This window comes from Phascolarctos cinereus, unplaced genomic scaffold (genome assembly GCF_003287225.1).
Source record: "Phascolarctos cinereus isolate Bilbo 61053 unplaced genomic scaffold, phaCin_HiC Scaffold_726;HRSCAF=1367, whole genome shotgun sequence".
Classification (NCBI taxonomy): domain Eukaryota; kingdom Metazoa; phylum Chordata; class Mammalia; order Diprotodontia; family Phascolarctidae; genus Phascolarctos; species Phascolarctos cinereus.
Genome location: NW_027556098.1, coordinates 353985375 through 354127809, shown reverse-complemented (window position 1 = coordinate 354127809; position 142435 = coordinate 353985375). Strand labels below are relative to the sequence as shown.

At 44.6% G+C, this 142435-nt stretch overlaps 6 protein-coding genes across 7 annotated transcripts; 5 read left to right on the top strand and 1 right to left on the bottom strand.

Annotated features, from left to right (window-relative positions):
* Positions 1-4362: 4362 nt before the first annotated feature.
* On the top strand, positions 4363-13755 carry MRPL17 (mitochondrial ribosomal protein L17). The gene is made up of 3 exons (XM_020975862.2): positions 4363-4804; positions 4979-5047; positions 13180-13755. Exons 1-3 carry the CDS (start codon positions 4631-4633, stop codon positions 13435-13437), a joined length of 501 nt encoding a protein of 166 aa, XP_020831521.1. The 5' UTR covers positions 4363-4630; the 3' UTR covers positions 13438-13755.
* Positions 13756-26259: 12504 nt separating this feature from the next.
* On the top strand, positions 26260-107759 carry DCHS1 (dachsous cadherin-related 1). The gene is given in 23 exon segments (XM_020975896.2): positions 26260-26518; positions 42148-44028; positions 61213-61401; positions 61499-61730; positions 62178-62414; positions 64016-64414; positions 64417-65058; positions 68177-68370; positions 68659-68755; positions 85352-85509; positions 85850-86711; positions 86835-87080; positions 87403-87522; positions 92469-92678; positions 93123-94010; positions 94263-94376; positions 94779-94990; positions 95193-95347; positions 95621-95751; positions 95888-96171; positions 102999-103137; positions 103543-105872; positions 105874-107759. Coding segments are annotated over 22 exon segments (9942 nt in total). The 5' UTR covers positions 26260-26518; positions 42148-42222; the 3' UTR covers positions 106171-107759.
* A 160-nt stretch (positions 107760-107919) lies between these two features.
* On the top strand, positions 107920-113218 carry TPP1 (tripeptidyl peptidase 1). Its single transcript, XM_020975894.2, has 13 exons — positions 107920-108023; positions 108120-108203; positions 108615-108754; positions 109710-109860; positions 109974-110101; positions 110190-110374; positions 110506-110704; positions 110922-111110; positions 111365-111434; positions 111675-111795; positions 111973-112131; positions 112375-112500; positions 112672-113218. Exons 1-13 carry the CDS (start codon positions 108007-108009, stop codon positions 112810-112812), a joined length of 1710 nt encoding a protein of 569 aa, XP_020831553.1. The 5' UTR covers positions 107920-108006; the 3' UTR covers positions 112813-113218.
* A 1623-nt stretch (positions 113219-114841) lies between these two features.
* Positions 114842-117100, top strand: TAF10 (TATA-box binding protein associated factor 10). Its single transcript, XM_020975857.2, has 5 exons — positions 114842-115155; positions 115673-115830; positions 116313-116377; positions 116516-116630; positions 116890-117100. Exons 1-5 carry the CDS (start codon positions 114948-114950, stop codon positions 116977-116979), a joined length of 636 nt encoding a protein of 211 aa, XP_020831516.1. The 5' UTR covers positions 114842-114947; the 3' UTR covers positions 116980-117100.
* On the bottom strand, positions 117068-125809 carry ILK (integrin linked kinase). 2 transcript variants are annotated; one of them, XM_020975852.2, is made up of 13 exons: positions 125714-125809; positions 124564-124672; positions 120087-120252; positions 119750-119845; positions 119515-119611; positions 119287-119370; positions 119013-119098; positions 118521-118630; positions 118316-118443; positions 118025-118146; positions 117829-117928; positions 117603-117733; positions 117068-117494 (listed from the first exon to the last, which is right to left on the bottom strand). In XM_020975852.2, the coding sequence occupies exons 2-13, from the start codon at positions 124650-124652 to the stop codon at positions 117345-117347; spliced, it is 1359 nt and encodes a 452-aa protein (XP_020831511.1). In that variant the 5' UTR covers positions 124653-124672; positions 125714-125809; the 3' UTR covers positions 117068-117344. The 2 variants fall into 2 exon arrangements, with proteins under 2 accessions (XP_020831511.1, XP_020831513.1); XM_020975854.2 differs by lacking the exon at positions 125714-125809 and adding an exon at positions 125243-125363.
* Positions 125810-125857: 48 nt separating this feature from the next.
* RRP8 (ribosomal RNA processing 8) lies at positions 125858-142139 on the top strand. The gene is made up of 7 exons (XM_020975856.2): positions 125858-126051; positions 130980-131205; positions 136956-137457; positions 137754-137883; positions 138330-138436; positions 141084-141180; positions 141579-142139. The coding sequence occupies exons 1-7, from the start codon at positions 125953-125955 to the stop codon at positions 141690-141692; spliced, it is 1275 nt and encodes a 424-aa protein (XP_020831515.1). The 5' UTR covers positions 125858-125952; the 3' UTR covers positions 141693-142139.
* Positions 142140-142435: the final 296 nt, after the last annotated feature.

The window sequence follows — 142435 nt, the reverse complement described above, 5'->3', positions numbered from 1 at the left end:
CAGGATCTAAGACATCTCCAGAGGCCTCGGGATGGAAAATGCTGTCCACATCCAAAGAAAGAACTATGGAAGTCGAATCGCTACCACTTACTTTTACCTTCTGTTGAGTTTTGTTTCATCTTTCTGATGGTTCCTCCTATTGGCTTAATTTTTACTTACAACTTCACTAATGTGAAAATATGTTTAATGGGTATGTAAATGTAAAGCCTATATCAGATTGTGTGCTGTCTTGGGGAGGGTGGGGGGGAGGAAGGGGGGGAAATTTTCAACTCAAAAGCATATGGAAGTGATTGTTGATAAATCAAAATAAATTAATAAATTTTTTTTAAAAAGCAAAAAAAAATTCCTTTCTCACATTATGATTAAACACATATGGAGACTATAATTTTGGGGTGACACAGGCATCCTGAGCTGGGATTGCTCTAAGTGCATAAAGAGTCTCTTTCAGCTTGTTTACCTCTGAGTTCAGAATTATTTTCTGACTCCATCATGCATGATTCCCTGGCTTAATAAATAAGCACATTATAGCATATGTACAGCCTGATTCTGTTTGTTCCTTGTTCAAACCTTTGGTAAGGTGAACCCCTTTGTTTGTTCTTGAACAAACCTTCAGTTAAGGGGGGACCCCATTCTGTTTGTTCTGAGGGCAAACCTTTGGTTAAGGGGAAAACTGATTCTGTTTGTTTCTTTGCACCAAACCTTTGGTAAATGGTTGACTATAGTTACAAAATGGCTATTTGTTTCCATATACTTTTTGGAGCTTCTTGTATGTATTTTCCTGTATTTTGTTGCTGTTGCTATTGTTGCAAACAGAGTTGTAGTCAGTGTATATGTTATCACTCTTATGGGGGGGGGGGGGTTCAGAGGAGAAACTATATTTGAAGTGTTTGTGTGCTTTTTGGAGGTAGAACAAGCTTTGCAAAAACCAACAAAAACAGCCATTCAGATAAACAAACACAAGAATGCAAGCTTCTTGAGGATAGGAATTGTATTCCTATTTGTCTTTATAATTGTGTGTGCGCTTTGCACAGTGGATGCTTCATCAGTAATTGAACTGAATAAATAAGAAAAATAAAACATTACATATGGAATGCCAAACTTCTATAATTTATAGTTTTGGTGTTTTTTTTATGTGTGTACTAACTTTAACAAGATGGTAACAAGAAAAACATAAACCAAGATAATCCTGAGGTTTCATTTCATATCGTGCAAATTAGCAAAGACGATAAAAATGGGAATAGTTAATGTGGGAGAGGTTCTGGAGAAAATAGGTACACGTGCATTGTTAGCTGACTTGTGAATTAATACAACCACAGTGGAAAACAGTTTGGAATTATGCAAATAAAGTGATCAAAATTCCCATATCCTTTCACCTAGAGATTTTACTACTGAGCTTATACAAAAAAGAAGTCATTGATTAAAAAAAAAAAGTCCTCATATATGCCAAAAAATTTATAACAGAACTTCGTGTGAGCACAAAGAAATGGAAACAAAATGGAAACAAAAAACCCATCAACTGGAGAATGGTTAAACAAATTGTGGTACATGAATGGAATGGAATATTACTATACTGAAAGAAATTATGCATGTGATAAATATAGAGAAGTGGGGAAAGATCGACCTGAACTGATGCGAAGTAAGGTAAGCAGAGCCAAGAAAACAACATGCATAATGACTACAACAATGTAAATGGAAAGAACGACTCAAAAAAAAAACAGAAGTGAATAATATCACAAAATTATAAAGAACAAGAATGGTTCCAAAAAGTTATAAGAAGACATTAACATCCCATCCTTTTGCACAGGTGTGAAGTCTACAAATATTGTTCATGGCACATAGTTTCAGACCTTTTTGATGTATTGATCAGTTATGCTGATTTTCTTTCCCCTCTTCTCTTTTTGTCTTTAAAAAAATAGTTTTTGTTATATGGGATGCTTCTCTGGGATTGAGATGGGGAAGCATACTTGGGGAAACTATGGTAATATAAAAAAATCTAAAGCCATCAACAATTATTATTTTTAAAAAGAAATATATTAACATTTTAAAATTTAAAAACCCTTTCAGATGTTTTCTTTTTTGTTTGTAGCTTTAAAATTGCATTAAGACTTTTGGGACACCATATATATATATATATATATATATATCAATATACACTATTAAGTATGGGCCCAATGCCAGAACCCTGTTAGCTCAGGCTCAACACTGGTAAGAAATAAAGCACTCATAGGTTATTGAACAGTTGATAAAAGGCTTATTTAGCCCTAACATAGCAAGGACATACAATAAGGTTGCAATGGCATTTAGCTTCTATAGACCTGAACCACCTCTTCTCTATATACCATGACACTTGTTCTATTATGCAGAATGTGGTGACTAAAATGATCCTCTGGCATTAATTACATCAGAAGGGCCCTAACCCCATCTGGGTAGGAACTTTTATGCTCCAGGTGACTAGGAAGCCACTTCAACACAGCCAGAAATCACTAAGAAAACAGGAAGGTGCTGCTAGAACATTGCCCCACCCACCACATGACTGTCAGAAGAAAGGATACAAGGACACTATCAAGGTCTCTCTTAAGTACTCTGGAATTGATTGCATAACATGGGAGGTGCTGGCCCAGAAGCAGCCAGCATGGAGTACCCTCCTCAGAGAAAGTGCCATGCTCTATGAGCAAAGCAGAATTGAAGGGGCTCAAAAGAAACTTGAGATGCGAAAATTTAGAGAAATCCACCCCAAATGTTCAACATGATCTATTGGTGCCCAGCATGGGGCAGAACATTCTGAGCTTGTACTGGTCTGATCAGCCACAATTAGACACACTGTAACTTGACTCTAGCATGGTGATGTCATTTTGCTCCTATTCAAGAGTGAAGGACAACAACCAAAACAACCACTTCCAGGTACAAAGTAATGTCTGAGTCTTTCAGTCAACTGCAAGATGATTGCTGTTTGCCTTCTCCACCTGTATCCAATGACCCAAATCTTTATAATCCTATCCAAACAATTAAGGCCAGTCAATCAATAAACATTTATTTGGTACCTACTATGTGCTAAGCACTGGGGCTTATTAACATATTTGTGGGAAAATTCCTTAATGCGTAATACTCTGTTGAGTCATTCAACTAAACTTCAATTCAATAAGCATTTATTAAAAAACCTACTATGTGTCAGGCACTACACTAAGAGCTGGAGATACAAATAAGAAAAACAGCGCCCTTAAGGAGCTTACAACATAAGGGGGAAGACAACACACAGAATGAAGCATAAAAAGGGAAGGGGGGAGAGTTTGGCCTGTAGCAAGAAATATCTATGGGAAAAGGATACACTCAGTACTGCTATCCCTACAGATATTTATTGTTGTTGTTCAGTCATTTCAGTCATGACCAACTGTTCGCACCCCATCTGAGGTTTTCTCTGCAAAGATACTGGAATGGTTTGCCATTTCCTTTTCCAACTCATTTTACAAATGAGGAAACTGAGACAAACAATGTTAAATGACTTTAGGGTCATACAACTAGTAAGTGTCTAAGGACTGATTTGAACTCAGAAAGATGGGTTTTCCGGACTCCCAACCCTTTGCTCTACCCACTTCACCACTTGGCCTAACTGCCCTTTCTACAGATATACATTATTACATATTTCTTTTATTCAGCAAACTACTGCTGTCGTGCAATTAATTACCTATAATCAAGATGAAGTAACTTAGTTTAAAGTTAAACTGTATCTAAAACGTGTCTGTAGACACACATGGACAAACATACACGTATCATCTTGACATATACAAGGGCACATATATGCACAAATACACAGGCAAACGTCTGCCAAAAAACTCTTCTCAGTTCTACGTAAATCTTAGTGCCTTCAGAAATTGCTCCCAATTTATCCTATCTACACCTCTTTTGCACATCGTTTTCTGTATGTCTCCCCCATTAATATGTGATCTCCTGGAGAGCTGGAACTGTCTTTTTCCTTTCTTTGTACCCCTAGCGCTTAGCACAGTAGCTAGTCCATAGAATGCGTTTAATAAATGCTGGTTGATTAATACCCGTACACATATCCACAAGCCCTTAAAGGGCCTAGAGTCGGAACTCTGCCCACCAATCATGGATTAGTGCAAGATTCTGACGCATGCACAATCTTCGTCTTAACCAAGCATTCAAAGGGCCCAAAAAAAAATCCCAGGCCTGAACTACGATACCCAGCTAGCTCCCAGACGCTCGGTTATTACTGGATGAACCCTATACCTCCTAGGACTACGTCAGACAATCGACATGAGGGAGGCGTTCTGCAATCTCCCCTTTAGGACGCCAGGTAGCGCCACGCTCTCAGCCCATTTCAGCGGAAGGCCGGATCTAAAGAGCACCCACTCCTCGTCCCCGCCCCGTGACGCACGCAGCACGTACGTTCCGCACCGCTAACCTATTCAGTAAATAGGTGTGGTCCGCGACCTTCCACCGACCGCTGCCACCAAAGCGGACGCACAAACGCACGTGCAGACACGTACACCACATCGCCGCGGCCATTACGCATGCACAGTTTGTCAGTTTGGATTCGGGCCCGATCCTGTGTGCGCATTCCAATTCCTGGCGTAGTTCCGGTTCCGGGTGGCGAAGGGAGTAACTGGCCACCATGCGTCTCTCCGTTGTCGCTGCCATTTCTCACGGGCGAGTGTATCGCCGCCTGGGCCTGGGCCCCGAATCCCGCATCCATCTACTGCGCAATCTGTTGACGGGACTAGTGCGCCATGAGCGTATCGAGGCTCCCTGGGCGCGCGTCGACGAGATGCGCGGCTATGCTGAGCGGGTGAGGGGAAAGGGCAGACTGGCCTAAGGAGAAGGGGTGGGATTTCCGGGAGAGGATGGAACGAGTTCTAGGGGGCGGGACCGGGGTGGGGGGAAGGAGGGTACACGTGGCGGGAGGAGGAGCCGGAGAGGTGCTTTCTGCCCCTTGCCCCTGACTCCACCCTTTTCTTCCCAGCTCATTGATTACGGGAAGCTGGGAGACACCAATGAGAAGGCGATGCGCATGGCTGACTTCTGGCTAACGGTGAGTGCGCATGTACGCATGCGCACGAGTTCAAAGATTAAAGTGTGACTTTGGGTAGCCCTGTTACGTTTGTGCTGACTTCGATGTCACCCAGAATCTCCTTATCCTTTTCCCATGCACTGCTAAGCCAGGTCTCGCCCCACTCTGTACTTGTGTGGTTGATAGTTTAACCATAAGTGAAGAACTTTACAATTATCTGTATTTAATTTTTTTAGATTATTTTTTAAGGTTGTTTACATCGTTGGCATCTTTTAGGAACTTTTTTTGGATCCGCGTTCTGTCTCCCATCATATTAGCCATTCTTTCCAACTTTGTATCATCCACAAATTTTCTAACACGCTTTTTGTTTTTCTTATTCAAGGTGATAAAAATGTTGTATAGGAGAGACGTGATGACAAAACTCTCCAGCATGTTACTGTGACACCTCACTGTGTAACATGAGATCCGTTATTCAAGATTTTTTAGTCAGTTATGAAGACCCTACCTGAATATTGTTCCTCTTTATAGAATAAACATAAGGACATTAAGATTGTCAGCATTTAGGGACAGTACCTTTACAAACAGTATTAATTGTGTCTAGCAACTGCTTGGGATATATTTGCTTGATAGAGAAGATTCCTGTCAACCAACTGTCCTAATCTGACCCACAAATTCTGGGATTTAAATAAACTTTCAAGCAGCTTCTCTAGAATTCTAAGCAATTACTTCAGACTACAGAGCTTGCATTAAGGTTACAAATCAATAAATGTTCTCAAACAGAAAGGGAAAATAGGTGAAAGATACATTTTGTGATACAAGCTCATGATTGTCAACAACATATAGTTTCAAGGACTGCAGGACAAGTCAAGTATATTACAAAGATTCAAATGATAGTGAAGTATGAGAAAACAAGCTCAATTATATATCTGGTCATACAATAAAAATTGTTTGTATCTTTTGATACTATCCATTTACTGCCAGTCGTTAATCTTGATCAATAATCAGTGGCCCAAACTAGAGTACTTATCAGTTCAGCTAAGTAATAAGGCTTGTCTTAAACTCCCATTTATTCTAAGTTTGAGATACTAAAATTTTGCTTGTACACTGCAGTTTTGTGCCTCTAGCCCAACAAAAAGTCTGATGCTTTTCTGAAAGTTAGATGCACAGTGTCAACAGGATTTCTTTGTTCTATCAGTCTAGTACTATGTCAAGAAAGGAAATACAGTATTAATACACAATTAGTCAAAATCAAGACTGAGTGATGGAAAGAAATAGAGGGAATATGGTTAAATGACTCTGTTTTTATAGTAGATTCATACATTCACTATAAGGGGAACAAAAGGCTTTCCACTTAAGAGATTGTTTACTAGCAAATTCCTCCTACTCACTGTGAACTCCAATTAGTAAAGATGTTACCATGATTCAAGAATTCTTTCTCTTTATATTTATTAAGAGTGTTACCAAAAAAATGGATTACAAAAACTCCCATGTTACTGGGTTTGATTTCATGGGGCAGTGGAAAAAGTACTGAATTTGGAGCCAGAGGACCTGTGATTAAAACCCACCCATACTATTTATTAACAATATAAACTTTGGCAAATCACTACCTCTGGGCTTTAGTTTTGTTTGTTTGTGAAATAAAGAACTTGTACTAGATGACCTCCAAGGTCCCTTCCACCTCTAAATTTATGATCCTTGATTCAAGGCTCCTGTAGCCCCAGTAATACTAAAAGAGACTTGAATATCATGATTTTTTTTTACAGAAATAAACATATAGTAAGAGTCAAATTTTTGCAATATTAAGCATAGGAATAGAAGAGTATAGAAAGAAATTGAAAACATTTTTCAAAAAACTTCTAATTGATTGTTATGAAAAACATTCTAATATTGGTCAGTATGAAAGGATACCAGTGTAAAGAAATAGTCAACCGCTGTCAAAGTGAGGATGTACATGGGAACCTTGAATTCTAATGGGTGTTCCAGTTGAATACTCTTCAGGGTTAAATTTTATTTTAATCCACTTTTGTGGATGTACAAGGCAGAAATACCCACCAGAGAGAGGTAAATATGGGTCTGGAGCTCAGTGTCAGGATAGATTGGGCAGGGGAGGGGAGGGGAGGCTTAGCAAAAAGGTACTCATTGAGAATAGATGAGATCACCAAGACAAGACTACCAAGGACAATGTTTCGGGGAGTACCCACACCTAATAGGCCGAATAGAATGAGAGAGCAACCAGGGAGACAAAAAAAGAAACATCAGAGATAAAAGAATTAGAAAGGACTGGTGTCTTAAGAGGAAGTTTTGATAAAAAGTATAAACAGCTATAGTGAAGTAAAAGAGGACTCCTTTAGATTGATTAAAAGTCTTAGGGGGATGGGGAGAGGGAAGGGAAATGGAATAAGCATTTATACAGGGCCTGCTATGTGCCACTATGCCAAGCACTTTTTACAAATAATATTTCATGTGATCTTCACAACAACACTGGGAGGTAGGTGCTATTATTCCCATTTTATAGTTGATGAAATTGAGGTCAACATTAAGTGATTGAAGGTCACACAGCTAATAAATGCCTAATGACCGATTTGAACTCAGATCTTCTTGAATCCAGGCCCATCACTATTCACTGATGCCTCTAGGTTATTGTTGACCTTTGAGAGAACAGTTTCAGTGTGGTTTTAAAGAACAAAAGGAGATGGCTGAGAGAGAAGCTGTAGAGGACTCTAGCATAGGCCACCCTTTCTAACAGTTTAGCAGAGGACAGAAGAAGAAAGATAGAAAAATACTTTGATAAAATGTCAGGCTAAAGAGAAGAGATTCTTAGAAAACTTTGAGTCTGTTTATAGTTGAGGAGAAGGAACAAGTGAAAAAATGGGCTTCAGTTTTTCCATGCTCCTGGAGCAGATGTAAAGGGCATAGTTAGAAGGCTTAGCTTTCTCAGGGGAGGAAACAGTTTCATCTTCTATGACCAGAGTGAAGAGAGATAGAATGGCAGAAGAAACAAACTTTGAGATGTGGAATCAATCAACAAGAATGTATTAAGCACTTTCTGTGTACCAAGCGCTGTGCTAGGTGCTGAGGATAAAGAGGTAAACATGACATTGTCCTTGTATTCAAGGAGGTTACATGGTATCACGAAATAACTATAAACATATATACAAAATAAACACAAGGTCATTGAAGAGGAAGGCATGAGCAGCTGGGAATGTAAGAGAAGGCTTCATGTTGAAGGTGAGATTTGAGCTAAACATTGAAGGAAACAAGGAATCTGAAGAGACAGATTCAGAGGTAGCTTCCTTCAGCAATTAGCACAGCCTCTGAAAAGGAATAGAAGTGTGAAATAGAGCATCCTGTGTGTGGAACAGTAAGAAAGCCCATTTGGCTGAGCCATACATTCTAGGAAGGGGTATGATATGGCTATAAAGCTTGAAGGTAGTTGGAAGCAAAGAGTGAAGGGCTTTAAATGCCAAATCAAGGAATTCATATTCCACCCTAGAGATAATAAGGAGCTAATGGAGTTTATTGAATAAGGGAAAAACATGCTCATATACTTTGGGAAGATTACTTTCACCTATGAATGGAGGATAGATTTGAGATGGGTAAGACTTGAGGCAGGGTAACCAATTAGGAGGTTATTGCAGTAGTCCAAGTGAGAGGTGAGGATGGCCAAGATGAGAGGTGAGTAAGGGGAAGGGAACACATGTGAGAGATGATGTGGAGGTAGAATCACAGAACTTGGCAACAAATTGGATTTATGATGTAAGTGAAAGTGAGGAGGTAAGGATGACTCCAGTTTGCAAACCAAGGTAACTAGAACGTACGTGCCAAAAAAACAAAGTCACTCAGAAAAGGGGTGGGTTCAGGGGAGGAAAGATAAGTTATGTTTTGAATATTGAGTTTAAGATGCCTACAACACATCTATTTCAAAATGTCCAATAGGCAGTTGATAGTGTGAGACTGGTAGAGCTAAAAGGGCTTTATAGACACCCTCACTTAGCACAACCTCCTCATTTTACAAGTGGGGAAACTGAGGCCCAGAGAGGTGAAATTTTTATCCTGGGGTCATACAAACGGTAAGTAGTAGATACAAAGAACAGTCATCTAAGAGATAGTTAAAAATGCAAAGTTGGTAGCTTAAGCAAAAAACAGCTGGGGTGGGAGGCCTATAGAGATTCTCAGAGTCAGGAGGCAGTGCAGAGGCTAACTTATATCTGCATAAAAATCCTGCTGTGTCATTCAGGAAAAGTCATATAGCCTGCACTTGATCTATAGGAAGCCTAAAGTTGTTTCTCTGAAACTTTCCCTCCTTGTTCCTAGTTCTTCTCTTTGGGGCCAACCAGAACAAGTCTAATGATACTTCAACATGACAGACTGGAAGAGCATTATCATGTGCCCCCTGACTGAGTCTTTTTTAGAATCTAAACATCCTCTGTCCCTTCAATTGATTGATCATGTTTTGATCCAGCTGTGTTGATTGAGAAGTTTCTTATACATCCTCATCAGTCTCTTTGAACAGCTCCCTTTTTCCTTCTCATCAGAATATGTTCTAGAATCCTCTCCTCATCCTTGTTGCTGTCCTCTCTGTGGACTCAAGCTTCTCAATGTTTCTCTTAAAATGTAGCATCCAGAAACACATAATTCTCTAGATTCAGTTTGACCAGGGCAGAGTACAATAGTGCTTCATTTAGCATACTTTGTCTCTTATAATGTAATGTATGATGGCATTAGTGTTTTTGACTTGTGATGGCACACTTAACTCTTACTGATCTTGCAGTTCACTAAAACTCCTATTATTTTTCACACAAAATGTTGATCTAGCCATGCTTTTATATCATCGTATACTTGTGAAGATGATTTTTTAACTGAAAAGTAGGACTTTACATTTATTTCTCTGAAATTTCATCTTAATAAATCTGGCCCATCATTGTAATCTGTTGAGATGTTATTGGACCCTTACACTTATCCAGCATTATTAGCTTTTCTAGCCTTGTGTCGTCTGCAAATTTGATGAGTATGGCATTATCAGAGTCACACTTAAAAAGTACAAAGTCAAAAACAGATCCTTAGGAGACCTCCCTCCAAATCATAGCAAATCATTAATTGCTATTCCTGGTTTACAATGAGAAAGTGTCAAATGCTTTGCTGAGTTATAGGTAGAGTATGTCTAAAAAGTTCCCCTAATCTACCAATCTGTTAACTTTGTTGTTCCCCCCCCCCCCAAAAAAAAAGGTTTGTCAGCCAAGACCTCTTAAAGAAGCCATTTGGTGATCACCATTTCAAAAAGCCATCTCACTATAGTTTTCCAGACAGCCTTTCTGTTTTGAAAATTAGGACACGTTTTCTCTTCTCTAATTCTGTGACACGTCTCCCATTCATTTTTTTTGAAAGATCACCGAAAGCCGTTTATAAATCACAGTTGCAGTTCTCGGGTGTAAGTCTATTCCAGTCACGAGTTCTGTTCTATCCAGTGTCAATGATACTTACGAGGTAGTAGTGTTCCTCTTCGTCTTAGGAACTGTAGTTTGCCTTCTTTATTATTCATACTTTGTGCATTTATATATAGACATATGAGGACGTATTTTGATCTCTTTTATGCAGATGTAAGTTAGCCTCTGCACTGCCTCCTGACTCTGTTCTTCGATTTTTCCTGTGAATTACTGGTCATCTGCTGTTTATCAGACCTGCTGCATCTGCTATTCTCTCTGTTGTCTGAGAGATTATTTTCTCCTTCCCTTTCCTTTTCCACTTTAAAGCCTTTTTAATCAGATTTGCAAACCCCTTGCCATATGTATTTTTACCAGCCTTCAGGATGTACATTCCGTCCTTGACCATCATTACTTCCTCCAGACATGGTCTAGAAGGCCAAATCCCATTCTCAGATACCATCTTCTTAACCAGCTGATCATATCTCATATCTGCCTTTCCCTTCTGTAGCTCCCACCTTCAGTCGGCAACAGTGATTAAAAACACCACCTATGCCCCTACAATCTTCAGTTTCTTTCCCAGAACTTCATAATCCCTAGCAATGATGTACCAGTTCCTTCTGGTAGTATCATTTGTCCCTACGTGAATTACCCAGAGTAGATAATGATTATCAATCTTGACACAAGGTCATTTTTAAAAGTCTGACACCAAAGATTTAAAGAGAATAATTCTTATAAAAGTCCAAAACACAAACATATGTCAGCAAAAAGGGTGTTTAAACAAAAAAGAATGTAGTAAATTCTCCTCGAGAAAACAAAGCTCTCTTAACAAATAGTAGAGGACAATGGAAAGTGAGCCAGTGCTTGATGAAATATAGAAACTGTGGACTTTACCAAGAGAGCATGGAACGATAAAGAACTCTATGGTTAAAAAAATAAATGTCATAAAAGAATAAATTGGGAATGAACATGGGTTGGAATGTAGACCTCAGTTTTCATTAGATTCCCTCAGGATAAAATTTAAAACTCAGATAATTTTAGAAAAAATTGAATGCACAGTGGAGAATCTCTAAAGAAGTGAGAGACTAACAAGCTCATTACAAAGTTACTGAAGTGGAGGAAAAGCTGGTAGAAGAGAAGCAAGAGGCAATAGGTTAAAAGAACACATGAATTCTATGTAAGCCAAAGCCACTGACCTTGAAGAAAGGATATGCAGGCAGAAACAACTTAAAAATCACAGGTCTCCCTGTCAAAATCAAAATTTAAAAACCAGAATACAGTAACGCAGGATATAGTACAAGAAGACACATCTCTGAAGACTCTGTCCAGTCCATCTGTGTGCCTTAGAACAAAGAAGACCTCTCTGTCATCTGTATTGGATTGGCACATTGCCAGCTGGGAATCACCACTGTTCATCCCTGCTTTCCCTGGTTGGTAGGTGGTACCTGTGGAGCTACAGCATCATTCCTTGAAACTCAAGAGCCTGAGCTACCCTGAGAAAGTCTAGCTACCTCATCTACAGGTAGACGCTTATACCTGTTACTTAATTCCAGATATTTAGTAGTCCTCTTCCTTCTGTGTCACGTTATTCTGCCATTCTGATGTGTGATAGGGTTCTCCTTTGCTTCTTCAGCTTCTTTTTCTTCTTCCACTTATTCCAAAAATGTGATCTTCTATCTGTAGCGTAAAGAGTAGAAAGGCCTTCCTCCAGTTCTTTTACCTCCTCTAGGGGAAAGTTAACCTACACTTTTTTTTATGAGCTGTTACTTGGGAGTGTCAGAAACACAAACATAGCTGCCCCTGCCATCTCAGCAAAGTTTCCCTCGTACTCCATGTGTACTGGAAGCAAGATCCTCAGTCCACTGCTGTTCTTGCTTGTAGCTCTTGTGGCTAAATCTTATGTCAGTCTGCTATGGGAAACTGTTCCTGTTCCTGTTTGCTTCTCTGGGCTTCATATTGAGGCTTTCTCATGCTTCCCACCTTTTCTCAAGATATGATCCTTGTGAAGTCCTGATATAGTAGACATGATTCCTACCCGTTAGAGTTGTAAGAATCAAAAGAGATAATGTATGTAAGAGCTCTTTGCAAACCTTAAAGACCTATGTAAATGTCATCATTATCTCTTCTTTGGTAGACTTGATATTTCTCCTTGTTATTCCCCTGGCTATTTGAAAGAGATGATTACAGTCACGTAAAGGGACTGTGATATAGTGGAAAGAATACTGATCTTAGAATGAGAAGTCAAACCAGAGGCCTAGCTCAGACATTGTGTAACTGTGTGACCCAGGACAATTTTCTCAGCCTCTCTGAGCCCACTTTTCTGGTCCATAATGTAAGATGAGTAAGACATACTACATACTTCTCAGTATAATGTAAAGCAAGCAGTTTAGAAGTGTGCTATGTTGAGTTCAGCAAACAGGGCTATATAAATATAAATCTTAGCTCTGCTACTTATTAGCCATGTGGACTTGGGCAAGTCATTCTGCCTCTGTGTCTGTTTCCTTATCTGTAAAAGAGCCCCTTAGAGTTGATGTCTACTGTTCCCTCTAAATCCTCCAGTATTCCTCTGTGTGTCTGTCTGTCTATCTCAGACATACAGACAGACACTGAGAGTTTACCTATACCCTTTTATTGGGTAAAGGGGCTCTTGTCACTCGGGCGCAGGTACTCCTCATGATGTGTTTCTGTGATTCAAACTGTTTTCTGTCTCTTTCCCTCACTTCCATCTCACAGGAAAAGGACCTGATCCCAAAGCTGTTCCAGACACTGGCCCCTCGCTTCAGCAGTCAAACTGGGGACTATACAAGGATGTTTCAGATTCCAAACCGTGAAAACCTGGACCGTGCCAAGATGGCAGTGATTGAATACAAAGGGAATCCCCTCCCTCCATTGGTGCTGCCACGTCGGGACAACAATCGCACACTCCTCAATCAATTACTTGTGGGCCTTCGCCAGGACCTGGAACAGAGGCCCCCAGCTTCTACTGCATAAAGCCACAAAGGGTGTAGTTCAGAGCAGCACAGCCCAGAAGACTGAGTTCTTGTTGGGGTATTCCAGTCTGGTAGTTTGTGAGGGCAAACAACCTGTATCACCTTCCTATCTCTGACTTCCCTGTAACTTCAGGGTCACTATCTTCCCTTGTTACTAGGGAACCTCAGGCTAAGCCACACTGTGGACACAGGAACAGAGCAAGAGATAAATGCATGTGTGGGGCAGGCCATTGTCCCTGGAGTCATTCTTTTTTGCCCTGAGGAAGGAAGGACTGACTGATAGGCTTCAGTTTGTACAATAGATAGTTCCTATACAGTTGTTGTGTGTAGTTTGAATGCTGTTTTTGTCCATTTCTCTTTCTGGCTCTAAAATGAGACCGTTCTCTCTGGAAGGCCTGGCTGTGAACGGCATTCCTCTGAGTCTCCTGCCTAATCCAGAAGCTTCAGAGGACATTACAACTATCCTTCTGTGTCCAGGCAGGGACACATGGAACTTCCAACCCAACTGTTTGTGGTACCTTTGAGTAGGCTAAGCTTATCCTCTGTACCCTGAGTCTCCTCTTCCCTCCCCACTTACACACATCAGCTGTAGGGATTATTGTTAGACTCCAAGACTTTGAAGACTTTGCAGGATTGGGATGAAGAAGATGCATACAAAGCTGGGGAGGACCATCCGAGTGCCCCACCCCCAACATTCATATGGGCTAACCTGTATGAATGGGTGTGATGAGGGGGAATCCCAAAACCAGCTTCAGTAAGGTCAGCCTAGGGTGGGAATCAGGATGTAGATCCTGCTGGGAATTTCCTGGAAATATTTCCCTGTACTGACTTTCAGTCTACTTTCTGGGGAGGGAGGAAATCCGGCCCTGCAAGCAATGAGACTCATTCATATGGGGTGCCTTAGAGCTTTAGGTGCCACAGAACTAAAGGAAATCCGAAGTCAACACCCTTTTCTCCACTCCTAAATATACACCCCACAATGCCCCACAACTATCACAAGATTAACACACATATAAGATTTAAATGTAGATGAGGAATTACCTTCTGGAAACTAAGTGGAAATAGCCAGGGATAGAATCCTCTGACTCTACTGTCTGGAGGGATAGGAAGAAAGGTGATAAACTGACAACTAAAACAAGATTCTCAGTTGTGGTCACTTTGGGATAATGGGGAATGCTGGTCTTGGCTACTTTCAAGAATAATGTTTTAAGGGAATCCTGAGCTTGGCTCATTCTGCAGTAAAATGGTCAGGAAATACTAGCCTGGGCTGATTCCTTTGACAGTGATTCAAAATATGGTAACCCTATGGGAGAATTTGTGGAGAGGTCTTGGCCCAGGTCTCGGGAACAAAGATAGGGGTGCTGGTCAGTCCTGAATCTAGTCATTTCCTTACATAGTAATGGAAGAATCCTAGCAATAAGTTTTGTGTGTAGGATAATATTGGAGACAGTCACTACCCAGATTCTCATGGGGAGTCCTAAACCTGGGCATTTCTGGATATAGTTAAAAATTCTGGTGCTGGTTACCTGATGTGAAAATAATGGAGAACCTTGATCTCAGTGTAAACTGGCCCTGGTCATTTTTGCACATGATGAGGAATCCAGGCCTTGGTTATTCTGGAAAAGTTAAAATCCTCATCCTTAATCAATTTTGATTGATGGATCAATCTTGTTTGCTATAGTACAATACTAGGAAATTCAGACCGTGGTTATCTCAGGATTAATGGGGAAAAGACTCTTTATCTTTAATCACACAGTGGGATAGTGATGGGAAATTCTGGTCCTGGTTGCACCTTAAAAACAGTGAAAGGAAATCTTAACTGGAGTCTATGAGAGGGAATTCTAGCTCTACTCATATATAGGGCCATGATGGAGAAATAAATTACCCTGTTCACTCTTGGGGACAGTGATGGGAGAATCCTAGCCCTGGTCACTAATTCAGTAGTGAGAGAGTCCCAGCACTTATCATTCCTTATAAGTGATGGGGAAAGCTTAACCTAGGACATTGTGGGACAGTGGTGGGGTTTCCAGTCAAGTCAACAAGCACTTGATGTCTTCTGTGTGCCAGGCGCTGTGATAAGCACTAAGATTACAAAGAAAGGCAAAAGGACAGCCTGTGATCTCAAGGAGCTTGGTCTAACGGAGACAACATGAAAACAACTATACAAACATATGCAAAATAAATTGGAGAAGGCACTCAAGGGGAATTTGCAAAAATCTTTTAGAAACTAGGATTTTTACCTGGGACTTAAAGGAAGCCAGAAGGCAGAGATGATAGTGGAGAGCATTCTATGTATGTGAGATAGCTGGTGAAAATTCTCAGAAGTGGATCACAGTGAGTGGAAGTGAATAAAGTATAAGGAGACTGGGAAGGAGGGAGAGAGGTTATAAAGGGCTTTGAACTCCAAAGGATTTATCGTGGAGGTGATAGCCACTGGAATTTATTGAATAGGGAGATGATATGGTCAGATTTGTGGTTTAAGATCAGTTGGACACCCAAATGGAGGAGGGACTGGAGAGGGGAGAGACAAGACAGGGAGAACAACCAGAAGGCTTTTGTGGTAGGCCAGGTGTGATGTGATGAAGACCTGCACCAGAGGAGAGATGATGGTATATAAGAAGAATGTTGCAAAGGTACAATTGGCCAGACTTGGTAACAAATTGGGGGGGAGGGGGGTGAAAGAGTAAAGAGTTGATAATATTCAGATTTTGAGCCTGGGTGACTGAGATTGGTGGTGCCCTGGACAACAATAGGACAGTTAAGAAGAGAACACTTGGGGGAAAAGATAATGAGTTTGGTTTTGAGCATGTTGACTTTAAAATATCTATGGGACATCCAGTTGAGGTGTCCCAAAAGGCAGTTGGAGATTTGAGTCTAGAGGTTTAGAGAGATCAGAGCTAGATAAGTAGGTGTGAGAATCATCAGCATAGAGATGATACTAGAAACCATGACAATGGATCACTAAGTGAAATAGTAGAGAGAAAAGAAAAGGGCCCAGGACAAACCCTTGGGGAACATCTATAGTTAGTGGTCATTACCTGAACAAAGATTTAGTAAAGGACTGAGGACCTTCCAGACAAGTAGGTGGAGAACCAGGAGAAAGAAGTGTTGGAGAAATCTAGGAAAAAAGGAAAAGATGGATAAGGTCAAAGACTGAAGAAATAGGGAATAATGAGGCTTAAGAAAAGGCCATAAAATTTGTCAATTAAAAGATCATCGATAACTTCAGAAAAGGTAGTTTCAATTGAACGATGATATTGGAAGCCAGAAGGCAGAGTTTAGAGAAAGGAGGAAGTGAAGGCACTTATACAGCGCCATCTCAAAAAAGTATTTACTAAAGGGAGGAGAGATAATGGGATGATAATGGAAATAGACATATCAACTGAGAGTGTTCAATACGACAAACATTAAATTAATCCCTTTGGTTGTGGAATAAAGACCACTCTGGTTGGCAGGTACAATTATTCAGTTTTTATTAGAAGGATCACCGATTGGAGGACAGATTCTACAAAACTTTTCAGTAGGCTTCAGTATTCTGCATATTTTCGTGTTTCAGTCACATAACATGTTGGAGTCAGGGTGTATGGGAGGTCCAGACTTTCCTGAGTACCAAAATTGGGATATCTTGCTGTTGCTGAGGCAAAGGCAAAGAACAGCCTGTTGCTAAAGCTAGGACAGGCACTTAAGGGTGGTTAGCTGTACTAGGAACTGTGAATACAAAGAAAATAATGAAGAAAAAAATTACCAGCCCTCAGAGAGTGTGTGTGCACGTGCGTGCATGTGGACTTTGTATGCATTACTATGTATTATGTTGGACTGTGGATACACTGTATACAATAATGATGTAATCCTGGACCTGGTCCCTTTGAGGTGGTGCTAGGTGACTCCTGACTGGTCACTCTAGGAAAGTGAAAGAGAATATTGGCCCTGGTTACTGTCAGGGATGAAGGGGGTGGGGTAGGAGAGGAATCTTTTCTCTAATGCAACTCTGGGACTTCAATGGATAATCCTATATCCTAGTTACTCTTTAGACAGTGATGGAGAGCATTCTTCAGAGAAGAGACGGGAAATCTGTGGCCTAGGCTACCGTGTGATTTAATGATGGGGAATACTAGCCCTGATTAATCTGTGTGACACTGATGTGCAAATCCTGGCTGGGGTCACCACAGATAGCAATAATGAGGAAATTCTAGCTATGGTCAATCAACCTGCATTTAATAAGTACCTGCTATGTGATGCTAGATTCCTAGGAATGCAAATACAGAAATGAAATAGTCCTTGTCCCTAAGTAGTTCATATCCTATTGATCATTCCCTGGGACAGTGAAGAGGTAATTTAGACATTTGTCATTCCCTGAGACAATGAGAGAATCCAGATCATGGTCATTCTTTTGATGATAATGGTGGAATCCTGGTTCTGGGTCCCTTTGGGGCATCATTCTTCAAGACGTGAAAAAAAAAATCTATTCATGCAGTTTAAGATGTTGGTTTCTTTGTCTTCAGTGTCATACTGTTGGCTCATTCTAAGCTTAAAGTCCAATAAAATGCCCAAATCTTTTTTCCCCCTGAAACTGTTTTCTAGCAACACATATGCCCCAGTTCTCTGTATTTGTGTAGTTGATTTTTTTTAAACCCACACTGAGAATGTTACATTTATCTTTACTAACTTTAATCTTACTAGATTCAACTCTTTGTTTTAACCAATCATCTCTTTAGATTTTTACTGTCATTAGATTATGTTAACTCTCCCATTACATTTGCAAACTTGTTAAGTATATATATTAAAATAGAGTCTTTCAGTTGAACAAATATTAAGCACCTCCATTTAGTGAGGCAATATCCATGTCTGAGTAAAATGTTAAGGAAACAGATCCTTGGGGTACTTCATTAGAAAGCCCCATCTAAGTTGCTAACAAGCTATTAATGATTAACTACTCTTTAGATTCAATCATTCAACTAGGTCCCAATACATTTCACTGTATTACCATCCAGGATTCATCTTTCCATCTTGTTCAGAAAGATGGCATTAGAGATTTCACACTGCTGAATTACAGGTTTACTCTGTAATAGGAGCAATACCTGTATTAGTACAGTCCCTGCCATGTAGTCTGGGATAGCTTTTCCTGAGACCCTAGCTTTGGCCTCAAGGCCACATGTGGCCCTTTAGGCACTCAAGTTCAGCCCTTTGACTGAATCCAAACTTCACCGAGCAAATCCCCTTAATAAAAGGGATAATTGGGGCAACTAGGTGGCAGTGGATAGAGCACCGGCCCTGAAGTCAGGAGGACTTGAGTTCAAATCCAGCCTCAGAGACATAATACTCACTAGCTGTGTGACTCTGGGCAAGTCACCTAACCCCAATTGCCTCACCAAAAAAAAAAAAAAAGGATACTCTAAACCCTTCTTTTTTTCTCTTTAAGGACTTTATCCTTCCTTTCAAGAACAAAACATTTTCCCTGACGAGAGAATTATCTCACCTTTTCTGGGAGGAAAATCAACCTGCCCTTTGTTTACACATAGTTGTCATTAGCAGACAAAATGATGGTGAATCCTAGCCCTGGTGACAGTGAGGAAGTTGTTTCCTGCCTTAGTTGCTCAGATTTAAAACAAATCCTGGCCAGGTCTCCAATCTACGTTTCTGACTTCATGATTAAGAAACTGTTCTCAGTAACATGGGGTAATTGGGGGGGGGGAATAAAAACATTGAGTTTACAGCTTACAATTTATAATTAATTGAATTTGGATTCCATCTTAGGTGAACTTAATTTACATTAGGCTTAGGTTCAAAAATCCTAGCTCTGCAACTTAACTTTCTGGGTGAATTTTGACAAGTCAATTTCCTTCCCTGGGTCTCAGTTTCCTGACTTGTAATATGAAGAAGTTAGACTAGGAAGTTTCTAAATTCCCTTCCATCTCTACCTTCAGTCTTACTATGTTGCAGCCAACATAAACTACAAAGGTCCATCGTTGTGACTACTCTTTCATCTGATGCAGATTGCAACCTTAGACTACCACTTCGTCTCGATTTTTCATGAAATATCCCTCATGAGAAAACAATTGTTCAAATATCCTCAGACCAATGATGTTGCATGCTACTCACCTCCTGACAGAGATGATGGCCTCAGAATGCAGCTTGAGACATATAAATAGCATGGCCAATGCAGGAATTTGTTTTGCTTAATTGTGCATATTTGTTACAAGGGCCTTTGTTTTTCTTTCTTTTTCAGTTGGGAGAGAGAAGAGTGGGAGGAGAGAAGACTGAATTTAGTTAATCGAAAAAAATATTTAATTTAAAAAACAAATTTGTGATCTACTTTATGCATCATCCTCATTGATCATTGGTCATTCCTGATTGGTGGAGGCCATACTTTGGGAGTTTAGCTTCTTGACATGTAATTAGTATGCCCCTTGAATGATTCCGTGTGAGTCTGTGCTCAAAGCATTTCCAGCTTAGTAGGACTTGCTCATGTTGAATCGACACAGCCTTTTAGAATCCAGAGTGAGTTCCATACTATGGCAAGGTATCAGAGGAGACCTTTAGTGGTAAAATGTGGCATTAGGCTGTATTAATAGAAGTATGGTATGGCAATTGTTCTGTTTTCTTCCCTACTCAGACCACATTTGAGGTTTTTTTACTTAAATTTTTTCAATTAATAAAAATATTTTCTGTCCCCAACATCTCCCTTATTCCATTAAAAACAAAACCCTCAAATAGACATAATTTAGCAACTCAATTGGAGAGACATTTTTTAACTATTGTTTCCTGGGGCAGCTAGGTGGCACAGTGGATACAACATGTACCCTGGAGTCAGGAGGACCTGAGTTCAAATCCAGCCTCAGACACATAACACTTACTAGCTGTGTGACACCCTGGGCAAGTCACTTAACCCCATTGCCTAGCCAAAAATAAGGAAATAAATAAAGTTGTAGTAAAACTATTGTTTCCTGTTTTTAAAGACTGAAGATTTGGAAGAAACCTTGTAGGTGATCTAGTCCAACCTACAACTAAACAGGAATTCCCTCTGTATCATTCTAATAAGTGGTCTTCCAGACACCACTAGAAAACATCCATTTAAACAACCATATTCTAAGCCAGCCTATTTCACTTGTGGATAGTTCTCATTATTAAGTAAGTTACACATAGACACACACACTTTTGCTGAGCCTAAATCTACCTTTCTGTAGCTTCACTTCTAGTTCTCCTTTCCGGGACAAAGCAAAACAAATCTAGTATCTCTTCCATACAACAACCTTTCAAATATTTAAGACAGAAATGATTCCCTTTCCCCCAAGTCTTCTCTGGTTCCTTTAACTAATCCTTATCCATTAAGATTTCCAATCCCTTCAATATCCTAGCCCTCCTCTGGACATATTCCAACTTGCCAATGCTCTTTCTAATACCCTGTTCAAATTGAATGTACATTTCTTAAGTTGTCTATTGCATACAAAGCATAGGCTTCAGGTGCAATATAAATTTGGATAAGTCACAGACTTTGTCCTGTCACAGTCTTCACCCTCATGAAACTTGCAGTCTAGTGGTAAGTAGGGTTTGGCATATACAAAAATAATTAGAATACAAAATAACATGTTTGTAAGGGAAATATGAATAAGTTTTACATGAGGTCCAAGGCAAGGAATCATTACCAACTGAGGGCAATAAGGAAAGGTTTCTTGCAGGAGGTGGTGTCTGAGTTGGCTTTAAAAGCATGAGTAGTAATGTAAACAAGTAGGGGAAACGGTCTGATGGAGGTCATTACCAGCATAGAGACAGCAAATGTGTGCAAAGGTACCAAGACAGAAAAATATGGAGCATGTCTGGGGGACAGAGAATCGTCTTGTTTTGATGGAATATAGACTATATGAAGGGAGTCATGAGATAAGAGTGCAGGAATAGGGTGATGTCACCTGGAAAAGAGTTTTGGGTGACAGCTAGAAGATTTTGAACTTTCTCATCTAAAGGTTTTAAGACCAGAGCACTGCTGTAGCCAGAGGTATTACCAAATTATTCCATTAGTGGCATTCAGTATAGACTGGAGGTGAGGAGTCTCTAGAAAGACCTGGCAAAGTCTATTTCAGTAGTCCGAGAGGGTGATGAGAGCCTGTACTAGAATGGTATCAGTGGAAATAGAGCAGAATGGATGAATGGGATGAGAAAACAAGAGACTTTGGTAAGTGAGAATTGAGGAAAAGGAAAGAGTCACATATAACATCACATCTTCAAACATAGCAGACTGGATGAAGGGTGGTGCCACAAAGTAGTGAAGTCAGAAGGGGGAACAAACAGGTTTAGGGAGAGGAGGAAGTACTACCTTGATCTGGAACCTGTTCAGATTAAATTGGTGGTAGTATGCACGGGTGGGGATGTGGCTTCAGGAGCTTACCTTAGCAGCCTGCAACACAAGTGAGAAGTCAGTCATAAATGTACATTTAGGAATCTTTGGTTGCCTTACATTTTCCCCCAGTTCCTTCCCCCCTCACCCCAACCCCAGTAGAATATAAGCTCACTGAGCAAAGAAACCACTTCATTTTTGTCTTCCTATCTCTATCATCTAGCATAGTGCTATGTACATACTCAGATGGATGTTTGTAGATGGACCACAACCCAGCAATGCCTGCATATCCTTTGCAACTCTTGTCTCTCTCCAGAATTCCCTTGGAGGTCCACTTAACATCCTGGGGGCCTTCCTTACTTTCTCTTGACATCAAGATGGTAGTAGAGCTCTAGACCCACAGGACCATGTTCATAACCCATACCTGTCATTAGCTACCTATGTGACCTTAGGCAAGTCACTTCATCTTCTTGGGTCTGTTTACTCATCTGTAAAATGAGGGGACTTGACTAGATGTCCTCTGAGAAGCCTTAAAGCTCTAGATTGATAATCCTATGCAATGTGACCAGGCCATCTTTTTCAATCATATATTTCCTCTGATAAAATCTGTATTTTTTTCATATATATTCCATGTTGCAACCTGCTAACACTCACATATTCTTCTCCTTCTGAGTGATACTCATTTTTAATTATTTAAAAACTGTATTATTCCACTGTTGACTACCACTGCCATTGCACACTGTCTGTAAGCTTCTTGAAGGCAAGGACTGTCTTGCTTTTGTATGGGATCCCTAAAGCTTAGTACATAGTAACCCTTAATAAATGCCTTTTTTCATTCATTTAATCAATATACAACAATATCTGGGATATAGGAGGTAATTAATAAGTTTGTTGAATTGATTTCAATTCAATCATTTGCATAGAATTACAGAATCTAAATATTGTTGAAGAGGACCTTTAAGGTCATCTAGTCCAACCCTTGCCAGGTAAATAATCCCTTCTACAACATTCCCAATAATTGTGGTACAATCTAGTATCTCCCTTCACAATAATCTAATATGTCATTTGGGATAGTTTTAATTATTAGGAAATTTTTGCAAATTCCTTTCACCCATTGCCCTCTGTGATAAAGTGGGACAAATCTAATTTCTCCTCCAAAATTTGTCCTTCAAATGCTTGAAGACAGCTATCATGTTGTCCTTGTAGATCTTTTCCAGGTTATATATCCCCAGTTTCTTCAACAAATCCTCATATGGCATGATCTTGGGGCCTTTCATTAGCCCAGCTGCCTCACTCTGAACCAACTCCAGTTTGTTAATGTCCTTCCAAAAATGTGGCACCCAGAACTGAACAGAACACTAGGCATGTGGTCTGAACAATGGCAGAGGACAGCAAGACTATCATTTCCTTAGTCTTGGACACTGTGCCTCTAATAATAAAGCTTTTGTTTACATTTGCTTTTTTAGCAGCTGTATAATGAGATTGTAGTCCACAAAGCTCCCAGATTTTGTTCACGGGAATGTTGTCTGACCATCCTCCCCAATCCTGTGTTTGTGAGGTTGATTGTTAGAACTCAAGTATGGAATTTTATATTTATTCCTTTTAAATTTCATCTGATTCAATTCAGCACATTGTATTAGCTTGTCAATGTCTTTTTAGATCCTCTTTATGCATTAGCTGTCTAGTCAGATTTATGTCTTGTTCAAATCTAACAAATATGCCATGATCTTTGCCTTTGTCTAAGCCTTTGATAAAAATGTTAATTAACAGTGCTAAGTATAGATCCCTGAGGCACTTAACTAAGGACCTTCCTCTGTCTTATTCTGCCCTGTGGACCTGGAGTTAGGAATATCAGAGTTCAAATTCAACCTTAGATACTTACAAGCTATGTGACCCTGGGCAAGTCACTTAACTTCTGTCTGCTTCAGTTTCCTCAACTGTAAAATGGGCATCATAATAGCTCCTACCTAACGGGTTGTTGTAAGAATCAAATGAGATAATATTTGTAAAGTACTTAGCATAGTGCCTGACACTTGGTATGTTCTTAATAAATTCTTATCCCGCCCCATCCCTTTTGGCCAAGCAGAACAGGTCTAATCTCTCTTCTCCATGACAACCCTTCAGATATTTTAAGATAACTATTACATTTTCCTTTTTCTTCCCCAGAAATATCCTCAGTTTTTTCTAGCAGTCCTCATATGATACAGTTTCTAGTCTTCTCAATATATTGGTCATCTTTTGTTCATATGCCAGTTTGCCAATGTCCTTCCTAAACTTTATTCAAGTCAATATCAATCCATTCCACCAGTTCAAAAGCCATCTAACTATGCTATCATCTATCCCATATTTCTACAGCTTATCCACAAGCATAGTCAAATGCATTATTACTGAAATCTAAGCATACTATGATCTAAAAGTGATGGAAGAAATAGATGCGGAGGGGCAGCTAGATGGTGAAGTGGATAGAGAACTGGCCCTGGATTCAGGAAGACCTGAGTTCAAATACAGCCTCAGACACTTGACACTTACTAGCTGTGTGACCCTGGGCAAGTCATTTAACCCCATTGCCTACCCCCCAAAAAAATAGATGAGGAAGGGATCCAAAAGAGAATGGATGGAAGAAAGAAAGGGGATGAAAGGGGGAAGTGGAGGCATGAGAGAGAGATTTCATTGAAAGAAAATGGATTAGGGAGAGAAGGGGATATGAGGAAAAGAAGAGGTAAAGGGTAAAAGAAGGAAGGAGATTAAGAAAGAAGAATATAATGGAGGTAGAGATAAAAAAAAGAATAGATTGGGAAGAGTATAGGAGGAGAAAAGAAAGGAATGTAGGAAATTTGGGGAACATGGAGATGGGGAGAAAGAGAGGATGTAGCCAGAGAAAAATGATGGGAAGAGAAAAGGATCTGAGAAGGAGCAGTAGAGAGAAAGGAATGAAGAAGACTAAAGGGGAGAAGGAGACAAAGGATAGATGAAGAGAAGGAAATGAAGAAAGGAGATGTAAGAGGAAGAAGGGGAAGAGATCAAGAAGAGACAGTGAGAGAGAAAGGGGTGTGAGCAGGGAAAAAAGGGAGAAGAGAATCAGAGCAAATTGGAGGTGGAGAGTGATCAATATGGTGAGGAGCATGGAAACTATGCCATATGAGGACCACCTGATCGAACTTTGGATGTTTAGCCTAAAGGTGGAGGGAAAGGTTCAAGAGTGACAGGACAACTGTCTTCAAGTATTTCGTGGACTATTGCAGGTAAAAGTAATAAAACTTGGTCTGCTTGTCCCCCATAGCAGAATAAGGTAGTGGTTGCAAAGAGCAAGATTTTGGCTTAATGTCAGGAAAAACTTCCTAAAAATTAGGGCTGTCCCAAAGTGGGATGTGTTTCCCTTAACTAGAAGTTTCCCAACAGCATGGCTCAGTGAAAAGAGGGTTAGGCTTTCCATTAAATGGTTTAGATTAAAATCGTTGCTTTGCCACTTTACTTGTGTTACCTGGGGAAGGTCATTTAAACTCTTTGGGCCTCATTTTATTCAATCTATAAAATATGAGGTTGGTCAAGATGATTCAACATCCCTTCCAACTTCAATTCTATATTCCCATGAACCAAAGGCAGGAAAGCCAGTTGCTGGGTATGTAGCAGAGTGTATTCTTTTTCATGTATGAGTTAAAGTAGACTTCAAGGTCTCTCTTAATTCTTTGATTCTGTAATAAGGATCAAGGAAAGTAGGGAAAAAGAAGATGAGATAGAGAGGAAGGAGTGATGGAAAGGGAAGGAGTAGGAGAAAGAAGATGATAGGGAAAGAATACAAGAAGGGTATTTGGGGAGAAGGGGAGAGGATAAAAGTGATAAGTGAAGAAAAGGGGGTAGGAAAGAAAAATGGGGGAGGGAAATGAAAATGTAACTGGAAGAAAAGAGGATGGTGGGGAGGAAAGGATATGATGGAGATAGGAAGGGATGGATCAAAGAGAGAGACCAAAGGGACAGGGGAAAATGGAATGAGAGAGGTGGGGGGGGGAGATGGGAAATGGGAGAGAAAGCTAGAGGTTGAGGAGAGAGCGGGGAATAAAAGAGAGATTAGGGAGAAAGAAGGGGTTAAGAAGAAAAATGCCAAGAGGGAGAAAGAGAAGGATCATAGGATTATGGATTTCAAGCTGGAATGCACTTTAGCGATCATCTAGTTCAAACCCCTCCTGGAAATGTAGGACGGGAAGGAGATGCGAGAGAATGGGATGGAGAAGGTCGATCTGGACCAAGTCCGGAAGGCTTGGGCTCACCCAGAGCCTCAGTCTGGAAAAGGAGGTCCGGACCAGAGCGGGAGGGCTAGGGAGAAGGCAGTGGGGCCGGGACGTAGGAAAGGAGGGGGCGGGGGCGGGGGATGGAGAGAGGGAGGGCGCGCGGAGAGGGGGGCGGGGGCTCGGGTTACAGGAGGCTGGGGTGGGGGGGCTCGGGGGGCTGGGGGGGCCCGAGGGGCGGGGGGAATCTCGACTCCTCGGTGGCGGCGGCGGCGGCGGCGGCGGCGGCAGCGGCAGCGGGAGGCGGCGCCCGGACAGACGGGCGGAGGGACTGACGGCCGAACTGCGGGACTGGAGTGAGGACCTGACGGGCTGCCAAGGCGGGGCGGCGGAGGCAGAGTCCAAGAAAGAAGAGGCGAAAGCGCCAGAGGATGAGCAGCTCCGGGCCGCGTTCGGGCGCGGCCCCGGGGGGCGGATAGCGGATCCTGGAGCGGGCCGCCTAGGCGGCCGGGAGACGAGGCGTCGGTGAGGTCAGTGCCCGCCCGGCCCCTCCGGCCCCCTCCCCCTCGCCCGAGGCCCCCAGCCCCTTCCACTCTCCCCTTGAGTCCTCCCTCCTCCCGGCCCTGGGCTGCAGAGCTGGGGCTTTGTTCTGAGTCGGGAGACAATGGGGGGGGGGGAATGGGGATGTGGGGAGGGACTGGGATGGAGGGAGGGGAAGCGAGAGGAGGGTCGGGGGCCTGCGTGTGCGTGTGAGTGTGTGAGTGCAGGGAGTCTGGATGGGCCGGGTGTGTTGGAGTGTGTATGATTGTGGGAGGATGTGTGCGTCTCGGAGTGTGCCTGCGTGTCCGTGGGTCAGCGTGTGTGTGAGCGTGTGGCTTTGGGGGAGTGGGGCGAGTGTCTTTCTGTGTGTGTGTGTGTGTGTGTGTGTGTGTGTGTGTGTGTGTGTGTGTGTGTGCACCCATATATTTGTATCAGGACGTTTTGCATGTGAAGTATGGGACAGAAACAGAGACAAAGAGACCAAAATGGAGAGGAAACAGAAAGAGAAGAGAAACAGACGGGACACAGAAAAAGAGAGTCGTGAAGAGGCAGACGGAAAGTGAAAAGAGTGTTAGCCTGGAAGTCGAGTTTTGCTTTTTAGTCCCAACTGTATCACCAACTTACTGTGTGACCTTGGGCAGGTCACTTCCCACATCTAGGTTTTTTTCTTTCTTGCTCCAAAATGAGAGGATTGGATCAGGTTATCTCCCGGGTCTCCTCTGGCTAAGACACTCTGTGCCTAAGGGTTCAGTTGGGTCAACATAGATCCTGTACAGAGTGTGAGCTACCCAGTGTGTCTTTTTGGAGATGGAGAAACTAGAATTGGAGAAGCGTTGTGCTGTCTCACTGAACTGAGATAGTTGTGGTTCGTAAGGGGGCTCTGGTGTGGAGGAGGGGAGAATCTCAATGGCACAATGAATGCAGTGTGGAGCAGGCTGGACTAGAAACCACAGGGTCAAGGGCCGGGATAATATTGTGCCTTGTGGTCACCCGCAAACTCCCGGACATTGTCACAACTGCCCACATGCCCTGGGCCCTGTCATAGCCATTCATGTATTCTAGAGGAAGCACTGTCTCAGCTACCTACACATTTAATTGATAAAAATTTATTAAGTGCCTACTGTGTGTGTCAGGCACTATGCCAGGTAATTGGGATAGGAGGACAAAAAAAGAAACATTCATAGCCTCTCCTTCAAAGCAGACTCCACATAACACTGTGACAGCTGATTGAACACCCTACAGGAGATACTATCACAGCTGCCCACCAGTACCACAGCAGACCCTCTCAGTGGAGACCAGAGAAGACCCCATCACAGTTGCCCACACATGATACACACCCACTTTAACAGCTGCCTAAACACCTCAGATACCAACACAGCCACCCCCATACCTCTAGTCACAGCTGCCCTCACACCCCAAAGGAGAAGCCACCACTCCCTGAGGCCAGTCATTCCTAGCATGTGCATCCACCCACACTCATACCTGCATATCACTGGCACCCATTCCCAAAGGCTGTGTACCTCAGCCTGTTTTTGGAGCACAGTTTCTTGACCTCCCCATGTCACTTTGTGGGGACAGTTTGTCCTTTCTCCCACACAGGCAGGGTTTTTTTTTTCCTGATGCTGAGACCACAGCTTCGCTCAGTTCCTTGTCGAACATTTCCAGGGCTTCCCCACAGTGGAGAAGACCTCATTCATGTCCACTTCTGGTCTCCGACATTAAAAAGCGGCTACTTCTGCTCCATTGTTGTAAAACTAAGGGGAAAGGTAGTCTTTTTTTTTTTGGTACAGTCTTTCTCTCTTCTCTGTCCTACATTTAGTCTCCTTTATCTGTCTTTCTTCCTTTTCTCTCCCCTCTGACCCCATCCTCTCTCCTCTTTGTCTTTCACTTGCCTCTCTTTCTTTAGTCTCCCTTTTTTCTGCCTTGCTGTTCTCTCCCCCTCCCTCCACATTTCTGACTTTCTGTTGACCTTTTTCCAATCCGTACTTTTTCCTCTTCATCTCTCTCTTTCTCCTCTTTCTTCAGCTTATTTTTCCTCTTTTTCCCTCTCTTCACTATATGTCCCCTTCAGTCCTTTCTCATCTCCTTCCATCCCTTCTTTTTTCTCCTCTTTTTTCATTCTCTCCTCTATTTCCATGGAGTGACAGAATCTCAGATTTAGAAGGAACTCTGCAGAAATACCTGAATGAGAATCCCTTTTACAGTAATCCTGAGAAGTTATTATCATCTAGCTGGTGTTTGAATATTGAGAGACAGTGTGGGGCAGAGGAAAGAGCACCCCAATGTAGAGTCACCAGACCTGAGTTTTGAATCTTGGCTCTGCTATTTACTGCCAGTGTGACCTTAACAAAGTCATGTAACTTCTTTGGGCTTAGTTTCCTCATCTGTAAAATGAAGGAGTTGGGCCAGATGACCTATAAGGGCCTTTCATCTCTAGATCTATGATCTTATGAGCTTTGGTGAAGAGAACCTGCCACTTCCCAAGGCAGCTCATTCCACTTTGACAGCTCTGGTTGTCAGGAAATTTTTCCTTATATCAACTCTAAAGCTGCCTCTCTCCATTTTCCACCCATGACTCCTAGTTGTGCTCTCTGGGGCCAAGCAAAACAATCAGCTCAACATTTCAACAAATATGCTCTAAACACCTACTATGTGGCCAGGCACTGGCCTGGGCGATAGGGACATAATGACAAAAAGCAGAAAGTCACTATCCCCAGGGATCTTACATCCTATGGGGGTGGCAGGGAAGGAGTCCATACAACTATACACAAGTGAATAGGGAAAATGTATTGAGTCATTTAAAGAGAGAATGCTAATACTATTCGTGGAGGATGAGGTGGGAATGCAGAAAGGTCTCTTGTTGAGCCTAATGAAGTTTTAGCCTGGTTAACATAGAAGGATATTCCAAGCATTGGAAGCCAATGGAGGAAAATAAAATAGGAAGAAAGAAATGAGTCGACGAAAGATACATTTACAAAGAGATAATGGCAAAGGATGCAAAGGAAAAGGAAATAAGAAAAAAGATTATTGCATGACTTGTGATGGGGAGCCTTCAAACAGGAGACAAGGAGAGTGATATTGATATAAAAAACAGCCTAGTAGAAGGTAAAGAACATGACTTAGATTCAGAAGACAGAAAGCTGAACTCTGCTATATAAAGGTTCTGCTGAGTGACTATGGGTGAAATATTCCCTCTCTCTGAGACTCGGTTTTGTCATTTATGATGGGGATAATCTGCCCTTCCTACCACAGAAAAACTATCTATGAAAGTGCTTTGTGTATGGTAAAGTCTATGCAAATATAAGGAATTATCACTATTTACAACAATAGAGACACATGAACTATGACTTCTGCTGAGACCATTACAGGGGCGGTTTGTATGGTCTAAAAACAATGGGGAAATCAAAGAGATTAGGAAAGAAAAACTGTCTTTCATAGACCACCAAAAATTGGGAAGTAGTTCTGGAAACAGATTGAAAGTTTCTGTGGCTGAAAAATTCATCTCGCAGTAGCCAGCCTGGTGATGAGCTTTTCCAAACTTTGGAGGCTGGTCCTCAGTTAATAGCTGGACATTAGGCCCAAGCTTCAGACTGTTTCAACTTGGCAAAGCCTGCCACAGAAAACCTTTGGAATAACCTCCAGTAGCTCTCCTGTTCCCAGGTCTTCAGCATCCTGAGTTCCTTGAGTGATCCCTCTGGTCCCCTGCTGGCTCAGGAAGGTCTCCTTTCTCTGGACACACTCAAGTTTGTTAGTACCTTTCCAAAAATCCAATTCTCTCTTGCCATTCAGTTCAACAAGCATTTATTAAGAGCCTCTCTGTCAATCTCTATCCTTCCCTTCTACCCTGATTCTTTTCCTCTCAAAGGAGTCGGAAGACCAGGGTTCAAATCCCTGATTAATTAGCACATGACATTGAGGGAACCACTTAACTTCCCTGAGCCTCAGTTTCCTAGTGTGTAAAACAAGACAGTTGTGCTGTGTGGCCTCTGAGGTCTCTTCCAGATCTAATTCCTGTGATCCTGTAGTTTTTCCTTCCAGCTCTCACATTTTGGGAATCTCCCTTTTGTCTCCTCTTTCCTCTAGTTCCCCCTACTTTCTCCTCTGTCCCCATTATACTATCTTGTCTCCCTCATCTTTCCTCTCTGTACCTCCCCTTCTCTCCCCCCCACTTCTCTTTTTCCCTCTCAGTCCCTTTAGTATCCCCTCTGTCTTCCCAATGTCTCTACCTCCATCTCAGTAAAATTAAATGCCAGTGAGTCAATGCTGCCTCTCTCCCCACTTCTCTTCTGAAATTCCTTGTACCTCTTCCCCACTGTCTGTCTCCCTTTACCTTTCTGTCTCTTCACTCTTTTTTACACATCTCCTGTTGCTTCTCTTTCTTTCATTCCTTCATACTTTCAGTTTTAACTGTCTTGTTTCCCAGCTTGCCTTTTTTTTTTACTCTTACACAGGTCTCTCCTCTATTCCTGCCACTTCCTCTTTGTTGTTTGTTTGTTTATTTTTTTTCATCTCAAAGTCTCAAAGAAAAAAACTTCAGAAGTAATCTAGTCCTACACTTACCTAAACAGGAATCCCCTCTGTAATATTGCTATCAAGTGGTCATCTAGTCTGTGTTTGAATATATCCAGCAGTGGGGAACCCATCATATCTCAAGGCAGTCTACTCTACTTTTGGAAATCTGTGATCCTTAAGAAGAGTTTCTTTTAAGAAATCAAGCCTAAAGCTTCCTCCCTGCAATTATCACCCATTGCTCTGAGTTCCACCCACAGGGGCAAAGCAGAACAAGTACAGTACATCTTCTAGGTGGCAGCCTTTCAGACACTTAAAGATACGCCCTTAAGTTTTCTCCTCTGCAAGCTAAACATCCTCGGTTTCTTCAACAGATATTCAAATGGCCTGAACAGTAAGTTCCTCATTATCCTGGTTACCCTCCTCTGGACACTCTAGCTTATCCAAGTCCTCCTTAGAACAAGGTGTCTAGAACTAAGCACGGTATTCCAGATGTGGTCTGATCAAGACAGAATACAGAACTCCCATCTCCCTTGTCTTTTATTTTATACTTAATACAGCCTAAGATTGTGTTAACTATCTCATGGACCCATTGAAATATTTACATATAAGTAAATTGTGGTGTAGTGGAAATAGCATTGTATTTGGAATTGGAGGGTCTGGGTTCCATTTCTAACTTTGGTCCTTACTGCTTATGTTACTTTGGGTAACTTGAATCAGTCTGGTTGATCTCTAAGGTCCCTTCCAACTCTAATTTTTATAGCTGCCTTAACTTCCTCATCTCCCATACAGTGCTGAATTCCTTGAAATCTACAATGGTGTGTGAATTAATTGGGACAAAGTAAAATAATTAACCTTATGAGTTTTCATGTGTCGACCTTTGTTCAAATACTGCCTTTGTTACTTACTATCTTTATTACCTTAAGCCAATCACTGGACTTCTTTGGGTCTCAGTTTTTTCATCTGTAAAATGAGGAGGTTGACTTGCATGGCCTCTAATACGCCTTCCAGTTCAAGCTGTAATACAACGATCTTTAAAAAAAACCAAACTTTTATTATGTGTCATCTTTTTGATATAATCATTTGTTCTTTTGTTTTACATGATGACATTCGTGCACAAGATTTTGACATATTCTTTTATTATTTTTTATTTATGAAACCACACTTTTATCACATTGGATATCATTATTGGATATTATTGACAAACACTCCATTTTTCCAAGTCTAGCCTTAATTATAATTCGTAGGTTTTCAGTGGGAGCTTAAATCAGATGAGTTCCAAGATGACTGAGACATGTTTGATCTCCATCTCTTAAATATGTTGCTTGATCTTTAGTGAAATGGAACATTGTACAAATTCCCGTTGCAGTCTTCCATCACCATTTGGGAATTTCTGTAATTTGGTATAATTATTTTTCTTAGTATGTAATTATATTTACTGTAATTCATTATTCCCCTGATAGGGGCAAGACTTCTAGGCCCACTGGAAGTAAAAAATCCCTGACACTTTTTGGGTACAGGTTGTACAGTGTGTTGAAGATGCTCAGATCTTACAGGTTCATCAAGACTTCCAGCAAAGATTTTGATATAGCCTTGAATGAAAAGGTGAGTTTCATAAGTAAAAATTACCTTTTCCCAATCTTTAGCACTCCATGTCTGCATTTGTCATGCCCGTGACAAACACTTTCTCTTCATAACAAATTAGCATCTTTTTCATTGATTTTTCTCTATATTCTTACAAATTCAAGAGACTGTAACTGTAGAGAAACAGTAACAACCCCTCCAGCTCCCAACTCCCTCTGAGAGTCTTCCCTTGTCTTCTGAGGATTAATTAGGATATTTTTCAGCAATAATTTGTCAGTTCTTAGAGTTGTCTGTTTTCAGCCATACTTTCATTTACGTTCTGCTGCAACAATTCTTGTTTCACCATGAACTTAAATGGTCCTTGGCATGCTTGACTTCCCCACACCAGCAAGTACTATAATATCTCCAACAGTCATTGAAGTGTGTTCTTTAGGAACTACAACTTTTTTATGTTTCCTTGAAATAATACATTGTTAAAAACACAACAAAAGAGGGCAATGAAATATGTATGGCATGAAATACAGCACTCTACTGACAGTACTAATTAAACTGGTGAAGCCAAATCAATCTATTTTCCCTTGGTCAAGGTCAGACATTATGACTCGGCTTAATGTCAGTAAAAGCATATACTCAAGACCACTGCTGTCACAAAATGAAACTACATAAAAATAGTTACTTGTCACATAATTCACACATCCCTGTAGCTTCTGGTACTACCTACCATTTAACTGAAACTACTTTCTCCAAGGTTCCCAGTGATCTCTTAGTTAATAAATCCAATGGCCTTTTCTCAGTTTTCTTATATCCTTCACTATCTGCAGTGTTTGACACTGCTGATCACCGTCTCCTCCCAGATGCTCCTTCCCTGGCTTTTCATGACATTGTTTTTTCCTGGTTCTCCTCCTGTCTCTATGACTGCTCTTTTTTCAGTCTCCTCTGTTGGATCACCATCCTTGTATAACCCTCTATTTGGGTATACCCCCGACTATGTGCTTATGCTTCCCTCTGTCTACACTCCAATGCTGATCTCGTCTGGTCCCCTTGGTCCAATTATCTTTATGTAGGTAACTCCCAGCTCTGTATATCTAGGCCTAATCTCTTTCCTGAGATCCAGTTCCACATCAACTTCCTGTTGGACATCTCCATGTAGATGTTCTATAGATATCTCAAACTGTTCCATAGGCATCTCAAATGCCCCCAAATAGATCTCATTACCTTTCCTTATAAACCCATTCCTTTTCCTTAACTTCCCTGTTTCTGTTGATGGTACCACCCTGCTTCCAGTCAACCAAGTTCACAAATTCAGAGTCATCCTCAACCTTTCCCTCTCCCTCGCCTTTACAGCCAGTCAGTTGTCAGGGTTATCAGTTCTTCCTCTACAACATCTATCATGCATCTTCTTCTTTCCATTGACATGACCACCACTCTAGTTCAGGACCTCAGGACCTCTCATCTGGAGTACCGAACAGCATCCTAATTGAGTGATTGAGCCAGGACTCCCTAGCTGAAGTCTTTCTCTTCTTTAATCCATTCTTCACATAGCTGCCAACTCAGTATTCCTAAAACACAGGTTGGCCACATCGTTCCTCAATTTAGTAAGCTTCAGTGACTTCCTTTTAACTCCAGGATAAAATATAAACTCTTCTGTTTGTCATTTAAAGCCTTTCACAGTCTGACTCCAGCCTGTCTCTTCAGACTGATTTCCTATTACTACTCTTCATGCACTCTATATTCCAGCCAAATTGATCTGCCTGCTATTCCCCATACACAGTGCTCCATTTCTTACCTTCCCACCTTTGCACAAGCATTCCTGAAATGTTCTCCCTTTTCATCCCTACTTCTTGCAATCCCTAGCTCTATTCAGTGCTAGTTCTTACAGGAGGCCCTTCCTGATCCTCCAGTTCTTAGCGCCTCCCTCCTAATTTCTGTCTGTACTTTGTATATTTACTTATCTATGTACATGTTGCTTTTCCTTAGTCGAATGTCAGCTTCTTTAGGGCAGGGACTATTTTCACTTTGGTCTGTGTGGCCCTAGTGCCAAGCACAATGCCTGTTACACGGTGGGTACTTAATAAATACTCAACTTGTTGAACAGTTTCTCATGGCTGCCAAAGAAATCTAATGCAACTATAAGTTGGATTCAAAGAAACATGATGGCTGAGACTGAGGGAGGTGATAGTTCTGTCTTCTGTTCTGGTCAGACCACATTACATCCAGTTCTGTGCGTCACATTTTAGGAAGGTCTTAGAAAAGCTGGAGTGGATCCAGAAGAAGACAATCAAGATCCTGGGAAGACTGGAGAATATGCCATACAAGGATCTAGGCTCAGCTGAAGGATTGAGGATGTTTAGCCTAGTGAAGAGAAGAGTTAGTGGGGGATGAGAGCAGTCCTCAAGTATTTGAAGGGCTGTCATGGGGAGGAGGGATCAGCCTTGTTCTGCTTAGCTCCAGAAGGCAGAAATAGGAACAATGGAGTGAAGTTACAGAAAGGCAAAACTTCCCATCAGTTCCCCGTCAAAAAGTCATCTTCAAGCAATGGGTTCCCCCCCCCCCTTTAAAATTTTTTAGTGATGTCATTTTCTTTCCTTCCTCTTCATTGTAACTTCCCATTGACTCCCAGCCCCAGCCTTTCCCCAGTAGAGCCCTCCCTTGTCACAAATAAGTACAGGAGGACAAAACAAATTACACATTTGCCATTTAATTTCTGAAAATGTAGGCCTGGTTCTTGGTGTATTGTTGACCGCCTCTCTGCCCAGAGGATCTGAAACAGAGATTTGCCAGCCAGGTCCCTGCTGGGGACGTCATAGAGGCTATTCCTGTGCTAGAGTTAGTTGCACTAGATTGTCTTTAAAGTCTTTTTAAAACTCCTGTGTTCTGTGAGTCCTCAGTGCCTTTCCTCTTTCCCCTCTGTCCCCTTGCTCTGCCTGCTTCTTCCACCTTCTCTTCCCAGTTCTTTTTCCTTCTACCTTGCAAACAATCTCTCCTGCTTCCTTTCTTCTCTTCTGTTACTATTCTTTGTCTCTCTTTTCGCTGTTTCCTCACTCTATGCTTCCCTTCTCTTTCCTCTCTTTCCTCCTGTCCTCTCCCCGTTGATGTTGTCTCTTCTACCCACCGTTTTCTCTTCTCACTGCCCTGCCTCTCTCTTATGATCCCTTTTCTTTTCCTGCTCTCTTTTCTGTACCTTCTCTTCCCTCTGTCTCTTCTCTCTTCCCACTGTTTCTCCACTCCTTAACTTTGTCCCCTTTTCTCTTATCACTAACCCCCATAGCTCTTGCCAGGTTTTCTCCACTCTCCTTAATACTATCTTTTCTCTCTCTTCTGTTCTACCCTCTCTCTCTCTTTTTTGTTCTCCTTCTGACAACTGAAGTTGATTCAAAATTTAAATGACTCTTTCCTTTTCTCTCCCCTCCCTTTGGCCCCCTTCTCTCTCCCCTCTGCTCCCCTGTCTTTCAGTCTCTCTACTTCCCCTCCCTTTGGCCTCCTTCTCTCTTCCATGTTTCTCTTCTCTGCCTTTTGTCTCCTTTGTTTAACCCTCCCGTCTTCTTTTTCTTGCCTGTCTCCATTTCTCTCCTTCTTTCTCCTCTTCTCTATGTTCTGGCTCCTTTCTGTCTTTGCTTTCTGTATGACTTGTTTTCTCTCTGTCAGCTGTTCCCTCTGCCCTGTATCTGTCCCCTTCATGGTGCCCTCTGTTTCCCCTTCTCCCTTCTGGACTCCTTTTCTCTGTATCTTTTCACTGTCCTACCTTCTTTCTGTCCTCTCTTTCCTTATTGTTCTGCTTTTTCTCACTCCTATCTGTCCCTTTTCTGTGCTCTGTCTTCCCTTGTATCCCCTTCTCCTCTAGCCTACTTTTTCTCCTTTCTGCCTCCCTTCTCTCTTCCTCTGTCCCTTTCTGACTTATCACCCTTTTATTTCCTCTTTTTTCCTTGATCTCTCCCTCATCTTGATATTCTTTGCACCGTCCTTTCTTCTCTGCATCTCTTCTGTCTTTCCTCTGTACCCCTTCTCTCCTTCCTTTCTTTTTCATCTCTCCTATCTCTCCTCTGTCCCGTCTCCTTTCACTCTGTACTATATAGACTTCTTTTGCCTAGTCTCCCTGATCTTTTCCTCTTTCCCATTTCCCCTTCTCTCTTCCCTCTCTCCACTCTGCCCCCTCCTCTCTCTCCCCTTTGTCCCCCCCACAACACATGCGTTTCCTCCTCCCCTCTCTCCTCATCCCTCCTCATCTCCCCAAACTCTTCTGGGTGTCTACCTAGAACCTCCTCTTGGGAGTAGAGGAGGGTGAGTTGCTCTGGTCTTCCCTATCTCATTGGCTTGATCTCCATGCCTGCTGAGTAGGGGGCTGCCTTATCCGTGGCTCCTCCTCCCCCTCCTGCTTAGACTCCTCTTTGTCCTCTCAGAGCTCCATCCTGGCTCTCTCCCTGCTCTCTCCCCTCCTCCCTCTGCCCAGCTCCACTCGGCTCCCTCTCTTCCTCCTCCCTCCTTTTCTTTTGCCTCCTTCCCTACTCTGTCTCCATTTCTGCTTCCTTTCTCTTCTCTTCCTCTTTCCCTTTCATGTTCTTTCAACTATACGCATTTCACTTTTCTATAATTGTTTCTTTGATAGTGCCTCTCATGTAGTAGACATTTAATAAATGTTTATTAGATTGACTCAAATTCCTTTCTCTGTGTCCATTTCATTTCTTTCTGCCTCTTCCTGTCCTCTCACCTTCCCCTCCCTCCCCTCTTCCCCCTCCCCCTCCAATTTCTGGGTCTTTCCTTGTCTTTGTCCTTTAGGACAGGAGATTCCCTTTGAGCTGTGACTGTGCCTTTCCTCTCAGATCATAGGTTCCCCTAAGCAGTGACATCTCTTTTTCTGCTTTTTTTCTTTCCTTCCATCACTCTTTCCTTTTTATTCTCTGGTCAGTTACTCTCCTTTCTCTGCTGTCTAACTCTATTTCTGTCCCTATCTTTTCCCCCACTCTTACCCTTTGTTTCTCTCTCTCCATATCTTCTGTTTACCCTCTCATATCTTTTTCTCTTCCCTCTGCCTCTCCCCACCAGCTGCTTGTCTTTTTCTCTCAATGTTGCTCCTTGGCTGTTTCTCCCTGCTGGTCCTTGCATGACCTCCATCTCTGTGTCTTCCCTACCCTGAAGGCTCACACTACTCATTATCTGCCTCTCTGCCCTATCAGCCTTTCTGCCTACCCCCCATCTATTTCTCCCCTCTGCCCCTTTCTACTCAGCATCTACTCTGTCTGGCTGTTTTTCTCTTCTGCCCCTCCCTGTGTCTCAGTCTCTTACCTTGCCCGTTGGCCTTCCTGTCTTCACATTACCCACTGACCCTCTGTTTCTCCCCTTTAGAGCCCTAACCTCACATCTTGTCTGTCTCTTTTCCTTCTTTCTCCTCTTATCCTCTACTTCCTACAGTCTCTCCCCCATATTCCTGTCTTTTGTCCTGTTTTTACCCTTGCTCCTAGTCTGTGTCTGTGTTCCTGCCCCTCTGTGTCTCCCCCTTCGCTCCCTTTGTTTTCTCCTATCTCTTGTCCTGTAAGGCTCAAGAACAAGACAGGAAACTGAGGGAGGAGGTCTGGTCTGTGTTCCGCTCCACCTCCAAATCGAGGCTCTTGGGATTTCAGCTCACCCATATCTGGGTCATTTCTCCACTCTCCCATCTCCCTACCCCTGCCTGTGCACTTCTGTTTACTGTATCTCTCTTCTATATTTTGTTCTCTGAATGCCTCTTTTCTCTCTCTCTCTCCTCCTGTCTCCTTGTGTCTCGTTTTCTGCTTGCCTTTCAGTCTCTCTTCTGTCTCTAGCTCTTTCTCTCTTACTTCTATCACAATATCTGCTTTTCTCTCTGTTCTTGAATCATGTGTGTGGATCTTTCTGAATCTCTATATATTTATCTGAATGTCTTTGTCTCTCTCTCTGTCTCAGTATCTGTCCCTCTTTCATTATCCCTGCGTGGGTCTGGTAATTGGAGTTGCCCAGGCTCTTGCTCACAGCTTAAGCAGAATTCTCTCCTTGTCTCTCTTATTTTAATTCTCCCAACATCCTTCTGAGCCCCAACTCCCCTTGTCTCTCCCATGCAATTTTTCCTCAGCCTTCACAGCTCCTCTTATTTCTTCCTGTCACCCTCTGCTTATTTTGGCCCTGTTGATCAGTCCCCTGTCCTCTCCCTTAGCCATGTGCCTGCCTGGACACTACTGTTCTCTTTGGTTTCCCTGTGTCTCTTTTTCCCTGTGTCCTTTTGATCTCTTTTTTCACCTGGTGTCTGCCTGGGCTTAACTGATCTGTCTCTTCTTCTCTTCATAGCTCTGTGCCCACTTGAGCCCTAATGGGCTTTCTCTTCTCTTTTCTCATTATGTACTTAGATGTTGGGTTAATCTTTGTTCTTTCTCTAGCGTCTTCTGCCTGTTTGGCATCTACTGGCCTGACCTCTTTTCTCATTCTTTGTTTTTGCCCACCCCTACTGGTTTACTATCTGATCTCTCCCATCATTTTATGCCCACCTAGATCCTGCTAGTCTGTTTTCTGTTCTATATGTGCCCAGGCTATGTTGATCTCCCTGTGCTTTCTTTCATTTCCTGTTCTTTAGGATCTTTCTGGTCTTTAAGACTTTTTAAACCTTTATTGAGTTGCTAATAATCTATGATTACACATCAAACTATTTACACACAACTCTAGTCTGTCTGTCTGTCTAGCCACTGGACCCTCACAGCACTTCACAGTGACTAGGCTAAGAAGCATATTTCCCACATTTCCCCAGACAGTTCTCCCAAACATACTCCCCACACAAGCAAGCCAACAAATTGTGCCCCAGGCTCTCTCCTATAATTCCCACCTACCTCTTCTCACACTTTCTCCACACCTTAACTTACATACCAACACACACATATACACACACTTTCTTCATATCTCCACATTCCCCAAACATACCACTACCTCCTCACACCTTCCTCTCTCATACATACTCTAAATCACAGTTATCTTCGAGTTGAAAGAGATTTAAGAAAATATCTAGTCCGTCTCATCCTTCAGCAGGAATCTCAGGCAGATGGTTGTATAGCCTTTACATAAAGACCTTCACAAGACAGCCCATTTCACTCTGGAACGGGTCTAATTACTAGGAAATTTTTCCATATAGTAAGCCAGAATTTCAATTAAATTCTCCAAACATTCATAAGCACCTTATTTATAGGCAGCATAGTATACTGAATAGAGAGCTGGCCTCAGAGCTTCAGGTCCTGTCTCAGGTACATAATGGCTTTGTCACCCTGGGCAAGTCCCTTAACCTCTCAGCATTTATTAATGTGTGATGCCAAGGGCAGCTATGTGATGCAGTGGATAGAGTACCAGGCCTGGAGTCAGGAAGACCTGAGTTCAAATGCGGCCTCAGATACTTAACTAGTTGTGTGACCCTGAGCAAGTCACTTACCCCTGTTTGCCTCAATTTCCTTATCTGTAAAATGAGATGGAGAAGGCAATGGCAAACCACTCCAGTATCTTTGCCAAGAAAACCCGAAAATAGAATCACAAAGAACTGGACACTACCGAAACAACTGACTGTGCCAAGGACTGGGATAAAAAGGAGAAAGAAGGTCTCTCCTCACAAGAGGCACACAATATAATGAGAGGAGACAACGTGAAAACCACTATGTGCAGAAAAGCTACACATAACAGAGGGAAGGCCCAAGAACCTAAGGGGGATCAGGAAAGGCTAGCTGTACAAGGCAGGATTTTAAGGGGCAGCTAGGTGGTGCAGTGGATAGAGCACTGGCCCTGGATTCAGGAAGACCTGAGTTCAAATCCAGCCTCAGACACATGACACTTACTAGCTATGCGACCCTGGGCAAGTCAGTTAACCCCATTGCCTAGCCAATCAATCAATCAATCAATAATTTGGGGGGGGGAAGGCAGGATTTTAGCTCTAGCAATAGGCTGGCTGTGAGGTGATGAGGCTCTGCACCAGGGAAGTTTCAGTGTCGGGAGAGAAGAGCTAGTTTACAAAGGGGTGATTTGAAGGTAGAATCTACCTTGGCCACGGCATGGATGTATAGGGAGCTGAGGATGACACCTAGATTGTGAGCCTGGGTAACTGGGAGGATAGGCAGTCACCTGGAGAGTGAAGGAAGTTCAGAAGAGGGAGATCTTAGGGGGAAATAATGAATTCCATTTTGGATATGTTGCAGTTAAGATGTCTCCAGGACCTCTAGCTTGAGATGTCCAACAGGCAGCTGGAGATTAAAGTCTGAAGGTTAGGAGAGAGGTTAGGGCTGGATAAGATCTGAGAATCATCAGCATAGAGACCATAATTGAATCCATGGGAGCTGATTACCAAGTAAAATAGCACAGAGGGAGAAGAGGAAAGGGCCCAGAACCGAACCCTGGAGAACACTGGCCATTAGTGGATGTGATCTAGACAAAGATCCAGCAAAGGAGACTGAGAAGAACAGGCAGACAGGCCCGGGGAGAGCCAGGATGCTGTAATGGAAACCTAGAGAGAAGAGACTAACCGGAAGAAGAGGGCACTCCTTTCTCACACATGCTTAGCTCACACAGACTGGGCCCACTCATGCATGCTCCTTTCACACACACACTCTCCTGACACATATACTCACTTCACACACTTCCCTCAAACATACCCTTCCCTCACAACTGCCCCTCCCCCCTCATAATACTCTCCTCATTCACTAGCCATCTATACTTCCTGCACACAAACACATACTCCCTTCTCACACTCGCCCCTCCTCTCAGTAACAGTTCACCTCCCCCACCCTCCTAAATTTCCCCTAGACACTGAATCCCCAGCTGAGTTTTACTGATGAAAATGGGCACAGGCTGAGCCTGTGGGCTGGGGCTGGGTGTGTGTGGGGGGGACTTTTGGTTCGGGGGAAGGGAAAGGGGGATCGAGTTACAGGCCCTAAAGAGCAGCCCTGGTCCCCCTCTTCCTAATGAGAACCAGCTGTGGCCCCAAAACTGGTGCAGGGGGAGGGGAGAGGGAGGAAAGAACCAACTGGTGGTGAGTCAGGAGGACAGATTGGGGGATGGAGCAGATTGGGGACAGTCTTAAGATGAAGGGGGTGGGGTGTCACCATAGATCCAAGAAAATGAGGAAACCATGTTCCCACCTGGGAAAGGGTGGGGAAGAAGTTGGGGAAGTTGGAGTGGCAATAGGACACGCTCCTGCAGGCAGTGATAGGGGCAGTCCCAGAGTCAGGCTCAAAGGACCAGAGGTCAGGGCTGACCGACTGCATGTAGCTCACAGCCATGTGTTTGGCTATGTATGTATGTGTCTGTGTGTGTGGCATAGACATATATACATGAGCATATTTGTGAGAGTCCATGTGTGCATGTGTTTGTCTCTTTATGTCTCTGTGTTGTGTATGTGTCTCTGTATATAAAAAATGCATAAATATGCCTGTGGTCCTTTGTGGAACCCCAGTTCTACCAGACCTGTGGGCCCAGTGACTTGACCCCAACGCTTTGCTAGGCTGTCCCACTCCCCCAGCCATGCCTGACCTCTCCTCTGCTGCATTCCTCACAGGATCAGGGAGCCAGAGGCAGAGCTGGAGCTGGAGCAGGAGCAGGCACTGGAGTCAGGCCTAGAGCCATCCCTGACATGGAGCTGGAGTCAGAGCAGGAGGCTGAGCTGGGTGCTCCCCACCCCTCAGTGGGCCCAAGATCCCCCCGGCCCTTCCCACTGCTGCCGCTGCTGCTGCTGCTTCTGGGGGCGCAGGCACCTGGGGCACGGGGCCAGGCAGGCAGCCTGGACCTGCAGATTGATGAGGAGCAGCCAGCCGGCACGCTGATAGGGGACATCAGCGCAGGGCTGCCTGTGGACACAGCAACTCCCCACATGTACTTCATCTCTGCCCAAGAGGGCAGTGGTGTGGGCACAGACCTAGCCATAGATGAGCAGAGTGGTGTGGTGCGGACTGCCCGAGTTCTGGACCGAGAACGCCGAGACCACTACCAATTCACTGCAGTCACGCCAGATGGTGCCACTGTGGAGGTCACAGTACGTGTTGCTGACATCAATGACCATGCACCTGCCTTCCCAAAGGCTCGTGCCAGCCTTCAGGTGCCAGAGCACACAGCCCCTGGCACTCATTATCCCCTTGAGCCTGCCCATGATGCTGATGCTGGTCATCTGGGTACCCAGGGCTATGCGCTATCTGGAGAAGGGGCTGGCCAGGCCTTCCGACTGGAAACACGTCCTGGCCCTGATGGCTCCCCTGTGCCTGAGCTGGTGGTCAGTGGGGAGCTGGACCGCGAGAACCGCTCACATTATACGCTGCGGCTAGAAGCTTATGATGGCGGGGCACCCCCTAGGCGGGCCCAAGCCCTGCTAGATGTGACACTGGTGGACATCAATGACCATGCCCCTGCCTTCAACCAGAGCCGATACCGGGCGGTGGTGTCTGAAAGCCTACCCCCTGGCAGCCCGGTTCTACAGGTATTCGCTGCTGATGCTGATGCCGGGGCCAATGGAGCTGTGACCTATGAAATCAATCGACGGCAGAGTGATGGCGATGGCCCCTTCTCGATCGATGCCCGCACAGGGCTGCTGCGACTTGAGCGGCCACTAGACTTTGAGCAGCGACGTGTGCATGAGCTGGTGGTACAGGCCCGTGATGGAGGTGCTCATCCTGAAGTGGGCTCAGCTTTTGTCACCGTGCATGTGCGTGACTCCAATGACAATCAGCCCACCATGACCATCATCTTCCTTAGTGAGGATGGTTCCCCTCGTGTGTCTGAGGGTGCGCAGCCAGGGCAGCTGGTAGCTCGAATCTCTGTGTCTGACCCAGATGATGGTGATTATGCACATGTCAATGTATCCCTGGAGGGTGGTGACGGGAAGTTTGCCCTGACCACCCAGGACAGTGTTATCTACCTGGTGTGCGTGGCTCGGCGGCTCGACCGAGAAGAACAAGATGCCTATGAACTTCGGGTCACTGCTACTGATGCTGGGACCCCTCCGCTGCGTGCAGAGGCGGCCTTTGTCCTTCATGTCACAGATGTCAATGACAATGCACCAGCCTTTGATCGCCTGCTCTACCAGCCTGAGCCTCTCCCTGAGGTTGTGCTCCCCGGAAGCTTTGTGGCCCGGGTCACTGCCCATGACCCTGACCAGGGCCCCAATGGCAACGTGGCCTATAGCATTATGCCCGGAACCCATGCCCATTGGTTTGCTATTGATGCAGTTACAGGAGTAATTACCACAGCTGCCCCACTGGACTATGAGCTTGAGCCACGGCCACAGCTAACGGTGCTGGCCTCTGATGGAGGACAGCCTGCATTGTCTTCCACAGCTGTGGTCAACGTGGTTCTGCAAGATGTGAACGACAATGAACCTGTGTTCAAGAGGACCTTCTACAATGCCTCCCTGCCTGAGGGCACAGCCCCCGGCACCTGCTTCCTACAGGTGGGGTCCTGGAGGTTTGGGGGAGGCACATGGGAGTCTGAAGGAAGGATTTGTGGTACAAGGGGTGGGATGGTAGCAGGAAAGAGGAGATAGGCCTCAGGTTCAAAAGGGAGTGGGCAGTGATGTCACGGGGGACGGGGAGTAAAGTAATCTTTTCTGTGACTTTAACCTGTACTTGGACCCCCTTCCTTCTCCCTCCTGCTTCAAATTAATTCCACAAACTTTTTTTTTTTAGGCAATTGGGGTCACACAGCTAGTAAGTGTTATGTGTTTGGTCTGAGGCTGGATTTGAACTGAGGTCATCCTGACTTCAGGGCCAGTGCTCTATCCACTGCGCCACCTAGCTGCCCCTCCACAAATATTTCTTAAGTACATCCTGTGAACCAGATACTTTGTGAGATGTTGGCAATACCAAGAAAAAAGCAAACTGATCATTGTTTCCCATCAGTCAATACATGGTTATTTAAGGAGGGAGAGAGGCCTAGGGTGGGAGATGTGGACTTGGGTGGGAGATGTGGACTTGGGGAAGACTTCATGGAAGGAAAAGATAGTCCCCCGAGCTGAGCAATGGAGGAAGATAAAAATTCTGGGAAGCTCAAGACAGGAGATGAACTGCCTACCTAGGAGTCTCATTTTCCTGGCTGGAATGCGGAGTACATAAAAAGGAGCAATTTGAACTAAGTCTGGAAAGGTCCTTGGAAGCCAAATTATAATGGCTTTTAAATGCCAGGCTAAGGAGTATGCATTCATTCCTAAGGGCAATAAGATTGACTAAAGGTTTTGAGCAGGAGAGGGGCATGGTATGTTATTCCTATGACTTAGGAAGATTTTGTCAATTGTATCAAGAGTGATTTGGGGAGGAGATTGGAAGCAGGAAGACTAATAAGGAGGTTGGGACAATAGTCCAAGCCTGAGCTAGAGAGAGAATGAAGAAGGGGGATAGAAGCAAGACGTATTGTGGAGACAGAATAAACCAGACTTGGCATCCAGTTGGATACAGGGGTGAGGGAAAGTGAAGGCATGACCGAGATTTCAGTCCTGATCAGGGAGGATGTTGATAGAGAGGATGGCGGTTCAGTTTCTCAACAGAAATAGGGAAATGTGGAGAAAATTTTTAGAGGGATTATAGTTTGCTTTGATTAAAATAATAATAATAAGTAACATTTATATAGTACTTTGAGGCTTATAACATACTTTTCAAACCTTGTCTCATTTGACATGTTAAATTTGAGATGTTGATGGGACTACTGGAGGGGGATGTTTACCAGGCAGGTGAGGATGCGAGATTTGAGTGTAGGAGAGACACAAGGGCTGGGTATGTCAGTTTGAAAAACCTGAACCCACTGGAGAAGATGAGATCACCAAGGGAGAGAAATTAGAGGAAAGAGGTGAGTTCCCAGGAAGAAGCTTTGAGAGTATTTGAGAAATAGCTAGATAGGTGAAAGGAGAACCAGGAGAGAAGAGAGTTATGTCATTCTAGGAAGGAAGTGTGGTATCATGGGAAAAGGGTTGGATCTGGAGTCAGAGGACCTGGGTTTGAATCTAAACTCTAGCACTTAATGGCCTGTGTTACCTTGAGCAAGTCACTTGACCTCTCTGGCCTCAGTCTCCCTGTCTAAAATGAAGGGTTTGGACAAGATGACCTCTGAGGTCTCTTTCAGCTCTAAATCTGGTGATCCTGTGATCCTGTTTAGGAGGAGATTATCGACAGTGTCAAGAGCAGAAGGTAGGTCAGCGAGGATGAGGGCTAAGAAAAGACCATGAGATTTAGCGATCAATTTAGTATCATTTGAGAAAGCGGTTTCAAAGTCCAAAGGAAGAATGAGAACAGGAAGGAGAGACTGAAGTCAGGGAGGCAGAGCACAGATCTCAATTGATATTAAGGAAAACCTTCCTAATAGAGCTATCCAGAAGTAGAGCAGGTGCCTCAGGAGGCGGTGAGCTTCACATCCCTAGAGATCTTAAAGCAAAGGCTGGCTAACCACTTAGGAACCTTGGAGAGAAGATTCTTGTTCTGGTACACATTGGACTAGATCTTTTTTGAGGTTCCTTCCATCCCAGAGACTCTGGGATCCTGATTCAGTTAAGAGACTATTACAATACAAGAGTTGATGAAGGACTTAGCTAGAGTGTCACCTATGGAAGGAGAGATGAAGGGGCCAATAATATCCAGTGTACATATAGTGCTTTACAAATATTGTCTCATTTGATACTCAGAACATCCTTGGGAAAGAGTTGCTATAATCATCCCCATTTACAGATGAGGAAACTGAGGCTGAGGGCAGTTAACTGACTTGGCCAGAATCACAGAGCTAGTAAGTGACTGAGCTAGGGTTTAAATTCAAGCCCTTCTTGACTCCAAGCCCAGCACAGTCTCCTCCGTTCTACTGCCTTTCTACCTCTCTAATCTCTAGCAGATGCTAGAGGTATTGCAGGGAATGAATCAAATGGGCTTGGAGTCTGGTGGTTGTAAGGAACAAAGATGAAGGAGGAGGGGTGGCTGGAAAGATGGCGATCCCTTTCAAAGAAACAGGGAGGCTGACAGAGAAAAGGATTGCTTGTGTTTGGAACAGATCTATTTGGAAGGGTTGGCAGCCCATCCAAGTAGAAGAGGAAGCACAGCCAGTAGGGTTACTAAACATGAGCCTGGGGGTTCCAAGGCCTGGCCATCGCCATGACGTAGATACCACATAGATCATGATCGTAATCATAATAGTCAGTGGCATTTACAAAGTCGGACTGCTAGGTGGTGCTATGGAAAGAGTGTGGAACTGGGAGCTGAAAAGATATGGTCTCAAATCCCATCTCAATTACTTCCTTAGTTACATGACCCTTAAGCTCTTGTAGTCTCAGTTTCCTCATTTGTAAAGTGAGGAGAATAATAGCACCTTACCTCCTGAGATTGTTGAGAGGGTCAGATGAGGTGACTTGTGGAAAGCACTTTGCAAACCTTAAAATGCTGTATGTTGGTCATCATCCTTATTAGGACTTTAAAGTTTGCAAGGGCAGCCAGGAGGCACAGTGGGTAGAATGCCAGGCTGAGAGTCAGAAAGAACTGAGTTCAAACCTAGCCTCATACGTTTACTGGGTAACCCTGGACAAGTTGCCTCATTTTCCTCATCTGTAAAATGAGCTGCAGAAGGAAATGGCAAATCACTGCAGTATCTTTGCCAAGAAAACCCCAAATGGGGTCGAACAACAACCAAGTTTCCAAAGCGCTTTATGTATATAATCTCACTCAAGCATCATAACAGCCCTGTGAGTATTATAATCTCCATCTTATGAATGAAGAAACTGAGGGCTTAGACGATTTGCTAGTATTCACAAAGGTATTTGAGTCAAGACGTGAGCCAAGCTCTTCCTGATGCCATTCTAGCACTTGGTCTGCTACAGGGCACTGCCTCTGTTGTTGTTGTTGTTCAGTCATATCTGATTCTTCATGGCCCCGTTTGGGATTTTCTTGGCAAAGGTACTAGAGTGGTTTGCCATTTTCTTCTCCAGCTCATTTTTTACAGATGAGGAAACTGAGGCAAACAGGGTTAAGTGACTTGCCCACTGTCACAAAGCTAAGAAGTGTCTGAAGCCAGATTTTAACTCAGATCTTCCTGACTCCAGGCCTGGCTCTAGCCAGGTGCCACCTAGGTACCCTAATATTTAGGTGGGAAGGATGTCAGAAATGATGTTGCCCATCCCCCTTATCTTGTATATGAGGTGCAGAAACATTAAGACACTTGCCCAAGGTTACCCAGATTTTAAAGAGCAGCGCCATAATTCAAATTCTGTGTCTGGCACCCTTGCTGGGAGTGAAGTGTGTCTCTCCCTTCCCCAGAAGCTAATTCTCCTTGGCTGGAGAGATTCAGACAGGTGTGCCCATTTCTTTGGTCCCTTGAAGACCACCTAGTAATTTTCTAGAACACAAAAAATATATCTCATCTCATTGGTCCTATTTGCCAACAAAGCAATAACAATAACAATAGCCAGCATTTATATGGCATTTTAAAGTTTGCAAAGTGCTTCACAAATATTAACTGATTTTGCCCCCTCAAAACGACCCTAGGCCTCAGACCAAACACTTGACACGTACTAGCTGTGTGACCCTGGGCAAGTCACTTAACCACAATAGCCTAAGGGGGGGGGAACCCTAGGAGGTAGATGCTAATATTATCCCCATTTTACAGAAGGGGAAACAGAAGCAGGAAAAGATTGAGTAATTTACCCAGGTTCACACAGCTAATAAATACCCGAGAGGAGCTTTGAACTCAGGTCTTCCTAACTGCAGGCTTAGTGCCCTATCCACTGCACCACCTACCTGCCTATCGAGGAAAAGCATACTGAGTGGGGTTGGGCTTCTGTGCTTTTGATACCTAAGCAATCTAGAAGGTCTTAATCATTAAAGGAGACGCCATCCCCGAAGGGAACCTATCATCTGCTTATCCAGTATTGAGCTTGGGAGATCCCAAAATCATAGGGAGGGGTGTAGAGAAGAAAGGAAGAAGCCAATCAGTCCATCAATCAAAAGCCTTTTATCCAGTTCCTTCTAGGTGCCAGGAGCTGTGCTAGGTACTGGGATTTAAAGACAAAAAAGAAGTAGCCCCTGCCTCCAAGAAGCTTACACACTATCCCAGGAGACTATATGTACGTGTGTGTGTGTGTGTGTGTGTGTGTGTGTGTGTGTGTGTGTGTGTGTGTGTATGAGTAGTTGGGTGGTACACTGGTTAGAGTGCTGGGCCTGGAGTCAAGAGGACTCGATCTCCTTTTTTTCCCCTTAATAGTATTTTTTTCCAATTACATGTAAAGATTGTTTTCAACATTCATTTTTGCAAAATTTTGAATTCCAGATTTTTCTCCCTCCTTCCCTCCCCTCCCTTCTTCCCAAAAGAGCAAGCAATCTGATATAGTTAGTTTATACATGTACAATCATGTTAAACACATTTCCACATTAGTCATGTTGTGAAACAGGAATCAGAACAAAAGGGGAAAAAACAAGAAAGAAAAAACAAAAAGTGAAAATAACATACTTCAGTCTGGATTCAGACTCCATAGTTCTTTCTGTGGATGTGGTTAGCATTTTCCATCACGAGTCTTTTGGAATTGTCTTGGATCATTGTATTGCTGAGAAGAGCTAAGTCTGTTGTAGTTGATCATTGCACAATGTTGCTGTTACTGTGTACAATGTTCTTCTGGTTCTGCTCACTTCACTCAGCATCAGTTCATGTAAGTCTTTCCAGGTTTTTCTGAAATCCACCTGCTCATCATTTCTTAGAGCACAATAGTATTCCATTATATTCATATACCAGAACTTGTTCAGCCATTCCCCAATTAATGGGCATCCCCTCAATTTCCGACTCTTTACCACTACAAAAAAGAGCTGCTATATTTTGTACACATGGGTCCTTTTCCCTTTTTTATGATCTGTTTGGGATACAGAACTAGTAATAGCATTGCTGGATCAAAGGGTATTCACAGTTTTATAGCCCTTTGGATATAATTCCAAATTGCTCTCCAGAATGGTTGGATCAGTTCACAATACCACCAACAATACATTAGTGTTCCAATTTTCTCATACCTTCTCCAGCATTTATCATTTTCCTTTTCTGTCATATTAGCCAATCTGATAGGTGTGAGGCAGCACCTCAGAGTTGTTTTAATTTGCATTTCTCTATAGTGATTTAGAGCATTTTTTCATATGATTGTAGATAGCTTTAATTTCTTCCTCTGAAAACTGCCTGTTCATATCCTTTGACCATTTATAAATTGGGGAGTGACTTGTATTCTTATAAATTTGACTCAATTCTCTATATATATAAGAAGTGAGACTCATCTTCTTAAATTCAAATATGGCCCTTGATGCTTCCTAGCTTTGTAACCCTGGGCAAGTCACTTAACCCTGTTTGCTTCAGTTTCTCAACTATAAAATGTGCTGGAGAAGGAAATGGCAGACCACTCCAGTATCAAATGGGGTCACAAAGAGTCAAAAACAACTGAACAACAGCAAATATATATGTGTATATATATGTATATATACATATATGCATGTTAAAAATGTATACTGTTCAAAAAATTCCAAGTAGTTTTGAGGCAGAGACTTTAGCACCTGGGGGAATCCCAGAAATATCCCTGCAATCAGTTTCCCTACTTTCCTTCAAGATTTAGCTCAAATCTCACCTTCTGAAAGAGACCTTTCCCAGTCCCTCCAGCTGCTGATGCCTTCCCCTTCTGTATGTAACTAGTTTGGTGTTGTTTCTTCTCCCAGAAAGTACATTACTTTGGAACAGGGACTGTTTTTGCCTTTGTATTCCCAACATTTAGTAGCGGGCTTACTATATAGTAAGATAGTAAGAAAGTAAGAAAGAAAGCTTAGTAAGAGCTGATTGACTATCGACTGACATAGGATGGAATTAATTTGGGGTGGGGAGAAGGGAGGCATTTTTTGGATGGGTTTTTTGATAAGGTAAGTCCAAAGAGGTATTTTTCATTCCTAGACTCACTTCCTGGTCCCCTCTTTTCTTAACTCCTACAGGATTCAGGGTTTGGCTACCTGACAAAGTTGGTTTTATCATGGGTTTGGAAGAAACCAAAATCATCATTTAATGAGCCATTTTTCATTCCATAATGCAGAACTCATGATGAGCATTGGACCACCGGGAAAGTAAATAAAGCTTACGTGCCAGGCACTTTTCTAAGTGCTGGGAATACAAAGACAAAAATGAAACCTTCTCCACCCTCAGTGAGCTTACATTCTGTGAGGGAAGACATGCACAAACATAGATATATACAAAATATATACAAAGATGAGGAGATAGAAAGAACTTAGTAAAACTTTGGGGATGTTTAGCCTAGAGAAGAGAAAACTGGAGGGGGGAAAACCACAGGTGATACCTGTTCTCAAGTATTGGAAGAACTGTCACATGGAAAAGGAATTTAGCTGTCATGTAGGTTGCCCAAGGAAGTGTTGGGTTCCTCACACTGGAGGTCTTCAAGCAGAGATGGGCAAATGACCTTGGCTATGTTATGGTGGGAATGCCTTTCATCAATGATTTAGGCTAGATGGCTGCTGAGGCCACTTCTAGCTTCCAGATTCTACAGTTCTGTTATTCTGATTTGTTCTGATTGGCCTCAGAGGCCAAAACTAGGAACAAGTGGTAGAGGTTACAAAGAGTCAGATTTAGGCCTGATGTCAGGAAAAACTTCCTGGTAATTAGAAGAATTATTTGAAAAGTGGAATGGGCTGATACAGGAACTGGTATATTACCCCACATTCAATGTCTTCAGGCAAAGGTAGGATGACCTCTTGACATGGATGCCATGGTGAATATTCCTGTGGAGGGATGGACTGAACTAAGTGGCCTCTGGTCTCTTCCATCTCAGATTTTGTGATTCTGATTCTGAGTAGTATAATCATCTAAAAGAACAAGAAGTGGAGAGAAAGAAACAAGTCTACAGAAAGCTTGGCAAGGGGTCCCAATCAACAAGTATTTATGAAAAGTAATTTAAGAATACCTCAAAGGACCAAGTTGTGTCAATTGATGAAGTGTATTTTTTTTAATCCATAAGGCAAAGAAAGTAGAGATAGTAGGATGCTAGCAAAATTATAAAATCTGCTGTAATTATATAGGTATTTAAAATGCATTTGCACAGATGGGAGAGATTAAATTATAAAAAAATCTTTTTTTGTGTCAATTGATGTGCCTGGTCCTTCCTTATAGCATTGTCAAGTCAACAATTATTTATTAAGCACCTGTTATATGTCTAGGCATTGGGGATGAAGAGGAATAAACGAATAGTAAAAGTCCTTACTTTCAAGGAGCTTACAGTCTAACAGGAGAAACAATAAGTACATGTAGAGGGATATGCAAAATAAATATAAATAAATGCAAGGTATTTGAATACAAGATAGCTTGGGAGGGAGGGCACTAGCAGTTTTAGGAAAACAGGAAAATCTTTATGAAAAAGATGGTGCTGCTTGAGATGCATCTTAAAGAATGAGAGGAATCCTGTGAGGGAGAGGTGAGGAAGGAATGCATTCTAGACAGAGGATGGCCAATGCAAAGATATGGAGATGGGAAATTGAGGCCCATGGCTGAAGAACAGAGAAAGAAAAGGCCAGTTTGGAGAGCACTGAAGGATGAAATGAAGAAGCACAACAAACAGATGAAAAATGGAAAATATTTGTCAAGAATTCTACACTGATCTCTACTGCATCAAAGACAGTGAAGCTACCACATTTAGACTCTAACAGTCCAATGTACTGTATGAGGCTGTGGCAATGGTGATAACAAGGACAAAGATGGGAAAGTAGCTGCCCTAGACCAAGTATGCACGAAGGAAGTCTGTGCTGAACACTGTTTTAAGGATGTCGAAAGATCAGTTCTCAAGATATCTGAAAATGGGAGGATACCACATGCCTTGAAGAAAAAATAGATATTCCTACCCCAAAAAAGTACTTGAGAAAATATCAATAAGTTTTGACCCCTAGATCTACTCTCCCATCCTTACAAAATCTACGTGAGAGTAGTCTGTACACATGCATCAAAGACATCCTTGACAAAGGTATGAGAAGAGAACAGCCAGGGTTTCACAGAGGATATTCTAGAGCAAAACAAATATTTACAGGCATTCAACTAACTGGAAGGTTTAGAGAATTCAAGATCAAATTGTACTTACTTTTTGTTGATTATAAAAAAATTTTGATTTGAGAGAGCAAAGCAATATCTTAAAGGGTCTCCTTCATGTACATTGAGCTCATGATTCCTTGAAAGATTTAACAACTTTGATAACTTTTGTTCATCAACCCTCTACTTCTTAATAATAAGCCAGGCAGAAAATGGGGAGAAATATGCTTGTCAGGTGTTTGTCATCATCTAGGAGGAAAAGCAGTGTGGAGTCCACATGGAAGAAGAGTTCCCAACAGGTGCTCCTATTTGCAGCTAACCTTGTGCTGGATAATCAAGCCCTGTAATGTTTTCAGAGTCTCCTCAGTGAAATCAGGGTTTGGCCTTGAAGGAACCTTCCACAAGGGAAAAAACAAGTTGATAAAGAATGGCTATTGTCCAGACTATGATATGCAGTATGAACAGTCCCTAGAACTGAACCATTAGTAAGCAGTACAAGAATCTTGGCCAGACACGGTAAATGGACCCAAAGTTGAGCAGGAAGAGGAGAGCAGGCTGGATTATCTTTGGGAAATGCTTTTAATGACCCTAAACTTCTCCCTGAAACAAAGGCCTGTCTTTGAAATAGCTCTGTTCTGATGATGCTATATGGCCCTGAGTCAAGGGATGCCACAATCTCCAAAGAATTGAAGCTTCAGGTCATCCAGAGGACATGGAGAAGATGCATGTTGGACCAGAGGAAGCTACAATTTATTACCAACGAGAGACTCTGATAGAATGTGAAGTCCTTGAGGACAGGGTTTGCTTCTTTTTCTGTCTTTGAATCCCCAGCCTAGGACAATGTCTCAGCACATAGCAAGGCACTAACTTAGTACTTGTTCATAGGTATTCTTTGTCAACTTGTCTTTCCCTATGTAGATGGATGATTGAACAATTCTACAAAAGAAGTGGTATAAAAGCACCAGAGCTGAAAGGGACCTTAAATGCTAAAGTGTATAACCCCCTCATTTTACAGGTTGAGGAAATTTGTACAGATAAGGAAATTGAGGCACAGAGAGGTTAAGTGATCTACCTAGGGTCACCCAGCTGCTAAGTATCTGAGGCAGGATTTGACCTCAGGGCTTCACAACTGCAAGTCCAGTGCCCTAACTGCCATTATTTGACCCTGCCCCTCGATGTATGACACTTATAGAATGAGACACTGTAATTACTGTGGAGTTTCATGAGCAGACATGGCCTACGTATTAATTTGTTTTGCTTGACTCTTATTGATTACAAGGAAAGGTTCTATCCAATCAATCAGTCAACAAGCAGAAGTGGGGAGTCAATGGGAAGTAAGGGGTATTTTTTAAAAGGGTGGCAGAGAGAAGGGAGGAAGGAGGGAGGGGGGAGAGAGGGGAGAGAGAAGGAGGAGGAGGAAGAAGAAGAAGAAGAAGAAGAAGAAGAAGAAGAAGAAGAAGAAGAAGAAGAAGAAGAAACATCAACAAAATGCTTTGAAAAAAGAAACTAAAAGAGAGACATTTAACCAGGAAAGAAGGTGGATCAATCATGAAATGAGAGTGAGGTGGAACTGTATGGATAACTGTATGATCCTTTGGTGTCCACACATTGTCAGGAGGTTTAGAGGAGGGCCTCTGGCATGTTGGGTGCCTCCTTCTGCCCCGCTGTGGAAGATTTAGATTAGGACATAGACCAGAGTTGTACAGATTGAGGAGTGGATGGGTGACAATGGAAGGAGCACCAATGAGATCAGAGCCGTCAAAGTAGAAAGGAAGTGGCATGTGAGTTGAACTTTAAAGTATAGTTGAGAATTCCACAATTGAAAAGAAAAAGGATGGACATTCCAGGCACCAGGAACAGTGTTAGTGTAGGCACAGGCTGAAGAAAGTGTGAGTTAGTGATGAGGGAGGGGAAAGAACGTAGAGAGAAAAGAGAAGGCCTAGGAAAGAGACCTGGGGGATCTCTACATTTAGAGACCCAGAGAGGCTTCAATGGAGGCAGAGCTTTATGGGAAAAAATGAAGTGATTGTCCCCAAAGCCCTATCTCTGAGTTAAGCAGGCATAGGGATTAGCATTAGAGAGGAGGTCTCTGCCCCCAGATGCAAGCTTCACCCACCCTCATTGATATGCTAATATATTCATGGGAATGTAGGAATACTTCTTTTTTGGGGATGGCTAGAGGATTTCTCGGTTTGTGATCTCATCAGCTCCTTTAAGTTCAGATGATTCTCAGATCTTTAAATCCAGCCTTCACTAATCTTTTCCCCATCCTCCAGCTTCTATCCCTCTCCTGGAATGCCCTACTGCCCCCCTCTCACCCAATGGAATGTTAAGCCATGGTATCCTACTTATCCTTTCTTTGAATCTTTTGAAATCTGCTCTCCCAAAATCTAGGGCACATGTCAGACTATGTCTCACTTTCCTCTTCTGGATCAAAAATTCTAAACTGGTGTGGTCACTTCCCTCTGAGGTTTCCACCATTTCCACCCGAGCAACTAGCTGGTTCCTCCCTGTCGGTGAGGATAAGGGCGAGAATGGCAGTTCCCCTCATTGTTTCCTCTTCCTTTTGAAGTGTAAGGCTTATCATTAGGGCAAGCCAAAAAAAATAAATAATTAGCTATTTTGCTGTTGTCAGAAAGAAAGAGAGCCCCAGTAGATGTCTAAATATCTGAAGTTCTCTATGATTGCTATATTATGCATCCATGAAAGTCTTATGATCTATTTTTTTGTTTTATTTTCTCTAGGCAGTGGGGTTAAGTGACTTGCCCAGGGTCACACAATTAATAAGTGTTATATGTCTGAGGCCGGATTTGGACTCAGGTCCTCCTGACTCCAGGGCTGGTGCTGTATCCACTGCACCACCTAGCTGCCCCTTATGATCTGTTTTCCAAACTCTTCCATCCGTTTCCCCTTTCTGTCTAGGTGGTCTGTAGCATTCCTTCCAAGTATGCCCTTCCAGCCATATTTCATTCATGGGTTCCATCCTACCAAGTCCTGTGTGGTGAAATCAGCCTCTTTGTATAGGTTGTCCTGTTTCTCTTGCTTGCTACCCATATCCTGTGCATTTATGCATGTACATCTGAGGACAGGGTTTCTACTGCTGGCTACCTTCTTGGTTTTTGTCTCCTGTCTTCTGGGCATCTCCACTGCTATTCTTCCTTCATTGTAGGTATTCTTTTTGTTTTCTTGTTTGGTAGTTGTAGGTAGGCAATTTTCTCCCTTCTTTTTCAGTTTAAAGCCTATTTGATTATGCATGTTTGTTTTTGGAGGCAATGGGGGGGGGGTTAAGTGACTTGCCTAGGGTCACATAGCTAGTGTCTGAGTCTGATTTGACCTCAAGCCCTTCTGAGGCCAAGGCCACCTCCTGGATGTCCCTATTTGATTATGTTTGCAAGACTCCGTACGGTACACTCCTGGCCCAGGACACCACATTATGATATTTTAAATCTGGGTACCACCTTATCCACAAAACTTTCTCTGATTATCCTTTTCTTTCTCTCCTCACAATATGTTGTATTTATTTAACTGTTTCGTGTGTTGTATCTCTCGGTAGAATGCAGCTCCCTGATGGTGGATGTGATTTTGTTTTTCACCATTGTGTAGAGGGTAGGTAGTTCATCATTGTCTGTGAGGGGCAGCTAGGTACTGGGTTGGGTGCTGGGCCTAGAGTCAGGAAGAGTCATCTCCCAGAATTCAAAACTGGCCTTAGATACCTCCCAGCTGTGTGACCCTGGGCAAATCATTTCACCTTGTTTGCCTCAGTTCCTCATCTATAAAATGAGCTGGAGAAGGAAATGGCAAGCCACACTAGTATCTTTGCCAATAAAACCCCAAATGTGGTCACAAAGAGTCAGAGACGACTGAAAAACAACTGAACAACGACAAAAACGGCTTATGAAGTTGTTGAAAGTAATATTCCCCTTACATGGACAATGGGAGAAGAAAAGTCAGATGGGTAAGCATTGGTGCCTGTGTGCCTCCTAGTAAGGCATGCTCTGGAACTGTTAGAGTGCAGTCTTAGCATAAGCCGCCAAGGGGCGCTCCAAACTTGGGCTGCCCTACGATCAGAGATCAGGAGCTGGAAGACACCGTGGAGGTCATCAAATCCAACCTCCACATTTTACAGATAGAAGCTGAGGCCCAAGGAGGTGGCATTACTTGCCCAAGGTTTCATAAGTAGCTAGCATTGGAAGTCGGACTTGAAGCCAGATCGAATTCCTCTGATTCCAGAGCCAGTGTTTGCCAGGCAGTACCAGGCTGGCTCTCCTTTTCTGTTTTGAAGACTTAAGCCACAACCTTGGGTCTCTGAGCTAATGCCAGGAAGCACTCACATCTTCCCAGTATCTGCCTGGAATCCGCTCAGCTCATTGTCGCGTATAAAATCTAAAGTCACAGCTCTGATCTCCTTCCCAGCTTTGGATGACCCAAAAAGAAGACAATATTAATCATAGTTAAGAATGAAATTGAAGTGATAAGTAACTTATTAAGCTCCTGTCCTCTCCTTGTTCTGGTAGATATTTGAAAAATCTTCATCTCTCCATTCCCAGTCTTCAGCCAGGGATTCCCAGAGTATCTGAGGAGCCTTTTAAGGAAGCCCAGTGCTGTATTCTATTTTCTAAGACAATGGGTGACAGTTAGATGGGTTCACAACTAGCTGAGTGACCCAATCCAGAGAGTCATGCTAAAAGGATCAAATATCCACCTAGAGGGAGGTCTCTCAGAGGTTTGTCCTTAGCCCTATTCTGATAAATACTTACATTAATGATTTGGATAAAGACATGATTAGGGATAAAGGAACGCTTAATCAAATTAGTGTATGACCTAAAGCTGAGAGGAATTAGATGACAGAGTCAAGCTCCTAAATGGGGAAAGGGGAGAAATAGCCTCACTAGCATCCATGCTATTCTGGTTAGCTGGGTTAGCATTTCATCAGATGACCCAAGGTCAGAGGCGGCTCAGTCTTTTCTCGTGGATGGCTGCTTGCCATCCCTTCCTCCCCCACGCTCTGCTCAGCTCCCTGCTATATACTTCCTCTGCCTTCTTCTCCAGCTGAGCTCTGGCAAGTTTTACTGGTGTCTCGTATCCACATCTGGCTGTGGCCTCTGACCCCCAGATGCTTAGGGTTAGGGGGAATCCCTTACTTCTGTTGTCACAGGCAGCTTCTATCCCTGACTCAAGCATATCGCACATGCTAATTTCTCTGCAGTATGATACTAAAAAGGAGTCCAGGTTCTTGGCTTTAACAGCAAGACAATTAATGACCTCTTGTGACAGACTTGTCATGTTCACAGTTCTGGGTAATTCCTCTTGCATTTCTAGTCCCCAGCTGTCACTGTCAAGTTTAGACACTGAAGGGGCATGTAGAAGAGAAGACAAGCCTTCTGAAGCAAGTGTCGCATTAATATCCCCAGCATTCAGCAGTGAGGCCTTGAATGTGGTAGAAGTTTAATAATTGTTTGTTGAAATTAAATCATTCAAAACCCCACTGACCAGTCCTGTCCTCCAGAGGTCACAAGGCCCTTACTGGGGTTCCAATCCCCTACCACAGCCCTTAACCTGGACAATAAGCAGAAAAATAGCCAAGGACCGAAATCAGAAACTCTGGTGCATTCCCCAGACAGGATAGGCAAGGGGAAGGATGGGCAAAAGCTATTCCTGTCAAGCCAGTCAGAGGCTGAATTCCCTGACCATAGGATTAGGTTTCAGTTCCAAAAACATGTCCATTTTTCTGCTTGTTTTTTTTTTTGTTTTGTTTTTTATTTTTTACTTTCTCTTCCCTTGTATAATGGTCTTGGAATCACAGACTTCTCGATTGAGAAAGGAGCTTAAATATCATCTGGTCTAGTCTCCCATCCCATACAGGTTGGCATTCCACAAAAGGGACTATCCGACCTCTACTACAAAAGCCTATAATGGGCCAGCAAGGAACCATTACCTGAGGCAGCCAATTTCACTTTGGAATCATGATGATTGTTAGGAAGTTTTTCCTAGAGTCAGACCTACATTTGGCTTCTTTGCGATTCCATTCACTGATTCTAGCTCTTTCCTCTGGGACCAAACAAAAGATTATGATCCCTCTTCCATGGGACAGCTCTTCAGATATTTGAAGGCGGTTTTTGAGGAATGCCCTCTTCCCTGCTTTCTCTAGGCTGAGCAACCTTATTTCTTTCAGCCCTTCCTCAAACTCCTTTGTTTGCCTTTTAAAGGAAGGAAGGACACAAGCGTGTATTGAGTGCCTGCTCTGTGTCAGGCTCTGCGCTAAGCATTTTATAACTACAACCTCATTTGATCCTCACAACAACCCTGGGAGGTAGGTAGATTTGTAGCCAACTAAAATACCTGAAGTATTTTTCACATGAACTGTTATCTAGCCAGACCTTCCCCTTCTGCACTTTCACAGTTGAGTTTTTTAATGCAAGACTTTACACTTATCCCCATTAGAAGCAGCTGGGTGGTGCAGTGAATAGAGAACCGGACTGGAATCCAGACCCTCAGTAGCTGTGAGGCTAGTGGCAAGTCATTTAATTTGTCTGCCTCAGTTTCCTTATCTGTAAAATGGCGACCATAATAGCATCTAACTCCTAGGATTGCTGTGAGGATAAAATATTTGTAAAGTACTTTGCAAAGTTTAAAATACTATATAAATACTTGTTCGCTTTATTATTATTAAATTTTACCTCATTAGATCCAGACCATCTTTCCAGCCTATAGAGATTTTTTTAGATCTTGACTATCATCAAACATGTTAGCTATGCTTCCCAACTATGAGTCACCTGCCAAATTGATAAATATGCCATTTGTACCTAAGTCATTGATAAAAATGGTAAGCAGACTGTGATCCCACAGTCACAGTTCTGGGGTACTGAGTAGTCCACTAGGAATGTCCCTCTAGGCTGACATCAGTCCATTAATGACTATTTTTTTTTATCAAATTTTATTTTTTTTGGGTTAACAAAAATCTAATTTCTCTTCTTGCCACCTCTCTCTACTTTTGAAAAAGAAAGATAAAACTCTTGTAACAAATATACATAGTCAAGCAAAAGCAAATTCTCACATTGAGCTGTGTTTAGAAATATGTATGTGTGTTTGTGTATGTATATACAAATACATCTTCATCAGCACCCTGAGTCTATCACCTCTTCAATGTCAAAAATCAACAAGCATTTGCATGTTTCTTCATGAGGTGAATCGTGGTTGGTCATTGCATTGATTGGCGTTCTTAAGCCTTTCAATTTATGATGTTGTTAATGTATAAATTTTCTGCTGGTTCTGCTCACTTCACTCAAGTCTTTTGTTGTGGCAAGTGGCATTTTAGAGGAAATTGCTTCTCAGATATTGACTTGATGCTCTGAGATTTCTTCCATCCCTGGAGATTCTCTTCCTTTGTTCTCTCAGATGGCTATTTACCTTACCCTAAGGCTTGAAAACCTCTTCCTCTGAGCTAGGGAAATCAAAAAATCCTAACCCTTGTATCCTTAATTCCTGCAAGGTTGGGGTTAAAATAGCTCTGCTGAATAATTAAGGGAGTCAAACAAATCAAGCAAGGTACAGCCCTTAAGATGCTGGGTCATGTGGACATAGGGTAGTCCTGTCCTTCCATTCCAGGTCTGGTTTCATCTGAGCACCTTGGCCTCCCTTTGGAAGAAGATGGGGGAGGGGTTTTTTCAATTTAATTTTTTTGGTTACATTTGAAGTTCCAATCTGCCTCCCTCCCTCCCCACTCCACATTAGAGAAGACCACAATGTGATACAGACTTATAAATATATGCAAAACCATACTATGTGTACTTCTTTTTTTCAGTTCTTTCTCTGGAGGTGGATAGTATCTTCCTTCATAGTTGATTTGAGTATTTAGAGGACTCAGAATAACATGGTTGTTCACAATTATTCTTCGAACAGTATTGCTGTAAACTGTGCACAGTGTTCTCTTGGTTCTGCTCACTTCACCTTTCATTCTTTCAGGCAAGTCTTTTCATTTTTTTCTAAAATCAACCCATTCATCATTTCTTACAGCACAGTAGTATTCCATCACAATCATGTCCCACAACTTGTTCAGCCATTCCTCACTTGATGGGCATCCCCTCACTTTCCGGTTCTTTGTCACCACAAAGAGAGCTGCTGTAAATATTTTAGAACATATGAATGCTTTTCCTTTTTCCTGGATCACACTGGGAAACAGACGTGATAGTGGTATTGCTGGGTCACAGCGTGTATACAGCTTATAACTCTTTGGGCATGATTCCGGGTTGCTCTCCAGAATTGTTGGATCGGTTCACCGTTCCACCAACAGTGTATTAATGTCCTGGGTTTTCCACATCCCCTCCAACATTTGTCATATTCCCTTTCTATCATTTTAGCCAATCTGATATATATGAGATGATATCTCAAGGTTGTTTTAGGGGAAGGATTTTTAGGGGGTTACAGATTGAATGAAGAAGGATCGTGTTCTCATGTTTATCATGGCTACAGATGCCCTGGCTCCCTTTAGGGATTCTGGTGTGGTTGGGCACAGGAATGGGAGGAGACAAGACAACAGAAAAACCTTCAAGAAAAGTCATATTTCCCCCCACAGGTGACAGCTACAGATGCAGACAGCGGCCCCTTTGGCCTCCTTTCCTACTCTTTGGGAGCTGGGCTTAGCTCCATAGGCACACCCCCCTTCCAAATTGACCCCCTCACTGGAGAGGTATGCACATCCCGAAGCCTGGACCGTGATCAAGGACCCCCCAGCTTCGACTTCACTGTCACTGCTGTGGATGGGGTAAGGAGGAAAGACGGGGAGGGGCATTTCCCCTGGTGGGGAGACCAAACCTGCTGTGAGGGTTTCTTCTCACATCCCAATCCCCAATTCCTTCCAGGGTGGCTTGAAGTCACTTGTTTATGTAAAGGTGTTTGTGTCAGATGAGAATGACAACCGGCCTGAGTTCTACCCAAGGACATATGCAGCCAGTGTAAGCACCCAGAGCCCACCAGGCACGGCTGTACTGAGGGTCAGTGCACATGACCCTGACCAGGGTCCCCATGGCACCCTCACCTACCGCATCCTGGCTGGTAACAACCCCCCACTCTTTGCCCTGGACAAGGACTCAGGTAAGAAGCCAGAATATACCCCAGCCCCCTGGGGGAGCCCCAAAGCTTCCTTAACTCCCCAGTTCTGAGACTTCCTCAGCTGCTGCCTGTGATCATCCCATCCTGTTCTTGGATTTCTCCAGCCCACTCCCAGGCGTTCTCCTAACTTCCCCAGTACACGCTTGGGGCACCCACTCCCAGCTTCATTTCCCATCCCCCTCACAAACAACAACCTGTCTTGCTCCTGTGTTCTCCCTTTGTCCTATGCCTTATGCTCTCCCTTATGCCCCATGTCCTCTGCCTCATACCTTCTTCTTTGTGTCTTGTTTCCCATTCCATGTCCCCTGTGCTATGTCCTCTGTAACATGACCCATGACCTTTGTCCTGTGTCTCCTGATCCTATGTTCTGTGGCCTGTGTTTTGTGTCCTGCTCTCTCCATCCCTCTTGTTCTCCCTCTCTGTTTCCAGGGATAGTGTCTGTGGCCTGGCCCCTTACTGGACGGTCTGACTCTGTGCAGCAGCTGGAGATTGGGGTCCAGGATGCTGGCGGCCTTCGAGCTGAGCCCAATGCCCAGGTCAACATCAGCATCATCTCTGGGCCTCTTGCACTTCCAGTCTTTGAGCAAGCACAGTATGTCTTCTCTGTGCTTGAGGATGTGCCTCCAGGAACCAGTGTGGGCACCATACGGGCACACCACCCCCCAGGTAAAATATACTCACCCCCCTCAGTGCCACACACTTATTCACTTACATACCTGTGCTTACCATCACTTGGCAACATATTTACCTATTTGCACACAGACATACACATTTATCCTGCACATTTATGAAGTGCTTATAATAGCTATAATAATAACTAACATTTATATAGGACTTAAAGATTTGCAAAGTATTTTACAGATATTATCTTGTGTGATCCTCAAAACAACCCTGGGAGGTAGACGCTATTATTATCCCCAGTTTACAGAAGAGGAAACTGAGGCAGGCAGAGATTAAGTGAATTGCCCAGGGTCACAAAGCTTTTAGGTATGTGAGACTGCATTTGAACTCAGGCCTTCCTAACTTCAGATCCAGCACTTTATGCACTATGCCACCACCTAGCTGGCCTCTAGCCCACTAAGGATGCCAGGCACTATGCTAAGCGCTGGAGATTTAAAGCAAAAATGAAAGTCTATCCTCAGAGAGCCTGTATTCCATGAAGGGAAACAACACATTCACTCTAAATAAATATAACATACATACAAAGTAAATACAAAGTAATATAGGGAGGACAATTCAACTAGGGAGGATCAGACCAGGCCTCATGAAGGAGGTAGCACTTAAGCTGGGTTCCCAGGGGAGAGGATACTAGAGGAGGTAGAAGTGTGGGGGAGGTGCATTCCTAGCATAGGCGACAGACAAGCCTGGGCAAAGGCGTGGAGATGGGAGAAGGGAGGGACAGAGGGCAGGCCATTTGGGCTGAACTGAAGAGTGGGTGAAGTAATAATGTGTGATAAACCTGGAAAGGAATGTTGGAGCTAGATTGTGAAGGGCTTTTAATGACCGATTGAAGAGATTGTATTTTATCCTAGAAGCAGTAGGAAGCCCCTAGAGCTTCTTCTTGAGCAGGGGAAGGACGTGGTTAGACCTGTGTTTTAGGAATGTCTCTTTGGCATCTGGGTTTGGAGGTGGGCTTGGGGAGAGGAGGGGAGAGGCAGAGAGACCAGGGAGCCTTTTGCAATGGTCCAAGCAAGAGGTGAGGAAGAACTGAACCAGGGTAGTGACTAGGTAAATGTAGAAAAGGGGATGGATGCAAGAGATAGTGTGGAATTAGAATTAACCAGATTTGTCATGGACAAGTTTGGATAGGGATAGTAAGGGAGAGAAAAGAGTTGGGGACCACACAGTTAGATACACGGACATACGCATTGGGTGTCATATGCTTACACAATCTCACTGCCAGCCTGGAACTACAAAAGCTCACACAACCTCCCTGGTGCCATACACTTATTCATACACACTTTCACACATTCACTACCCCCCACCTCTCCAGGTAACACACACATTCATTTACATAGCATATTTATACACACTTGAAACTCTTGAGATTCCAGACACATTCACACAGTCACTATGCACTCACACATACTTATTCACCCAGATTCAAGTCACAGTCCCCCTGTTTCTGGACAGAACCATTCTATGGTATGGAATAAGCCAAGCTGGAATGGCACCCCCTAAACACAGCTCTGGCCATGCCCCTTGCTGTATGTCTTCCATGAGCTTAGCCTTGGGGTGGCCTTACAGTTTCTCACTCCCTCTGGCAGGCCGCCCAGGCTCTGTGGCCCTCACACTCTCTGGGGGAGATCCACAGGGCCTCTTCTCATTGGATGGGGCATCGGGACTGCTGCGGACACGGCGTCTGCTGGACAGGGAGCGCCTGGGGCCAGTGCTAGAGCTGGAGGTGCGTGCAGGCGTGGGGTCTCCCCCAGCCTTTGCCCTGGCCCGGGTTCGTGTGTTGCTGGATGATGTGAATGATAATGCACCTGCCTTCCCTTCACCAACGGATACTGTGTGGCTGCCCCCAGATGCCAGTCCAGGCACACCTGTGTATACACTGCGGGCATCTGATCCTGACACTGGTACCAATGGCCATGTCACCTTTACACTGGTGGCTGGGGGTAAAGGCACCTTTGCCGTGGACCCTACCACAGGCCACGTGCAACTGGTGGGCCCCTGGGTGGGCTGGCCCATGAGCTAGAGCTGGAAGCACGTGATGGTGGCTCGCCCCCCCTGACCGGTCGCTTCCTGCTTCGAGTAGCCATTCAGGAGGCAGGGTCCAGGGCTGGTATGGGGCCTGACACTGGGGCTGGAGGTGGGATCCCCAAGTTTGACAACCCCACTTACCATGTGGAGCTATCTGAAAGTACAGCCCCAGGCACAAAGTTCCTGCAGGTGCGGGCACAGGGCCCTAAGGGAGGGCCCCCTATATCCTACCACCTACAGTCAGATGGGGTGGGTACAACCTTTGGTGTGGAGTCACGTAGTGGATGGCTTTGGGTGCGTACAGCACTGGACCGTGAGGCCTGGGAAGCATACACATTGCCAGTCCTGGCTGTGGCTGGGGATGGTCAAGGGAGTGTGACGGGCACAGCCACTGTGAGGGTGAGCATCCGAGACAGGAATGACCATGGGCCCCGTCTCACTGAAGAGCCCACCTTCCTGGCTGTGGCTGAGAACCAGCCACCGGGAACCACTGCAGGCCGCATTACAGCCACTGATCGAGACTCGGGCCCCAATGGGCACCTCACCTACCACCTGCTGCAGCCACCAGATGAGAGTGGGGCCTTTCATATCCATCCACAGACAGGTAAGATGCCTGAGATCTCTGACCCTGTCATCAGTTCTAACTCTTCCACAGCCACCTGCAGATCATTGAGAATCCTGGTCCTTTCCAATTTGACCTGTCAGGCCCCAGGAGCCTCTCATCCTACTTTGCCCTTCTACACACACCCCAAAGACCAGTAAAACTCTCCAGATCTCTTATCTGACTCCAGGTTGATTCCAGTTCAAATCATTTCACATCTAAAGAGAACTCAGTGGCCCCCCACCCAGATCCGCCCACTCCCTTCACAAGGATTGCAACCCTGACCATGGCTCTGACCGTAGAATCACTGGCTCAGAACTCAAAGGAACCCAAGGGGCCATCAAGTACAGTTCATATCTGAAAAGGAATCCCCTACAACTGTCTTTGAGAACTGGCTATGTTGTCTTGGTTTGAAGACATTCAGGAATAGAAAATAAATTATATAGAACAGTGAATTCTCTATCACTGGAAGTCTTTTTTTTAAATTTTTAATTTTTTTTGGTTAGGCAATGCCCCGGGTCACACAGCTAGTAAGTGTTAAGTGTCTGAGGCCAGATTTGAACTCAGGTCCTCCTGAATCCAGGGCCGGTGCTCTATCCACGGCACCATCTAGCTGCCCCTATCACTGGAAGTCTTTAAGTGAAAGCTGAATAAGCAATTCTCAGGAATGTTGTAGAGAGGATTTCTTTTCAGTCCTGCATTGGCCTAAATGACCTGGGAAGTCCCTTCCCACTCTAATATTATATGATTCTGTTAATTCACTAAGCCCCTAGGGAACTCCTTTTCACTCAGAAACTTTTCCTTTGTTGAGATGAACCTGACTGGCTGCAGTCCATCCTCTCTCTCTTCCCATCATTTCTCCAAGTTCAGCCTTTAGGAACCCAGCTAATTTGCCCTTTCACATAAGTACGATTCCAGGATTTTATTTGAAAAGCTTTAATATCCCTTTCCAAAGTCTTTTTTTTCCTCCAGACTAAATATCCACAGTTCCTTTGACAGGTTCTCATATATTTCGGTATCTAGTCCTCTTATGATTCTGATTGCCCTCCTCTGGACCTTTCCCAGCTTCTTCATGTCTTTGCTAAAACACATAGAACTGAATCCAGTGCTCCAGTTGTGGTTTGAGTAAGCAGAGTACACAGCAGAGTACTTTCCTAGGCCTCTCTTCATATAACCTAAGATCATGTTCACTTTTGATTTAATTTGAGCTTTCATTCAACTAAAATCCAGAGGGTTTTTAAAAACTGTTTTCCCAAATCCTATACTTATAAAATTGATTTTTTTTTAAACCTGGGGTTAGAACTTTACACATTTATCCTTATTAAATTTAATCTTATTAGATTCTCCCCAGTGTTCTAGCATGTTGAGACCTGATTGGATTGTGACTCTTTTGTCTAATATGTTAGCTATCTCTTTTAACTTTGTGTCATCTACAAATTTATCTATGAATGTCATCTCTGTCTTCCTCTAAGCCATGACTAAAAAGGCAAAGACAAAGGACAGATCCCTGTGGCATTCCAATAAAGACTTCCCTCCAGATTGACACAGACCCATTAGTTGCTACTCTCTGGATTCACTCATTCGCAAGATCATAGACTTTAGACATAGAAGGAACCTTAGAGACCATCTACTCCAAGTCCCTTATTTCACAGATGAGGAAACTGAAGCCCACAGAGGTTAATTGACTTGCCCAGGGCCACACAGGTAGTAAATAGCCAAGCTCCTTAAGATTTAAACTCTGGTATTCCAACTCCCCACAAAACATTCTTCCCTTTGTACTATACTGGAACCAGTTCCAAGTATACTTAATCATGCTGAAATCTAGTCCACATTTCTACATGTTGTCCATATTTATATATTGCATAACACTTTAATATCATTTTAGTATTAATACTTAACAATTCTAATAACTAATATTAATAATAAAATGTTTTTATATTATGAGAGACTTTAAGTGCTTTGCTAGAATATAGTTCTAGTATATCTACACAGCCTTCCCCACTTCACCTATTTAGTAACCCTTTCAATAAATGAAATTATGTTAGTCTGGCATGATCTGTTTTAGGTGAAGCTGTGCTAGTTCCTAGATTACTGCTTCTTTTCTACATTATTATAAACCATCCTTTTTACTGATTCTAGAAATTTACCAAGAATCAAATTAAAGCCCCCAGGACTGGAGTTTGAAGAATCTGCCATCTTCCTGTTTTTACAAACCAGGACAATGGCTCAGCAGTTACATTCACAAGTTCTCTCAGCCTCCAAGGATATATTTTGTCTTGGCCCAGTAGTTTGAATTCATTAAAGGTAGCTAGCCCCTCTCATATCATCTTCTGGCATTTTAACTCCCTATTAATAATTTTTCTTCTGTCTTTCCCAGTTCAAATATTAATATCATTTGCAGAGAAAACAGAAGCAAAAAATAGGAGTTGAATTGTTCTGCCTTCTTTCTCTCTTTCATTACCAATGTCTTATCTACCCAAGCAAGTGGTCCTATCCCTTCTTTGAACTTCCTCTTGCATTGAATGTAGCTAAAACAAAACAAAATAAAACTAACACTTTTTTTACTTGTCCTTGGCATTTATTACCAGGCTCAGCTCATGCTGAGTGTCAGTGCTTCTGGCTATACTGTTATAGGTCATTCGGCTTTTATATTCACCCAGGTTACCCTCTCTTGCTTTCATTTGGGGGGAGGATATATCTTAAAAAAAAAAAATCTAAGTTGTGCAATGAGTTTCCTATTTTTCATTGTTTTCCTTAGATAACTCAGCCAGTACCCTGAACACTGATACCACTCTCCCACCATTTTAAGCTTCAGCCACCTAGTTTTCTGAACCAAATTCTAAAAGCCCCAAGCCCTAAACCTCCAGTTCTCTGGCTTTCTGGATCCCCATGCTCTCAAAACTCTGACACCCAATGCCCTAATTCCTTGGACTTCTCTTCTTCCAGGAGTCCTAGCCTTGCAGCACCCAGAATTCTGCCTCTGCCAAGTACATTGGGTCCTAGTCCCCCTGGTTCTATGAACTCTTCCCCCCTTAAATCCCTTGCCTAGACTCTCCAAGTCCCTAATGTGCCTCACCTCTCTTCTTCTCCCTTGCCCTTCCCTTATTCCCTCACTCTCCAGGGGAAGTGACCACACGACGCAACCTGGATCGTGAGCAGCAGAGCAGCTACCAGCTCCTGGTACAAGTGCAAGATGGAGGTGCTCCTCCCCGAAGCACCACAGGCACAGTGCACATCATGGTGCTGGACCTCAATGACAACAGCCCAACCTTCCTGCATACCCTGGGGGCAGCTGGTGGCGGGTTTCCAGTGCAGGTGAGATAGGATGGGATGTTCCTCATAAATGGGAGGACGGGTGCTTCCCATGCAGGAGAGAGGAATGGGAGTGCTCCTCATTCAGGAGATAAGAGGGGATCTCCATAAAGCTAAAGAACATACTTATAGTGCGTTCAGGGAAAGAGGGGAAGGGTCAATGGGCTAAGGGGAGAGAGGGTGGACACTGGGTGCTCAGTGTCAGAAGATGAGGGGTCCCTATGTGGTTACTGTTGGGGCCCTATGGTCAGTTCCATGGTCAGGGTTGACCTTGTGTCCATGTCTTATCAGGTGTTGGAAGGCATCCCTCCTGGAACCCTTGTCACACGCCTACAGGCAAAGGACCCAGATGAAGGAGAAAACGGAACAATCCTGTACAGCATGACGGGTATGAGGGTAGAGCGTTTGGGAACTGATCTGTCTGAGGACTGCATGATGTGAGGACTGAGGTGTCCAGTCACTCAGCTGTGTAGGGATTGAGCCATGTGACTGAGTCTGAAGACTAAGCCTCAGCTGTGTGAGTACTGGGCCTGTGGGGACAGTCATGTGAGTGCTGAGCTGTATGGTTACTGAAGCCACATGAGCCAGACCACATGAGGCCTGGGCTGTATATAGGCTGAGCCATGTCAGATCTAAGCGTGTGGGTATCAAGACCTAGCTTTAAGTAAACAATAGGTCAGTCTATTGATCAATCAGTAAGCATTTATTCATCTCCTACCATGTGCTAGGCACATAATATGAGCTGGGGGTAAAAACACAAAAAATGAAACAATCCCTGCCTTTGAGTAGTTTATATTCCATTGGGGAATAGGGGAAATTTTATATATGTTTGTGTGTGTGTGTATACATACAGTATACACATATACACATACATATATGTGGAATAAATACAAACAAATATTAGGTTAACTGGAGAGGATTAGGAAAAGCTTCCTGTGTAGCAGATGATGCTTAATATATGCCTGGAAGGGAATGAAGGATTCTTGAGGAGGTAAGAAGGGAGGGAATCAGGCACAGAGGACAGCCTTTGCAAATGCTTGGAGTCAAATCAAGCCAATTCAACAAGCATTTCTTAAGCACTTACTGTGTGCCAGGCACTGTGCTAAATGCTGGAAATACCAATACAAGCGGAAAGAAAGACAGTCCCTTCCTTCAAGGAGCTTACATTTTAATAGGAGAAGACAACTCAGAAGGGAGCTAAAGAGAGGAGGTGGCACTGTGGCTGGAGAAGGCACAGAATTAGCCTAGAGAAAATGCCATGAATTAGCAGTACACGCTGAAGAGGAATGAAGTCATGGCTGACCAAGGCCTCCTCATGAAAATGGAGGTTCTGGGAGGAACCAGCCAATTAGAGAGAGAGGTTGCAGGGGTAAGGATACTTCCAATGTGAGAAATAGTCCAGGCACAAAGTGAGCTTGCAGGGTACCTAGTAGTGAGAAGCCCATAGGGATGAGTGTGTAGTGCAGCCTGAGTAAAGGAAAGGTGCCAAGGACTGAAGCCAAGGACTGCAGTCTGACTGAAGTGAGACTCTGTCATCAGCTTGTATGGTATGTGAGCAGGACGGTACATGAGGAAGAGAGGAAAGGCCAGTTTGGCTGGTCCATAGTGTGGGAAGGGGAGTCATGTGTCATGAGATGAGAAAAGAGAGGTTGCAGCCAGGTGGGGAAGGGCTTTAAATGTCAGGCAGAGGAGTTTATGTGCTACCCTAGAGGCGATAAATGGGGAGCTACTGGAGCATATCGAGTAGGGGCCTGAGGCAGTCAGATCCAAGCTTAAGGAAAATCATTTTGGCAGCTGCTGTGCCGGATGGAGAGAGCAGAGACTTGAAGGAGGCAGACCAGTGAGGAGGTTTTCGCTGTGTGGTTGTCTAAGGATGAGATACGGCAAAGACTGGCGGGGTGCTGTGTGAGAGTACAGAATGTGGGTTATAGCCAGGAGATGTGGTGGAGACAGGAATGGTGAGATGACGGTTTTGTCCTTGCTCGAGCGCTCCCCAGAGAGCAACATGGGCCGACAGCTGAGTTCCAACAGAGCAGAAGCTGACGATGGGAGGCGTCGTTTTGGAGAGACCGTTCCAGGATCTGTTTATGTGCTGTCTGGCCATCCGGCTAGGAGTGATGTGCCAGTGAAAAGGGGGCTCTGTACCTGGGGGGCTGCAAGTCAGGTATCCGAAAAATAAAAGAATAAGCTGAGGGGGGACCCATTTGGAGATGATGTGAGAGATATCCATTCACCAGTTATAGAGTCCCTGGATAAAGTAGCCAACAAAGTTAATTCTACTTAAAAATAATCAGATATTGGCAAAAAACAATGAAAGGTGCAATCTGGAGGTGTTCCAGACTCTTAAACCAACATGGGTTTTTGGATTTAGGACTAGAAGTAATGTTAGATCCCATCTACTCCTACCTTCTCATTTTATAAACGAGAAGATTGAGACCCAAAGAGGGACTTATCCAAGGTCACTCAAGTAGCATCAGTGGTGGAATTGGAATCCAGAACCAGTGTACCTTTCATTATGCCCTGTTGTTCTCAGAGGTCTGCATAGACCATGATGAAATGCTAGCCTCTCTCAAAGTATGGTCTCCGTGCCTCAAATGCAACCTCAACTACAAGTAGATTTCTAGCAGTTAGTGGAGCTCTTCTCTGTCAAGGTTAACTTGTGGAAGAAGTATAGTCAGGGCTGTAGTATTCAGGAGGGCAATGCAACCTCTGAGAGGATGTTTGTTTCCCCACCACCAGTCTCTCCAATTATGACTTTGACTACCTTAGTCTCTGCAGTGATCCATTTATAAAGATCTGGATAGACTAAGATGGGAACCAAGTTAAGATATTTCTTGCTTTCGCCCTCGAAATTCCATCTCCTTCTTCTCAAACTGACACTCATTGAGACTGGCAGACATCTAGTACTGGGTGCTAACCAGTGGAGAGCCCAGACCAATTTTATCAAATACTAAGCAGGGTCCCAGAACTAAATGAAAATGGTTATAATATAAACCACTAACTATCCCCTCTAAAACCAGCTGGTGGGGCAGCTAGGTGGCACAGTGGATAGAGCACCAGACCTGAAGTCAGGAGGACCTGAGCTCAAATCTGGCCTTAGACCAAACACTTGACACTATCTGTGTGACCCTGGGCAAGTCACTTAACCCCAGTTGCCTAAAAAAAAAAAAATAAAACCAGCTGGTCTTGGAGAGACACCACTAAGGGATGTAGAACCTGAAGGGCCTAACCTGGCAGTTGCACAGACCTTACTGGACTCAAGAGGCTGTTTTTCATCCTGGCCACTCCAGGAAGCACAGGGAAAAGATGGTGGCATTCCGTGGGTTCTATGCAGCATATAGATAACACCATACCAACCAACAGGCTCTGAAAACCACTAGAAAGTGAGCACAGCAGATAATATTCGGGCTACTCTGCCATGCCTCTCAGGGGTGTGGGCTCCTGGATCACTGGTCCAGGCAGAAACAATCTGGTCAGATAGCTTCACTTACCATCAGTGATTTGTGGGGTTTTAAGGGCACTTGGTTTCACTCTATGAACTGGATCCATAAAATTCCAAGAGATCCTGCAGTTCACCAACATGAAGATTCACAGAACCAAATGAGATCCACTTGTTTGTTAAGCACTTTGTAAACCTTAAAGTGTCAAATATTATTGGGCACTTTGGTCTTCAGAGTCTGGGTCAGGGTCAGGAAGAGATTTCTGCAAGAGCTTCAGGGTACCCAGGAGTCATAGAGAGAAGGGAGACCTATTTTCAAATGCGTGAATGAAAAAGCATTTATCATGAACTTCATCTGAGAGCTAGCATTCCAAACAAGGAGGAGTCTGCATGGAGCAGGGTCAGCAAAATCCTGTGGGGAGGGACAAACAAAGCCTTGGCGACTCAAAGAATTCATGCAAGGAGTAAACCTGAAATAGCCTCATTGTATGGCAGTGACAAGCTAGCCACACCCTCTCCTCCTCACTGCACTGGACCATACACCTGTGGGCCTGCAGAGTTACTAAGAATCACAGTTCTTAGGCTATCTAGAAATGTCAGCTTCACCTTCGTTGTTGGGTGGATCTTTAGGCAGTGACCAAGCAGCTGACACACTACTGGGGGGAGCAGAATTTCAAGCATGTGGGCCAGAATCACAAAACCTCAGGCTGAAAGAGACCAGAGAGTTCATGTAGCCTAACCCTATAGAACTGGAAATTCCCTCCACAATACCCTCATGCACAAGTCCATGCCACTTTGGGATGGTTTGGTTTTTCCCTTCATGAAACCAAAACTATCTCTGTAACTTCCACTTATTGCTACTTATAATTTTTCTTTAGAAGTCTGACCAAGGTGGAATACGACAAAATATCACTTCCCTATTATGGCACACTATGCTTCCATTTGTGTAGCATAAAGTTCTGCTAGGATTTATTTTTTGGGTGAGAGGGTGCTGCCAAGTCATACTACTGACTTCTTTTGAGCTTGAGGTCCACTAAATCTTTTTCTCCAAATCTTTTTCATATGTTCGGAAACGTAGCTATACTTCCCCCATCCTATACTTCTGTAGCTGATTTTTTTGAACCCAGGCATAGGACCCTGTACAACAAATGTAGTCAGCGTGTACCTATAACCTACCAAATTGGCACACTCCTGGAGGAACAAAATTTCAAATGTGTGGGCCTTCTCACAGACTCGCAGAATTTCAGAGCTGAAAAGGACTTCAAAAAGTATATAGTCCAACCCTACTAGTCCAGGATCACTATCAAGCAGTCATCTAGCCTCCAGAAATGGGGATCTAATTAGCTTCAGAGGCAGCCTTTTCCAATTTTCTAATTATTCTAATTGTTAGAATTTTTTAAAAAATAGAGTAAAAATCTGATTGAACTTGTATTTCACTAAGTCCCTAAACCTTTTTCATTTAACTATTGCCTAGCCATGCCTCCCCCATCTTATATTTGTGTAGTCCTTTTTTTTTTTAACCCAAGTATAAGAATTGTTTTAAAAAAACAAAAATGTAGGGGCAGCTAGATGGTGCAATGGATAGAGCACCAGCCCTGAAGTCAGGAGGACCTGAGTTCAAATGCAGCCTCAGATGAAACACTTGACACTTATTAGCTATGTGACCCTGGGCAAGTCACTTAACCCCAATTGCCTAAAAAAAATTAAAAATAAATAATAAAAACAAAAACGTAGTCAACAATCACCAATGATGTAGCAGCTGGCATATATATTTTAAAGTATTTGCTATGCCGGGCACTGTGCTAAGGATACAAAGAAAGACAAAAACACTATCTCTTGATTCAAGGAGTTCACAGTCTAATGAGAGAGACCATATGTAAATAACTGGGTAATATAAGATCTATGCAGAGAAGATGGAAGGTGATCTCAGAAGGAAAAGCTGTAGTAGAACTCCTGAGCTCAAGCAATCCATCCACCTTCACTTCCCCAATAGCAGTAATTACTATGCCTGGTTCCTTTCTGTTTCCACATTAATGATGGTGGACTGGTGAGAAAGAGATCATGGGATTATAGCTCCACAGCTGGAAGAGATCCCTTAAGAGTCAACTAGGCCAACCTTTTCATTTTATAGAGGAGGGAGCTGAGACCCAGGAAGGTAAAATTACTTGTCATGGGTCACACAAGCAACCACTGGCAGAGCCAGGAATTGAACCCAAGTCCTACAAATGCCATACTCCCTCCATTACATCATCTTGCCAGAGGGAACCAAGAATCACAGGTTTCAGACTATTTATAATCATTCATTTAATTTTGCTAGGTAGCCAGGTGGCACAATGGATAAAGTACAGGGCCTCGAGTCAGGAAGACCTGATTTCAAATCCAGCCTCAGACACTAACTAGCTGTATTAACCCTGTTTGCTTCAGTTTCCTCATCTGTAAAATGGACTAGAGAAGGAAATAGCAAACCACTCCCATATCTTTGCCAAAAACCCCAAGTGGGGTCATGGAGAGTCAGGCACAGCTGAAACAACAGAACAACAACAAACAGCAAATTCTAATTTTGAGTTGACTGGTTGGAATAGGAGCTAAAATGAATACCTAATTAGGGTAGGAATTAGAGGAAGAAATTATGTGCAATTGCAGTATTTCCTGTCACACTTATTTAAATGGGCTGTCAATTCTGAGAAATGGGAAGTTGCCCTAAGGATAGACATCAACTCTAGTTGTCATTACTTTTTATAGAAGGTTAACACAGGTTGAGGAATCTTCACAATAAGGAGGGTAATGGAACCAGGACACCACATCCACCACTTGATCTCCATGCTAGGCAGAAAGACATGAAGGTCATATACAGTGCTAGGTTGGAAAGCAGGCTCATTTGTGAGGCATTGTGGATGAGGGTGACAAAAAGAAGGCAGTAGGGTTGCCCATGGGACAGTTAGGAATAATGGAAGAAAGGTTATGCATGTAGGTGACCTTGCCTTTGTACCAACTGGACTATACCATTTCAAGGCAAACAGGAAGTAGGACAGGACTTCTGGAATTGGAATTCTAGAATTCCAGTCTATTTTCATGATCAGTGGAAGTGGAGCCAACCTACTATGCTCATTGATCCTTTGATTTTCAGAATTATTTTTACCAATTCACATTCTCACAAACCTTCCAACATTGACTGTTTCTGTGTTTTTAATCATATTTGCTATCTTGACAGGTGTGAGGTAAAAAAAAAATTTCTCTTATTAGAAGTGACTAAACATTTCCATGTGGTTGCTGATTGTTTGAAATTCTTCTTCTGGAAACTGTTTGCCTGCTTATTTGTTGTGATTTGTGTTATATAGCTGTATTCATTCCTTAAATAGCTTGGATTTTTTTTTTATACCAAATCTGTGATTTCATTAGCACAGGGATCTCCAGGTGAGGATTTTCCTCTTTGCAAGTTAGCAACTTAAAGTCTTAAAGAGTTGCCTGAATAGTAGTGGCAGAGGAGACATTTGAACCCAGGTTTTTCTGATTCCAGAGCCACTTCCCTATCTGCTTCATCATGCAACCACTCTTGGATGAGACTTTATTGAAGATATTTGATGCCAAGTTCTTTTTCCCCAATTGACACCTTCCCTTCTTATCTACATTGAATTTGTCCATTTATTTGTGTAAAACCTTTTTCTTTTTAAGCAATTAAAATTATCTGTTTCATCTTTTATGAATCTTTCTATCTCTGAGCTTGTTTAAGAATTCTAGCCGTAACCATAGATTTGAAAAGGACCTCCTTCCATTTTCCTCTTAATGAGAAAAGAGGTAGGCTAGTCATATAAGGGCAATGGATAATGCAGTGGTGTCCTTGAGACATTAAAAAGACGAAAAGGAATTCCCTCCAATAAATTGTATATCTGTGGTGGAGGATCTATGGGAGAACATAGAAAAAAAATTCACCCAGGATAAGAGTGGGTTGAGATCTGCACTAATGGAGGGAATATTCACATTGTGATCACAGATCCACTGAAATATTGTAATGTACATGTCCATGATACTGTCATTTATGCCAGTTATTTAAATATGTTGTTTCCTTTTGGTTTTATATCATAGAAATTTCCAGAAATAGCTTTCCCCATGAGCTTTCCCTTGTTAAAAAAGAAAAATACCTACAAACCAACTTAGTGACCTATAGTGCCCCCCCAACCCTTCTACCAAACAGAAGTAAAGTTTCCTTATCTCTTTTCCAAAACTAAGATTGGTCTATACAGTTGCTCAGTGTTAAGACTTCTTTTTAGTGGTTTTTTTTTAATTTTCACTACTGTAGTCATTATGTATATTGTCTCCTTGGTTCTGCTTATTTCACTCTACATCAGCTCATACAAATCTTTGTTTGTCTGAATTCCAGATATTATTTTATGGTGAAATAATATGATATTTGATTCACATACTAGAATTTCTTCAGCCATTCCCATAGACCTTGATGGGCAGACACTTTGTTTTCAGGTTTTCACTACCACAAAAAAAAAATGATGCTATGAATATTTTGGTGTATACTGTATCAGGTCTTTCTTTCTGCCTTTGATTTTTGTGGCCCAAATGCCCAATAATAGAATCTCTGGGTATGAACAGTTTAGTGACTTTTCTGGAAGGATTCTAAAATTTTTTTCTAGAACGGTTGAGCTAATTCACAGCTCCACCAATAGTGTATAGTGTATCTTGTCTTCTTATAGCCCTTCTAACATTGACTATTTCCATGTCTTATTGTCTTTGACAATTTGCTCACTGAGAGGTTTTCCACCAGTTACGTGTAGGTCATCCCTATTAAATTTTCAGAATACTTGTATGCATTGATACAGAGTAAAATAAGCAAGACCAGGAGAACAATTACTAACATGGAGTAAAATGAGTAGAACTAGGAAACAAATTATACAATATCAACAATACTGAAGGATAATCAACTTTGAACATCTTAGGAATTCAACCACAAATCTAGAGGACTTATGATGAAATAAGCTAACCACTGCATGATAGAGAGGTTGGAGGGGGAGGCGAAAGGGAAAGAAGGCATATCTTCATTTAAAAAAAAAAGTTTAATGGCAGCTAGGTGTAGTGGATAGAGTATAGGCCCTGGAGTCAGGAGGATGGGAGTTCAAATTTGCCCTCAGACAATAGCTATGTGATCCTGGGCAAGTCACTTAACACCAATTGCCTCCAAGAAGAAAAAAAATTGAATTAAAAAAAAAAGAAATCATAAATATTATCAGTACAGAGAGACATGAGAAAACTCTCATGCAGAATGAAGCAAACAGAACCAGGAACACAATATACACAAGGCAGTCCCTTCAAATTTCAGCTGTGTTATTTTTGTTTATGCAAAAACTTGTCAATTCTACATAATCCAAATTGTCCATTTTGTCTTCTTTGGTCTTCTCTTTGCCTTTTTTTGGTCATAAACTATTCCCCTATCCTTATATCTAACTAATTTCTTCCTCATTCGTCTAATTGGGAAAGATCAACAGTAACAAAACAGTTGAAACTGAATGCTATGAAATTATAATAACCAAGCCTGATCTCAAAGACGAGTTGCAGCGTTGGCATTGGGCTTAGAACACTACATAGAATGTTAGAGTTTTTTTTTAAATATATTAGTATTGCTTAACTTTCCCCACCCACTTATCCCCCTCTCCTTTTTGTTCCTTACTATAAGGGATGGCTTTCTAGGAGGATGAGGGGATACATTGGGAAATGGAGGCAATGTAAAAACAAAAGCTATCACATTAGCTTTTTCACAATTGTATTGCTCAGTTGACCCAGACTTAACTTGTCCAAATCATTTTTGGATGAGTTCTTTCTAGCCACATCTTCTCATCTTCCACTTCTTTTTAAGATAAGTGTAAGATTTTATGTTTATACTCAGTAAATTTCATCTAGTTAGATTTGACCAAAACTTCTGGCTTCCCAACACTTTTTAATTCAAATTTCTTTTTTTTTTCTAATTAACTAAAGGTAATGCAGAAGATAGAACACATTGAAGTCAGGAATACCTGAGTTTAAATCTGGTCTCAGATACTTACTAGCCTTATGACCCTGGGCAAGTCACTTAATATTTGCCTGCCTCAGTTTCCTCAGCAATAAAATAGGGATAATAACAACACCTACTTCCCAGATTTGTTGTGAGAGGTTTAATGAGATATTTGTAAAACACTTAGCACAGTGTCTGACACATAGGAAGCATTTAATAAATACTTGTTTCCTTCCTTTCATCCTCTTACACTGTCCCCCCATTAAAAAAGAAAAACAAAACAAAACTTTTATAACAAATATGAATAGTTAAGCAAATCAGATTCTCACATTGGCCATGCCCCTCTAAGATATACATCTTAATCTATTCCCTGAATCCCATCACTTCTCTATCAGGAGGTGGGTAACATGCTTCATCATCATTCTTCTGGATACATGGTTGGTTATTACATTGATCAGAGTTCTTAAGTCTTTCAAAGTTGTTTGTCTTTATAATACCGTTGTTACTGTATAAATTGTTCTCTTGGTTCCACTCACTTCACTGAATTAGTTCGTGCAAATGTTCCCAGGTTTCTCTGAAACTCTCTCTTTCATTTCTTATAGCACAATAGTATTCCATTACATTTATTTGTCCAGCCATTCCCAATTGATCTCTATCCCTTTAGTTTCCAGTTTTGCCACCATGAAAAGAGCTACTATAAATATTGTTGTTCAGAGGTTCCTATTTCTTTGATTACTTTGGGATATTGGTCTCCTAGTGGTGATGTTGCCAGATCAAAAGATATATACAGTAACCTTAATGCCATAGTTCTAAATTACTTTCAGAATAGCTGCAACAATTCATAACTCCACCAGCAATGTATTAATGTGCCTATTTTCCTGAAGTCCCCTTCAGAATTTCTCATTTTCGGGGGCAGCTAGGTGGTGCAGTGGAAAGAGCACCCGCGCTGGATTCAGGAGGACCTGAGTTCAAATCCGGCCTCAGACACATCACACTTACTAGCTGTGTGACCTTGGGCAAGTCACTTGACCCTGTTGCCTAGCCAAAACAAAGCAGAATTTATCATTTTCCTTTTGTCAGTTTTGTTACTCTGATGGGTCCAAAGTAGAACCTCAGAATTGCTCTAAATTGCATTCGTTTAATTATTAGTGATTCGGAGTATTTTTTTTCCTATTGATAGTTTAGATTCCTTCCAGCCTGTTCATGTCCCTTGACCATTTATCAACTAGGTAATAGCTTTTATTTTTATAAACTTGAATCAGTTCCAAATATATTTTGGAAATGCGGTCCTTACCAGAGAAACGATGCAAAAATTTCCCTCTGTCCCCAGCTACTTTGTTTCCCTTCTATTATAATAGTGCTGTTTCTGTTTATGCAAAACCTTTTAAAATTAAATCATAATTGTTCATTTTGTCTTCTTTGGTTCTCTCTATTCCTTTTCAGTTATGAACTCTTCCCCTATCCATAGATCTGACAAGTAACTTCTTGCTTCTTCTTTAATTAACTTATGGTATCATCCTTTCTGTCTAAGTCATGTATGTCTTTGGAGTTTATCTTGATATGTGCTGTGAGATGATGATCCATACCTAGTCTTTACTAGATTGAATTCCAGTTTCCCAACAATTTTTGTTGAATAGTGAGTTCTTACCGCTATAGCTGGAGTCTTTAGATCAAGTAAGTATTGGGCTGTATCTCTCAAGATCTTTTTGGATCCTTACTGCCATCCATATATTAGCAATTGCTCCTCATTTTTTGTGTATATGTCATCTGCAAATTTGGCAAGGATACCATCGATGCCTTCATATAGGTCAATAATAAAAGATTCAATTGCATAGATTCCTAGGGCATTATACTAGAGACCTCTCTCCTGGGTTAACATTTCTCCGTTACAATTAATTCCTTATCTTCTTAACAATGACATCATCTAGCCCACATTTCTCCATCTTGTCTACCAAGATATCATGAGAGAATTTTCCAGATGCCATACTGAAAGCCAAATACACTGTGTTCACAGCATTCCCCTTATCTTCCAGTGCAATGAGTCTGTCAAACAAGTAAATGAGGTTAGCCTAGCAGAACCTGATCTCAATTATGCCATGTGAGCTATTGCTAATTTCCTTCTCACTTTCTAAATACTCACACAACAAGCATAAAATATACTCCCCAAAAGTCTGCAAAGAATTGAAAACAAACTGACTCACCTTATTCTCCTTTTTGAAATTCAGGTCAATATATTCCCCCGCCCAGTCCTGAGACACTTCTCTCCTTCTCAGTGATTTTTCAGAGATCACTTACAACATTTTAGCAACCACATACCCCAGTTATTTTAGTACCCTAGAATGTTTTTCATCTGGTCCAGGAGATATGAATTTATTGAAGACACTTAGGTGCTCTCTTCCTGTATTCTTACTTATCTTAGGTTTCAGCTGTCTGTGAACTATTTTGTTTTCTGTCCTTTTCAGTTTGGAGATCATTTCCATTGGTAGAGAAAATAAGAAAGTTACCATTGATTAGCTTTGTCTTCTCCTATTTAGCAATGTTAATGTCTGGGAATGCCAAACAAAAAGGCAGCTAGTTGTCTCTCTAAAGCTGCCTTTAGAAATGATTGATTGAACCCCTGAACAATAAGAAAACATCCGGATATTCTCTTGACCTTGGTAATCAGTGCAATGATGCTGTGGAAGCCAAACACCTGGAGATTTTTTGGCAAAGTGTATTCTGAGCAGGATTTGAATAGTTAGTACTGGAGGAAGGAGAGTATGTGGAAAAAGAGAGAGAGAGAGCAATCACCTAATCAGTGTGTGCAAACAGTGAGGCTGTGAATTTGTGTTGTCATTGGGTGTGAGCGTGTGTTGTGAGTGGGCTTGGCATTTGGGTGTGAATGCCTGGGCAATTTGAGAATACTTTCAGGCCTTTGATTGTGGATCTTTAGAGGATTCAAGCTGTCACAATGAGCAAACCTTCATTGAGAGAACATGAATTATTAATAACAATAATAATAATAATAATAATAATAGAGTCATTAATAAGGATGAGATGTGAAGGTGAGCATTACTAGCCTGCACTCACCCTCTGAGATCAAGCTATATTCGGTACTAATGGCAATCCCTGTGGAGTAGTTCCAAAATTTGGAACCTGTTTGGCTAAAACACCACTCGGAGCCCCCCTACACAGGGAAAGAGAACACGCAATGTCATATGAATAGGCTCAGAACCAGAGAAAGAGAGCATATGTCAAGCAGTGACCATCATCCATTCTGAGTTTTTTCCTACCTTGTATCCGCCTTGTGCGCCCAGCATCACTAGAAAAGGTATTTTGATTGTCCTTAGCATCTGCTACCAGCTTTGGATTGTCCATGGCTTTAGTGTTTCTGACGCCATTTTTTCAGGCCTCTGATACTCTTTTCTGTGTTTTAGAATGAAAAAGAAGGTATGCTTTAGATAGAAGGCTGACTAGAAGGTTCTCTTCAAAGAAGTGAATAATGTTATTGCTTGAGTTGGTTTTCTCACGCCCCCAAAGGCAACCAGAAAGAGCATTCCGTGGCCTACTTGTCAGTGTTCTTCAGAAGCATAAACAAACAAACCAACATAAGGATAGTTGCAGCTTATGCATCAGCTTTGGTTTCACAGGATGAAGAAATAGAGAACTCTATGAAGAAAGAGCATGTGGAGATTCTCCAAACTAAGTCATTGCATACTTTGATATCTGGAGTCTTCAGTATGAAGAAGAGCACAGATAAGATGGGGGGGGGGAATATGCTGAATATGGTTAAAGAAACAGAAGAAGGCAAGTGCTTATATTCAAATCAATTAAATGAAGATTTATAGATTTATTAACTACCTACTACAGTTAAGATAGGCACTGAGGCACCGTGCTGGAGAAGATTTGCCCTTGTATATTATAATAATAATAGCTAATGTTTGTACAACACGTACTATATACAAAGCACTATGGTAACTCAGCACTTTATATCTGTTTTATCTTCACGATAGCCATGGGAGGTGGATTCTATTATTATCTCCATTTTACGAGTGAGGAAACCATGGTAACAAGAGGTTAAGTGACTTTCTCAGGGTCACACAACTAGTAAGTGTCTGAGGCCAGATTTGAACATGGGTCCTCCTGACTCCAGGCCTGGCTCTCTATCCACTGCACCACGTAGCTGCCCCTATATCATAAAAATTTTCATCAAAAGAAAGTGTTGGAAGATGTTGGACACGGTAAGAACAAAATATCATAAAAAACAAAATTGACTATGTTTTAAGAGAGGAAATGACTGGTTACCAATTGAGCAATTATTTTGAAATTAGCTATGTTAAGTCAAAGTGAGACAATAAGCATTTATTAAGCACTTACCGTGTGCCAGGCATTGTGCTGAGAGAGAGCCAAAAACCAAAGTCTTGCCTTGAAGGAGTTCATCTTCTAATGGATAAGATAGCATGCAAACAAGGATGTACATACGTGACAGGGCCAGGTTAAACAGGAGGTGACTTCAGAAGGAAGGTACTAGCACTGAGAGAGACCAAGAAGACCCTTTTACAGTGGGTGGGATTTGTGATGAGCTTTGAGAAAGGCAAAATGTAGAAGGAGAGAACTTCAGGCTTCAGGGGACAGCCAGAGAAAAGATAGATTCGAGGAGGGTCAATCAGTCACTCAATCACCATTTATTAAGCATCTACTTTGCTAACTGGTGAGAGAAGAAGAAGAAGAAGAAGAAGAAGAAGAAGAAGAAGAAGAAGAAGAAGAAGAAGAAGAAGAAGAAGAAGAAGAAGAAGAAGAAGAAGAAGAAGAAGAAGAAGAAGAAGAAGAAGAAGGAGAAGGAGAAGAAGAAGGAGGAGGAGGAGGAGGAGGAGGAGGAGAGAGGAGGAGGAGGAGGAAGAGGAGGCGGCGGCAGGAAAAACAAAACAATTCCTGCTGCCAAAGAGCTCACAATATAATAAGGGAGGCAACACGAAATCAGCTAGGTTCAAACAAGAGATAAAAGTAGATAATAGGAGTGGCTAACTATAATACATAATATACTGCATACATCCAAAAGATGCGAAACAACAGTTCTTGTGTGAGGTCCAAGGAGGATTGATACTTTGGATGAGAGCACCAGCTTCTGATGCCTTACAGGGCTCAATGTTCTGATGCTATTCTTGTGGCTTTATAGCTCTTGTCTCTTGAGATTCTCTCTTGACACAAAGTTACACATTGGGAGCTTTTCTCACTCTCTTGGTATTTTACCTCTGCCTCAGAAATGTAGGATAATATATGTGTGGTGCTATTGCCCAATCTGTCTGCATCAGAAAAAAAAAAGCCTAATATAGGAGATGTGAGTTCATATTTCTTCTTTGGAAAACTTTGTTCACATTTTTTTTTTTGCTTTTGTTTTATGTGAGGTAGTCAGGGTTAAGTGATTTGCCCAGGGTCACAGCTAGTGAGTGTTATGTGTCTGAGTCCGGATTTGAACTCAGGTCCTCCTGATTCCGGGGCCAGTACTCTATCCACTGTGCTATTTAGCTGCTCCTGTTCACATCTTTTGATGACATTTATTGGAAAATGCTTCAATCTTAGTGACTGGTATCAGTTCCTATGCATTTTGGGTGTCAGATGTTTATTAGGGATGCATATTCAATTTTTCTTTCTCAGGCCACATCTTTCTTGTGGCTATATTTATTTATTTGTGTAAAAGTTTTGTTTTCATATAATGTAAGTAGTCTACTTCATCTCATATCATTTCTCATGTCACAACCAGTGAGTAAATCTGCTATGTAGTGTTTTGAGAGATGTGACTTTTTTTTTCATTTTGTGACTTTTTACTATTTTGTTCTTTTATCCATTGGGAATTTCTATAGTATATGGTATAGGTTGCTATGCTTAACCCATTTTCCTGCTAGATATCTATCCAGTGTTTTCTAGCATTTCTTATTGAATAGAAAATATTTTTCCAGCTTAAAAAAATAGGAAGAAGAAAAATCTTTGAATGAGCTCCTGGAAAGTAAAAGTGAGTCTTTTCCTTTTTGAACTCTTTAGGATATAGGCTTAGTAATGGTATCACTGAGTCAAAGGGTATGCATAGTTTAGTGACTTTGGGGGCATAATTCCAAATTGCTATCCCTCTTTTAACTAACCAGCAAAGGAGTGAAATGTAAGATAAGCATAGACTGCAAATAACACTTGGTATGTGGCCCATGTGATGCTTGAGGCCCAGTGGTAAAGAAGCAGTTCATGGGCCACCTTCCTTAAGCTTAGATAAGGTATAAATACAGTAATTTTCTTTTCCATGTAGCAAATATGCTTAGTCAAGCAAAACAAATCCAAACATTTGCCATGTCCAAAAATGTGTCTGCAGCTTGATCCCATCACCTCTCTGTTGGGAGGTCTTCCTCATCAGTCCTCTGGATTACATGGTTGATCATTTCATTGATCAGATTTATTCAGCCCTTCAAAGTTGTTTTTCTTCACTGTGTTGCTGTTACTGTATCAAATGTTCTCCTGGTTCATAGAAGTCTCCCCAGGTTTCTCTGAAACCATCCTTTTTTGCAGTTTCTTACAGCAAAGTAGTATTTCGTTACATTACCAGAGCACCGGGTAGTCCCCTCGGTCCTGGTTTCTCTTCTGGTCCTGTCCCACTCCTAGAAGGCAGCACCAGTGTTGTCCCTAGGCATGCCTGAGGATGCTAAATCTTCCTTTTTGCTAGAAGGGAAAGACTTCCATGGTCTCCCCCATAATCAAACAAGCAACAAGCATTTATGAAGCACCTACTAAGTGCTAGGGATACAAATGCAAAAGTGAGACAGTCCCTAGCCTCAAGGGGGCATTTCAGCTCTAGTGAAGCATCATCTAATTCTCACAAGAGCCCACTCCCCTTTTCTGCTGGGGCAATGAAATGCGTGAGAACTGAACATATATACAATACTGGCTTAAAGGGACATCCTGGGGGCACACATCAGACAGTTTAGGTCCCATGAGGACAGTCTTACGTGCACCAGAGAGAGTGGTTTCGAGTGCATAGCCAGTAGTGATAATTGACTCTGGCTCCTGGCTGCCTGCCAGATGAATCTAGTTGTATATTACCTCAACAGGCTGGTCCTAGGAATCTCCCTAGGCTGCCCACGAGGTTTGCTTCCTCCTGATCTCCAGATACATGGGTGAGAAACCCTTAAGAGTTTGAGAAAGAGGCCAGTACAAAGCATTGTGTCTGGTTCTTTAAAAGTTTTGCTACTATGAATCAGACTTCCCTTTATGGTAGGGCCCATAAGGAGATGTCCAACCCTGCACTTCATTATCTCTTTGACACCCAAGATCCAGGAAACTTCAGAGAAAGCAAATAAAGGAAGCTGCTGTGATCAGAGTTCCATAGGGACTGGAACCTAGGAGGACAGAACCTTGTAAGAATGCTGTCTTAGTCTTATAGTAACTGAAGTGTGAGGCTGATCTATGACTGAAAATATGCAGACTTTGAATCATGGGGCCTGAGCTTTGTAGGGACAGATTTCCGACTCAGGCCACTTCCTTGGCCATCAGACTTAGACCTGGGCCTCTGCTTCTCTCTGTCTTCTCAGGCCCTGGCTCAGAACTATTCCTGCTACACCCTCACTCTGGAGAGCTGAGCACAGCTGGGCCCCTGAGTCGATTGGAAAGGCCCCACTATGTGCTAACAGTGAATGCTCAGGACCAGGGCAGCCCCCCAAGAAGCACCAGCCTCCAGCTGCTCCTGCAGGTACCTGAGCCACCAGTCCCCCAAACCTCGGATCTTAAAGCTTCCATTCCTCCAACTCCAAACCCCTATTTTACCAACCTCAAGCATCCCTCCCCCCAATTTCAAACCCCAATCTCATCATTTCTAGTTCCGCCAAATTCCTAGACTTCTCATTCCTGACCTCAGTATTCCAAACCAATTGTCTCCAAACCCACTGTCCCCAGATTCTATATCCCTCTGTCTTTAGACCTCTTGGGCTCCTTTACCCTTAAATCATCACCTCTCAGTTTCTATGCCCTGCATCTCTTAACCTTATATCCCTGTCCCCAAACACCCAATCAAGCACAACCTCTCTTGGCAGGTGCTGCCCCGGACCAGATCCCCAGTAGCCCCTGATGCCTCGGCAGCCCCAGCAGTGCTGACGCTGACAGCAGGAGAGGGGCTTCAGCCAGGCTCCCTGCTGGGATCAGTGGCACTTCCAGGGGCCCCCCAAGGGGTGCTTACCTACACGCTGGTGGGTGGAGGTGACCCTGAGGGCACATTTGCATTGGATGCAGCCACAGGTCAGCTGTACCTGGCCAGGCCCCTGGACTTTGAAGCAGGGCCAGCATGGAGAGCCCTGACTGTGAGGGCTGAGGAGGTGGGTGGGGGTGCTCCAGTTTACCCTGCTGGGCCTCGGTTGCTGCGTGTGGAGCTTCGTGTGGAGGATGAGAATGAGCATGCACCCACCTTTTCCCGTGACCCACTAACTCTGGCACTGCCTGAGAACCCGCCCCCAGGAGCTGCTATCTACACATTCCAAGCTGCAGACGCAGATGGGCCCGGCCCAAACAGTGATGTACGCTACCGCCTGCTGCGCCAGTCCCCCCCTGTCCCTGCCTTGAGACTAGATCCTCGCACTGGTGCTCTCAGTGCCCCCAGAGGCCTAGATCGTGAGGCCACACCTGCCCTGCTTTTGCTGGTGGAGGCCACCGATCAGGCCCGCAACATCAGCCTGCGCCGCAGCACTCGCGTCTCGGCTAGGGTGTTTGTGACAGATGAAAATGACAATGTGCCAGTCTTTGTCTCACCTCCTACCACCCTGCTTCCTGAGGACCAGCCCACTAGTTCTGTGGCACTCTATGTGGTGGCCCGTGATCCAGACCTGGGTGAGGCTGCCCGCCTTTCCTACCAACTGGCAGGTGGCAACAGTGATGGGCACTTTCACTTGCATCCCAGCACTGGTAAGTGTGTGGGTGAGGTAGAAATGAGAGGTACGGTTCATGGGTGGGGCAGGAGCAGCCTGGGGGCAGACACCAGCATCTAGGGACTAGGGGCTAACTGTGACCACTTGCTCTCACTCTCAGGTGCACTGTCTATCACACGACCCCTAGACCGGGAGCAGCGAGCTGAATATGTGCTGACCGTCGTTGCTTCAGACCATGGTTCCCCTCCCCGATCAGCCACTCAGTTGCTGACAGTCAGTGTGGTTGACATCAATGATGAGGCCCCCACCTTCCCACAGGCAGCATACCATGTCCATGTGCCTGAGAACCGTCCACCAGGCACCACTGTGCTCACCTTGCATGCCACCGACCCTGACTTGGGTACAGTGCATGGGGACAGAGGCAGAATCAGGGGGATGGAGACCAGCATGGGAACATAGTGAATTCCTTAGGATGGGGCAGTGAGAGTAGAGGGATTACAATAGCAGGGTAGTGAGAGGCACACATTGGGGAATGTAGAACTGGGAAGAATAGTGGTTGGGAATGGACAGTGGAATTGGGGGTGATGGAAAGATAGCGATGGAGGAAACAGGACAAGTGTGAGGGAGCTGGGACTTGAAACAGATTTGAAAGCTAGAGATGAGAAAAGTCATCTCATCCCCCCTCTCCCCAAACACACACTGATTGATTCCCTCTCCACCAAGGTGTTAATGGCAAGTGACATATGGTGGTGTCTCTGGTGACACCTTCACCCTGGACCCAGACACCGGGGTCCTCACTACTCGACAGGTCCTGGACCGAGAAGAGCAGCAGGAGATCCACCTGACTGGTACGGGAGTCGGAAGGGCTGCTGGGGACTTGCATGATGAGTGGGAGGGGTCAGTGCGTGGTGCTGAGGCTGTGTTTGACAAAGTCCATAGTGAGCATGACCCCTTGCAACAAAGAGCATCACTTCCCTCACAGCAGACCAGACGAAGGCCATCTCTGGTTTTCTCCTGTAAGGGCATCACAGAGGATGTAGCACCTGCCCCTCTTGGGCCAGGTCTCCTACCTGGAAGGGACAGTGAGGAGAAAAGATTTCTTATAATGTCCAGAGGCATCATGGTATAAAGAAAAGAGCCCTGGACAAGCCAAGAGAACAGGGTTCAAGTCTTGGGTCTGCTATTAACTCCTTGTATAAGTCCCTTGTCTCTGGGCCTCAGTTTGGTGAAGGGATTAGACCGGCTCTAAGGCCCCTTCTGGCTCTAAAAGTTTATGAATCATTTGGGATGTCAAGTGGGAGGCAGGTCCAAGTCTTTTGGTCTCGTCAGAAATTGAGCAGAGTCATGGAGAAATTACATGGGAAGAAAGGGCTGTTGGGGATTTTCAGTAACAATGGTATGATACTTTAAAAGATCATTCCGCAGTGCCTTGTTCATTCCGAATTATGGGGCCAGTCTGAAAAACACCAGTGAAGTTTCATTTAAAAGCCATCCCCACTTCCACCTTGTAGATACTCATTAATTAATTACAACCTCCCAAACTAGTGCACTGAGAAGCACATGTATGCTTCTGGCCTGTACTCATTCCTGTCCCCACTCCCACAAGGCAGGTAGGTTCTGCTGGCACAAACCAGAGCCGTGCGTATGGGTCCTTTTCTGAGTCATGCTCAGAGACACAGGATTGTAGAGCTGGAAGGGATCTTCACAGTCCTTTAGTTGAACTCATACCCAGAAAAGAAATCCACAGTATGACAGATAAGTCATGCTGGACATTCTCCGTGACAATGCAAAAACCTTTGTCAAGGACCTACGTCCATGTTCTATGCCATGATTAATATTTATAATCTCCAACAAGATTACCTGTGCCGTTACAGCTTTGAAAGGATTGTGTATGATTTTCACTTATGCACTTTGTTGGTAGAATTTTTTAACTTCATCAAATGCTTTTTAAAAATAGTCAACAAATAATAAGTGTACTGGTATCTTTTTTTTTTCTTTATAAATTTTAATCAAATAAGACTGTCAAGATACGGGCTGCTGGGGCAACTAGGTGGTGTAGTGGATAGAGCAATAACCCTGGAGTCAGGAGGACCTGAGTTCAAATACAGCTTCAGACACTTACTAGCTATGTGACCCTAGGCAAGTCACTTAACTCCAGTTGTCTCCTTAAGAAAAAAAAAAATATGGTCTGCCATGAAAAAGTTGTTTGCAGAAGCCTGCCTATTCCCTTCTCATACTTTCATCAAGGATACACTAAATGAAATTATAGATTATTCTCACAAAAATTTTAGAGATGATAAAGTAGCAATATGGGCCAGTAGTTATTAATTATCTTTTGATCACTTTAATTTAATTTTATTTATTTTTTATTTTTTTGGTGAGGCAGTTGGGGTTAAGTGACTTGCCCAGGGTCACACAGCTAATAAGTGTCAAGTGTCTAAGGTCAGATTTGAACTCAGGTCCTCCTGACTGCAAGGCTGGAGCTCTATCCACCTAGCTGCCCCTATTGGTCACTTTTTTAAATAACAATAAGGTCTGAAACTTTTTCCAAGACTTTGGTATCTTACCCTCTTTCAAATACCTTGGCAATGGATTTCCCCATGCCTTCAGATGATATCCCCAGAAGAGTGGCCATATAGCCACAATTCAAACTCTCTCTCAGGGTCCTAGGGGTTTCCATGACATAGAGAGTGATGAACACCTACTAATCACCACTGTAGTTCCTGGGCCCCCACAAGCATGCTTTCCATTTATACAGAATAGTTACAATGATACCATTGATTTTTAAACATGAAACATTTATAAAACAAAACAAAAGCAAGAATAATAAAATATTGGGGGCAGCTAGGTGGTGCAGTGGATACAGCACCGGCCCTGAAGTCAGGACGACCTGAGTTCAAATCTGGCCTCAGACCAAACACTTGACACTTACTAGCTGTGTGACCTTGGGCAAATCACTTAACCCCAATTGCCTAAAACAAAATACAAACCAAAAAAATAATAATAAAATATTTATGAATAGAAGGTAAAAGCAGAAATAATCAAAATATAAGAGCCCACCCATAAACCTGGGTCACACCTCCAGCAGTGTACACAGTATCTGTAAGGGGAGAATGGACATGCATACACACATATGGGAACCCAGCAGGGAGGAATGTAAGTGGGGAAAAGCAAAGCTGCCTCTTTGCTATTCTTGGGCGATTAAAGTAGGTTTTGTTTTTTAAGCTTTAAAGGCTTTTTAAAAACAAAGCCATCCTTGACAGGGTACTAAAAAGTGTTATGCTTTTTTAGTAACTAGCAATCACCTCAAGCCAGAGAACTGCTAAGTTCTCTTGGATGTGCTCTGAGACGCCAAACAGTTCCTTCCTCCCTCTCCAGCTATAGAAAGCAGTAGAATTTTGTAGCCTTTTCTCAGTCAGCTCTCCAAATAGGATGGCACTTTCCTTTGTCCAGACAACCTGCATGAGCAGCCAGGTGGCGCAGTGGCTAGAGTGCCAGTCTTGGAGTCAGGAAGACTCATCTTCCTGAGTTCAAATCTGGCCTCAGACACTTACTAGCTGTGTGACCCTGGGTAAGTCACTTAACCCTGTTTGCCTCAGTAAAATAAGCCCGAGAAGAAAAGGACAAACCACTCCAGTATCTTTGCCAAGAAAACCTCAAATGAGTTCACAAAGAGTCGGGCAAAATTGAAAATGATCTTACAACAACAAAACCAGAGCTGTGTGTCTCTTCTCACAGCAAATGGAAAGCTTCTGTTTGACCCTCTGGTTCTCCCTCTCACCCCTGAGAGGTTTCCTCTTAGGTAGTAGAGAATATAAAATATGCCATAAAGCTGTGTTAAACAAAACCAACTCAGTCAGCTCCTTTATTGCTAGTCAGGAAGCAGTCATGAATTTCTGTTGGCTACTGTTCTCTTCTAACATCTTCTTCCGCCACGCTGACTCGACTGGCCCTTGCTCCTCAGGGGGAGGCCCCGCAGCTACTTTCTAATGGTACCCATTCCACTGCGCAGTAGCTAAATGTGTTCAAGTTCCTTTACAGCTTCAAGGAGGGAATGACCAACTCCAGGTAGCTGAGTATGCTGTTGAGTCACAACACTGTTGTTTGCCTTTCAGGTTGGGCATTGCCAGAGGCCAATACGGTCATGACAATTACAGAATCTTAGCACAGAAAGGGACCTCACTAAGACATCAAGTTCAACCTACACCTACATTAAAAAATCCCCATCGAGCCCCTGTTTGAAGGCTTGGGCATTTCCTGCTTCCCGAGGCACCCCATCCCCCTTTTTGACAGTAAAGGCTCGTTAGTTTAATTTCTCAAATAAGACCAATCTGGTCAGTTAGTTTGTCTCATGGTCTGATTTGATCCATAGAACAGCCCTTTAAGGAAGACCAGGACAAACAGTGTCATCCCCATTTTGAATACACGAAATCTGAATGCCAGACAGGTCAATGGCTCGCCTAGAACCACCCAGCTCAGTGAGAGAGCCAGAAGCAGAGTCTGACTCTCCGGACTCCTGAGAAGCTCACTCCTTCTCTTAAAGATACGCTATTCTTACCCCAGTGAGCATCTGTTAAACACCTGATGTTTGCTAGGCATTGTACTAAGTTTTGGAAATGTGATCTCATTTTATCCTCACCACCACACCTTGGAGGGAGATGCTATTATCGTCCCCCTTTTACAGATGAGGAAACTGAAGCAGATGGGTTAAAATGTGACTTGCCCCAAGTCACAGCGCTAGGAAGTATCTGAGGCCAGATCTGAACTCATAACTTACTGATTCCAGGGCAAGTGTTCTAACCACTGCACCACCCAGCTGTTTAGGTATGATAGGTATACGCTTGAGGCTGTGTGTTTTGTATCTGTGTGTATGTATATGTACATATTATAGGCTTAGTGTAGAACTATGTCACAACTCAAGGGACAGCAGTATAATTTATAATTTAGGCTGAGCATGATTTATATATCAATATATATACATACATACATGTCTCTGTGCAGGTGCATGCCTGGACACACTTGTGTGTTTGTGAGTGCGTACTTGCATTTGTGTATTTATATATTACTGGTTTGGGAAGCCTGGAGCTGACGAAAACATACCACTTCTGTTGTTGTGTTGTTGTTGTTGAGTTGTGTCCATCTCTTTGTGACCCCATTTGGGGTTTCTTGGCAAAGATGCTGAAGTGGTTCGCCATTTCCTTCTCCACCTCATTTTACAGATGAGGAATCTGAGGCAAACAGGGTTAAGTGACTTGCCCAGGGTCACACAGCTAGTAAGAGTGTGAGGACAGATCTGAACTGAGGAAGATGAGTCTTCTTGACTCCAGGCCTGGCACTCTAGCCACTGCACCACCTAGCTGCCCCAGAATATGTACTAAGCATGGTGTATAAACGTATATCCAGGTGCATGCTTGGAAACATCCGTGCATTTGAGTGGTGTACATTCTTATATGTATGGAAGTATATGTTACTGGGGTATGCCCCTGTGATGGGGATTTTCCACCTCTTCTCTACCAGGTATCTGTCCATGCATGTACATGTGTATAGGTGCATGCTTAACAGCTAAGGCCAGGGGTGTGTCACAGTACTGGTTCTAGTTACTAGAGAGGATCTGTATTAAGTACAGCATATAATTGTAGTGTATGACCCGGACAGGGGCTCACTGCCCTACTTAGCTGCATCTGCCTGTATGTATGTATATAGGTGGGTATGTAACTGTGTGTGCATGTATATACCTAGGGCACCCTGCTCTAGTTTGGACAGGATTTGTGCTGAGTACAGTATATATCTACAGTGTATGCCCAAGATGGGGGCTCACCACCTCTGCTGAGCCATGTGTCAGTACATGTGACTGTGGAGGATGAGAATGACCACGCACCAGCCTTTGGGAGCTCCCATCTCTCCTTGGAGGTTCCTGAGGGCCAGGATCCCCAGACACTGACCGTGCTTAGGGCTTCAGATCCTGATGTTGGCCCTAATGGGCAGATTAACTATCAAATACTGAGTAAGTCACATCAAAACTCGGGGTCTAGGGCCGTCCCTACAACAGGGGTTCTTTGGGACCCTTAAGATCCCCACACAACCTTCCTGCAGCTTGCCCATGAAACCACTTTCTACCTCCCCATCACCTACCATAAGCCCACTCCATAGGACCATGTTACACCTCTCCATTACTGCAGAATACTTTCCACTCCCCACATAGGATTCCTTCCCATCTCCCCATTCTCACAATTCCCCCCCACTCCAAACTAACTATGTTCTACTCTTTATCTTCCCCACCCCTGGCTTCCTCCTCTATCTTCTATTCTCTTATCTCTACCTCTCTTTTTCTGTCTTTGTCTCTGTTATTATCTCTATCTGGCCATTCATCTTTATTTCTCTGACTGTGGTTGTCTTGAACTCTCTCTTTTTCCATCCCGATGTCTCTGTGTGTGGATTGGTCTAGCAGATGGTGACCCATCAGGAGCCTTCATCCTAGATGCAGTGTTGGGAACACTGGGCACAGCACGATCCCTAGACCGGGAGACAGAACCATCATTCCAGCTATTGGTGGCAGCCAGGGATGGAGGCCAGCCTGCATTGAGTGCCACAATGCTAGTGACTGTGGTGGTGCTAGATGCCAATGATCATGCACCCACCTTCACAGCACCATCCTATGCAGTAGAGGTGCCTGAGGATGCACCCACAGGGACACTGTTGCTGCAGCTGGAGGCTCGTGATCCTGATGCTGGTGCCAATGGACGTGTGGCCTACTATTTGGGTGAAGGTGCAGCTGGTGCCTTCTTGCTAGAGCCTGCCTCAGGAGAACTGCGCACAGCTGTTCCACTGGACCGTGAGCAGCAGGCCCGCTATGGCTTTGTGGTGCATGCTGTGGACGGAGCCGCAGCTGGGCCACTCAGTGCCAGTGTGTCTGTCACCGTTACTGTACGTGATGTTAATGACCATGCACCTGCCTTCCCAGCCAGCCCCCTAAGGCTCCGGTTGCGCCCCACACGCACAGCCCTGGGCCAGGGTTCCTCTGGTCCTCACATATTAGCCACATTGAGGGCTGAGGACCGTGATGCTGGTGCCAATGCCTCAATCTTGTACCGACTGGCGGGGCCTGCACCTCCTGGTGCCTCAGTGGACTCATACACTGGTGAGATCCGCTTGGCACGTCCACCAGCTGCCCTGGGCCCCCGTGATCGTGTACTCTTCATTGTGGCCACTGACCTGGGCCGCCCAGCTCGTTCTGCCACTGGTGTGGTTATTGTGGGCTTACACGGGGAAACTGAACGTGGCCCCCGATTTCCCCGGCCCAGCAGTGAGGCTGTTATTCCTGAGGATGCCCCACCAGGTGCGGAGAGGGGCCATGGAATGGAAATGGGAATGGGGGCCATTAAACACCCCCAGGGTAGGCATGCATGTGTTTGGGTACCCTGGGCACAGAATTTGTTCCATATCCTCCCCTATTCCCCAACACACTTAACTAACTTCTTGACTGAATCTAGCTTATGATGCTTCGTTCTCTGATCCCTCAATACTTCTCCCCTTGGATCTGATCCTGACCCTTGAGCTCCACCCATGAGCCCTTCCCCCCTCTTCCTAGGGACCCTCATTGTGTCCCCCCAGGCCACCCATGCTGGGGGCTCCACAGGCGCGATCACCTACAGCATCCTCAGTGGCAACGAACATGATCTTTTCTCCATTGAACCCAGCACAGGTAGGGTCTATAAGCAGCCTGGGGTAGAGGGACTTACCTAAAGGGTTGGGTGTCTGTGTCTCTCTGAGATCTAATGGATTGTCCTGAGATCAGGGAGAAACTATCTAAGGTCAGAATGGTCTAAGATGTGGTAAGCAGGAAGGGGTCTCTGCTCTCTGAAAGCTTCACACTCTACTGAAATTCTCTCATTATGGTTAAAGATCGTTGAGGTGCGAGGTGGGACTGTGTCTTCAAATTCTTAATGTCTCTCTGAGGTCTGTGGGTTGTATCCCAACAGGAGTGGGTAGTGGTGGAGATGGGGGTGGGGCAGGTTCCCTCTTTGAGGGTGTAAGGGCTATCATTATCTTGATATTGAATGTTGGGAGGCCACCCCTGAGATCTGAAGTTCTCATGATCCACCAGGGGCGCTCTCAGTGAAAGCAGCAGGTGGACTGGACTTTGAGACAAGCCCAAGACTGCGGCTGGTTCTGCAAGCAGAGAGTGGTGGTTCCTTTGGCTTCACGGTGCTGACACTAAGCCTACAGGACGCTAATGACAATGCTCCAAGATTTCTGAAGCCACACTATGCAGCCTTTGTACCTGAGTCCCGACCTTTGTCTGGGCCTCTCCTGAAGGTGGGGGGCAGGGCTGGGGAGGAGGGAAGGGCTTCAGATGAATGAAAGTGGAGGGAAAGAGGGAGGGCCCCTCATCCCTGTCCCCCACAGACCAGGAATGGGGGTGGACCCTGAACTGTTAGACTTTCCATATCAGACTCACAGGCTGGGGACAGGACCTAAGATGAGATCATGCCCCATTCTGTCCTCCTGCCATCCCTAGGTCGAGGCTGATGACCTGGACCAGGGCCCAGGGGGACAAGTCACTTATAGCCTGGCTCCATCCCAGGCCACGAGGGGGCTGTTCCACATAGACCCAGCTGTGGGTACTATTACCACCACAGCCATCCTGGACCGAGAGATCTGGGCAGAGACTCGGTAGGAATTCAGTTCCCTTCCCCAATCCATGGGCCCTCTATTCCTCCTTCCCCTTGCCCAGTCACTTGCCCAAAACCACCACCCCACCACTGTCTGCTGATGTTATATGTCCCTCGTTATCCCTCTGGAATCTTTCTTGAGCTTCCCCCATCCCAGTGTCTTTCCAGTGTCCTCATGTTTCCTAAAGGTCCAACTACCCTAAGAGCCCTCACCTTTTCTGTTACCCCAGTCCTATGATTCTTGACCTGGTGCTCCCTGATCCTATGCCCCCAGCCTGGTGGTGATGGCCACAGACAGAGGTTCCCCACCCCTTGTGGGCTCAGCCACGTTGACCGTGCTGGTCATTGATGCAAACGACAATCGGCCAACCATCCCCCAGCCCTGGGAGATTCAAGTGCCAGAGGGTAAGTATGACCTGCAGCCCGGGGGTAGCATCCTTATTTGTGGAGTGTGAGTGTCCTGCGTGATCCATGTCCTTTATCTGCGGTAGCATCCATATGGGTATCCACACCTATGTCCCATGTCTCATGTATGCTGTAGATGCACTTCTAGGCTCAGAGATCGCTCGGGTAACGGGGAACGATGTGGACTCAGGACCTGCCCTGTGGTATGTGCTGAACCCGCCTGGAAACCAGGGCCCCTTCAGCGTAGGACGCTATGGAGGCCGCATCTCACTCACAGAGCCCCTTGACTTTGAGCACATGGACTGTTATCAGCTGCACCTGCTAGCCCGTGATGGGCAGCATGAGGGCAGTGCCAACCTCACAGTACAGGTAGAGGATGTCAACGACAATGCACCCACCTTCTCTCAAAGCCTCTATCAGGTATGTCTGCACCCACCCCTCCTTCCCAGCCTAGGATGCCTAGGGTTTTCCCCTCACATCCTCTGCTCCTCTATAGCCTATTCTGGGTTTACTCCTGAGCCTCTCCTCTGCCCCAGAATCCCCCAAACAAACCCCTCAGGGTAAGGGTCCCTTGTGGTCTCACTACCACCAACTCCCAACTCCTACACTGATTCAGTGTATGACTTTGAGCAAGTCTCTTCCACCCCTCCTCAGATTCCTCACCTGTAAAACTAGAGGGTTAGACTCAATTGCCTCTCAAGTCTCCTAAAATTCTGAGGGTCTGCAACACAGTTGATGTTACAGGTTTACTACCTTTATTTCTAAACTCTTGAGTTTGTCTTCTTACCCTAGGAGATTCTATAGCTGAGGTTCCAGATAAGAAAGGTACTGCCTTGGTTCAGCCTTCCCTCTTGTCTGAACTGGGGTCCTCTTTAATCATGGCTTGAGTAATTTGGTTCCTAGGTACAGTGTCTGCCTTACTTCAAATACCACCTTTTTCATGAGCTTCCTGTGCTTATGGGGAAACAAGTTTAGCTTCAACATCTTTGAGCTGCTGTCTCAATGCAGCAGTTTTCTTTTGAGCACTTTTTAATAGTCTGTACCAAGCTAATCTCTTAAAGACTTACCCATCTCTTTATATCTGAAGCATGACTATCTAAAATTCCTAGAAATGTCAAGCCTTTTCTCTTTCTCCTGCTCCCGTTTCTTGTTCAGTCTCAGTAGCACATTGAAGCTTTTCTCTCTGGTTTCTGGCTTTCTTATCTGTAAAATGGGGGGGTCATCATAGCACCTACCTCCCAGGGTTGTTGTGAGGATCACAAGAAATAACAGAAAGCATTTTGCAAACCTTAAATTGCTTGTAAAATGCTAATAACCAACGTTAACAAGTTTCTTCAGTGCTCTCTGAACACTTGAGTTTTTCAGCAAAACCTCATCATCTCGCTTCAGTCCTTGATAAGAAAAAAGCAGGCTCTATGTGCTACCATTTGTTTCTGGATGCTGGTTTGGGGGCATTGCTCTGAACCAAATGGAAATTCTCCTCTCTGGTGTTTGGCATATTTGTGGCTATCTAATCCACATCTATAACAGAAGACAGTTTTGCCTCTTTGGTTAGATCTTTTAAAAATTCAGTTGTACTGTCCGTTCTGAATTTTCTCCTTTTCTCTCCTCCCCCACACCATGTGGTTGTATCTTGATGCTGATATCTGTTTATCAAATTGCGATCTGAGGATGAGGTCCTTTTTACTTTTTCTAGGTTCTCGGACAACCTCCATCTTTGGTCCCTGTCTTCATTTCCTGACATTGGTTCTTTGGCATTCAGCCTCTCACAAACCAACCCCACATTCCTCTTTTGGGTACATATCACTCATGTGATTCACTCAAGCTACAGTTACAACAAAAGGTTCACATCTTCTATTTTGCCCATTACTGTGCTTATTACTATACTGGGGGTGCTCCTGCATCTGATCGTTGTGACCTTTGTTCTCTCAGTCTTTTGCTTTCACAAATAGAATGCTCTTGTCTACTGTTCTACCTTTCCACAGATTTTGTCAACTTTGCCATTCAAATTGCATTGTATCAGTGGGACTCCTACTCAGCTTCTTTAGTTCACATAGAAGAGGATGCTCTAGATCATCCTCTTCATCAAGACTGGGACTCCCCATTGGGAATCCCTCTTGGTAACAGCACTTCCTGTTGTACATTTTGCGTACTGTGCTCATCACCTTATGAGAACGGTGGTAATATCCACTGTGTCTCTAGAACTGTATGAGTCACATGCACATCGGGTGTGTATGCCATGCTGTTGTGTTCTTGCTACAGTCTAACCATATATGTTCATCTGCTCAGATGTTATTGCCTTTTTCTATACAAGTCTTTTTCATTTAACATCTACCTTGAATCATGAATTTTGTTGCCTTTTCCCCTTCACACTGAATAGGAGAAAGGCAGGAAGTAGTATATGCTTCCTATGGAATCTCACCATCACTGAAATTGTCTTGTAGGCTTTGCAGACACTCTTACCGTGTCATATCAGGCTGCCTGGTTTTCTTGCCTTCTACTAACTCATATGTTTCTCCTTGAAGATTTTTCATCACTATATCAATATCCTCTTCTCTAAGTCAGAGAACTGCCAAGTCTACAGTGAATCCATCACAAGTATGATCCACACTTCCCATGATACTTATTATCTCAGTGGTACAAGGTTTTCTATTTTTGAGAAGATGGCCAGTTTGGGCTTGCAAAATTCCTCTTTGAGGCTATACCCATATTCCCACTCATGCTACTTTCCTCTTCTGTTGTGGAGATCTAGCCCTTGCCTCACCCACAGATAAGCCATTTCCTTCTGTTACAGGGGAATTAGCTGTGGCCCTTCTCATAAGTGAATTGTGTTTTTCTGACAGTTAAAAACTCCCTTCAGTCTCTTTGCTCTTAGATCCCCTTTTCTCACTAGAGCTTTCGTTCTCCTGACCAGTTCCTTCCCACAAGGGGAAGAGAACATCCTTAAATAAGTTCCTGGGTACTGTCTTCTGTTATTGGTGTAGTCACTATTTTTGTATAATACAAGAGAGCAAGTAATTCACAGCATATCAGCTGAGGGATTTCTCCAACTCTGATTTCGCTATGAATTCCTATACAATTTCCCAATACTTTTACCTTTCTTTTCAACATTCTTAAAACAAGACACCCCTAATGATTTTCCAGTTCAAAACATCATGATATATTAAAAAATGGTAATAATGTTATATTTAGCAAATCATTAAAGATACAATCTGAACAGTAATAAATAATGAAATGAAATGATAGAAGGAAGGAAAGAAAGATAAAGCATTTATTAAATGCTTACTATGTACCAGCACTGTGCTAAGTCTGGGAATACAAATACAAGCAAAAAGAGAGACAATCTCTGCCCTCAAGGAGCTTATATTCTAATAGGGAAAGACTTCAGCAGCACTGTCAAGCACTTTGCATTTATGATTACAATGTAATGGTTGTAATTTACAATTACAATAAGAAAAAATTGCCTATAAGAAATAAAAAATATTCAGAAATCCCAGATGTGAACCTCCATATCAGGCTTAGGCAGAAAGCTGAATTTGTCAGTCACCCTTCAGCCTGCTACTTGACTCCTTACCATATTCATTGTCATCATCGCAAATTCTAGGATATTTCAGAGGAGTTTTTGAATACTCATGCATTAATTACCAAATGGCAACATGTCTCATAAATTAACAAATGGAAAGACCATCCCAATTTATTAAATATTATTTTCTTAATGGAGAAATCTCCTTTCCCATAAGTAGTTACCCATATTTTTCTATTTCAAAACTCCCAATCTCTTAGGATTAAATAAACAGTAAAGTTACTGTCTATCCAGCTCATTAACAATGTGGTCAAGTATAACACAAAGACATAGTTATTTACTTTGTTTTAGTTGTGAGAAAGATCATAACCAGGGTCACCTCAAACCATCAATGTAACTGCCGATGACTTCTCATTGCTTCTGAAAACACAATCTCATCATTCAATTCACTATGGATACTGGTTAAGTTTCTTCTCATAAAGAGGCCCTTTAGGGGAGATAGCCATTAACTTGAAGAGTAGTGAGAAGAGCATTCCAGATGTGGGAGACTAATGGGATACACGGGCCAAAAACCACCGCACAATGGCTTGTTGAAGAAACTGTGATGTTTAGCCTTGAAAAGCGAAGACTTAGTGGGACGCACGAAAGCCGCCTTTATTTAGCCGTCATGTGGAAGAATAAGAAAACTTGTTCTGCTGGAGCAAGTTCCAATATAGATTTCTGCTAGGCTGCAAGGGGCAGAACTTGGAATAAGTGGCAGGTGCCATGAAGCAGATTTCAGTTGAAAGTGAGGAAAAACTTCCCAACAATTAGACCTATCCCAAAGTGGAAATGAGCTGCCTCAAGAGCTAGCACAGGCACCGCTGGGCATGGTGGCACACACCTGTAATCCCTGCTACTGATGAGGCTCAGGCTGGTGGATCTCTTGCGCTTGGGAATTCTTCTGCACTAGGTTAAGCCAGTGGGTGTCCACACTAAGTCCAGCATTGATATAATGAACAGGAGCAGGGAGGTAGAGGGGTAATCTGACACAGGTTTGAAATGGAGGAGATCAGCTCTCCTGTTGCAATCGGTCATGAGATCAGTTTGTGAGGGCCACTGCACTTCCAGTCTGAGCAAGATAGGGAGACACAGTCTAAAAAGTAGGTTCCCTATCACTAGAGGTTTTCAGGCAAAGGCTGCGTGACTATTTGTCAAGGATATTGTAAAGGCAATTCCTAATTGGGTATGATTTGAGCTAGATGGCTACTGAACAAGGTCCCTTTGAGTCCTGAGTCTGATTCTGGGAGCCATAGAGACAAAAGATACCTTTAGGAGCATAGGAGAAAGGTGCTCCGAGCAGAGGAGTTATTTTGGTAAAAGTATATTCTGTGGTGTAGATGATGTAGTTTGGGGACAGGCAAGTTGGCAATGAAGCTGAGGAACACTAAAGAGTCAACAGCAGGCTGCTGGGCTTCCCAGCAGGGTCACTGGCCCAGTGACAGACCTCACATATACATAAATTAGTGTCCAAAATCATACTAGGCACATGGCCACCAGGAATCAGTCTAGGACTAAGGCATGAAGGGGCTTAAAAAAGTCCCATGAGGCCCATGGGCAGACTATCCTGGCAGCGTTTGCGGCACTTCTGTTTTTCTTTGTAGGGTTTTGTCAGCCTTTGACAGGGTAGTCAGCTGAGGAGTGGCCAGCCAGCCTGAAGCAAGAGGTCTCCTTCTCAGTGATGTCATTCTTCAGGGAAACTGAGGCCAGGCCTCTTCTGGCTACCTAGGTTTGAAAGCTGCAAAGTTAGCAGCAAAGGGGTGACAGTAGTGGGCTCATCGATTATAATACAGGCAGCAGCCCCAAGGACAGAAGTTGAGGACATCAGGAATGCAAATACCACTAGGTTGGTTCTGGTATGGATATTGTGGACTCCCATAGGTCAATTCATACCAAATAGGACTGTCCAAGCCCTGCAAGAGCTAATCGTTGGGGCCACTTAATTTTATGGCAGGCCCTGGACTCATCTGCTGGAAGATGCTGTTGTCATCTTGTCCCTACCCTAATCCCTCACATCCATCACTTGGCCATTTCTTTCCATTAGCAGTAATCAAAGGCCTACAAGAACTACCCTTTGGAACTCTGTATAGACACAGCCAGTTGGGAGTTAAATAAGAACCTTTCCTTAGGTGGTCAGAGGAAAAGTTCCAGGCCAAAGGCCAAAGTTGTAAGCTACCCATAGAAGACATAATGAAATCTGCTGATGATGTGAAGCTGGGAGAGATGATCAGTATATTGGATGACAGAGTCCTTTATAGGCCAGAACAATGGGGGAAATATAAGAACAGGGAATTTAAACAACAATTTTTTTTTAAAAGTCCTTCACTCGGATTCATAAAATCAACTGCAAGAGTTTGGGGTGGAGTGACATGGCTAAGAAATAATTTGCTTGGAAAAAAATCTGGGTGTTTTAGTGAACTGGAAACTCATTATGAGTCAACAGTACATCATAGGACACTACCCCCTAGCCAAACCCTGTTGTTTGCCCCTGTTCTGGACTATACAGAGAGTGACTTAACCATGGCAGCAAGGTGGCACAGTGTATACAGTGCTGGGCCTAGAGTCAGGAACACCTGAGTTCAAATGCAGCTTCAGACATAGACTAGCTGTGTGACCTTGGGCAAGTCACTTAACCTCTGCCTGCTTCAGTTTCCTTATCTGTAAAATGGAGACACAATAGCACCTACTTCCCAGGCTTGTTATGAGGATCAAGTGAAATATGTGTAAAGGGCTTAGCATAGTGCCTGGCACATATATAGGAAGGTGGGAATAATCTAAAACCTGCCCAGCAGACTACCACTCCAGGGAATCATAGCCACAGATCAGGGTCAAAAGCTTAATGGATACAGGAACTTATCACTATCTTCTTTACCTCAGTGGGCAGCATTCATGAATTCAACTGCCCTGAGAACTGGACAGCTAATAATTAACTGGCTAAGTAAGCCCCACCTCAAGCCTTCCAAAGAGAAAAGACAGTTAAGGAAACACATGGGTAAACACAGGCATACTTACACTTAGGAAAGCCAGAGGCAACTGGTTTTCTTCTCACTTAAACAGGTAAGATATAAAAGGTTGCAAAATACCCGATACACGCCATTTTCTCAGACAGCCTTGTTTGGGGGCACAGGGGACAGCCCTAAGTCTGAGAGATGGGGGAAGTGGGAAGTTGACAGAGGCCTCAGAACAGCACATTTGGGCTCAGCACGGGAGCACTGACTCAGCCCTAGGAGGAGAACCCTCATGGGACGACTGTACCAGGCAGCCTGGGAGAAGGGCAGAATGCAGAGCTTGAGATGTGGCAGTGAAGCAGGAGAGGGCAAGGGCGGAAGGCAGGGAAGTTGGATCCTCCTGGCTCCCTTTTTGGGGCACAAGGTCCACAGAAGTGGTACAGGGACGGGGAAGAAGTATGAGCCCTTAAGGCTAATGTCCTGAGCAAAAGCCTAGAGTCCTTTGGAATCTTAGCAACGACTGTCCCAAAGATGCAGCAATCACTTTCTTTCTTGCACACTGCCTTCGAGTCCATTAACAAATAGGTGGGCTATTCCAGCCCTCTGTCATCCCCATCTAGGGAGCCTCAGCCATGGCTTCCAAACCCAGGATAGGTAGGAAGCCAGGGAGAAGCTCAGGGTATGAAGAGGGCCAGGCTGCTCCCATAGTCGTGCTCACATCCATCCTTTTCCCCCAGGTGACCTTGCCAGAGCGCATAATCCCAGGCAGTGCAATCCTCACCATCTCTGCCACTGACCTTGATTCTGGGGAAAACGGCCGCATCTCCTACCACCTGGTGTCTACTGCAGAGGGCTTTGACATCGACCCCAGCAATGGTGCCACTTCCCTCCCCACCTCTTTCCCTAGTTCCCTCCTGTCCCCCTCCCTTTCCTCCTTGGACTCTGATCTCTTCTCCAGTTTTCCCCTACCCCATTTTTATTCATTCATTCATCAAATATTTAACGTACAACTACAGTGTGCACTAGAGAAAATACAAAGTTGAATCTTACCCTCATAGAGCTCAGTATAATGGGAGGATGACATGAATAATTATAATATTATGTTTGTACCCCTACTGGCCTCCAGCCTTCACCCCTCACCCTACTCTCTCCAACCTGTTTCTTCATCACTCTCCTACTTCCCCCCAGCCATGTGCTGACCACTGGCCTCCCTCCACTCCCAATTTGTGTTTCCCCCACCTGCACTCTTCTTCCCACTAATACCCATATTCCCTCCTTTAGGAACCTTGTTCATAATTCAAGCAGCCTCCCTAAGCCCAGGAGGTTTGAGCACGATGGACGTGGTGCTGGAAGCACGAGATCATGGGGTCCCAGAGCGGACAGCACAGGCCACAGTACATATTCAGCTACAAGATGAGAATGACTATACCCCTAGCTTTGTCCAGCCCCACTACCACATCACTGTTGCTGAGGACATGCCCCCAGGCTCCACAGTTTTAGTGCTAGAAGCTACAGATGCTGACCAAAGCCGACTCCACGCTACATTGGACTATACTATCATCAGTGGCAACCGTGGCCATGCCTTCCAATTGGAAAGGCACTTGGAAGAAGGTGGGTCTGGCCCACAGGCCTTGGGCTGTCTTGTGCTGCTTGAGCCACTGGACTTTGAGAGTGTCACTGAATATAACTTGACTGTGTGTGCAGCAGATAGAGGGAAGCCTCCACGAAGCACAACTGTCCTGGTTGTCATCACTGTGCAAGATGTCAATGACAATCCACCGGTCTTCGCCCAGCCCCATTACCATGTGGCTGTGCCAGAGGACACCCCTGTGGGCACTGAGTTGTTGCATGTAGCAGCCTCTGATGCTGATCCTGGACCTCATGGTCTGGTTCACTTCACCATCAGCTCTGGGGACCCTGCACACCTCTTCGAGCTGGATGAAAGCTCAGGTGCCCTCCGGCTGGCACGACAGCTAGACCGAGAAGCCCAAGCACAGCATCAGCTGGTGGTTGAGGCAGCTGACCCCAGTGGAGCCCACTTTGCACTGGTGCCAGTTACTGTGGAGGTACAAGATGTCAATGAGCATGGGCCTGCCTTTCCCCTACTTACCCTGAGTGCCAGCTTACCCGAGAACCAGCCTCCAGGAACACTGGTCACCACACTCCATGCCCTGGATAAGGACACTGGGGCTTTTGGGCGGCTCCACTACATGCTACTAGAGCCAGGATTAGGGTCAGGACTGGGGGCCACACATTGGGACATGTTTGCACTGAATGGTTCATCAGGTGAACTTCGGGCAAGGGTGCCTTTCGACTATGAGCATACCCGTAGCTTCCAGTTGCTTGTGGGAGCAGCAGATGCAGGGAACCTCTCAGCCTCAGTTACCCTGTCTGTGCTAGTAACTGGTGAAGATGAGTATGATCCTGTCTTCCTGGCACCTTCATTCCACTTTCAAGTGCCTGAGGGTGCCCGTCGGGGCTACAGTCTCGGCCATGTACTGGCCACAGATGAGGATGGAGGTGCTGATGGTGTGATCCTATACTCTCTTTCTGCTCCCTCCCCATATTTTGGGATCAACCAGACCACAGGTGCTCTGTACCTTCGAGTGGACAGCCAGGCACCAGGCACAGGGGCCAGCAAAGCCGGGGGAGGGGGCCGTGCAAGGCGGGAGGCACCCCGGGAGTTACAGCTTGAGGTGGTGGCTCGAGGGCCCTTGCCTGGAGCCCGAAGTGCTGCAGTGCCTGTGACTGTAGACATAACCCACACAGCTCTAGGCTTAGCACCTGACCTCAACGTGCTGTTAGTGGGTGCTGTGGCAGCCTCGCTGGGTGTGGTGGTGGTACTGGCACTAGCAGCCTTGGTGTTGGGGCTGGTGCGGGCTCGTGCTCACAAGGCAGAGGCAGCCCCAGGGCCCACTCTTCCACCTGCCCCACTTAGCACCAGCTCCCTGCAAAAACCAGGCCGGGATGCCCCCAGCCCCCCACATTCTGAACACCTTTACCACCAGACACTGCCTGGATATGGTGGTCCTAGCACAGGCGGTCCTTACCCCCGTGGTGGCTCCCTGGACCCTTCCCACTCCAGTGGGCGTGGTTCTGCTGAGGCAGCTGAAGATGATGAGATACGGATGATCAATGAGTTCCCCAGAGTGGCCAGCGTTGCTTCTTCATTGGCTGCCCGCGGCCCTGACTCGGGCATCCAACAGGACGCTGATGCTGATGGACTGAGTGATACATCCTGTGAGCCACCTCCACCTGATGCCTGGTACAAGGGCCGAAAGGCTGGGCTGCTGCTCCCAGGCCCTGGTCCAGGGCTCTATCGAGAAGAGGGTCCACCAGCTGCCAGCACTGCTGGGGCCTTCCTAGGGGGCTGTGGCCTGAGCCCTGCCCCTCCTGGAGACTATGGTTTCCCAGCTGATGGCAAGCCCTGTGTAGCAGGGGCACTAACAGCCATAGTGGCGGGCGAAGAGGAGCTTCGGGGCAGCTACAACTGGGACTACCTGCTGAGCTGGTGTCCCCAGTTCCAACCACTGGCCAGTGTCTTCACTGAGATTGCTCGGCTCAAGGACGAGGCACGGCCCTGCCCACCCGCACCCCGCATTGACCCACCACCCCCTCATTACCGCTGTGGCCCACCCTGGGGCCAAGTCTGTACCCCCTAAGCCAGCTAGCTCCTCTTCAGGCCCAGGAGTCCGTGGTCCCTTCCTGCCCGCCCACCGCTCCCCCATTAGCCATGAAGGATCCCTGTCCTCAACTGCCATGTCCCCCAGTTTTTCACCTTCACTGTCACCACTGGCTGCCCGCTCCCCTGTTGTCTCCCCCTTTGGGGTGGCACAAGGACCCTCTGCCTCAGCTCTGAGTGCAGAGCCTGGCCTGGAGGCCCCTGATGAGGCAGAGCTACATATCTAGACTGGAAAGCTCCCAGGGCCCCCTGCATAGTCATGAGGACACAGGATGAGCCCACTGGCCTGTCCCCTAGAGGTCTCTCCCCAGTTCCATCTCTTCCCATCCCTAGGTTGGGGCAAGGAATTACTCCAGGGTCCACTGATTCCCCCTGGTGGGGACAATATCTGGCTCCCCAGAGATACCCCCTCCTAGATAACAAATTCAGTCACCAACCCTGACAGAGGGGCCCTAACAGGCCCAGCCTAGATTCCCCCAGGGCTCGGCATATATATCCCTTGGGGCCCAGGGCCCGATATATATATACCCTGCCTATTGGACCTAGTGTATACAACTCTTGAGGCCCAGCATATACAAGGCCCAGCTTACATCCCCTGGTCTCCAGGAATCAGTATATGCATATCCCAGGTCCCCAGGGTCCAATCTTTGTGTCCCAGACCTGGGCTTATCATATATATCCTCCAGAGCCCAAAGTTTACACCAGTATGTATACTTTCTTGACCATTCCCTTCTCTTAGATCTCTCTCATCTTCAATCTGAAGACCAATATACACACAAACACACATTCCCCAGATCTACCAACTCTATGGGATCTGGCACCAGACATCCTTGGCTAGGAGTCCTACTAGTCTTCATCCAGTTCAACCCTCTTCTCACATGGTCAGACACTTCATCCAGCCTCTGCTTGGAGTCTTCTCCTACCAGAAAGCAGAAAATTCTGGCGTTCAGCACACCTCCCAAAACTGGACCTGGGTAAACAACCATCTTCATGCCTCTCAGATTTGGCTCAGAAACAACACCACTTGTCCTCATATCTCCCTAAACTGCCTTTTCTTTTCCTTCCTCTGCCTGATTCTGACATGTCCCACAACTAGTACAGTACTGGTTTCCCCATCTTACAAAACTCCACTCCCCAGAACTGAGCAGGGCAATATACTTACCGGAATCTGCCTCTTAGGTCTCTCTTTTCTTTGCCCCGGTTCCTACCAGCATCTGCAGTGTCCCTCCACTCTCCCCCTCACCCCACCCCACTCCCTCAAGCTGGGGGCTTGCTTCTTTGAGCCCTGGTGTCTTCAGGGCTGGTGTCCCTGAACCTAGCTGAGGAAGGAGCAGGCCAGGCTGGGTCTCCAGGGGTCTCAGGTTTTCAGGCAAGTGGAAAGGAGGGTGTTGGTGGGAACTGGGGGAAATAGGATGGGGGGGGTTCGAAGGAGGGGAGGCGGCCTCTCTAGGGAAGAGATAATCCAGAGAGAGGACTTTGTCCTTGGAAGTGTAATCAAGAGTAGGAACTCTGCCCTTGGGATATAGTCGAGGGTTGGGGTGGATTCTGACCTGAAAGGGGCTTAGAGAAGGAGTTCTGTGCTGGGGGCTCAGAGAGGGGGTACTCTGCAGGGATAAGACAGTGAGATTTCTACCCTGGAGAGCTCAGGGCAGGGGCTCTGCCCTGGGGGCTCAGCTGCACCCAGAATCCCCTCTCCCAAGGCCCCGGATCCTTATTTATTGGGTGAGGGGGGAGCTCATGCTGCCCTCGTACCCAGACCCAAAGTGCCAAATACTCTCACTCCGGAGCCTTAATAAAGAGACTGTTTGTATCTGGAGCTGCCTCCCTTCGTTTGGGGATGTTGTGCTTGTCGGTGCGTGTGCGTGGGTGCGGAGCGGCTATACGCGCGGGGCGGGGAGGGAGTAGAGGTTGCTGTCTGCTCCTGTTTATGGGGACCCGCCCAGGCACAGGGTTTGCGCGTGCCTATAGCAGGGCGGGGTTCCCCTTGTCCCTCCCTCACCCCGCCCCACTAGTTGGGAAAGTGCACATAGTGCAGGGGTTTGCTCTGTTCCCAGGTGCCGGCCATGGGGCGGGAGGTTTGGTGAGCGCGGGGTCCGGGGCCGGGCGGGGCTCGGGACTGGGCTCGCTCTCCGGCGTCTCCGGCTCCGCTCATTCTGCCCTCCCCCCTGTTCCGCAGCGTCCCTGGGCCCCTGCTCCTGCTGCTCGTCGCCTTGTGTGTCTGTGCCCGAGGCCTTGGCCCAGAGCCTGACCAGCCTTTCCTGTGAGTGCCCGCCCCTAGCCTCGTCCCCCCCAGACCAACTCTTAGACTGCCAGCTTCTTTCATGTGGTTGATTTGAGGAAAGTACCTTAAGGAGAACTATTGTGATTTCCGAGTGCGTGATCCCTTCTCCCCGCTCCCATCACCCTTCCCCAAACTCCCACGCTTCACCTCCAGAATTCTCCCATCAGCCCTTCCTAGCGATAGGTCCTTGACTTCCGACCTCCCCTATCTTCTCCCTGCCCCCCCCATTCCCCAGCATCCCTTGGTACGAATCCCTGACACCAGGTCTCTTGGGAGCCCCGAACCCCAACATTCTTAGTCCCCTTTCACCCATTATCCCTGGTCTGGTACAAGCCTCCCAGACAGAAGCTGAACCACAATTTCACACACACCCACTCCTCATCTCCCCAGGCCTCCGCCGGGATGGGTGTCCCTTGGTCGTGTAGGTCCTCACGAATCACTGAGTCTGACTTTCGCTCTGAGACAGCAGAACCTGCAGCAACTGCAGACGCTGGTGCAGGATGTGTCCGATCCCGGCTCCCCTCGATACGGTGTGTGTGTAGGGGAAGGGGGTACAAGGCGGTGTGCGGATATGAGTACATATTGGAGGAAAGATCTCCCCGTGCCCAGGAGTTGAATATATGGAGTGGAAGAATGGGCTGCACAGTATAGGCTGTATATTAATCCCTTCTTTCTCCAGTCCCTGGGGTTCTCAGCTACCCCCTCCCCTTGCCCCCTCCCCCAACATAACGCACATGACCCAATGACTAAACTCAATGGACTTTTTTCAAATTTTTTTTTCTTTCTTGACTAATGAAGTTTTTGAGGCTGAACCAAAGCTTTCTCCTGGATACCCTACCCTATTGGTTTTAGCGACACTTCTCTCTTGGTTCTCTTCCTGTCTCCTTGGACCACCCCCTCTTTCTCTTTATCTTGAATCCTCTGACCAGTCTGTTATGGTGTCCTACCCATATTCGGGTGATTCCCAAGCTTATAAATCCAGTCTCAAACTCTGCCCTTAGAGTCAGTCCCCCATTTCCAAACTCTGAGTAAAACCGAAGAAAACTCTGTGACAGAGGTAATATTATATACCATAGAGAGTGGGTAGGATTTTGACAGTTATCAATTTGAGGGTATGGGGAAGGAGGGTTACAAATTCCAGAAAAAGCACATCGTGAGTGAAGGCACCAAAACTTGGATGATCTGATAGTCTTCTTTGGCTGGAGTGTAGTATGTTATCGTGAAAAGAGCACTGGATTTGGTGTTCAAATGTCTTCAGGAGACCTAGAAAAGAATTGTGATGACAAAGCTTAAGGAACAGAAATGGTAAAAATCATCGGCCCACCAAGATCAGTGATGAGCTAGCACCCCCAGGGATCTGGACCCATTCAGCCCCTAGCATTCTTCCTTGAAAGTTGGGGCTAAACTCCAACACCTGTGCTTATGAAAGATTTACCAAAGATGGCAGTGAATTCCTGCAATCCACCCTTCCCTTCTTCCCACCAGGGAAGTACCTGTTGCTGGAAGATGTAGCTGCACTGGTGCGACCATCAACACTCACTCTTAGCACTGTATACAAATGGCTTGTAGCAGCTGGAGTCCAAGATTGCCAAACAGTGATCACAGAGGACTTCCTGACCTGCCAGATGACTGTCCAGTGAGTGGGGGATGAGCTAAATGAAAGAGGGATAAGGGGCTATAAAGGTTTTCTCCACACTCTTCTTCTTCTAGTAATCACTGACTCCCAGCTCTCTGACTTCTGACCCCCAGGCAAGCAGAGCAGCTCCTTCCTGGGGCAGAGTTCCACCGCTTTGTTGGGAGACTGGGGGGAGGCCGTGTTGTGAGGTCCCCACATCCATACAGCCTCCCTGGGGCCCTGGCTGCCCATGTGGATTTTGGTAATTGGTTTGGGGGATCCTGGAATTTGGGAAGGGAGGGAAATAGGGTCCTACCTAGAAGCTAATTCCTCTTCCTCCTAATGCATAGTGGGTGGACTACACAGATTCCCTCGAGCATCTTCCGTACAGCAGCGGTCAGGGCCAAGGCTGAAGGTAGAGGACTCCCTAGGCCTGCACCTGGGAGTAACTCCGGCTGTGATTCGTGAGAGATACAACCTGACTGCACAAGATGTGGGCTCTGGGTCTGCCAACAATAGCCAGGCCTGTGCCCAGGTGAGCCCCTCTCCTGTATGTGGCATAGAACACACACTCCATTGAAAAGAGAAATTAATCCATTTCTCTCTGTGTTACCAGACTGACCCTGACCTTTCCCCTCTCTTGTTCCATTCCTCCTCCCCCTCTAGTTCCTGGAGCAATACTTCCATGACGCTGACTTGGAAGAATTCATGAAACTCTTTGGGAAGAGCTTCCCTCACAAAGATTCTGTCAGCCGAGTAGTTGGGCAGCAGGGGCATGGCCGAGCTGGACTGGAAGCCAGCCTAGATGTGCAGTACCTCATGAGTGCTGGAGCCAACATCTCTACCTGGGTCTACAGCAGCCCCGGTAGGCCACCCCCTCACCCCTGTCCAAACCCAGGGATGCAAAACTTGAGAGTCCTAAGAACCCTCAAAAACTGAGAGTAAGAGATTCTCCCCAGAAACACCCCAAACCTAAGGAACCTTTCTTTTTTGGAGGATGAAAGGTAACTGGTGTGGTTGGCTGGCCCCCATAGTGGGGTTAAGGGAGAAAGGTGACCTTACTTCGTATCTCTGACCCCCAGGCCGGCATGAGTCCCAGGAGCCTTTCTTGCAGTGGCTCCTCCTGCTCAGTAATGAGTCTTCATTGCCTTTGGTACACACCGTGAGCTATGGGGATGATGAAGACTCACTCAGTACCACCTACCTTCAGCGTGTCAATGCTGAGTTCATGAAGGCTGCTGCCCGAGGCCTCACCCTGCTCTTTGCCTCTGGTACTGGTGCTCAGGACCCGGATCCTATATAAGACCCTACCACCATCCTAACCCCTACAGTGATCCAATACAATTGAGTCCTAACCCTGATCCCTTCCTGTTCCTATTTTTTCCCAACCCAGTGACCTTTTGCTCCTCATCCCTAACTTCCCCCTGTCTTCAGGCCTCTTCAAGGACACCTGCATTGTTTCTCCCTTCTCCAAACTCCTGACTTCAGAGACTGACCCCTGACCTCTCCCTGTTTCTTCTGTCAGGGGACAGTGGTGCTGGATGTTTCTCAGGCCCGAAGGGCCACTTGTTCCGTCCCAGCTTCCCAGCCTCCAGGTAACAGCAACCTTCCTCCCCCCCACCACTTAGCTACATCTTTCCCAAGCTTGTAACTCCAAATTGAGATGCTGTCTTCTTCTAATGGTGACTTTTGACACCTCCGACCTGTGACCTTTGGGACATTCTAACCTATAACCCAGTACCTGTGGGACTGGCTAACCTATGATCCTTGGGGCCCTGACCCTTTCTGCTGACCTGAATCCCCAAATGCTAACCCTGTGACCTCTATGTCTGCAGCCCCTATGTTACAACAGTGGGTGGGACCTCCTTCCGGAATCCCTTCATGGTTACAGAAGAGATCGTTGACTACATCAGTGGTGGTGGCTTCAGTAACATCTTCCCAAGGCCTCAGTACCAGGTGTGAGAGTGATAACTTAGCCCCTCCCAGGTCCAAGGAGAGCTCAGTCCTAAGCCCTGAGGAAGGACATGGCCCTTCCTGATAGTCCTAGTCTCCGAGACAGAATTGCATCTGGGCCTGACAGGGAGAATCAGGCTGAGCTCAGAGTCCCCATGACTGTTCCCTCTCACTCTTCAGGATGAAGCTGTGTCTCACTTTTTGGGCTCTTCCACCCACCTGCCTCCATCCCATTACTACAATGCAAGTGGCCGGGCCTATCCTGATGTGGCTGCACTCTCTGATGGCTATTGGGTGGTTAGCAACCATGTGCCCATCCCCTGGGTGTCTGGCACTTCGGTGAGACCCTCAGATCGCTATCTTCTCCAATCATTCCCTTATCCCGTTTCTCATCCCTTGAGTATCCAGTACCTCACTGAGAGCCCATATGGCCTTTCCTATCCCTTGACTACTAATCTTGTCCCCCTTTTCTTCCTGAGGTCACACACTATACCCACGGTTCATCCTGCCAAGTAAAAAGGCATGCTGCTTTCCCCTACTCCTTCTGCTGTAGGTCACGTGCATCCTTTCCCCCTTCCACAGGCATCAACCCCTGTGTTTGGGGGGCTCCTGTCCTTAGTGAATGAGCAGCGACTCTTGAATGGCCGTCCCCCTCTTGGTTTCCTCAACCCTCGCCTCTACTCAATGCAGGGCCGTGGCCTATTTGATGTGAGTTGAGGGGAGGGGTTAGGGAGCTGGGGGGAGTGGGGGTAGAGATGAAGGGGTCAAATGGGTAAGGCAGAGAACCCAGTGTTTGTAGGGAATGTGGGAGGTTTGGGAGGCATCTGGGGTGGGGTTTGGACAGGACCTCAGGTGTAACCCTTTCCCTTCTACCCACAGGTAACTCAGGGCTGCCATGAGGCTTGCCTAGATGAGGAGGTACAGGGTCAAGGGTTCTGTTCCAAGTCCGGCTGGGACCCAGTCACAGGTTGGGGAACTCCCAACTATCCTGCCCTGCTGAAAGCACTGCTAGACCCTTGAGACTTGATCTTACCCTGTTCTGGAAAGATGACACCCTTTTTGACACCCTGACCCCACCCTGGTGCAAGTACTATTTGATCCTTGCCTGCATACACAATCTCTCATCTTTGCTGTGAGCACTGAGCTGACTCCTGCATCAGTTAATCCTACAACTTCCACAGTACTGATCAATGTCACTGTCCCCTCACCCAGTATTTGTAGGGCTTACTTCTTCCCCCTAATTATTCCTATTTCGTCAGTTTTTCCTGCCAGGGTGTTGAAGCCGAACCTGCTCCAGGCAGTCAGAGCCAGTATAGATGTCCTCATTTGTTCATGAGTGTTCCCCTTCCCACATGCACACTCATATATTCTGTCCACTGCTGTCTGTATTTGCACACAAATAAAGCCTGTGCTGTTTTGTTCTCTACCACCTGAGTTGCTTGAAGAGCAGAGGGGGCATGGTTTCCCTGGTCTTCAGAGAGCAGGGCTGGTCCCTGATCCATGGACCTATCCCTGGGTGCAGATCAGTTAGATATCTGAAGAGCCAGTCAATTCTTTTAGTTCAGAAAAAGAAATTGAGGACTAGAAAGGAGAGAGGATTTGCCCAAGGTCACCCTCAAAATCATGTATAGTCTGGCACATACCACAACATGCTGTCAGAGAGGCTCTATGTCCCATCAAACTCTCAGGGATATAAGTTAGCATCCACTAACTCTGGGTCCACCCCATCAGCTAACTCATTCCCATAATGACATTACAGGATAGACCAGTGGGCCCTGATCCTTACCTCCTTGTCATTTGCTGAGTCAGAACAAGTCCTTGAGATTTTCATATAAATGTTTATTGTTGGTAATCCTGGGGGAAAAAATAGAATATAGGTGGGGAGGGCACCACATGCCCTGAACCTTTACCTTGCTTTTAGAAAACTGTCGGCCAGGGCAGGCTGGAAATAAGCCTGATTGCATGTGGGATGGGAGGAAGAAGTATCACCCATGCAATCATCTTTCTCCCTGTGAATAATAAATACAATTTAAAATATTTATTATCTGTGCAGAATACTGGGATTAGGAGCTGGGTGGGAGGAAAGGCAGGAGCAGTGTACAAGTTTAAATGAAAAATGATCCTTACCCTTATAGGGGCAATCTAGTAGTGGAATAAGACAAATATAGATAATTATAATATTCAATATTATACGACAAAAGCATTAGAGTTAAAAAGCAAAGTCTCTACAACATCTGTGACAAGTCAACCAGCCTACAATAACTCACAATTTTACAACATTTTACAATAACATTGTAAGGTAGGTAGCAGAGTTTTACAAGTTATTGTTGATCAGTTGTGTCCAACTCTTCATGACCCCATTGGGGATTTTCTTGGCAAAGATACTGGAGTGGTCTGCCATTTCCTTCTCTAGCTCATTTTACAAATGAGGAACTGAAGCAAACAGGATGAAGCGACTTGCCCAGAAGTATCTGAGACCAGATTTAAACTCATGAAGATGTCTTCCTGATTCCAAGCGCAGCGCTCTATCCACTGTGCCACCTAGCTGCCTATAGTGGCAAAAAGTAATGTGCAGAAACGAGCTGAGTATAAGATTTTACAAAGGAGACATCCACTTGAAAAAAAAAGTTTGGCTATGTTAAAGCACAATGTGCACAATTTAAAAATAAAGGATATTTATCAATATGTGCAGTAAGCAACAGATGAACTCGGCCTTGAGACACTGTCTCGAGAGCTCGCAGAAGACCGGAATCACACAGGGCTATAAGAGGGAAGGGCCCAAGTCGGGCCCTCACCAGGCCTCTGAGGCCCGGAAGCCCAGAGGAAAGTTCACAGTTAACTGAATGCAAAAGGACGGTTTCCATAGCAACCCAGCTGTTCTGCAGACCCTCTAGCCTCGCACCTCTCTATGGTCTGGAAGGCGGGGCGAAAGAGGCGCGGTAAGCCGGAGCCAGAGGGAAACGAAGGCAGGCCATTGGACTCGGGTGTCGCGGTTGAGCTCACCGCATCGGAGGGTGCGGCTTGAGCCGGAAGTAGGCGGAAGTCGCTTGAGGGGAGAGGAAAGACCGTGAACGGAAACGGAAGCGGAAGCGGTTCTGTCCTCCTAGTTCTCCGTCTCGGGTTCCATCCCCGTTCCCCGCCTCCTTCCCGGCGCCATGAGTGGCAGTGGCGCGGACCCCGAGGTGGTCCCGGCCCCTGCCCCTGCCCCGCCGGGCCCGGCCTCAACTCCTACCCCCACCCCTGCTCCGGCCCCGACCCCAGCGCCGGCGTCGGCTCCCGCCCCAGCCGAGAGCAAGGCCAGCCCCGCGGGAGGCGCAGGCCCCGGCCCTGGCCGGGGGGATACGTCCGACCGCCGGGCCTCGGGTGAGCGGGGAGCGCGGGGCGGGGGGCTAGCCAGGACCCGTATGGGGTGAGGAGAGCTGGAGGGAACTGGGGCTCTCACGTGAGAGACAACTTGAGGCATCAACGTCGGGAAAAATCGTGCTGACAAAAGCGAAGCTGCCCCAGGGTGGAAGGCTCCCAACCTCCCACCCCCCACGTCCTCAAAGAGGAGCTGGCAGACCACTTGCCATCGTTCAGAGAGGACTGACTGGATAGCGACCGAGGGCCCTTCCAGCCCTCGAGTCTCTGCAAGTCCTTAAAGGACTGGGTGGGTGGTTCAGTGAGTCCTCCAGAGCGCTGGGGAAACAAAGTAATGGAGGGTGAGGAGCTGAGAAGTGCAAGCGAAGAGGACCAAGTGTTATGCACTTCCACATCAGCAGGTCCACACGATTAGGTGGGAGTAGGGATTCCTTTTTAATTCAGTGCCGGCTTCCTCGTCAAACATCCTCCCCCTACCCCTAATCTCCATTTGAAATTCCTGTTATCTGTCTTTTGCCAGTCCCGGTATCTGCAGCTGGGGGTACCGCCCCCCCTGAAGGTGCCATGTCTAATGGGGTGTATGTGTTACCTGGTGCTGCCAATGGAGAGGTCAAGCCTGTTGTGTCTAGTACACCCCTGGTGGACTTCCTCATGCAACTAGAAGACTACACACCCACAGTATGTATAACCATTCTACCAGTCAACCCTTTTTCAGTTCCCTGCAAGCTTTTCTTGGCCAACCTATTGCCATTCCCCCAATCGTTAATTTTTGTTTGGCTATGAGATTCATCTTTCCATTTAGCCTGTAATATCTTCAATAAGCAAAGCAAAAAAAAAAATCTTTTCCTCCCATGTCTCAGATGGGCCCTAGCCTACAGCAAATACTAAATTCTCTCAAAGGCTTCTTTCTTTTAAGGATCATTTCAAGAGCCACCTTCTACATGAAGCTTTTCCTGATTACTGACTTCCCCCACCCCTTTTATCTATAGATGTGTAGGAGAATTCACAGAACTCTACCCCCATCACCTCTCTATTGATTAGACCATGAATACTCTTTGAAGCTAGGGACTGTTTTTGCTTGTTTGGGTATCCCAAATGCCTATCATAGTACCTAATACAGTATGTACTTAACAACTGATTAAAATTTGTTGCATTCTTAGATTCCAGATGCTGTTACTGGTTACTACCTGAACCGTGCTGGTTTTGAAGCCTCTGATCCTAGAATGTAAGTGATTTGGGACAGTAAATCCAGTCCCCAGCATCTAGTGGGTATCTCTGGCTCCTTCCTATACACCAAGTACAGACTTCAACTTGAGGGAGGGCTGGTTTTATCCCCACATGCCAACTCCTTCTCCCTTCCCAGTGTCCGGCTCATCTCCCTGGCAGCCCAGAAGTTCATCTCTGACATTGCCAACGATGCTTTACAACACTGCAAGATGAAAGGCACTGCCTCAGGCAGCTCCAGGAGCAAGAGCAAAGTGAGTAGTTGGGACTAGGCTGGTGATGTGATAAATGCTCCCCTGGGGCTCTTGGTGGCACATGGAACTTCAGAAACTTTCTACTGGTAGGCCTCTTTAGCCCTGTGAAAGCCACAGGGATTATCATCCCTATTTTATATACATAGAAACTCAGTCCATATTGGTGAAGTGGTTTGCTTTGGGACATGTAACATGTAAGTGCAAGAACCAAGATTACATTCCGGGCTCATACTATTGCTCTTTCAAATTTCTTTCCAAGGACCGAAAGTATACCCTGACCATGGAAGACCTGACCCCTGCACTCAGCGAGTATGGTATTAATGTCAAGAAGCCACATTATTTCACCTGAGCTCACCTCTTCCCCGGCTGGCCGGGGCATGTGTGGGTGTGTGTACATTTGTCCCATTCCTTCCTCCCCCACCCACCCCCACACCAGCTTGTTTTCATAATAAACCTTTATTGTGACTGAGGCAGGTGGCTGCTTCTCCCACACTGGGAAGACACCGAGAAGTAGGACTTGGCGTGGTGTGAAAAAAAAGCTGAGCCTACCCCCACCCCACCCCCAGGCTGGCAGATGGGGCAGGGAGGGTAGCCCCTAAAGCTGGGGGTGAGGGTGGAGCTGAGGTGGCTGTACCGTTGCCAGGGGAAGGAGGGGGCCCTGGGGCCTGCAGCTAGGAAGGGAGTATAAGTGTACCCCCTTCACCCCATATGGCTCTATTTGTCCTGCATCTTTTCCAGGATGGGTACAATCATGTCAAACTTGGGCCTTTTGGCTGGGTCCTCATTCATGCAGATCTTCATGAGTTTACACACATGTGGGGAGATACCTGGAGGAATGGTGGGTCGAAGGCCTTCCAGGGCAACCTACAAACAGCAAGAATCCCCAGGTTCAGGACCTCTCTCTGTCCCATAAATCTGTTTCTACCTTCCCTTCCCCCCAACCCCCCAACATGCCCCCAGTATCCTCCAGACCTTCATGCCAATTTCCATGTTGGAGAGGTCAGCAAATGGTACCTCCCTTGTCACTAGTTCCCACAACAGCACTGCGAAGCTCCACATGTCTGCAGAACGACGATTAATCTCCTCTGGCTTCTTCTGCAGAGCTGGGTCAGGGGAGAGGATTGGGATAAGAACCCTGATTGTTTCCCTGTCCCCCACCTCCCCACTAAATCTGTCTTCTGCCTTCATCCCCCCCTACCCTCAGGAGCCACCCAGGCAGGGGCATACATGCGCCCTGGGCACTGGAAAGAGAATTTCACATCAGCCATGCTGATACGGGCAGTCATATCCTCGTCGATCTGGGGAAAAAAGATGAAGGCTGGTTGTAGTGGGGATCTGTGCTCAAGTGATAGTTGGATTAGACATCCTGGGTACACTGTGGCCTTAAACCTCACCATGACACTTCGGCTGTTGAGGGCATGCCGGGGTATGAGGGGCTCCAGTGTGTGTAGGAAGGCCATGCCCCGTGCCATATCCAGAGCAAACTTGACAGCTTGAGTCTGGTCAACAACAAAATCTGGGAGAAGGAAAGTTCAGAGAAGGGAAAAGGAGTCACCGTTAAGTTTAATCCTAGCAGCCCCTTTGCCTCAGACCAGACAGCTGGCTTCAGGTTCCTATTCCTGTCCCCACCCTCTGGTGTTCACAGCTTGAATCCCAGCCTTTTCTGGCACAATGACACAACTCACTGGTCCCTTCATGAAGTACATTGTAGAGGGAGCCATAAGGCATCCAGTGGGTGATGAGAATGGGGTTGGGGGCAGGGGGTGCCTGGCAGGCTCCCAACACAGGCAGCACGTTGGGGTGTGAAAAAATCCTGCAAAGACAAGACAGAATTCATGTGTTGCTCCTTCCCTTTAGCTCCCCACCTCCCAGTGCACCCAACTCCCCCACCTCAGCTTGGGATACTCCTCATTAAAGTCTCTGCTCTTCCTTGTACTCCAGTCCCGGATCTTCAACATCTTGATGACGATGTCATTCCCCTGCCATCGACCCTTCCACAGCTGGGTTGGGACAGGCAGGATCATCAGGTTAGGGACAAGGGCCAGGTAAGATAAGATCAACAGAATTTGGAGCTGGAAGGGACCTCAGATCATCTTATCTAACCCCTTGAATTTTACAGATGGAACTAACCTAGAGAGATCAAGTAACTTACAGCAAAATAATAAAGCTGGAGCCAAACCCAATTTCTCTCCTGGATCCAGGGCTTTTCCCCCCACTATGTAGTGAGCTAAATAGAGGGATGATTCAAGAGGAAGCACAACATGGGATTACTGGCATGACCAGGAGGCTTGGGGTGGATAGGATGTGGTTAGGAGGCCAAAGCTAAGGCAGTTAGGGGATCTGGGCTTGGAACTAGGGGGTTCTTAAGGGTCTACAGGTCACCTCTCCTGACTGGTTCTCGTTGAGTTTCACCACCAGGTTGAGCTGCTTGAAGTCGATGCCTGAGTGTTTGTTCAGGGTGCCGTTCCCTGAGAGGAGTGGGGTGTTAGACAGGGGATAGCTGTGTAGGGGCTATTTCCTGAAAGGAGGTGGGGATGGGGGAAGGTGTCCAGGGCCAGTCCCTTAGAGGATAAGGGAATTGGGGGAGGTGTGGAGTTCACAGAGGAGGTACATAGAGAGCTGTTAGGTATTAAAGAGTAAGCCACTCCAAACTCACGGGGTCGAGTGCGTGTTGTCCCTTTCCAGAATGTGTCTTTGTATGGAATACGGCCCATTGGCTGGCCCAGCTTCTCTGCACGTTCTGAGAAGGAAAAGCAGTGAGGGGCACAGCCCCACAGGGTGACAGGAATAGGAAAGCTGGGCCCCACCCTATTCCCCCATGTACAGCCTCATGAGAGAAAGATCTGAGGAGCTGGAAAGTGAGAGTATAGGATCTGAGGCTCACCTCGGAGGCTGTCTCGAAGTGGGGCTTTGGCCTTGTCCACTGGCATCTCCCCATACTTGTTACAAATGCTGATAAGTGCTCCACCAGCTACAAGGTCCTGGGAAGGAAGGAGTGACCATAGTGGGCCATTTCCTGTACCAACCCCACTACATGAATTCATACCATTCACACTCTCCTGTAACTCCCTTTGGAGATCAGGCATCTGATCCCCAAAAGAAATGAGTGGTGTCCTCACCTCTGCCACTTGGTCCTGGCCCCAGAAGCAGGCATAATGAAGGGGCACATTCCCATGCTCATTCACTGCATTTATGTCAGCCTTGTATTGAAGCAACTGGGAATAAACAGAAAGGACATTTATGCACCCCTTTAATTCAACATCCCAAGCTCACCCTCAGATAATTATCTTCTGGATCACAAGAAGTTCTTAATTTCTACATATTGGCAGGTGGATGTACAGATAGAGTCCTTCATTATCCACTGCCAAGGAGGAAACCATATCCCTTTCTCCCATTCCTCTAAACCGTGAATCTGATCTACGTGATATAAAGAAGGGGAGGGAAAACATTGCCTACTTTCTGCACAATGTCCCGGTGCCCATGGCTGGCTGCTAGGTGGAGGGGTGTATCATCACCCCTGTTCATTACGTTGATTCGGGCCCCCCTCATGATCAGCATTTCAACCACAGCTGAGCGGCCCTCTCGGCAGGCCCAGTGCAGAGGAGAGAAACCATGGTCATCCCTAGAAAGTGGGAATAAACAAGATCATAAATCATATTTCTATCAAAGTGCTTTCAGCCCCTACCCTGAGAAGTGGGTTGTGGAAATCATTCCCCTGTTACATATAGAAGTCAGAGAAATCAACTGATTTTTAAAATGGTAGCATGGTTAAGGGGTTGTGGGATAGGACAGATAGTGGTACGGTAGGTACAACAGAAAACTGGACTGGAATCAGAGTTTCCATTTCTAGCTGATACTGGATGTATAACCCTGGACAAGTCATCTAAGCTCTCTGAGCCTCAGCTTCCTAATCTATAAAAGAGAAAATTAATTTGTACACGAAAGTGAAGAAAACACTTTGTAAAACTAAAATTCTACGTACACGTGAGGGTTTTTTAAATGGGGGGGTGAAGATGGGGTTTAGGGGCAGAACAAAAAACTGGCAGAAATCAGACATCAGGATCTGTTGGCTAGAAGAGGGACAACAGTCACTAGAACTGCAGAATCCTTAAAGAGTTCTGGCAAAACTCTAGGGACTTCGGGGAGAGGGGGAGTCAGAAGCTGTTGGGGGTGGGCCTGCCTCCAGCAGAGGGCCTCTGGTCAAATGGCCATAATAGGAAATTCCCACAACGTCTGGTGGGGGGGGGGAGGCTACCCAAGTAGAGTAAGGAGGCAGGACTGGGGTGGGTCAAAGGCTCTAGGAGGGCTGGGGACTGGCTAGTCTTGAGGAGGAGGGGTGTGGCTGGGCCTGAAGAGTTTGGGTCATTTCCCAGAGGGGTGGAACAGAGGCTCTAGTTAGTGCAGCTATTGGGCTTCTGCCTTCTGCTTCTTTCAGCTACAAATATTACTTATAAATACAAACTCTGAGGTTCTGAGACTGCTCCAGTCCACTCCACACTTGACTCAGAATTTCCTCTAAAACAGCCTGAACAACTGGTTTTCCAGCATCCAATTTATGATGTTGAGTGATAAGGAACTTCTATTTCCTACTGCATGTTCTAGGTAGCACTAATTATTAGTTTTTCCTTACATCAATCCTAATCCCCTTTTTCACATGACAGCTTTTCCCATCCTTTTCCCCACCCAGCCAAATCCTACAATATTCAAGATGAGGTCCAACTAGGGCAAGGCAGAGGACAAGATGTGGCTTTCCTGTTCATCAATCTTCAGCAAGACAGTCATAAGCTTACTTTAACCATCACCCATGAGAATTCACTTCTATGATCCAGAACTCTGAAATTCTTTTATCTCACCTTAATATCCTATTCCTGTACCTTTACTCCTATCAAACTTAACTTCTAATCACTGTGCGGCTGAGCAGTGCTGGAAGAAATAACATAACTGTGCTGCTTAGGAGAACTACATTGTTGCATTATCTAATTTCAACTGGGCCTGATTTCACTTAACATCCTTCTTTTTTGCTGTAGTCCAGATCTCTTTTCCTTAAATCCTCCACCCCCACCCTTGCATATGACCTAGTCTGAGGAAACAGAGTGTGAGCTCCATCTTTTCTCCTTTTTCTACAACTCAAAAAAACCATTAACACTATTCCCCCCGGCCACCCCAATAACTAGTACCTTTGACCTTCTCCCTACCATCTCCAGTGTTCCAACGCCCCCTTCACTCCTCATCAGCTTCCATCTCCTTCCCCTTCCCTAATCTTCAATTTCTCTCTATCTGGCTAATTCTTCCCTACTGTCTAAAAAAATGCTCTTTACCCTAAATAAGCAAATCATTTATTTGGCTACGGCATTCCGTCAAGCTATCCTTTACCCTTCTTCCTTTTCATAAATAATATTCTAAAAAAAAACCCAAACCTATCTATACTCATTTTCTCTAATGCTCCCTTCTCAACTCATTCCAAACTGGCTTCTGATCTTACCACTAGATTGAAAATGTTCTCTCCAAGGTTACCAAAGATTTCTTAATTACTAAAACCAAGTGGCCCTTTTGCAGTCATCATCTTTGACCTCTCGACAATGTTTGATGCTGCTGACCAACCCCTTCCTCAATATTTTCTCCTCCCTAGATCTTCCTGACTTTTCTCTACTGGTTCTCTACCTATGTAGCCATTCTTTCTCAGTCTCCATTGCTGAGTCCAGGTTGGGTTCCCTAACCTTAGGTCTCCCCCATAGCTTTGTCTTTGGCCCTCTCTTCTCTCTATATATCTTTTCTTGGTGACTGCATCAGCTCCCACATGTTCAATTATCATTTCTAAGCAGATGATTCTAAGATCATTACATCCAGACCTAGTCTCTCTCCTGAGGTGAATTCAGTCCTAAATCACCAACCTTTTATTAGATATTCCTAATAAGATGTTCCATAAGAATCTCAACCTAAATATGTCTGAAATGGAACCTACCTCTCTGCCCAAACTCATTCTGACTTACGTATTTCTGTTCAGGATCAACAATCCTCTTAGTCATCTTAGTTCAAAAATTCTGGAGTCATTTTTGATTCTTCACTATCCCCTGCCTACCATAACCAATCAGTTTTCAAGTCTTTTGAGATGTTACCTCCACAATATCTCTCTCACCTGTCTCCTCTCCATTCACACAACCACTACCCTCATTATCTCTTGCCTGGACTACTGCAAAAGACTCCTAATTGGGGCACTTCAATCCATAGCCTCCAAATTGTTGTTTCTAAAATGCAGGTTCTGACCCTATCACTCCTCTGCTCAAGAAGCTTTAGTGACTGTTGCCTCTACTATATAATGGTCTTTTACTTGGCTTTTAAAACTCTTGTCAATGAAGTTCTGACCTATCCAGACTGACTTCCCATTACTCTTCCTTGGACATGCTTAATTTTCAGGAAAAATGGCCTGTTTGTTATTCTCCAAATTGGGCATTCCATCTCCAGCCTCTGTGCCCTTAGACACAGGCTTGTCCCCCATGAGTGGGACAAGTCCCTCCTCACCCAGGCCTTCTAGAATTCCTGGCTTCTTTTCAGACTCAGCTCAAGTGCTCCTTGGCAAAACAGGCCTTTCCTGATCCCCCTCCAGTCATTAGTGTCAGTGCCCTTCCCAATCACTTTATATTCACTTTGGACTGGCCTGTATACATGTTTTATCTCCCCTCTCCCCCAGTGGAACAGAAGCTCCTTGAGAGGAGAGACTATTTCATTTTTATCTTTATATTGCCACTGCCTAGCACAGGGTAAGTGCTGAATAAAATTCATGTTGAATGAATGCCTCTGAAGGAGACCTGGGAAGCAGTTAGCATTTTTGGCTGCACTGTCACATTAACTCATATTCCACCTGTATAAACTGCCCCCGAATTTTTCCACAGGAATTGTTTAGCTGCACATTCACAATCTGGTACTTGTGCAACTGAAATTTTTAATCCAAAAATAAGACTAGATGCTTGAATATCCCTTTGCAATTTCATCATATTAGATCTGGCCTGACCATAGGTTCACAGTTAGGAAGAGTCAGAAACAAGTTTTGAATCTAGGTCATTCTGGATCCTGATTTTGTTGTCCACTTTTTTAGCTATCACTTCAAGTTTCATGTAATCTGAAAATAGGATAGACATGCCATCTAGGCCTCTACTCAAGTCAACAATGAAAATATTGAGCAGCAAAAGTCAACAAAATGCCTGAATCATTCCACTAGAGACCTCCCACCAAGTTAACATTGACCAACTACTACTCTTTGGGTTTGAATCTGCCTAATTTTCCTAGCCCAGAGGCTAGACAACTAGAGGGTAGAGCTCACAACTCTGTGTCTTACTCACATAAGAAACTGTCAAAGACTATACTGAAATCCAGTTGTACTATATCTACCACTACAGTAATCCTGGCAAAAAGGTTAAAATAGAATTACAGGCTTAAGACCTTAGAAATGAATATCTAGTCTAATGAGATCTTCAAGTGATCTCTTTTGAATTCCCTAGCACTTTTCACATTCTGCTTTTCAGAATTCTGTGTTTGGGGCCTCATCTCCCCTACCCTAAGGGCAAGAATTGGGGTCTTCATCTTACTCAGCTGTACCAGGAACCCAGACCCTGAGACCCTATGCCAATGTTTTCACCAAACATATTCCACTTCCAATGTGTGTTTCCCCAGTCCGGCTGTGGATGTTCTGCCTCTTCTTTCTCTTTTTCTGCAGAAAAAATCCCATCCAACATCACCAGTCCACTCCATAAATACCTTCTTAGGAGAAGGTATAGATCATAGAAACTAAACCCTAGAGGCACTGCCTAAACAAAGGGCAAGAAAGGGCTGGGGACTAGATAACAAAAATACACATTATTATGCCAAGGTATCCTTGAGCTTTGCTTGCCCTGCCCAGCCACACCTGCTCTCCTACTTTCCCCTCAAATCCTCTCACCCCTGGTTCAAGTCGTTTTCTGTGTTGTCCAGCCACAAACGAACAGCCACAGCATTGCCCTCCCGGCACTGGGTGAAAATGTCGTCCATGATGACAGCTCCTTAGGACCCTGGATAGTCAGGAGGATGGGGGAGAGGCACTAATCAATGTGGGCAAAGGTTATCAGGGCTTACTACCTCCCCACAAAAGAGAAGAGCTAGTCATCACCCTAACCTTCCGCTTTATGTCCTAGTTGGTCATCTGCCGCCACGCCCCGTCCCCCCCCCCCGTACGGTATTTTGCCAGATCCTCTTCCTTGCCTGGGTTGTTCAATACCCCCCAGCAGCAGCTGGCCGGGAGGAAGGTTTCAGAGGATGATGAACTCTTATTCACACCGTAACTTCCTAGTTACATCTCTTACACACACACACACACACACACACACACACACACACACACACACCCCAGAAGGAACGCTTTTCCACATTCCCCCACCCCTCCTTTAATCCATACTCTTGTCTCCAAACAAGTGTCCTGGGTGTGCAAAAGATAAGCCTCGAGCCAAGCGCCCCGGGCTCCGCCAGCAGAGCACGACCCGAGGCGTCTGTCGCGGGAGCACCAGCTGGGCTAAGGCTCAGAGGCTCCACGCGAGAAGTTTGTCCCCAGGAGACAAATTCTCTTCTGCCACAGCAACACTCACCAAACAGTTAACTAAGAAGCTCCTATCTGCGTGGGTGTTAGGAGTGCCCACAGAGAGAAAACCCCTACTCCATCCGAGCTGAGTGGGGAAAGAAGCCCCCCAGCAGCAAAAAGGCTACAGACCCGGTCCTGGGCGTTACCCCTTCCACCCTCCGGGGACGCCCCCGCCCCAGACAAGGGTGGGGGGAGGGACCGGCGCAGACTGCCCCGAGCCCCGCCTGACAGCGGAGGGCTGCCCGAAGCCCAGAGAGGATCGGGACCGGCCCGTGATTACACTGCGTCCCGGCGGGAGCCCTGGGACTGGACCTGGGACTGGACCCGAGACTCCACCCGCCCTCCCTCCAGGCCCACGGAGCGCGGGCAGCTCCCTCCCACCCTCGGGGCTCAGTCTCCTACTCAATAAAACGGGCTCGTGGCCCCGCCCCCACATCCCCACCCCCAGCGGCGAGTGCAGGTCCGCACGATTCCTTACCGGGTCTCCGGGGCCAGGTCCAGACGCTCCTGCCGCCAGCTCCGGCCGCAGCCTCCTCCGCCAGCCCTGCCACACCCGCCTCGGCCTGGCCCCGCCCCCCGCCACGCTGCCGCTCTGGGCGCCCGCAGCCTCCTCTCGCTGGTCCCCGGCGGGCGGAGCGGCCGCTCTGTGAGCGCACAGCCTCCTCTCGCTGGTCCCTGGCTGGCGGCGGCGGCGGCGCACGTGGTCCCGGAGCCCCGATGTTCAATGTGCCCGAGTGGGCCGAGGAGCCCCCGGCCCCGGCCGCCCGCGCGCCCCCGACCCCGCGCGCCAGGGTCGGGCCGGCGGCGCGCGCCAAGGTGAGAGTTTGCCCCGAGCGTTGGCGTGATTACCCCTCCCCCCCGCGTCGTGGGCCCCGGGCCTCTCGAGAGCCTCGTGTCCGTGTGTCCTCACCCTCCCGTGTCCGTGTGGCCCGCCCTCTGTGTCTGCGTGACACCCTTCCCTCCGTCGTGGGCCCCAAGGCTCTTGTGAGTTCCGTGGCTGTGTGTCCTACTCCCTGTGTTTGCGTGACACCCCATCCCTCCTGTCGTGGGCTCCAGGGCTCTTGGGACCCGGTGTCCGTGTGCCCTAACCCCCCGCCCTCGTGGTGGGCCCCAGGATTCACGGGGCTCTGGTGTCCGTGGGTTCGACCCCACCTGCGCGTTCCCATGACCCGCCCCCTGTGTTCTGGGGACCTCAGTGTTCGGCCAGAGGAGGACAGAGCGGCTTTCCCCGGGGGCCGCCTGCTCTAGCTCAGCGCAGTCTGATGTCGGCCAGGTCCTGTCTTAGTGACCAGGCGTGGGGGGGGACGAGGGATGGGTCCTGTTCCCATCCGGGTTTGGTCCTGGTTGTCCATCCGTCTCCCATCCCTCCCCCATCTCTCTCTCTCTCTCTTTTTTTATTTTAACATTTTTGTTTGAAGTTTTGAGTTCCAAATTCTATCCCTCCCTCCCCTCCCCGCTCTCTGAGACTGTAAGCAGTTATAATCGTATATATACTATATATATATATATATGTATATCCTTTATAGGTGTAATTATGTAAAACATTTCCTTATTAGTCGTTTTGTACAAGCAGACTAGAATAAAAAAAATGAAAGAAAATGAAAAATAGCATGTTTCATTCTGTATTCAGACAGTTCTTTCTTAGGAGGTGCGCAGGGATTGTCTTGGATCATTGTATTGTTGATGTGGATCACATTACTGTTACTGTGTTCAATATTCTCCTGGTTCTGTCATTTCATTATGCATCTATTCATGTAAGTCTTTCCAGGTTATTCTGAAATCATCCTGCTTGTTTAGCCATTCCCCAATTTACGGGCATCCCTTCCATTTCCAATTCCTAGCCACCACAAAAGAACTGCTATAAATATTTTTGTACCAATAGGTCCTTTTGCCTTTTTTTGGATGTCCTTGGGATATAGACCTAGCAATGGTATTGCAGGATGAAAGGGTATGCACAGTTTTATAGCCCTTTGGGCATAGTTCCAAATTGCTCTCCAAAATGGATCAGTTCACTAGTAGTGCCTTAGTGTCCCACATTGTCTCCAACATCCAACATTTTCCCTTTTTGTCATGTTAGCCAATCAGTTGGGTATGAGGTAGTACCTCAGAGTTGTTTTAATTTGTATTTCTCTAATCAATAATGGTTTAGAGCATTTTTTCATTTAACTCTAGATAGCTGTGATTTCTTTATCCAAAAGCTACCTGTTGCTATCTTTTGACCATTTATCAATTGGGGAAGGACATGTATTTTTATAAATTTGACTCAGTTCTCTATATAGTTGAGAAATGAGGCCTTTATCAGAGATACTTGTTTCAAAAATATTGTCCTTTTCTAGCTCAGGAGCTAAGTGTTGGTGGAGGTTCCCCAAGGTAGTAGTTAGGAAGGATTGCTGGGGATGTGGGTATGAAAAAATGACAACTTCTGCCAGAAATTGACATTTTGCTGGAAGGAGGAAGCGGGATGTTGTGAGTAGATGGGGAAGAAGAGGAAAAGGAGGAAGGCATCCTATAGAAGGTAACAACTGAGCTAAGTCTTAAGGTTAAGAGAAGGAAGATTCACAAAAGTCCAAGGAGAGGAAGGGGCACATTCCTATGGCCCTGTGCTAACGTTAATTCACTGAAGCTGGAGACAAGACATATAAGACCAGTGAAAATGTAGTATATGAGAAATGAGCTGAAATAAGGCTAAGGTAGGTTGGAATCAAATTGTTCATAACTTTAGATGTCATGCTGAGGAGTTTGAATTTTATTCTACAGGCTTTAGGGAACCCTTGAAGATTTTTCATCAGCAAAGTGAGAAAATATTTTGTCAGCTGTGTGAAAAATTAATGAGAAAAAAAAAGACTGGAGGCATAGTTATGAGGTTTTATAGTAGTCCAAGGACTACTATATGAGGAGGACCTGAATTAGGTGGTAATCCTGAGAGCAGAGGTGACAGAGTCATGTCCCATGACAAGATCACCTAGGGAGAGAGAGAAGAGGGAAGTGGATGGACCCAGGAGCAAAGGTGACAGTTATAGCCATGGGGCTGGTGAGATCACTTAGGGAGAAAAAGTAGAAGAGAACAGCTTTTGGGGACACTCATGATTAGGAGCATCTTGGGGATCTCAGAAGAATGAGTGATCAGACAGATCAGAGGAGATTAATGAATACTATCCAGAAAGAGCAGGAAACATGGCTAGTGAAGGTTTGAAGGTAAGAAAGACTAGAAAAGGCAACTATGAGCTTTGGGGGAGCAGTTTCAAGACTGCTGAAAGTACTGTGGGGGTTGCCAGAATAGGAAAGTTAAACTGATAAGGAAGTGGAAGCAGTGAATGTAGACTATTCTTTCTAGAAATTTAACAGTGACAGTGAAGAAATATATAGGGCCTTAGCTTGAGAAGGTGGTAATTTTAAACCAAGGTTTTATTTTAAAGATGGGAGGAGACCTGAGCAAATATGCAGGCTAAGGGCAAGGACCCAGTAAAGAGAGGGAGATTGAAGAATCCCAAACGCACAGGCAGAGGGGTGAGCTTTGGAGGGAAGAAACTGAAAGAGCTTATGATTTATGGATTCAGTAATAGTAAAGTAGGAATCAAGGTCATGTACTGAGAGAGTGGGAATTAGGAGCCTGAAAAGGTTCGGAATAGCCACGGTGAATGGTGTGACAAAAGAGTCAATCAGGGAAAGAGACATTGGCTTTATGGTATCGTTAGTATGGCGAACTCCCAAGGAAAGAAACTCCTTTGACTGATGCATATTGTACCAGCTTTGCTGATAGTCTTAGAGAGTTTCCTAGAGCATTGAGAAATTAGAACTTGCCCAGGGTCACACCACCAGTATGTGTCCGAGGAAGGACTTGAACCTAGGTCTTTTCTGGCTTCAAGGCTTGCTCTCTGTTCAGTATGCCTGCTGCCTCTCACAAAAGTACTGCCATGCTCCTAGGAGGTGAGATAACTCTAGTGGCTTTCTCCTCCATCATTTGACATCTAAGGAATAGAAGTGCAGAAGGTAGGTTGTAGGGGTGACTCAGATTTGCAGGAACAGCAGAAGGACAAGGAAGTGGAAGGCCATGGTGTGTAGAATGGACTTACACTCTGAAGTCATGACTATGAAGGAAGGGAAATGAGGCCACTATAAGTGAGGATGGTCCAGGAAAATAGGGAGGGATTGAGGGTCTGGAGATCATGTTAAAGTAGATGTAGACCTGATATGATGACCCATAACTCCAAGGCTGGCCAAATTGCATCAGGACCCAAGGAAAGTCACAAATTAGTGCTAGATGACCTAGAGTGGGGAATGACAGCTTGGAAAAATGGAGGAAGACTTCTTGGAGGAGGATGATGGTACCTGACCTTGGCTTTGGAAGATGATTAGGTTACCAGCAGGTAACTGTGAACTCAGCGAGATAGTTGTGGACAAGAGGCATTTCAGGCTAAGTCTGGAGTATGAGCACAACCTGGGATATGTACAAAATGTATAACTGGGTGAAATATATAGTAATCATAATTTATGTGTCTGTAGTGCTTTTCTTCCACAGCCCCTTGCAAGTATTTCTGTCCTCATTTTACAGATGAGGAAATAAACTTAAAAGGGAAGGCAACTTGGTGAAAGAGAATGAACAGTGGGTTTGAGGCCAAAGCACTTGGGTTTGAATGTCAGCTTTGGAATTTCCTACCTGTATAAAACCTGAGCCGGGTGGCCTCCCCTCAGTGGGCCTCAGTATCCTCTTCTATAAAATAAGGAAGTTAGACTAAGGGCATTGGCTTTGAAGTCATAGGACATTGGTTCAAATCCCTTATTATGTTTGTGACCTCAGGCAAGTCACTAAGAGGCTCTATTTCCTCATCTTTAAAATCAGAGAAGACTAGATGACCTGAGGTCTCTTTCTTGGTGCTAAGCCCATTGTCCTATGATTAGACCATCTCCACTGAGCCATCTAGCTCTGGGAGCCATGATTCTGTGCCGGAGTCATCCCTGCATGTCTCAGAACCACACTCAGAGATGTATGAGCAATGTCACAGGCTCCAGCCTTTCTTTTTTCAGTTTTTTATTAAGAACTTAACAAACACAACTATTTTAAAAGATGATGAAGAATGTATATGAAATTGTAAACTTATGTATAGTTTTTTTAATGTTATATATTAAATTTTTTAAATGTTTCATTGATTCCAAACCTCTCTCTCCAGACTACATTCCTGTCATTTCCCCTTATACACTGTACATTCTGGCCAAACTGACCTACTTCCTATTACTTAGGCCTAGCATTCTACCTCCCACCAGTGAGCCTTTGCACAGGCTGCTTGTCCCTGTGCTTGGGATGGTTTTCCTCCTCACCACCATCTTTTAGAGGCTCAGCTCAAGTGCTAGCTCCTACCTAAAGCCACCCTCCCCTGCCCTCAGTTGTTAGTGCTTCCTCTTAAAAGATAACTTTGTGTTTGCTTTATGTATACTTACTTACCTTGTAAGTTTATTTCCATCCTATCCCCCTCCACGATAGGATTGAACCTCCTTGATTCCCAGCAGTCGTTTGACTTTTGTCTTTGTGTTGCTATTAATGACCACAGGGCCCTGCACTTAGTAGATATCTAATAAATACTTCTGGCCAAATTGAATCAACAAGTAGAGTCCCTGGTTCTGGACCTCCTGCTTTTCTCGTTGGGAGTAGGAATAGACGTAAGCACACAGAGCTGGATTCAGGAGACAGAGACCCCTATTAGGGAAGTAGATTTCCTTCTGCCTCTTAACCTTCATCCTTCCCCCAGGGCTCCAGCCATCAAAGTCTCCAAGCTACACTAAAGGCACTGCAGGCCGAGGCACTGCCTTACCAACTCCCTCACCAAGGGGGCAATGACTCCAACTCGGATTCTGACCTTGGGGAAGAGAAGAGAAAAAAGAGGAAGAAGGCCTCCAAAGAGGCTCCACTTAAGGAAGAAAACTCAAAGCAACCAGCAGTCCAACGAGTAAAAACTAAAAAAGAAGAGAGCAAAGGTATGGGGGGGGGGTGCGATTTTTCAGTTAGTCATATTTGTTCTTTCCTTTTCATTTCAAATAGTAATAATGGTACTGTAATGGATCTGGGGTCTCATCAATATGTGTACTTCCTCCAGTGGTCCAGATTGTAGCCCATCCATACATTCTTATCCTTTGTGATGCACATGTATGCTTCTCATCAGTCTTTCATAGAGGATCCACCCAATACACTGGAGGCCTTTCTCTAAAAAGTTCATCTTAAGTGGCATTAAGTGGGGTATGACTTCAAGGAGTAAGGGAGTTATCTTCTCTCTGCCTTCTGCCCTAGTCAGACTTCATCTTGAGTATTATTTTCAAGTCTGGGCACCATAATTAAAAAAGACATTGATGAGGTAGAAGAAGGAGGCAATCAGGAAAGTGAAGGGCCTTGAGTCTATACCAGATGAGAATAAGTCTGAAGGAAATTTATCCTGGAGAAGAGAAAACCCAGAAGGGTCATTCAGGTAGTCTTCAGAGTGGTTCAATTTTTCCTGTTTAGTCCCGGAAGGTAGAATGAGGAGTGGTTGGTGGAAGTTGCTGAGAAGCAAATTTAGGTTTGGTATTAGGAAGGAAAAACTTCCTAGTGCTTAGAGCTGTACAAAAATAGAATAAACTTCTCCATTCTCTGAAAGAAGTGCATTCTGCCTCGTCAGAGATCATCCCACAGAGGCTAGATGACTTGTTGTAGGGTATAATATAAAGGAAATTCCTTTTACAGATGGGTTGGACTAGATCAGGATTTCCTGTCCAATTTCATGGAACCCCAGAAATCTATCCCCATTCCCATCCTGTCCCTCTCCCCAGTAGGATATAACCTCCATGATGGCTGGCAGTTAATTGACTTTTGTCTCTGTATCGCTATTGATAACCACAGGGCCCTGTACATAGTAGGTGTCTGATAAATACTTCTTGTGAAACTGAATCAAGAAGTTCCAAGTTCCTGGGGCTCCTGCTTTTCGTATGGGAATAGGGATAAATGTAGGTACACAGAGTTGGGTGTAGGGGACAGAGGCCCCAATTAGGGAACTCGATTTCTGTCTGTCTCTTAACTCTTTGTCTTCCCCCCAGGGCCTCAGCTGTTAATGTCTCTGAACTACATTACAGCAGTACTCGGGCAGTGTTTCTCTTTTCCTTCACTCTGGCTAACTGACCAGAGCGAACTAACTAACTAACTTTTTTTCTGATACTCTATTTCCTGGATATCTTTTATGCTACATATTTTGCATGTCATTGTTGGTAATCCAGTGTAGGCTACTTAAGTTTACTATGCTTCTCCCCATTTTGCTCTTAGAGGCAGTCAAAATTTTGATTCTTCAGAGGTTGTAGTGTTCTATAATCATAACGGCCCTATAGCATCTCTCTGAAAATATTGGTGTTAAAAAAGATAAGATATGGAGTCCTAGAGCAGTGAGAGATCATTGCAATCTCTGCATGCATGATTTACCAGTTGAAATTTAGCCTACTCTCTTACTGTTATTAAATTCTGGGACCACCTTATTTGTGCATTTGCAATATCTAGTATGGATTTTATTATACACACTCATGCATACTGAAGGAATGGCTGCCCATCCAGCTTCATGTCATAGTCTAGACCATAGTCTAGACCAAATTTGAACAGCAAAACTCCCTCCTGTAGCCTGAACCAGATAAAAATGTAATTGGAAAATGTTTAACAACTAAATTAAAATACAACACAGATCATGTTAATTTATGGTTTTCCGAGTCATTTTGTCACCAGCAGGGATCCATTTTCAGTTGAGCTTGACCCTGATGTAGACGATAGGCATTCTTCATCGACTTGGTTCTTCCTATATGAATTGTTAGACTTATTTTTTTTGAGTGCTTATGAGTGTTATTATCATTAAAGAAGCTCTGTAGTATTATGAGCCTTGATGCAACAAGCTTTAGAAACAGGAACATCTGGAAAATCTCACCATTGATTGGGAATTCCTCTTCAGATTGCTCTCTGAATGCAATATCAGACAACTTTGATGAGCACAAATCTCTTTATTTTATGTCTCATTTAACATTGATCTTTTTGTTTTCATCTATCTAAGAATTGTGTATGATCTTTTTAAAAAAATTGTTTTATTTATTTTTTGTTACATTTTAAGTTCTGAGCTATCTCCCTGTCTCCTTCCCCGCCCTGCACTGGAAAAAGCCACCATTTGACACAAATACATATGTATGTATGTGTATATGTACATATAGATATATGTAAAACCATACTATGCATAATTCTACTTATCAGTTCTTTCCCTGGAGGTGGATAGTATCTTCCTTCATAGGTCCTTTGTAGTTGATTTGAGTGCTTATAATACTCAGAATAACTTAGCTGTTCACAGTTATTTGAACAATATTGCTGTTACTGTATACAACATTTTCTTGATTCTATGATTTTTTTTAAAAACAAAGTTTTGTTTTCTAACAGATCCCCCTTCTTGCCTGCTTGTTTACCCTCCTCCAACCCCTGCCTTATTGAAATTCCAAGAAAACCAAAACCTCTGTTACAAACACATAAAATCAAACAAAACCAATTTCCTCATTGGTCATGTAAAAAAAAAACCATGACTTATTCTGCACTTTTGAGTCCATCACCTTTCAATGAGAAGGTGGGCAGCACGTTTCATCATGAGTCCTTTGGAATTGTGTTTGGTCATTGTGTTGATCAGTGTTCCCAAATCTTTCAAAGTTGTTTATCTTAACAGTATCATTGTTATTGCATAAATTGTTCTCCTGATTCTGCTCAACTCACTCTTCATCATTTGTCTTCCTAGGTTTCTTTGAAACCCTCCCTTCATCATTTCTTAGAGCACAATGATATTCCCTCACATTCATATACCATAACTTATTCAGTCATTCCCCAGCTCTGGTAGCTACCCCCTCTTGTGGGTGCCACCACAAAAAGAACTGCTGTGAATATTTTTGAACTTATTAATCTTTTCCCTCTTTCTTTTATCTCTTTAGGGTATAGCCTTAGTAGTGGTATTACTGGTCAAAGGTATGCACAGTTTAATAACTTTTGGGCAATAGTTCTAAATTGCTTTCCACAATGCCTGAACCAGTTGATAGCCCCACCAACAGTGCATTAATGTACATTAGTGATACATTAATGTCCCTGTTTTCCCACAGCCCCTCCAGCATTTGCCATTTTTCTTTTTTTTATCAGATATGCCCATCTGATGTGAGGTAGAACCTCAGAGTTCTTACAATTTGTGTTTCTCTGATTATTAGCGACTCAGAGCATTTTTTAAAATATGGCTATTGATAACTTGGATTTTTTCCTCGGAATATTGCTGTTCATATCCTTTGAAACTTTATCAGTTGGGGGATGGCTCTTGGAACTATGTATGATCTTAACATGTATTGAAGGCACCCTGTTTTACAAGAGCCTTTAAGGCTATTTTTTGCTCTACTGAGAAAAATGCTTTTGTATAATCAACAAACAGTGAGATCTTGTATTTTTTCATTTTCTACTCATTTCAGTCATTTATGTTACTTAATGTATTATTCCATAAGAATGCTGAACTTGGAACCAGGGGACCTGAGTTCAAGTTCCAGGTCTGCCATTTACTGTCTTTGTGACCTAAGTCAACCTTCCTATCTATAAAATGAGGGAGTTAGACAATGCCCTTCCAGCTTTAGCTATGATCTCTTCTCACATTTTCATCAAGGATAGACAGATCTTTCTCATGATTTTTTTTTAACAAAAGATAAGAAATTTCCATATTGGTCTCATTTATCTTTTCAGTTTCTTCTAATTTCCCTCATCTTTTCCTTTTATTCCTTTACTCACCTATGGTTCTTATATTAGTTCCACTTTCATTTCTGAGGAGTCTGAATGTTTGTAATCTTAGTATTATTGTTTTCTTTTCCCCTGTAGTATTTATTCATCTTAGTGGAAACTCTTGGTTATTCATTTTTTTCACTTTCTACATTGGTTTTTCTCTGAGGTTTTCTTTTCCCTTCTATTTTTGTTGTTGCTGTTGTGTTTTATTTGCACATTTATTGTTTTGAGACAGTGGAAAGTGTGCTGGACTTGGCCAAAACCACTCCCTTGGCCATTATTCTGGGAGTCTGATACTTTTTTTTTAGGTTAGTTGAGTGTATCTGGTATATCCATAATTGTCTCTTTAGACAATGTCCCTTGTGCTTCCTTCTTGGAATTCTTTGTGGTGGTGTTGGTGTTTTATTCTTGTAGTTTCCTGCTCCTCCTGGGCTGCCTTCCATATAAAATCAGAAGCCACAGGATCCATCTGATCCTCTCTCTGAACTCTGAAACTTCCTCACCTTACATGTCTAACTCTCAGGATTTCTAAGTAGGAGGGGTCGCTTTCCCAGGGTCTTGTAATTTCTGTTTCAGCAGGCAGTTGCTCCTCTTTGGTGGGAATCAAGTCCAGAGTAGCTGTTTTACTCATTACTTTGTACAGTTACAAGGATGAAATTAGCAGCTCAACAAGTTCAGGATTCATCCTTCAATCAATCAGTCAGTGTTTAAGTGATTGGTATGTGCCAGGTACTGTGGTAGGCTTTGGGGACACGGAGACAAAAAAGGAACTGTTTCAGAAAGAAATCTTACTCAATTACAGTTTAGAATTCAGGTCAGTGAAAGGATTTATTGCTTATATTTTTACAAGCTGAAGTAGGGAATTGCATATAGAAGAGGAAAGCTCTGTGGAGCAAGTGGGCTTTTGGATAGGAGCTAGTATCCACAGTCCTGCAGGGTTCACAACTGGTCATTCTCTGGTTTGTGGGGCAGTGTAATATGTTTCAGGCAAGGGAGCAGAATTCCAAATCTGCTAGTCTGTGGTTGGCTTGGGGCGTGGGGGGAGGGCCCAGGACAGAGTGGACTCATCTTTCGGTTATTGTTGCACTAGAGCTGGGTAAAAGAAGACAAAAGGTAAGCATTAGGCATCACTGCCCATTTACACTTGAAATGGAAGCTTATTCTAAAATGGAATTACTCGTGTTAAGAAAGGGAAAACACAGTGCCCTTCTCTCTGCCACCAGTTCCTGCCCTCAAGAATCTTACTTTCTTTGTGTCAGCTGCTCTGCTTTTGGCAGAAAAGACAGTTTCAGCTTATGTCCAGATACATAAAATTTCCCATCACCGCTGCATTATCCCTCTCTGCTATGCCCTGTCATAACCCCTGTCATACCACTTTGCTAAGCTTGTGGTCTATTCTCAAATTGGTCATCTGTTTCCTCCATTTGGCTGTTCAGTCTATGGTACTCACCAACCACAGTCTTTTTCCTGGGACTCCATGCATCAGTTCTTACAAATATTGCACAGCATACTTTCTGCTTTTTTTGGAATTCTACAGAAGTGAATATCTTCCTGATGTTTTCCTACCTATTCTGTTCCTTTGAGACCTTTCCATTGCTGCATTCCAAGCACCAGTCACATCTCAGCAAGTCTCAGGAGAATTACATCTACTCCTCTTTCTCATTATTGCTTCCTGTGAATTCCTCAGCGTCTCCACTGATATTTTTCTTTAGCTTTGTTATACTTGATGCCTCCTGTGAGATGCAGCTTAGCTCTTCCACCTGTACACTTTCCTTCTTCTGTTAGCCTTACCCTTGGAGGGCTGGACTTTGACTCCTCGTTCTGGGAAACATTCATCTCTGAGCTGGAGAATGGCTGGGGTGACCTTATAGGTCTTTAGGATTAGAGTTATTTACCCTGGCCCTCTACCAACAAAAGCGCTCCAATATTTTATCCCCTTCAGGCTCTGGAGCCCCAAAGAATGGTGATCTGGCCTCTGTGCTTCCTCAGAATGACCCAGGCTTCAGGAGGACAACCTTGGGCCCAGTGAAAGATGGGAATAATACAGAGCCAAGGCTAAGCCGGAAACAATGGAGAAACCGTCAGAAAAACAAACGGAGACAGAAGAATAAATTTCTGCCTCCAAAGCCACAGAGTGTTGCAGCTCCTGAGGAGGAGAACCCCTCTGGGCTGACAGAGAAATATGAGCCAGAGTTGAAAGCAGAGGAGCCAGGGGCATCTCTGGACCGGGGCGGGGTGCTTCGGGCAAAGATGAAGCAGCGGCTTGAGGGAGCTCGTTTCCGCTTCCTCAATGAGCAACTTTACTCTGTGACTAGCAGTGCCGCAAGCCACATCTTCCAGGAAGACCCTGAGGCCTTTGAGCTCTATCATCGTGGCTTCCAGAACCAAATAAAGCAATGGCCCTTGAAGCCTGTGGACCGAATTGTGAAGGACTTGAAACAGCGGTGAGCAAGGGAGAGACCCCTTATGAGGCAAAGGAGGATGGCACAGATGGTGAGGGAATGTTTGAGAGGTGACAGGGAACTTATGACAGGTGAGGAGGTTCCAAGGAGAGAGGGTATGGCAAGTAACTGGTGTGTTGTGGGATGTAAGGGGGATGTTATAAAAGTAAAGACAGGGCCTATAACATGGCTAATTACAGGAGATTATGTAAGTTGGGTATGGCCCAGCAGCACTTAAGCCCCAGACAGCTAGGACTGATACTCAGATAGTCCTCTGACTATCTTCTTTGTCATTGTAGGCCAGCATCCCTGGTTGTGGCAGATTTTGGTTGTGGAGACTGTCGCCTTGCCTCTAGTGTCAGGAACACTGTACACTGCTTTGACCTGGCTGCACTTGACCCCCGTGTCACAGTCTGTGACATGGCCCAGGTAAGATCCCAGTTCTCTATGAATCTTTGCTTCACCATCCAAATTCTCAACTTCTAATAGACGGTATTTCCTATCTCTGAAAACCTTTACTTTCTCATAAACCTTATATAAAGTGTCACTTTCCCCTGTCAGCCCTCACTGCTTCCTGTAAACCTTCACTTCATCTCAGACCTGCCCTCCCACAGGAGAGTCATATAAGGCTTTATTTAGCCCAAGAATCTCTGATCTTTCCTACATAATCCTTCATTTCTCCCAGGAAGGCCTTACCTGCCCCTGAAAATCATCAGTTCCCTCCTTAAGCCTTCATGTTTCCCTGGAAATCTTTACTTCCATATATAAGAGCGCAGCTCTTGGGAGCCCACATTTCTTTTCTTGAGGGATTCATGTTTCTGCTTGAGGTTATAGGACCTAGGTTTCATAATTTCCCTTTCCTCCCCTCCCCCCAGGTGCCCCTCAAGGATGAATCTGTGGACATTGCTGTTTTTTGCCTTTCGTTGATGGGAACAAACCTGAGTGACTTCCTGAAGGAGGCAAACCGAGTACTGAAACCAGGGTATGAGGACCTCTGGGAGCTGGGGGTCTGTGTGCAGAATCTGTCCCCCTCATTGTGTCTACCTTGCTCTGTCATTCACACTGTTCCATCCCACCTGGCCTCTTAGACTTTGTCACAGGTCCGCCTGTCACACACCTTCATAGCATCTAATTTTACTTGTACCTGAGGAGGCATCTCTTCTTTATTGTTCCTTACAGAGCGTCATTCAACTTCCTCTTGAATGCATCTGTAAGGTAGCGCTTTCCATGTTTAGAAAACTCTTATTCCATGAAGGAAGTCTAATCCTTGGCTATTCAGCTTCAAATGTTGCTTTTAGGATGTACTTGGGTCCAAGCAGAGCAAAACCGATCTCTTTTCCCTGTGACAGTCCTGCAGCCATTTGAAGATAAGGATCATGTTCTTCTCCGAGCTAAACATTTTCTAATTCCTTCTGCTGATCCATATATGATGTTATTTCTAGTCCCCTCACCATCCTGGTCTCTCTGATCATCTGGACATACATCAGCTTGTCGGTGGCCTTCCTAAATTGTATCACTAAGAAATGAACACAGTATTAAGGTTGTGATCTAATTAGGGGCCATTTGGACATTACCATAGTAGCATAGATTTAGAGTCACGAAGGATTGTAGAGATGATCAAATTCAACCTCCCCTCTCCCTCTCCCAAGTGAGCAGAGCCCAACTTTAGCATAGAGTCCAAAGTCAAGAAGTAGTCTGGAAAAAGGAGCAAACAACAACAACAAAAAAGAATTCCTATGGTGACAGGGAAGTTGAAGACACAAATTCAGGGGCAGCTAAGTGGCACAGTGAATAGAGCTCTGGCCTTGGAATCAGGAGGACCTCAGTTCAAATCCAGCCTCAAACACTTGACACTTAACTAGCTGTGTGACCCTGGGCAAGTCACTTAACTCCTATTGCCTCACCAAAAAGCAAAAACAAAAAAAAAAAAGACCACCTCAGAAGACAATGATTTGAAAAACAAGATACAAGCAAAGTGTCAAAGAAAAATGCAGGTTGGACACAAGCCCAATAATAATTCCTGGAAGAGCTAAAGAGATTTTTAAAAAACAGTATTTTATTTTTTCCAATAACATGTAAAGACAATTTTTAACATTTTTCATAAAATTTTGAGTTCCAAATTTTCTGTCTCCTTCCCTCTCTCCTCCCTAAGATGGTAAGCAATTTGATATACATTATATATATGCAATCATGTAAAACATAAGAAAAAGATTTTTTAAAAGAGCAAAAAGATTTTAAAAATCAAACAAGCAGGAGAGGAAAAATTGGGCAAAGAAATGAGCATAGTGCAAGAAAATTATGAAAAGAGAATTAACTACTTGGAAAAAGGCACAAAAAATACTGAAGAAAATAACTCCTTAAAAATCAGAATTGGCCAAATGGCAAAAGAGGTACAAAACCTCGCTGAAGAAAATAACTCCTTAAAAACTAGAATTGGTTGAGTTGAAGCTAATGATTCCATGAGACATCAAGAAACAATAGAAAAAAGTCCAAAGAATGAAAAAAAATAGAAGAAAATGTGAAATAGCCCATAGGAATCTACCCTTGCTTCCAACTTGCATCTTTGCATGTACTTTTAAAATTTACATTGGTTGATGAACTATGTATCCACGTTGGCCTTGGGAAGCAGTTTCCCATTTTCTTTATCATGGTAATCATTTGTGTTTGTGTTATCAGAATCCTATTCTTCAGTATCTCCTGGTGCTCTTGGGTCAACTTTCCTCGTAGTCTCCAGGTCACCGGATCCAATCTATCCTTCAGTTCAATTTTCACCCAGCTATGGCTTGGAAATCTATTCTCCCATTTCTAGGGTCTAAGGTAGAATGGTCACTTCTCTTCAAGATTCCTATCAATAATAGTCAATAATCAATAAACATTTATTAAGTGCCTGCTAGGTGCCAAGCATTATGCTCAGCTCTAAGGACACATTCAAAAAAGAAAGATAGTCCTTGCCCTTAGGGAGCTTACAGTCTAATAGGGAAAGATCATACACAAAAGAAAACTGAAAAGCTGGGAGGGGAAAAGGTACCTAGCTTGGGATGTGGTGGAGAAGCCAAAGAAGACCAGAATGAGTGCAGCGGCATAGGAGTTGGGATAATTTTTACTTTAGCAACCAGTTCTTCCTTGTTGGTGAGAGTTAGGTCCAGAATGGCAGTTCCCCTAGTTGTTTCCTTTTAAAGGATAAAAGTGTTTGAGGAGATTCGAGAAGACTACATTCCCTTCCAGCTCTAAATTTATGATACTTAAGGTAAATCAGTTTTTCAACCTGTTTTTTGGCAGAGAAAAAGCTCTATTTAGATATTTAGATAGTTGAAATCCCCTATCATTACTATATCATGTCTCTGTGCCAGACCTGTAATCTCTTTGCCCAGGTACCCTGATGATAATATTGCTTCTGTTTCTTCCTTTATTACTCTTCATGCAGATGTTTTCCACCATGCTTCCAATCTAGTTTCTTGATTTATATGAGTGCATCTTAATCTATACACTGATAACACACTCTCTCTCTCTCTCTCATTCTCTCTCATCTACTCCATTCATTTGAATATGCTACCCTGTCTTGTACTTCTCAGACCTATCTAACTCTGTCATAATTTGCTCTTCCTTTAATCTCCTTTCTTTCCCTACAGAGGCATGTTGAAAGTGGCTGAGGTAGCGAGCCGATTTGTGGATATGAGGGGTTTCTTGGGAGCCTTAGCCCAGTTGGGCTTCAAGCTTGTATCCAAGGTAACAGTGATGCCCTCTCTCTCCAAACCCTCCACCCCCACATACAAACTCACACAGACACGCTGGGTAGGTACTGCCACAGAATTTGGGCCATGTCTATGTCCATCCTGACTCTATGTCCCATGGGCTAGACAGTAAGAAATTTTGGTGGGGAAAGTTTATGAAGAGATAATATTCACTGACTCAGTTGCCCAACCACTTTGTGGAAATTTGACAAGATATTGGCCCCTGAGGGGTAGCTAAGGAAGAGAGTCAGCCTCTCATGGCAATGATTAATTGATGGCGACTCTTTCCTACCCTGTCCCCCTCCATCTCATCCCAGCAGCAGGGGGATGTGAAGAGGGCCATAGAAGTTAATACCTACTTGTCTAGCTATGGTCCATCTCCTCTCCTTCCAGGATCTGACCAACAGCTACTTCTACCTGTTAAACTTCCACAAGATAGGACCTCCCAAGGCTCAGGGTCCCCTTCGAGGCCTGGCTTTGAGGCCATGTCTGTACAAGCGCCGATGACCCAGCATGGCTCCTTTCTGCCTCCACCTTGCCTAAGGCCTCAGGATTGAGCTACCGCTACCGCCAACCATGAGAGCCCCTTGATGGTATAGGAGCTTGTGCACGGGAGCACTGTGATGGGACATGGACCAGGGCAGCAGGTGAGGACATGGTTCGAAGACTGAGCTGACTTGTACAGATGGACATTGGCAACAGGTTGGGGAGTTTTCAGAGGTAATCCATAGATGTGGATTCAAGCCCTGACTGGATCCCTGGCAACCCAAGACTGATCAACTTCATCTCCTTGGGCCTCCCTCTCCTCATGAATGAAATAAAAAACAGAGGTTAGGTGATATCTGAGAGCCAGTCTGACTCTCAACTGTAAGACTGGAGGAGGGGGAGATGCATTCCAACCCTTGTCCAGCTTTACATATCTCATTGAAGAAATAAAACTGTGGTGGAGTTTGACTCCCTGACTCTTTTTGTAGCCACTGTCCTACCCCCTTTCCTGACTTCCTATGTGATCCGTGGTTTCAGCAAGTTTAAAATCTCTCTAGAATGAAATAGACAAAGGAATAGACCTATATACAACTGCCTGTGTGAGATAAGAGGCCACTTTGTGGGCTTAGCAGGTAGGAAGGACAGATAGGCCTACAAGTGTCAGTGTCCCTGACCAGGAATCACTATAGCTGACCCAGAACCTGGAGAACAACTCTCAGCTGGCACTAGGTCCAGTCAGAGGTATGCTGACTGTCACATATCAA

Bases quoted from the DNA above. Each gene is read 5' to 3' on its own strand.
- MRPL17 (XM_020975862.2), top strand. From the start codon at position 4,631: ATGCGTCTCTCCGTTGTCGCTGCCATTTCTCACGGGCGAGTGTATCGC. The intron at 4,805-4,978 runs GTGAGGGGAAAG...TTTTCTTCCCAG, and splicing joins TGCGCGGCTATGCTGAGCGG to CTCATTGATTACGGGAAGCT. The intron at 5,048-13,179 runs GTGAGTGCGCAT...TCCATCTCACAG, and splicing joins TGGCTGACTTCTGGCTAACG to GAAAAGGACCTGATCCCAAA.
- TPP1 (XM_020975894.2), top strand. The intron at 110,375-110,505 runs GTGAGCCCCTCT...CTCCCCCTCTAG, and splicing joins ATAGCCAGGCCTGTGCCCAG to TTCCTGGAGCAATACTTCCA. The intron at 110,705-110,921 runs GTAGGCCACCCC...TCTGACCCCCAG, and splicing joins CTGGGTCTACAGCAGCCCCG to GCCGGCATGAGTCCCAGGAG.
- TAF10 (XM_020975857.2), top strand. From the start codon at position 114,948: ATGAGTGGCAGTGGCGCGGACCCCGAGGTGGTCCCGGCCCCTGCCCCT. The intron at 116,378-116,515 runs GTAAGTGATTTG...CTCCCTTCCCAG, and splicing joins GAAGCCTCTGATCCTAGAAT to TGTCCGGCTCATCTCCCTGG. The intron at 116,631-116,889 runs GTGAGTAGTTGG...TTTCTTTCCAAG, and splicing joins GCTCCAGGAGCAAGAGCAAA to GACCGAAAGTATACCCTGAC.
- ILK (XM_020975852.2), bottom strand. From the start codon at position 124,652: ATGGACGACATTTTCACCCAGTGCCGGGAGGGCAATGCTGTGGCTGTT. The intron at 119,846-120,086 runs GTAGGCAATGTT...GTTTATTCCCAG, and splicing joins ACCGGGACATTGTGCAGAAA to TTGCTTCAATACAAGGCTGA. The intron at 117,929-118,024 runs GTGAGGTTTAAG...TTTTTTCCCCAG, and splicing joins TCAACAGCCGAAGTGTCATG to ATCGACGAGGATATGACTGC.
- RRP8 (XM_020975856.2), top strand. From the start codon at position 125,953: ATGTTCAATGTGCCCGAGTGGGCCGAGGAGCCCCCGGCCCCGGCCGCC. The intron at 138,437-141,083 runs GTATGAGGACCT...CTTTCCCTACAG, and splicing joins AACCGAGTACTGAAACCAGG to AGGCATGTTGAAAGTGGCTG. The intron at 141,181-141,578 runs GTAACAGTGATG...CTCTCCTTCCAG, and splicing joins GCTTCAAGCTTGTATCCAAG to GATCTGACCAACAGCTACTT.